Source organism: Nothoprocta perdicaria, unplaced genomic scaffold (genome assembly GCF_003342845.1).
Source record: "Nothoprocta perdicaria isolate Ctin4 unplaced genomic scaffold, notPer1 scaffold_18, whole genome shotgun sequence".
Lineage (NCBI taxonomy): Eukaryota > Metazoa > Chordata > Aves > Tinamiformes > Tinamidae > Nothoprocta > Nothoprocta perdicaria.
Window position 1 is genome coordinate 1,913,321 of NW_020454982.1, and position 132,371 is coordinate 2,045,691.

Here is a 132,371-nt window from a genome sequence, read left to right on the forward strand (position 1 = left end):
TGGAGGTTGCATTCAGGGCTTACAAGCAGGAGGTATTTCATACTTGTCAGAATCATATTAGAGTTTTTTTTTGAAGTATATTAAACCCTGAAGAGCAGATATTGCATCCTTTAGGATGAAAAAGGGAGAGAGAAATAGAGAGAGACTTAGAAAACTATATTTCAAAGCATAAACAAAAAGTCTTTTATATTATGGTAAAAGGACACCTTTTGGAACACATTTCCAGTGTGTATAAATGCCTGCTTTATTTCTATTAGCAGACAGTAAAATTCTGACAAAACGGAGTGGGATAAGTATTACAGTAAATTCTCCTAATAATGGCTTTAAAATCTTTATATCTTCTCCTTCTACTCATGTATCTGTCTCTCTTTTGTTGGAGTGGAAGATTATTTTTTCACAGCTCTACTTTTAACCACTGACCTTCATTCTTCCTATATAAATATTTGACATTATTGGTCAGTGTTTTAGAAAGTACAGACCAAGTAAAATAAAAGAAAAAGAAAAATGAGAAAGTACTCTTTTACAATAAATGAGATTTACCTTTCCTTTTAAAGGAGATTTCCAAGAGTTTTCTGAGAGATTTACCAATTAGAGCATGGTTATTTAAAAATAAATACATTAAATCATATTCAACAGTAACAGTTTGATTAAAAAGTTAAGAATGAAACATATTAAATGATTCAAAGCAAATATTTCACAAAGGATGGAAATTCTGGGATTTAAATCAATTCCAGTCATTGATGGAGAAGTTTCTGATACCCTTAATGAATCAGCATAACTATATATCTCAAAAACATTCTGCTGAAATACCACAGGTTTTAGTCAGAGGTAATATAAAACATCTCAAATATCAGGTAGGAAATTAATTGGTAATAATTTGTGAAATCCAAAATCTTCATCAAAATTTATGTTTCAAAATTTAAAAAAAAAAGATTGAGAAGGTATATCAGTAAAATATTTTCCATTTCTTAAGTAGCTAAAATTATTTCAAATACAAACAGATTCTTTCAAATTACTATGCTTCTTTGTAAATAGCTTTAAAAATGATTTTCAACAATGAAAAGTGGCATAATTTGAAATGGCATAATGTAAAATATTAATGAAGAATTTAATATCATACCCAGTAAAGTCCATGGTAAAATTCCTACCAACCTCATATGGCAGTAGAATTTTGCCCTAAGTTAACAAACCTCTAGGTAAAGGTTTTTACACCAAATAGAGGCTATTATTTTCATCGTGTCATAAGTTATGGAAAGGACATATATTAGGTTATATTTCTCAAACTAAGAGAAACTAAATTTTGGTTAGGTAAAAGCAGAGGGGGTTTAACTTGTAAGGATAATCATATTTAACTCACACAGTGCCTGTGCAGTGTCACAGAAGTAGACATTATTTTCAATATAGAATGAATCTTTAATTTTCATATATTTACATATCTAAGCCTACACAGGTTGAAGGGTGAGACCTTGAGATCTTCATTACACTGTTTCACAATAATATTATCCTAATAAAAATCCCATAATGGCTCTTCTCATTTGTGTAAGTAAATTGGTAAGAAGCAATCACAGCTTTGCAGACGCAGAATCATGGGCTGGAAAAATGATTGATTTGAAAGATTTACCACCATATCTCTTGATCTCTAGAGTTTATTCTCTAATAGTTACTCAAAATCTTTAATCTTGGTTATCACTCTTCTCGCTCCTGTGATAGTTTCTTGTGTGTGCTACTAGTGACTTGGAGCCATTCTGGACTTAAACCAGTGTAAGTATCTCTTAATTCTAGAAGCAAATGTGTCTTCTTTTTCTGCTAACAACAGTAGCTCACACTATAAGAAATGATGCCATTTAAAAAAGACCCATTCTGCTAAACCATGCATAACTAGGTTAAATCAAGAAATGTGCTGCTGTCACCACCTATTGGTTATCTGTTTAGGTATGAAAACTAAATCATTTGGAGAACAGAACTCAAAAAAAAAAAAAAAAAAAAAAAGCTGGTTAGAAAAATTAGTACACACAACAGCAAAATCAATAAGAAACGTTAAAAATCTTAAATTCAATCCACTAATTGAAAACAACTTAGAAGTCAGTTTAAGCATAAGCAGAGAGAGGAGAAAAAAACATGTCCAGCATTTTGTGCTAAAGAGTAGAAAGATAACTTTATAGTAGCTGAAATATCTGTCAGAGAAATGGAACTTTAGCCTGATAAAATAAATACTTTTTGACAACCTATTTCTAGGATTTAATCCAAATTGCCAAGGTAATTAGCCTGTTTTTTCTGAGGTTTTTCCTATTTATTACTCTAAGAAGACAACGGGTTTTCAGTTTGAGGAAATACATGAACACACTAAATATGTTTACCACCTTACTACACTCCACTGTACGATGCTGAAGTCCTAGGAGAGGGAAAAATTAGATGTGTGTCAAAATGGACACACTGATGGAACAAGAAGTCTGCTTGGTAGATATCTAGTACGGCCAGGATATTGGGACAACCTGGACATGATTTGCCTGTGCAGAATAGATGCATTGGGGATGCTGTTTGCACAGTTTGCACCCTGCACACTGGCAAATGCTAATAAGCCATTTCTGTAGGAGAGCAGGATACCTTTTATATAATGTGATAGCAAACAGTGCATTTGGCAAGTAATTCAGTAGGGTGCTTTCCGAGCTTAATGGGGCTTTCTGAGGCTGTTTCTGACCCTATTCAATTCAATTCTTTGCATCATGGCTTTCTTCCAGGAGTTTCAACATGCCTTTCATTCAGGGAAATGCACTTTAAGTCAATGGTTGGTTGCCTGCATAAGAAGTATGAGTTCTGGCTCTATTTCCAATTAATCTTTGCTAAGTCAGCTTGTGAGCAATATATTTTAGAATTGAAGCGACTTTACCCCTAGAATACACACATGGGGAGCAGCGATTTCCTGCAAACTCAGACCCTGCGAGTCAGGGTCTGCTGCACCCCAATGTCCTGGGCCACAAAGGACGGGAAGCCCTGTCACGGTCACTTGTCTGCAAACATTCAAGGAACGGAAATTATTCTAAATAAGGAGCCAGCCTAGGATGAGCTTACTGAACTGATGGAACCAGGATCATCTGTGGTAGCAGCTTATCTTTGCATGGAGGGGTTCTCAGATTGGCCCTAACAGCTCCAACAATACTTATTAACCAAGGGTGAGGCTGAGAACATCCTATTCCCACACAGTAACATAGCAGCACCCCAGGAAGAGGACTCCAGCAAGGACAAAGGTTTTCAGTCTCACCCAAACAAACTAATAGCAGAAAATTCCTAAGCAGAAAACAAGCCTAGATTTGTCAAGCAGAATATTCGCTCTGAAATATCCACCCTGCTCTCCACTTGAAATGAACCTTCTCTTTCTATAAATGAAATGCTCTGTAATTACTTACGACTGACCAATTATTTAAGTCTTAATACTATATATGGCCAATTTACTTGCATTTTGCATCACAGAAGGATTCTCATTTTATCTATTGTACTTCACCATTTCTCTTAAATGATGCCAAGTAAATTAAGATCAAGGTTTCTGCTTGCTAGTTTGCTGAAATAGACATCTTCTTAGCTATCTTTTAAACAATTTCTGACATTTTAATGGGATAATAATTATTATAATGACAAATCCATTACAGAGATGGGATTGAGGTCATATTAGGAAAACATCTCTCCTCTCTGTTATTGCATATAATGAAAACTGTTTATCTTTTCAAACAGACAAGGTTTTCAAAAAAGAAAATAAATATAAAATGTTCATGCATGTCAAACTAAGTAAATTTGGCATGGAAGAATTTTTGTTTATATAGATCTAAGGAAAAACATTTTATATGTATATTTGTAGTGACTTTGAGAAACTCCTAATTCTACTGTGCAGGTATATAGTCCTTGGAGAGAAAACAGAGAAGCTCCGAATTCCCGCTTTAATCTACTCTGTGTTCTATTTGTACATCTGTCAAATAACATAACATTTCTTATGTAACACAGGCCTATAGAAAGCATTTTTTATTTCCAGCTGGCACAGCTCTAAATTCAAACACTCAAACATAATTTAGTTGTTTTTCCCTATATGTAGACTGTTTATTTACTTTACAAACTTGCATGGAAAATAGAACTAAACCATTAGTATTCTGTTGGGAGGATTTGTGTTTTGTGTTTGAGGCAGTTCACATTAAACTCAAGGTCTTAATACTCCTTTGAGGCTTCTGAAGCCCCATGGCAACTCTTGAAAAGACTTTTATTTCTTCAGCATATGTAAATTGGATAGGGTGAAGTCAATGTGATTTAAAGCTAACATCTCTTCAAGAACTCAGATGAGACAAAGGTTTTATTAGATGAAATAGTAGAGGAAATTGAAGTTCCAACATTTCAATGTAATGTGATCATGAAGATGGAAAATAATATTTAGCGAAATTAAAAGTGCAGGCTTGAAATTTACATCACTTTTAATCTACATCTGTTCTTTTCATTTAATTTATCTGACATGTCTCACTTCTTCCAGGGGAATTATAGAGCAAGATCTATTGGATATAGGGATATTAGGAAAACTGCATTGGGGTCACACAGTGATTTATGCAACAACCTTTTTACTATATTAATTAGGTGGCGATAATAGCAAATTACAAAACTAGTTAAAGTTTGGGTCATACACAAATCCTTGCCTATACTTATAATTAAAGTCACTTTTACTCTTGTGACTTACGTTATTTTATATCACTCAAAAATGAAAAAATGTTTTGTCATAAAGTTTCAGTCTGAAACAAACTGACCAGTTGGTAAATTATTTCTGTTTAAAAAGTCAGTACATTTCACATTTGCTGATGTCTAATTTAACTGGTTCTACTGGTTTAGTATTATTATTTGCCAAGGAATCATCTATTACCTTTAACATCATCTTCTGCCTTCCCAACTTTCTTGTGCCAATTTTTCATGCACCTTTTAGCAGTAAACATAGAATATTTAAAATGAATAGGAGGACATTGCATCTCTCTTTTGCTTTCTCAAACAGAAAAACCTCCAAAATAGTACCAAATCATGTATCTTAGGGCAAAATCTAATACTACAAGACTGTAACTCCAGACAGGGTTTAAGGTCTCTTTTAAAAATAATGCTTTTGATACTTAATTTGTAAGATAGCATTCATTTCCTAAAATCAAAGCTGCCTACCTGGACTATTTCTATCTCCTCATTTCTTTTGGGGAGAAGGTGAAGGGCAGGTTGGCTCACTTCTGTGATTTTTTTCTATTTGCTTCACTTCTCTTGTTCCTTACATAGGTTTTCCTTTTATTATTCTCTGTATAGATTTAACTGAAACAACACAAGACAGCTGCACATACACTTCCTGAAAGCAATATGGGACGTCTTGTCTCCAGATCAGGAAGGACCCTTACCTGTACATTTTGTATTTGAAAACTTGGAGTTACAAGTTTAGATGTGGAAGAGAAAGTGCATTTGCTTTGCTGTAAATAAAGTGAACATATAAGGCCTAACCATGCAATTAGTTATCCACTGTTCACATAAGTGACTCCACTGAATCATCTAGCTAAGTCTCAAGATAGTCACTTTGATAGTTTCCCTTTACAGTAAGTGGAATAAAACAGCTACTTCCAAAAACCCCTCAGCCATCACACACTGTGAATGTCCTCTGTGGGTGCTGATCTCTCTGCCCTCTAAGGTACTTCTTCAGACCGAGTAAGCTTTTAACATAAGATCCTCAGTGAAGTGGCTTTAGTAGGTGGAGTGAACCTGAATATGGTTGCCTTGCTTAGTAAGGGCAGCTTTCATATATTAGGAAAGCAGAATAAAAACAAGTATTTTATACAAGAACTCTCAAATATAAAGCTAATTCTGGCTCGACATTGTTGCTTCCTGCAGACAAATGAACAATTCCAGATTATTTGCACCAGTTCACATTTCAAATTACTACCAGGCCCTCATTGGTGAATGGATGACATAACGCTGGACACTGCAGGAGGGAGCATCTCCAAAGCCATTAGCTAGTGTTCTAACAAAAACCTAGATTTGGCTGACATCTTCACAGTCAGGTCAGCAAATGAATGGAATCAATCCCAACAATACTACTACTGAGGCACTGCTGTGAACATATACCTTTGGTTTGCAAAACGGGTATGATAAGTGATGATCTTTACACAGATAAGGAGAAAGGGCAATATTCCAGCACTCTGACAACATCAGTTCTTAAGAGCTCAACAAATTCCTTTGCAGAGCCATGCTATTTCATGAATAGCTTTCTTTTTAGCTTAAGAAGATTTGCTTAATGTTTTTTATTACAGCTTGCAGATCAGTCAATAGTTAAAATGGAAGCAGATATATTTTAATGAAGCATTTTCCTTAAATTATGGGGCGTGAAGCCTGTCCTACAGCATATCAAATTAAATTTTTTCATAGTTATGAATATTGAACAATGGTCTATTCGCTTAAAATTACATACAGCTGTCAGTTAAAGCTTTCAATTTTTACAAGTTAAACAATTTTAAAAGCTGCAACTTTCTATTTATATTGAAATCCTCTTATTCTATCCAGTAAATCATTTCAATATCTGTTGGTTGCAAGCGCTTGGCTGCACTTTGCCTTATATCTACACTATTTCCCCTTAAAATTTAATGCATGATGTTTAAAGACAAGTATCCGTACAGCAAGAAGAGTACAAACAGCACAGAGAAATAGCAACACACGCATTTCAAGACAGTTAAAGAGATTATTTCCTTATCATGACAGAAAATGGTTTTATACATTCATTATCATTCAGAAGGTTCAGAATGCCATTTTTTTCTGTCTCAAAGTGTGTATATTTTACATTGATTTCTGGTTCCCATTTACAGAATACCTGATTTCAAAGAGAGTGAAAAAAAATCAATATTATGCTTGTGATATAGCGTAATTTTCTACGAACTTCCAAATGTTGAGTACTACAATATAAGCATGAAGAAAGTAAGTCTTGGTACTCACCTTCACAAATGAAGGGTGCTTTGTATAAATCAAACATTACTCTTCAAAGTGCATTGTCCACAGAAAATGAACTTTTTATCTTTGGTTATTTTGTTTAGTTGGCTGTTTTGTTCTTTAACTACAAATATTACTTGTTTCCAGGTGCACACTCTTCAAAATCTGATATAACAAATGTAATTGCCTTGTCAAGTTGGTTTAATCATGTAGTTGCACAATTTTGTTCTATTACGGAGATCAAAAGGAACTTGTATGGACACTCCTAACACTTCAGGAAGTCTTTGTTGATATGCCACAAAGCCTCAAATAATGAAGACTATTTTCAGTGGTACTTGTGGAATTATAGTTTCTTCAACTCACCCATGCGTGTACACACCAAACCAACACTACACATCTAACACTTAGAAGGAGAACATGAAGGATCACCATGAAATTCTCACCATAAAGTTAATAGCCTAAGCCTTGAGCAAAGCCAGAGTTGAGTGTTGGTTGTGGATTTATGCCTTCATAGAGCTGAAATAATAGTTTTCTAAGGTTGTGAGAAATTATGGAACTTCATTAAAGCTGCCATCATGGACAAATTTTGCAATGAAGACCACGCACTTGATAAATGATGCTGTATGCCTAAGTGCATTAGCTGATTTAGAGTTCAAACCTTTTGTAGTACATTCTGTGAAGATAAAATATTTAGTGCCACTATATTTTGGTCTCTATATTTTTGACAATATGTTTCATGCCTCATTTGCCACCAAAGTAATGAGATTTTAGTCAATGTTCAAAGACTGAGTTCACATTTTTCACGGCAAAACCCCAAATGGGTTATTTTTCTACACTAGTGTACTGCTAGCTCAATGAAGCCCTGAAGTATATGTAGACCTTGAGGCAGCCAAAGTGTAAAACATTGACTTCACACCACACAGAAGACAAGAAGTAAAAACACTGATTAATGATTGCAGCTGCCCATTGGTTCCTGGAAAGTCATCCTCTGATTACAATTTTTTTTTCTTCCAAATGATAAGGTGCACTGATACAGTACTAATCTCTCCAGAGAGCAAACTTCTCATATATACAAATACAGAAACATAGAACATGGGTCTCACTCATTACATGTTTATTAAGTACCATTTCCATTCCAACACTAGCTTTAGTTAGTTTCTAGTCTAGAATATGCTAGCTTCCTAATATTACCATGGATTTTTGAAAACATACATCAGAATCAATCAATAAAGCATCACACCAGAAATAATTTCCCTCTCATTTTTCATAAAAACAAATTATAGCACAATTATTACGCTGAATACAGAAATCCATACTGTATGCACCTATTAAGTTCCATCAAAAGACTGACACAGAACAGTATTTCTCTTTTCCAAAATGGAAGAATGAGGGAATTTTACTCCTCTTTTACAATACTCATGCAAACAGTAGCAAGATATTGTGCACTAGATTAATAGCTCTACCATAAAGTTCTAAGTGGAGGGGAGGATGTAGAAACATATATATACACACACATTATATATATATATATATGTATATACACACACACACACCCCTATATGCAGAATATATTTACACATATTCTTTTAAAGACATTTAGAAGCCCTTTAATGTATCAGGCATTGTTTGCAGTGGCCAGCAGTTTGCCCGAGCTGCAATCAGCTGTACCAGCACAGTGAATTTTGCCAGCTGGTGAAATTGCCAGTTTTAAAACAGGTGAATGAAAAACTAACTGGAATACAAACACCAAAAACAGCTTAAAGAGGACCAGTCCTCTCCAGTGGAGTAGACACTCCAGTGTGCTACATCCTGACTTGGCACTACTAAACAAACTAATGTAAAAACATAGTTCAGCAACTTCTGGCTTTGCATAAAAATAAGAGAACCAGACATTCAAGAAATTTATGAGTTTTTTTAATACAGAAAAGAATATTATATTAAAATTATAATAACTGATTATGAAAGCTGCACTTTGAGTATTACGGATTATAATGTGATCATACTTTCAAAGGGAAGATGAAACCACTGTGGAAGGTTGCGTATGATACTTTAAGAATGGCTGCTGACCCCCATACTTCTTAAGAACAATTTAAAAGCGAAAGCTCAAACAGATTATCAGCTGTCACTGTAAAGAACTGTTTGTCTAAACTAAGGCAAAATTTTAACGGTAGCTCCAGTCTTCCTACAAGTGCTTCCCCAGACAACTACCGGATGGCTAAACTTTAGGCAAACATATTTTATAATATAAAACCACATCAGTAAAAAAAAGAGCTTTTAAAATGCGACATAGATGTACACTATCTAAATGTGCTATATTTTATTTGGAGAAATACAAACGAAACCATTTGAAAACATTCTAAGAAACTTTTGAAACTGGATGTGTCTGTGTCAGAGCTGTCAAGCAAATAATTTTACTCATTATCTGCAGATGCTTTTGGGAAGGGTCATCATCCTGAAGCTGCCATTTGCAGCACAATTTCACTGCATTCTAGACTAGGTTTGATAAAACACGCTGTATTAGAAGACATCTGCAGCGAGTACCCTCTGCTGACTTATCCTGACAAGATCTGAGGGCAGGTCAAGATGACATTGATTTTGTAGGCTAAGATTTTATCTGGAGCACTCACCTTTTGCACAGCTCTGCAGGAAAAAAAGATGGTATCTTTCTCATGACTCTTCAGAGCATTAAGGTGTTCAGGTGAACTCTAGGACAGACATAGAGGGAAAAACAGCATTAGCACTTAGATTATTTTTAGATTAATTATTTTAGATTATTATTTTATAGAAGCCTGAGCTAAGGCTGAATATTAAAGAACGACATGTGCAGCATGATCTGTTGAACATCCTCCCTCCTTCCATTCATATCCATCCTCTCCATATTCCCCCAAATAGTAGCAGTGCTCTGTGAGATGTGTGTGAGGAACAGGATCTTAGAATGGCTGATGCTAATAAGGAAGAGGACTACAGAGCTGCTGAGCCTCTCCGAGCCATTCTTGGCATAATTTGTGTCCATCTGTTCCCTTTAATACTGCAGTCCAGAGGGAAGCAGATGGGACCCATTCTGCAGTCTTCTTCTGAAGCTCATATTCATTATAACCTAATTTTTAAAATGGACAGTCTTGCTGTCAGCAATGTTGCTCAACATTTATTTATTTTTTTCTTTTTCTTTTGCGCTTTCCTGCAGAAGCAAAAACAACCCTTCTGGTGCTGAGCTTTACCCCAGAAAGGTCACAATGTTAAAGAGATACTAACAAGTGAACCATATCTTCATCTCTGGAAGCATCCTTGTTTCCATTCCAAGCCTTGGGCTGGATCTGGGCATGGCTCCCTAACATGTGGTGTGGTGCTGCTCCACTGATATTTTCCAGCAAAGGCAGAGGAAGGAATGCTTCTTTTCTAGTGTGTCAGAAACTTATGCTGCTTATTTCACTAGTTGTCAGCCAGCTAATTTTTCACTCCCATTGTCCTGTTCTGAGCAAGGCACTGTCTCAAATATTCTGTCGTTTCACAAGAACTTATTAAAAATAAGTCTTTAATAACTTTTGATTTTCTAGCAGTTGCTAAAGACTAAACAGAAAAATCCTTGTCTGCAGAAATAATTGTTAGATTTTCTGCTGCCATTCTTGTACTTCTCAGGACAGGCCCATTCTTTAAACGAATTCTAGCCTATCTAATGATGACTTTCTGCATGGACTGAATGTACAATTCCCCCACTGTGCCTCTGAACAGAGCATACACTGATAATCTCCTGCCATTTTAATTAGCACTTTTATGTACTTCTTTTTAGACAGTTTCTTCCTGAGTCGGGAAGTTAAAGTCATCAGCCGCTCTTGTCCTCTTGTCGTTCTATGCAAGGAAATGATACATTCAATACTAAAACTTTTGCAATACACAAATCTGATGACTGCCACCAATTGTAAAGCATCTGAAGATAAATATCTCTGAGATGTTTTACCACTAACATTCTCTTCCTACGGGTTGTGAGAATATGCTGAATCAGGCAAAAGCATTTACCCATAAAGACAGATTGGATGGATGTGGGCCAAATAGTTCTAGTTCTGTCCTCTTCCTATAATACACACACAGAGCAAACATCACTTCCCATTGATCATTCCTTTCCAGGTCGAATTTAAGTGAAAGGCAATCCCATGATTGAAGGTAGTCCAAGATAGTCAAAGATTAACCTTTGCTTCTGTCACCTTGAGGGTGAAAGAGGCAATAACTGACTAGGAAAGAACCAAATTTTACTGCCACAGACACCTCTGTGTCTGAATTGCATGTAAAGAGTTAAAAGCCATAAACAATGATAAACATTAAGAAAACCAAGGCACAAAAAGCACAGATCACTACCAGAGCATCTATGTATGACCTCTCTACGTAGGATGCCTCAAAATGATCTACTGGGAGGCGACGTTTTCACACGGCAGCATCTTAACCAACAGTCCTGCTGTGCAATTTCTTTGTATCGCGCTAACACATTTTTTCATAGCTCTGCTAATTTGTAGATACTTCTGTAAGAGAAGCAGCAGCAAAATATTTAACAAGTACAAAGTCACAGATTGCTGCCCTTCCTCTCTTCACAATGGAATACATGAGAACTTTACAAAGGATGGGCCTTCTCATTTTTTTCCCTATGAATTTGACCTGAGGTTCAGAACATGCCTTTGTACCTACTGGTAACCTTGAGGAATATATAGCAGTATGAAGAATTTTAAACATTTCTCATTCCCTCAAGTAAATCTGAAAACTTTACAGCTGTTCCATATACATGAGTTACTGCTGTCTAGTGCTGATGAATCAGGCGTACCACATACCAGCTCTTGCCAAAAGGCAAGAGTGGTTATCACTTCCTTTCTGCATTACTTAAGTAAATTATTTAGTACAAGTTCAATTGAATTTTAAAATACTAAAATATATTAGCTGCCTTAGCTTTAGATTCTGATTTAATTGTTTTTGTATAAATGTTTGAGAAATTTTAAACATTTTAAACAATTGAAAAGAACCTTGAACAGATGTTTAAACGTAAGACAAAAATAGAGCTTTGTTGCTAGAGTGCAAAGATCCTACTTTTCCACATGTGATCATGCATTCCACGCAATTAGAGCACAGCTTATACATATACATATTTTGGTTCATATGGTGTAGGTAATTTCTCAAATAAATGAGGAAAGAGTGCTCAGAATTGATGCAGAATTCTCCTGCCCAACTGCACTACTCTCTCATCCTCTTTCTTCCACTTTAGGCTTATAAATCTTTGTTTCTCTTTGAAGGAGTCACATGAATATTTAATTAGAAAACTTCATAAAATGTTAGAAAAACATTACACCAAACACAGTGTAATGCCCAAGAGAGTAAACAGTTAGATTTGTGTTATGCAGTTTAGTTGTGCATTTGCATTTCATTCTAATATCACTGACCTACTAAAAAACCCTGTTCTCACTCTAAGAAAAACGCATTTTTGTCTGAAGAAATAAAACTCACTTATGAAAAGCCTTATCTGATTTTCAGTTTTCCTGTGCCATTTTGAGATTGATGCTTAAAAGGTATGAACTTGTTTTCAAGGCATTAGAGAAATGAATCATGAAATAAGCAGCTTCTAGCAATTTGAGATATATTCTTTGTGCACAACTCTCCCTTTTGATTTAGTATCATTTATTTTATGATGCCAGATACATTATAACTTGATATTTAAAGGCAAGCAAATACTGAAGGTCAAACCCTAGATGAATTTGAAATTATGAAAATTTGATAAATTTTGACACAAAATTATCACTAAAAAAGATCAAATAATTCAAAAGATTAATCTCAAACTGAGTAAGCGCAAGTGCTATTCTTATGGTAGCATCTAATACATTTATTTATTATTCTAAAATATTTATGTTACACATGATCAAACGGAGGGAATGTGTTTCATTCAAGATAATCCTGTGATGAAAATGGTTACTCTTAATTTGTAAGTCCTCAGTGTAGGGAAGAATATTTTGAATTGTCCCTATCTCTTTCCCTTAACTTCACACCCACATGGATGATAAAAAATGCTCTATATAATTCTTCCTAGTTCCAGTACTTCCTGTTAGCCTTAGTTATCTATTAGTTGTGTTTGGAGGCTTCAGTTTCAAAAAGTGTGCATATGATGAATTGATTAAAGCTATCTATAGAATGCACTATTTTAGTCTCACATCTTATGATTAGTCCTTTTCTATCACAATGACATAACTTTAATATAAATTATGACATTACATAAATGTAAATTACTTTAATGACATTGCTTTAATGTAAATTATTAATAGATTAAATTAAGTCTTTTATAAACCCAGTATTCACACCTTTGTTTTAATTTAATGTATTTTTCAACTTTGAGTACTATATTTTAAAATTAGCAAGCTAAAAATACCTGCCTAAATATCCAATTATTTAATTTTAATACATCAATTACTAATAAAACACTCCCCTGAAAATAATTATATAAGGATGTGTACACTAAATGCAATGCTCTATATAAACTTAGAAATACGTATCAAAATGGTGACAGGTTGTGTAAAAACAAGTTTAGGAGTTAGTCTTCAAACATTTCCTCGGCTTTTCTCTTGATCTCACAGTCACTGAAGTCTGACTCCAGAACGCCTCTCGGTGTCGGGGTAATCTGAGCTTTTCCATGCACACAACTTGACAGGGATCTCCAGCAAGCTGCTGCTCCGCCTCCCGCTAAGTCCCAAATGAATCCCTGTTCCAGTTTTGAAAGTCCAAGTTGTATTTCTTCTTCTAAAGGAACCCCATATTTGGGACAAGTTCAGAATACGTAATAGACACACAGCACAGATCCACTTTGGATTAGAAGGAAGATTTTAACTTTTATCTTAACATCTGCAATTCTCTGCAGCATAGCAAAATGTGAAGTTTCACTTTTGGATGGACAAATTTTTCTCCCAGACCTCATCAGAGTTAGAGAATGAATTCAGCCCACAGAATTCCCGCTGGCCCCTGATTTTGTAATACTACCCAATGTCCATTGCCTGGCAAGATTTTATTTTGATTGTACAAGACAGTACTAGATAACCATCACTTATAGATTTTCAAGTCTTCTAAAATGTTTTTCAGTCTAGCAGTGAGAAAAGCATTCAGATTCACTGAACATTGGTCAGTATTTCAAAACTCAGTAACAACAAATATATTTCACTATGAACTGAAATTGTGTATAAAAATTCTTCCTGAAAGCTACGCAATCCTTGATATTAGAACCCCAGAATTAAGGTCTTAAAAATATAAAAAATCACAGAACATAAAAATCATACAGCTGCAATCTTTCTTGGATTTCAGATTCCTCTTCTGTAATACAGAGGTTAACAAAATACACCCACCTTCAGATCATATGCACTTTGAAGGGAGGGGGGAGGGAGGGGAAGAAAAGAGCTCCTTAAATGTAAACTGTTAACAATTTCTTGTTGATTCTTCTTTTTTTTTTTTTCCCTCCTCTCTCTCTATTGTGATTTCCCTTACCAGTAAGTATTTTTTTTCTCTCTATTCTTTTATTCATTTTGCTCTTTTCCTCCATTTGCTGCCATCAAAGATATTTTGAAACAGTGCAACATTGCAAGTAAATGCAGCTTTCATGAGAGAGGAAAAAAGATTTTCTGTATCTAAAAGTCAGTAATAGGCAGAGAACAGAAAAAAAATCTTCTTTGTCCCATCAGTGCCTGTTAACTACACTAAGTTTTGTTCCTTTGTCATGTAACAAACATTAATGTACAAGTCACTTCTGAATTCAACCTGTCATTTTTGTCCATGATCTTTAACAGTTCAGATAAATCAGATAGTGGACCTGTCCTCCCACTATTTCAAAACTCTTTTTATGCCGTAATTCAGGCTGCCTCCCTGGCGTGTTCCAGACTTTTATGCCTGCAATTACTATGATTCCATGCTGTAATTCATTATTGGCAGACTTCCCCAACAGACACAATCTCTCAAGCATCAGCATCTACCATAGGATACTCATCAGATCAAAGTCCTCTGACCCCCTCCATTTGCGTGCCAGGAGAACTCCAGGTCTTCATGGTGACAGAGGGGGGCAGAAACAATTGAGAGCTGCTACAAACATGCCTCTACACAGTAACACTACCCATACACAGGAAAGTCTGTATATAAACATCTATACACGTAACAGCCCTTCATTCCAATCTTCATAAGGTTGAGTACGTGCCCTAATTTATAATATTTCTAGGTTGTTCTACCCTATTTCTTTCTCCAGTGCTTTATCATATTTTGAAGGCAGAGGGGCTTGGTGCCTAAAGTCTCATTTTGTTTTGCAATCATGTTTTGTATTTTCTGCTGAAGCAATTTGCAATAAAGATGTCTATCCACTCAACTATTTTCAAGTATCAATTATATTTTTGCAATTTTTGAACTAAAATGGATAAGACCAGCTTTAAAAATGTACTCTGGGTCTTAAATTTAGTATCTTAATTATTATACTTCAATATTCATACTAATGTGCAGCTATGGGTGATCTCATATACGATGGATATATCAAACCTCATCACTGACAAGTAGAATGAATAGATAGGAGATAGGTTTTATATTTTCCTATATAATCCTTCTACAGTTAATCTTTTGTTCCACTCTGTCTACCAAAGGTCTAACTACATGCTCAGTACAAATTCAAAGAGAAACAGAATTCTATGTAAATGGAATAAATACAAATATAAGTATGTGCATCAAGGGGAAACTCACTCTCTTCCTCCACAGTTAATGTAAGCTGGAAGTTAGCTAGGAATAGTGAGGCGGTTTGAGCCCAGCTCAGCTATACACGTTAAAGGCATCCAAATGGAAAATACATGACAAAGGATAAGAGAACAGGACTAAAGAGTGAAGGCCCAGTAAAGGAAATGAGGGAATGAAATGGAAAGTAAAGGAAATGGTTAGAGCTACTAGCCTAGAAATGATATGGGAGCTGCAGTAAGATTGGAGGGCTGCATCTTGTACCATATATCATTTCCTCAGATCCATATGTTATACCAAATAATAATTGAGCTGAACTACTGAATATTCATTCAATTTTCAGACTCTGAACAGTGTTCGAAACACTCAAACTTTGCTTTTCTGGTTTATGAAATCACCAAATCCATCCACTGGCATTACAGGCTCATAGCTCACAGCTGTCTGATATTTATTTTGTGTATAATCTCCCTATTTTGGGAAAGTTATAAAATGGATATGAAAGATTCCCTAAGGGATGAAATTCAGAATAAAACCCCTCAAGCCTTGAGTGATTTATTTCACAAAATGATTTTATAAAATAATAATAGAAAAATGCTATTGGTCTTGTTCTTGTTTAAACTGTAATAGAGCCAAAGCATGAGTTAATAAATATCCTCTAAACACTTGGACTCTTGATAATTGCTGAACATATATGTTTACCAGTATTTAGTTTTGTTCATGTTCATCCCAAAAGGATGCAAAATTCCTTTAAGAAATCAACAGTCTAGATGTCTGAATCCTTTACATCCTTTTAAAAATCATGAAATAAAGACCATTATTCCTAACAGGCATATGTTTAGTCTACATAAGTGCACTTCAGAATTAGAAATAATACAGGTAAATCATGTATACGTAACCAGAAATTCCATTAGCATCAGCTTTTTAACAGTAGCATATGTTTCTACTTTTCATACTTAAGTAAACCTGCCCGATTCATATGGTTGTTGATCATATGTTGATCACATCTCCATCATGTGCCTAAATAACAGTACTCACTGAATTGCTATTTCAGACTTACATTTACTGTATACCCAGCAAAGATACTTTTATATTGTGTTTCATTTTCAATACATTTTAAATTATAGATTGAGTGGCAAATCTTGTAAAAACATTTTAAATACTGAAGTACAAAAGGGTTATAAAGTATTAATTCATTAAAAAAAGCTCTGAAAAAAACATTATCTTGCTTTTTTATATATATATACATATATATATGAGCTTACTAATTACAGGTATGACTCATACAAGTCAACTTTTCCAGTAACTTGTCATAGAATAAAGGTCAAGCCACAGAAAATCTTAGCAGAATTTCTTAAAGAATATATATGGAGAGCACTATAGCTTTCCTAAGTTTTACCTTTTTAAAAACTCAGAACTTATTATTAAAGTTAATTTTTGATGACTTTTTTTGAAACTGCAGTCTTAAACTGACTATAGCATGTGGGTAATGCTATATACAGAAAAACTTTATGATGCACTAAAATGTTTATGGCACTGCTGTGATTCTATCAGAGGTTATCAATCAACAGCATAAGAAAAGGTCTGCAATTTTATACACCATCCTTTTACAATGCTGGCGCCAACTTCCCATTTAGAATTGTCCCAATCTTATTTAAAATGAAATAGGACACAAAAAAAAAAAGGTGTCATATAATCCAACTTCAATAATCTGTTCATCATCAATTAACCTTGAGAATAAATTGCCTTCTTAACCAAGAAATTATAGACAACCACACAAAAATGCTCAGAGTCTGCACTAGAAATTTTATCACATAATTAGGTAGAAATATTTTATTTAATTAACCTCAATTTAATGATTGTTGCTACAATTCAAAAAAAATGCAAACGGATGCTGATAAGTCCATCTGCTACCACAGCTTTCTAAGTCTGCCAGGTTTTACTTTATTTTCAAAAGGTGAAAACCATAGAGAAATAAGACACCTCTTTGGTTGTTGGTTTAAGTGAATAAAAGAGAGAATGAGGGCACAGCGCAAGTGCAGTTCTTGAGCAATGTGATAAATAAAATGAAAGTATATTGTTTAAAAATTAATCAATGCATAGGGCTTGACACAAAGGTCATTTTAGAGGCAATAAGTGCATCACAGTCACCTCTATATTCCCATCAGCTTACTGTGATGATAAAATTTTATTATCTTAATTTTAGGAAGTATAATTTGAATTAGAGTGTCTACCACCAAACTAACCCTTATTTATCTTCTGTAATTCCCTCCAAAACTTTTAACATATACTTAAATATATAGGAAAAGCAAAATTCTAAATTAGGAACTCTAAAATATAACTCAAATTCACATTCAAAACACTGCATCACTTTTTAAAGTGATCGAAGGCATTGAGATGGCAAACCTGAAGGCAGATGTATAAGATCATTTCCTTTTTTTGCTAAAAAAAGCTTGCTGCTTTTACAGATGGGGTATAAGACCTTCCGTATGTCTTATGGTGGCCCCAGTCCTGCATCTGCACAATCAGATTTGAAGAGCTGAAAGGGATGAGAAGCAGACTCTCATATCTGTATCAACAGCCATGTATAGATTTGTAAGTCTTCTTGAAGGGACACTTTCCCACAGCTCACAAATGTCACCTGCAATAGGGTAAAGGGCACACAGAATCATGAACTCTCTTCCAAGAGGAAGACAACAATAATGCCCCAGGAAAGCCTTGATTGTAGGGTTGCATTTGTGCTCCTCACACCCAGAAAGATGCTGTGCACCCCTCGGCTCTGCACCAACCTGCTCTGTTGTGCCACGCATCTCTCTTTAGTATCATAACCCCTAAAATGGCTCATGTAAGCCAGGGACATGCTTAAATAAGCATGTCAAATGGTGCATGAATATATTTTAGGTTGAAATAGCATAAGGTTTGTCTCTAAACATTTAGCTCGGATTTTTAAAAGTCACAAAGCAGATAAATAGTAATGTTTTTAGAAACAGCACATTCTGTCAAGAAAACTTGCTCCTGAGAGTTGGTGGACACTCTGAAAGAATTCCTCTGGGGGAACACGTTCACAGAATCATTGTGTTGTATGATGCTTCGAGTCTTTATCACCAGAAATTACAGAATCCTCTTTTTAGCTATAAGTATGAACCAATGATCAAATCTTCCCCATTCTCCGATAGTATTTTTCAGTATTGCAAGGTTTAACAAATTTCATCCAGTAGTATGAATATGGCACATGCCTAACCTTCTCATATCAGCTTTTAAGGTCATATATATACAAAGACAAGCTTCAAGGAGTTTCAAATCAATAGCACAGGTCTGAGACACTGCTACAAGTATCTCTGTCAGCTGTCCCTCAGGATGATAAAACCAGCCTAGGTGCCACATTAAGATAGCTTTTAGAATAAAGTTGACCTTCTCACTTTGCGTACAACTAGCCAATGAAAATGCCAGAAGCATTGCAAGTAAGCCATAGTCAACAGATTTATACTCAGCTAAAACACAGTTATTAGAGATGGTTTCTGCTAAAGAAGTGGAAAAACACTGCTTATGAAGTGATTATAGATATTGCTAATATGTTTGGTTATTGGGAAAAGTCAATGTGCCAATAGCTGATTTTATAATCAATTCAGAAAATTTATTTTTCTTGTGATCGCTCAAATTTTTTTTTTTTTTTTTTTTACATTTTTGGGTATTTGGAGACTAGGTGTACAAAATTTCTCTGTAAATCAAGACTCAATAGACTTGCATTTGAAAGTAATTGTAATATTTGCTGAGTTATATTAATAAATGGAAATAAATTTACTAATAAAGTTAAAATTATTTTTAGGGACTTGGATTTTTTTTGTGTAATACTGAAAAGGGAGGAATACTGAAAATCTTCAAAAGGAAATGTCTATTTTGCCTCTATAACATTCTCTTTTTCTCCCCTAGTGGTAAGATTCATCAAATGCAATGTAAGCAGCTGAACTTTTTAATGTAAAGCAGACAGAGCTGCAGCTGCATAAGGACATACGGACACACATTCGGAATGCAAACTGCATGTTGCTCTATCTTTCCAACAATGCAACATATTGCTGGGGCTTTATGTTCAAAGAAAATATAAATACTAAACAAGTCTTTAGAAGCCTTAAAATGTATGTAAATGTCATTACATCCCCTTCCATCTACCACAGTCCAATGCAAAGGGCTTTCAGCGGAGGCAAGATTTGCAGCCACTAGTCTGCCTGCCAAGGATGACTATTCGGTATCTTTATATATAGAGAACTGAGAGCCATACTGTGCTGCGGAATCTTTTATTCAAATTGTTTGTAATCTGGATCCATAAATACTACTTTAATTAAATATTTGATTCTCAGTTTGTTTAGTTGTTAACAAGGTTGCTGTTATTGTTTCCACATAATATTACTCCTAAAAAACCCCAAATCTGGAAGCCTTTACACAACTTTTCACTCTCCGATGCCTAGAGACATTTTTTTTTTCCTTCTGATACTATAAACTGTACACTAAAAGATTTCCATACCCAAGAATGGTCACAGGAATATACATGATAAAACAGGATACAGGATAAAAATCCCACTGACATTTATATCTGTTTCTCTTTTTTTTACCCACAATGTCTTTACTATTTTTTTTCTGTGTACTACCAAATGAAACATTAGCATACTAACAGCTGAGTTTTTTCCAATATCACATTGCCCATGATAATTATTGTGAAGTGTTAGGAGAATTGAATGAAAAAATACATAGAGGTTTAGACTGTAAACTAGGACTACCAAATAGAGGCACGCATCTGCTAAGACACCTTATCCAACAGAATTCAGAGATTACAGAAGACACGACAGTGTAATCACAAACATGTCTCAAAGAGCAGAACTAAGCAACCCAGATGCAATTGCCACAAGGAAGCAAGTGTTCCAGTGCACTGAGTCCATCTCATAAACAATTGAAGCACCAAATTATCATTGATTATTGAGTAATCTGGGGCACGAACAGGCACAAACTCAGATCTCATCCATCCTATGTGAGTACTTCCTGCTGCTCTGCTTCCCTTCATATAGATGAAGCTACCCTTTAAAACCAGCATGCTACAAAGAGCACAGAGTTTGTATTTGAAATGAAACAACAATTTGCCTTTACTTAGAAGCCAGCCATCCTAATGGAACAGCCTTTCAAGTAAAATACTATCAAGGAATTTAAACACTAAGAAACTACAAATAAATTATATAAAAAAACACAGTGTTGTTTTAAATATAAATACTCATGCAGTTCTATCAAGGTCAGGAGAGCTATTAGGTCTGTAACGTGAACTGCTTCCCAAACTTCCTACATATCCTCCTTTAGAGCCTTCCTTAAGGCTCTTATGAAAGAGAATACATCTCATAACAATATAAATCTATAACAAGTATTAAATATATTAATACAATGACTTCTCCTCATGCTCACTGTCTCTAGCACATCTAGATTCCTGCTATTTCAAGTACACCAATGAATAATGCAAAACGATAACCAGCCTAATCCATAGGGTTGTCCCCATGCAGGGTTTGTTAAACGCTGAATGACCTGAGGCACTTGAACACATCCAGTGTCTTTTAGATACTGGTCTTTCTGTTGGAAGATGTGTGCAAATCCTTTGCCAGAGTTCTGAGGTGAAACTCAGAGGCTAGGGATTTGAAAAGGAAACCTCAACATACTTGAAACACACCTGCTTTCAGATCTCATTTCATAACCCAAATCAAAACTGAAGTTCTTGAACTCTCTCCTGTACACCAGCTTGGTATGAAACTTTGTTTTAACCATGGATGATAGGTGACAAAGTTTCATTTGAAATTAATTTTGAAATGCAAACCAATCTTGAATGTAAAATTATGCACCGTACAAATCTAGAAAGGCAGTTAAATCCCTGTTCCTACAGGGAATTATTGTCATTAAAATTGACAAATACTACAAAAGTCAGTTTGGAAAAAGAATTTTGAAAAACTTACATGCTTGTTGTGTTCTAATCTAAATGTAATCTCCCAGGTAAAATAATTTGAACAATATAGTTGAATCACTGTTTCCTGAGAAGACAAATATTGAAAGTACTTTACCACCAACATACAAATCATACCCAGGTTTAATTATTTCCAATTTAAAACAGATGCATCAAGACCAGTTAGTTTATATGCATTTCATATGCACAGATATATGCCTGAAAATATGTGTCTACATATGTGAATGTACATGCACATACATTAGGCTTTCATATTTGAAGTATTAAGTTTCAACTATTCATTTTTAATCATAACTGAATTATATGGCATCTATATACATATATAGAAAAAGTTATAAAAATATCATTTTGGTGTCTTCCTCCAATTTCATTTTTTCTTTTAGTCTTATATTTCTATTGGTATTTTTTCTATTTGTATGCAATACAGATGCTCTCAGATCTACACACATATTCTTCAAATCACAGTAATTTCTTCAAATGAATTAACTTATAAAAATGAAGTCTGCAAGGTAAATTCCTGTCTCATAAAGTATTTTTAGATAAACTTCTAAGATAGCTCAAGTTTTCCAGCATATTAGAATAGTCTTATTTAATTGAGGAACATAAACAAGGACGGAAAAACACTCAGGTACTCCTACTGATGGACTCATCCTCAATCTTAAAATGCCTACAACATAAGAATTTAATGGAATTAACCATGTAGGTAAACTCGTATGGATAAATAAAGCATATGAGTTGCACAAAGTTAGATTCCCTTTTTTTAACCAAATTCAGTATGACAATATGTATGTTGAGTGAAGTTTATTGAACTATGAAATCTACTATGAAATCTCACTAAAACCACATAAGTAGTAAAATTAACTAGATTTGAGAAGAATATTTGAACTAGACAAGCATCAAAACTTTGTAAGTTTGCAAGTAATAAAATGAGGAGGGGAAAAAAAACAATTTTTCTGAGCAGCAGCTCACACTCAAAATGGGGTGCAAGTGAGAGGGATCTCAGATGATCTCATCTGAAGGGTCACACCAAGATAAAAAAAAGCTTCTTCTTTCTCTTGCTCTTCAAGTGATGAGATATTGATGAGCTAGGCACCAAGAGATCTAGACAGCATAAGTGATAACATTAAAAAAAAAAGTTAGTAATACGTGACTCTGGAGACGGAGCTACCAACTTAATCAATCAACAAATCGATGAAACCAACAAGCTCTGTGCAGCCAGCTGAGCTGGTTCTCTAATTCCTGATCTTCTTTTTAGTGGGCAGATGCTTCTCTCTCCTGCTTCCACTGTTTTGTTTATTTATTTATTTTGAATTAACACATCTCTTTTAAGCGTGAAGCCAAAAATACCCACCAACAATAAGGAAAAAAAACACATTATGCTATGAAAGTCAGAAATGACAGTAAATCACAGATGGGATTAGAGCTGCTGTTATATGTTGTCTCAAGAAGAAAACAACATAAGTGAGAGGGTTAGGTGGCACAGCAGTAGGGCTGCCACTGGCTTTGCAACTAATTAAGAGCTGTGAAATGAGGTGATTCTGCAAAACACAGGCTGAATACAGGGAAAGATGCAAGTACTGAAAAAAAAATACAGTATGTGAAAGTAATACAGGTAGTTTGTTAAAGCACAGTTTGAGCCAAGACACCAGGGAAAGTGCAAGCCTATGCTAACTACTCCTATAATCAGGGAGATTTTAGAGTGAATTAGGCTAAAGACACCTGCCTTCTCTGGCTGCAGTTACGCTGCTGAACAGATTACTGTCCCCAGCTACTTGTTACCACCTCCCCACTAGAAATGACTGAATTCACAGTTCTGGCAGTTGAACTCTTTGCTTAACTCACTGTTTTAATCAACTCACCTCAGTAAACTGATATGAATTAGTGACCGCATAGGCAGCTCCAACAGTGCATTTAAGTCACCACTGTCCTCAGGTAGCAGAACAGCAACGCTCAGAGTGGGGTGGTCATCTGTTCAGCCAGGACACCTCCTGGCAGAAGAGGATATACAGAGCTACAGAAACCTGTCATTAAGTTAATTAATGTATAAATAAATGACTAACGTGAATCACAGAGATTTTAAAAGAAGGCACTCTGCAAATTTTCAGTAAGAAATAGTTAAAAATGTGGAGGAAACAGAATATTAGGAGTAGTTTAAGCAGGGCATAAAACAAAATACATAAGGAAAATTAAAATACCATTGAAGAAGCTTATCTACATTTGCAATGATTGCTTGAACCAATACTGGCACACAGGTAAATATTGTTGCAAATCAGATATTGCAGTTTATACTTACTACTTAATAAATCTCCAACATATAAAAAATAACAAATGTTTTTCAAAATACGCTCATAGTATTTAAGAAGTTATCATAAATTTCAAAACAATCATATTTCATTTGTCCTGGTTTTTAAAAGCATAACAATTCTACAAAAATTAACTTAAAATCTGAGAGAAAAAGTTTATCTTTCAATAAGATGCCTCTTTCAAGGCAGTTAAATGGGAGCAAAACAGATTTCCTAACAGCATTTTAGTTTTTAATTAAGTCTTGGACAGTACTGAATGGTTGACTATTCCCTTTATTTCTTGTAGCATTCCAAAACATGAAGATAATAGCTTTAAAATATTTTTTCCAGTGTTTCAGTACACAGTTTCAGAGACTAATGATATAGTCAGTTTCAGATATGAATGGACTGAAAAATGTGTTGGACAAATTAGGAATACACTGATGGTTATTACACATGATAGTTCACATGCAGCTCTTAGCTAAATCCCTAAATTGCCAGTTTGGGGAATGTGAGATTCTGTACAAGAGAAACAAACGCTCTGTAATTGTTCCATTCCCTGCACTCTTTCCTCTGTAAGCTGTTGTCAGTCTCTATCAGCATGGCCATTCTTCGGCTCTTGGCAGATAAAAATTGCCCCTCCTTTGAGTTGTCTTCATAGCCGACAGTTTATACAGGCCTCTTGTCTGAATGTTGAGAACATCCTCCTTACATTCCTGTATACAGCAACTACCAAAGTGTCAAAGATTTGAATTCTAATTTTGAAAGCGAAGATGCTTGTCTTTTAAAAATGAGCCTGTAGCAGCACTGGCTACATAACAGCTTACACGGGGAGAGGGAGACTTACAGCTCTATCAACAGTAACAGCCAGAGCACTCAGTACAGTGGCACTGCAACACATCAGGAGACAGATAAGCAATCACTGTCACCACACCAAGAAACCCAGAGACTTCCTGCTTTGTTTTAATGCAAGTTTCAGACTTCAGAGAAGACAAAAACTGATCAACTTTTCTGTAGAGCTAAAACAGGAAAAAGCAGAGACATGGAGGCAATGCCAACAACAGCAGCAAACTCAACCTCAATACCTGTTTATCTAACAGGCTGAAAGTAACCCTGCTGTTAATGCAAGCATATAAGCATCACTTATTACAGCAAATACATGTGGCTGACCTCCCATGTCTGTCAGTGTTAGTTCACTGCTTTACAAGGCTTCGGATCAGTAGGGTCACTGAAGCAGACGAACAGGTAAAATAAGCAAGAAAATGCAGGGGTATTTTTCTACATAATAGAAAGCTGAGTGCAAGATTACGTCTGGGGAAAAACATGTACAGCAATTTCCTACCAGCTGGCAGTGGAAAAAAAGTACTCAGTCTGTCACAGCTAACTACAGCTGTTAATTTTATTATTATCGTTATTACCTTTTTATTGCAATAGCACCTAGATGATTCATCTGGGAGTTGAGGGCCCCAGTGTGGTATGATCTGAACACACAGAACACATACACTACCCTTGCCCCAAACTGCTCACCTGCAGAGGTTTATGGAGAGTTTAAATGTGGCTTGTTTTTCAAGTACAGTAGGTTTTAGTGTAGAGTTTAGTGCTGGTAGTTACAAAATGTGTTATGCTGTGTGAGAAGAAAGACTTATACACAACACACGTTTGAACCCAGCTTTCTTGTACTGCAGAGTACTTTCTATTCCATTCAGCTACAATAACTAAGTAAGATCTAACTTGGAGGTCAAAATATGAGAACAAACAATCACTGCTTCTTAAAATAAAACATGAGAATTAAGTGGCATTAAAAATCTCTCTTTTAAAGTGAACCCTTAGTAGGTCACAAATGCAAAGCTGCATCTCTGGAATTTCATTCTCGTGGCTGAAAAAAAAAAAAGCTGCCCACAAAGACTGTAATTCTAGATTAAATATATTAAACACTTATTTTCTTGTGAAAAAAAAAAACACTTGGCTTAGTTTTTGCTTTGGAATATACTTGATCTCAGTATGTTAATTCTATAGTACAAGTTATGGGTAAAACGAATCCAAACTAACCAATATGCCTACCTAGCTCTGGATAGACAGAGTTAAAATAGTCCTTTACCTGAACACACAACAACTTCAGTCACATCATAACTACGTTCTTTGCTGTAAATGACCATTAAAACAACTGCAAAATCTGCCTAAACACTATGTCCCTCGTCTTCCAGGCCCTTGCTAAGGACTGTGTAAATAATACAGTGTTTGCCATGGAGCACAGAGAGCACTGTGGTACAAAATTCAGTGGTAAATTAACTACATTCAGTCTGTTATAAAACAGAGATATTAAAATCCTGCCTGAAACCATGATGGTGAGTACCAGATGCTTGAGAATAGTTCATGAAACACCAACATTCATAAAAATCTGCTTAATTCCAATAATTCTTTAAAACAGTGACTCTATAATTATATGTTGTTTAAAATTGTATAGTGTAGTTCATGCCTGCTGTCGCAAGCTTTCCTGTGAATACCACTAATATTTTTGACTTACTTTCCACTGCAAAGGCCTGTAGCAGGCCCAACTTACCTGATGCAATCTCCTCCTCTAGGTGTTTACCCAGACATTGCCATTCATCAATATTTCTGACAGTGACATTATTAAGAAAATTACTTTTTGCTCAAGTGCAAAAGTTTAACAGGGAACAACTGGCAAAGTCATAAGTTGTAAAAGATAAATTAAGTTTTAAGATTTTAATTCCTATTTTTCATAAAGACATTAAACTGGTGTATGAAGACAATGTGGATCACTATGATTTAGGTTATAGATAAGATAGATTAGATATTGGTACAGTGTAGTACTCCAGAGTTCCTCAGGGTCTTGTCATGCTAAAGACTAAAAATATAGCAGATAAGAAAACACCTAGGAAAATTTAAAGAACAAGCTGTAAAAAATCTAGTTTCTTGTAACTGATTTGAAAATTACCACTGGCATTTTTAATTTTGTAAATTATGGAATTTAAAATAGTGAATGATACAGATAAGATATTTGAAAGATGCCTTCTAGGACATTCAGGCTAAGAGGTAAATAAGCACTGTTAGTACTCAGCCTTCATTTGCTGTAAAGCATTTGTCTTTTTTGTAAAATAGTGGGAAACCAACATTTCTTGTAAAAGCTAATTAAATTATATTCTATTGGCTTCTATCTTTTGTTCACACTAAAGGCTGAGCTCTTTTTACAGATAATGTATTTATAAATCAATGTAACAAAATGGGTATGCTGACAATATTGCAGCAGACTATTTGAATAGAACCAACTGTATCCAAGCAACACTAATGCCTCAGTCAGAAAGTCCATGTGAGAAATTTGTTTCCCTTCAAGAATCACACAAAAGTATCTAAAGTTGACAGGAGAACACAGTAGAAGGAAGCAGGATCAGATGCTATTCAGCCAATAAAGTTCAAATCTACTAATATTTAATGCAAAAAGAAAATAATTTATGGTTATTTAATAATGGAGAAACAAGTACTTAAAAAGTGAATTAATGGACCGGTGTTGAAAATAAAAGCTGAATTCCACTTTCCTAAATTATTATACTCTCTACAATGAGAGCTATTAGCTGCTTGTATTATATCATTTGCAAACAAGAAGAGCTGGACATTAAGGACTATTTACTGTATGGTTTATTGGACCATTCTCCTTCCCTCCATTGACACCTCTGATCGTAACAACATAAAATAATGACATCCTCTTAATACAAACTGATCGTTAAGATAAAATACTACTAACACATTGATAATACTAAAATAATTCAAAGTCACAGAATGGGAGAAAAATACTCTGATATCTGTGCATTATATATATGTAAAATTTATAATTATATATATTTTATACTTAGTCATTTTAATTTTGCACTTCCTCCTTCTGTTTTTCAGCTTAATAAAATGGCTACTGAAATAAAAATCTCTTCTGTCTTTTCTCTCCACCTCGTAGAAAAAGAGTTACCTAAACAAAACATCTATGGGGTGAGGTGGTGAGCCTATGTCAGTGCATATGTACCAGCTCAGATTAAGCACAACGAAACTTCAGCTGTTCAGGATATTGCTAAGTGTGCTTGGCTTATTTTCCTTTCTGTGGGAACTGAAAATACTTAGTAAGAAAGAAAAGCTTGATTTTGCCAAACTGTGACCTTGATTAACATTATCTACACTACTTTTCTCTAGACTATCTTCCCTCTGTTATTATGGAATAAAAACCCAAGCTTGGCCCTCTTCGTTGTGAAAATACTAAGAATGAAAGTTCTTTTTTTCAGGACTTCGAGGGATAAACAGTCTTTTTTTTTTTTTTTTTTTTTTTTTGAAAACAGTGTAAGAAAGTGCTGTCATACAGCATTTTTGAAATGGTCTATAACTGAAGGGCAGGCAGGGGGAAGCCATTAGGGACTGCAAAGAGGTGAGTCAGAAGAGATGAGAGAGAAATATGTGTTTCAGCAGCAGATTTAGAAATAAAAGAAGACTGAAAACTTCTATAGATATGTTAGCTATTTAAAAAAAAGTTAAAAAAATCAAAAATGTTTCTCAACATAGCAAGGCTTGAATTAACCATCTGATTCAACAGCTCTTTTTTCATACATAAACAAGACTTTATAGTGGTGATTAAGGTTTCATATCCTTTATGCTATATAGCCGATATATGCTATATATCCCAGACTATTAACTCCTGTTTAGAACACAGGTGTGCAGTGAATTGCACTTTCTGACAAAAAATGTCAAACTAGAACATATGGTCTCAATTAATTAATTGATTTTAATCAAAGAAAAGTGGAGAATTTCAGTGGAAAAAAAAAAAAAAAGAAGAAATTAAAAATTAAGATGCTCCGAGTCTCACATAAACCAGAAAGGGTCAAATGGAGCCACAAATCCCCTGCACTGTTAAACAAATTCTCTTCTTGGGCACTGGGTGAACAAGAAATTTTCCCATACTTTTACAGATAATAGTGGGTAAAGTATCTGTGCATAAACAAATGCACAGGCACAACGGAAAAAGAAAGAAGGATAAAGTTAATTGACAGCAGAGTGATTTTCGAAAACAAGAGAAATTTCACCTGGAGATCATGTACTAGAACACATATTTGCTGACAGCATTAACAGAACACCAACCTGTCTGCAGTGCCTGTTTGCAACTGGAAGTAACGATACCACAGCGGAACATCATACCCCTGCCGACAGATTATGTCCTTTAGAAAAACCTCTGTATCTGCACTCGTGTCAAGTTCCTTAGCATTAGTAACCACCCACCTAGCTCTTCCTTTATCCTTTTGTACACAAGCGATTCACAGGCAATCAAAACGTACACAGGATATAAGGGCAACTATTATAGGAATAATGGTGACCACACTGCCAACAGCAGCAAAAATGCTGATGTGCTTCTCCTATGAACTGCTGAGCACATGGTCAGCCTTTGCCTTCAGTCCAGTATCTTGCAGCACACCCATTAAATTATTCCGCCTTTACTCCAATGGGGGATTTTCATGGGCAAGTGTATGCCTTTATTTATTTAAAGAAACACTGTGTGTTACTTTGGGATGGTAAAAACAAAAAGGCTATTTCCAAACGTGAGCACTCAGACATTTTCAAATATTCCAGTTTGCTGTATTAAAAACTGTTCAGATCACTATGTCTACATTTTTTGTGAAAGAGGTATTCCCAGATGAGATTTGGAATTCGAAAGTCCATTAGTCTCAAGTTGATGAAAGCAACTATAAAGGGTAGATGTTGAGCATGAGAGCATCTCCTCAGAGAATTGCTTATCATTCCAACTTGATTCTCGGGATAGAAAATACCACAAAGATCCAGGTAGAAAAACAGTGTACGCTTTACAACCTCCCCAAGGTGTTACCATATGCCATTAGGTTAGCTTAAGTGCTTTCCCTGGGGCTATGAAGCACCATCTCTAGGTTCTAAAATTGGACTAGTAGTGCAGGTTAAAACATTGTAAGTTGTAACATTCAATGATAAATGTTCACTAAATTGCTATCATTATGTGAAAGGTATTACTCTTAATAGTCTGATGGTATACAATAAAGAGTTCAGAAATATCCTGCAATTAGGAGCCTAATTTCAGACTCTCATTAAAATATAAGGTTTTTCTTTAAGCTTAGTTTGAAGAGACTACTTTCTTCATAAATTGCCTCTCCAAAAAAAAACTTCTCTAATATCCAGACTCTGATGGTCAAAATTCAAAGTAATTATATATTTTTATTTTCTATGCAGTTAGGCAGAAGGTAGTATGATGGAGTAAAACCATTATTTTGAGATGCAATTAGGATTCTTTTTATAGTTGTGACAGGCAAATGTAAATGTAATCACATACCAATTAGCAAGTAATTATGCTGCTACTACTAAGATTCATGTCTTGAGTTAGTAAGTACCTGAAATTTACTTTTTTAAACAAGGCTATACAGTGCAGTCAATTAGGCCCAAGAATTATATTGAGATCAGCCAATACAAATCAACTAAATTTCCACAGTGGAAGGTCTACATATATTAAATAATCAGAAAAACAAACAAACAAACAAACCCCCACCTTTCCAGTGCACTTAAATGGAAGGATGTATGCTTTAGTAATGTAGTGAATGTCTAGAACGTGCTTTAGGACTGAACAGGAAGAGTAAGGACTGTCCATGAAGAGTACAGTCTAATATGTGTTACACAATCCGGGATATCTTGTGGTATTTCTCTCTGGACAACATGTACCTGACTGACTCTGGACATGTTAAAACACAGATTTCCTCAGGGCAGGCAAAGAAAATACAAAAGATGCATCAAACTAAGTGATTAGACAGACATTGACAGATCACGGAGACAAACAGACTGAGTGCAGTGGAATGAATTTTTCCCAATGATGACTCATGTCTGCTTTATGTTCATAGTTCATGACATGCTATTTTACTTTTCTGCTCCTGTAGTAAAAACATGTTGTATATTCATACTTAAGTCAATACTACAGTCTCTTTCCGTCTTATTTCTCCAAAATTCTTTGATTTTTTTCATTGAAAATGTAAACCCAAAATGTTTAGAAATCTTTAAATAACAGTAAGAATCTGTGTAGCTAAAACTTGCACAAGAAAACATGAAGGATGCTAAAATATAAGGAAGTATGTGAATTGTCAGTTTTCACTGCTTCATCTGCCTAAAAGCAATCCAAATCTTCAACATGGCTATTGTTGCTCTCGTGTTAACAACACCTTGACAATTTAGAAGGAAAATGAAACTATTGATTTCTGAAGGACTGCTTTGAATTTACAGCCAAATAGCACTAGAATAAATGAGCTTCTAATATTTTAATAATTTAAAAGTTTGTGATTTTTCCTCAATAGCTTATGACTCATCTCATATAAGGGCTCAATAGCACAGCAGATTAATGAACAGCTACTACTCAATATGTTCTTTTAATCTGTTTTTATTCACTAAGAAAATGCTCAGATGATGCAATTTACTAAGTGAAGCACTGTCCTTTCATGAAATATAAAGCATGCTTAAGCAGAAATTTCCTGTTTAGATCGCCTTTAATATGTTTACAGTGCAATTCTTTAACTGAAAATTAGGCATCCTAAAAATGAAACTCGCTTCATTGTAAATCACTGGACTTCTCTTTGGCCTCACCATCTATCACTAATAGTTTCAAGTTTCAAATTCAAAATAAAAGAGGACAATTTTATCTGCTCTAATACTAAGTTACAACAAGAAGATATTTTACATGAAAATATTTCAACCAAGTCATTATAGAATCAAAAAAAGTAAAAAAAAAAAACAATTTTTTTTTTTTTTTTTTTTGTTAAGTTTACTAGCTTTTAGTGGTGGATGCCTTTTGAAATTAAATACAACTTTAAATTAAAAGCAAACAAAAAAGACTCCCTAAACACCCTTAGCTCGACTGAGTGTTTTTAAGTAATTTTTCAAATATGGTTTTGTTGAACTTATATTTTCAGTAAGCCTTGTCAGTTTAAATCATTGCACTAGAATTGTGTGAAATGCTATGTGGACATAAATACTAGAGAATTAAAAACACCAAGAAGAGATACATGTTTAAGATCCTTGTGTGATTTTTTTTTAAATGAGCTATTATTATTTTAAATGAGCTATCGTTATTCCCTCTAAGAAGAAAAAGAATGAAAGAAACAGTAAACCCTTCTTTTTCCACCAGTAAAAACCTCAAAAACATATCAAAGTCTCCTCCTTTCTTTCTCTCAACTATAATGATGATGCCAAACGAAAGATGTGACAATGATCGAACCTTTTCACAGCCAGCAAAAATAGTACAAAGCAGATTTTTGATAAGGAACAATTTACGAAATCACTGGTCAAAACGGAGACAGTTCTGCAGATGTCACATATAAATTCACCCACCTTATGCTGAAGAGTTCATTCTTTATTCAAAACTAGGGCTGACTTCTTATATTACAGGAATAAAAGGTTACCCAGGAAATTTAGATCTCCATCTCTGTGGCAAAACAGGTATCTTCAAGACATTAAAGAAAACATTTATCATATACCATTACAGAAAAGCCTCCCCTGCTTCCCAAACCATCTGAATACTGCCTCTAAGTTTGTTATTTCCATTATTGATCTCATGGTACGGCTTTGGGTTCTGGGAGACACGGCTTTTTGAATTCATTTTCTATTAGGCTCCCTGGTACAATGTTTTGGCCATATATGATTATATAGCTCACCAAGAACAGAGAAAATTACTGGTAATTTAGGAAGAAATTCTACAAAGACTGCAAGAATGTACTCTTTAATTTAAAATGGAATTCACAGAACCTGTTTTTTTTTTTTGTGCTAGTTGTACGCGTTGTTTAAACCTACCATATCCTGATGTATCATTCAAATATATATCATTTTATATCTTTGTCTCTCCCACTCTCCAGCAAATTTAAATCAGCTTACAGAAATCTTTCTATTGCCACTGAATACATATCCTCACCATTCATCTAATTATACATACAGGAGCAGTAAAGAAAACCACAGAATGTGTTAGCACTGTGATATGCATAATAGAAAAAATATAAATAAATTTAACTGAGACACTGCTTATATTGTTTGGTCTCATTTCAAAATAGCTTTTCTAAAACAGAACTATATCAAAAAGAATGTGATCTTCCTTAGGTATATTTAAAGAACCTATTGCTTTTGGCTTTTACTGCTATTCCGTTCTCTACTCCTTCAGATGTACTTCTATTCAGCATTTATTTCAGCCTATTTCTTTTAAGATGCTCTAACTTTCCTAGTTACTGTAGTGGCCAAACCATCTCACTTCTTTGAACTGAAATCCACTTCTAACTTCCTATGCCCTTTCCTTTTTAACCGCAATATAACTGCCTTTATAGAACAAATGGAGCCCAATGCTACAGTTTTCTATGGTGTATTGTTTCTTGTCATCCCTGCTGATTATGATACACAGTAGAAGTTAAGGATCAGGTCACAGCTGAATTAAGACATCAAGGGACTTATTTTATCCACCTGCATGTCCTTGCTTCCCCAAAACATTTTTAAAGAGAGGAAGAACAGAGATACTACTACGCGACTCAACCCTGCAGGACCTGACTTTTCAATGTCTGTACACTATCCTTCAGAAAGCCCTACAGTAATGAGAAAACAAAACCCACAACCTTAACTGCAAGGCAGGAAAAAAAAAAAAGTACAGGTTTCAGCTTGAAGTTAATAATTAGAGGGCTCTGAATGAAAAAAGGGCAGCAGGCAGAATAATGCATTTGTTAGCAAGACATGACTTCTCGTGCTATGCAAGTATACTGCAGAAAAGTAAATTGCTGGTTTTTTTGTTTGCTGCAAGTGATTACCCAGTGTTAAGATGATTCGGTGCTAACTGCACTTTTTATAGTAATGAGTCTTTCTGGTCTTCTGGGTTGCAGGGCAGGTGCACATCGTGGCCTATCCAGAGATCCATCTAGAAAGTAAGAATATGCTCTCTAAATCATGCACCCAGATTTCCATCCTGGTGGAAACTACAGCATAGAAGATGGAGAACATTCATGTCCACTCTGTACGGCCCCATATTCAGCCTTCAAATTTTAGAAACAGCCCTTATGTTTCAATACACCAATATACTATAGCAAGTTTTCATTATTACTACCTAACACCTTACTTAAGCCAATAAAATTACATCAACTTTTATGTGATACGCAGCATAACTTTGTTACTCCACATACTTTTGCTTAAGACATCATTCTTTCATTATCATTTATGATATTTCTGCTACTGATCTGAATTTGATCAAGAACAATTCCTTCTCAGAGTTCAGATTGCTGTTCCCAATATTGTGAATATTGTTCTGCATTTTAGTAACCTTAAAAAAAAAAAATAAAGGGTAAGATTGCATCAGGCTGTGTGAAAATCTGAAAACGAACAGGCACCTTCACTTGCAGACCACATATTGTGAGAAAGAATCATACCAGAATAATCTTCCCTTCTGTCCACAGGAAGGAGAAAATCAGCATGATTTACAGACAAACACAAGGTAGGCAGAACAGTGTATAAAATTCATGAGTTGAAGATAATTAATGGGGCAATTAAAAAGCAAAGGAGGACCAAACAACAGACACAAACTTTAAAAACAAAAGCCTAGAAGCTAATCTTTCTGCAGAGATGGGATGCAACACCTAGACTAAAATATGTACAGAGTACAAGACATTAAGTATGTATATAAAGACCTCAATGAAGCTGACACTGCCAACATTATTCAATACGTATAAAGTAGAAATGGAAGCATATTATTTACCCTGTGAATGAGCAGAATGTTCAATGGAGACCTGTATTCACTCCAGAACTGTTCAAATGTCCTTTTATGATAGAAGACACATGGAAGATAAATAAGTGAGACTGTTTCCAAATGACTGCTGTCTTTCTTAGCTTCATTCTTTTTCTGATATATTCTATCTCTATTCTTGGCCTGTATATACTAGACGGTTTCAATATTCAATCCTCTTTCTGTAGCATGACTGCACAAGCATGAGGAAAAACAGTAAAACTCACCGTCTTGGTGACCTAAGTTTCATTTTAGATCTTGTTTCTAGGTTAAGGATGGCAATTCTAAATGCCTTCACAGGGGACAGTGGTTGCCTAGTAGCAATACCAGTGAGTGTTTGATGCTGCTTTTAGGATAACTGTTTACTTGTGTTCTGTCATGATCAAACTGTAATAATAGATTTGTAGTGGTTTCTGCAGTCTATACAGTCAGTGACATTTGGCTAATAATAGGGAGTTCAAACTTTCTTTTTTTTTAAAAAAAGGAAAATATTGAAAGCTTAGAAACAAGTGATTCACTTATGCCCTTTATACATGAAATAAATGCACTTTTCTTTTACTTTTTTTTTTTAAACCTTTTACTTACTTTATTTTTTCTCCTTATTAAAGGAGTACCTTTACTCCTGACTACCCATTATTTTTAAGATCAACATACTATACTTACGGTAATGTATTATTATACCAACACATCAAGAAGCTTGGATTACCTGATGTAGATTTCAACACAGATTTCTGAATTGAAAGCACAGACAGTTTGCTACTCAATATTCATTCCTACCAAACTCTCAATTATCCCACTATGTCTCCCAACTGTGAACATTTCTATACTTACAAAGAGGTAATAATCTAGAAAAAGTCCTTGTCCTGCATTAAAATAGCATGACCCACATATACTTAACATCACTGAACTGAGGAAGTAAATGGCCAGCTCTTCGGAAGAGTATGTCCATACTTGTCAAATGAACAAACTGTGTTGGCCAAATCTTAATTGCACATATTGCTAGAAACATTAACAATGAAGCAAAGGACTTAGCTATTTATAAAATACTTGCTGATCATAAAATACTTCTGGAATTATGCAAATGATAAACCTGAGGTATATTTTAGGCTGACTGAAGCACAGGAAACTGAGTTCAGATTGAAAAAGAAATGCTGAAAACTTTTAAATACGTTCATGAACACAGAAAAGCCAAAATTGGTTGGCACAGAAACAGACTACAAATCATTGGAGGCTACATGAGGGAATCCACTGGGCAAACCACCACCTACACATCAACAAAGGATTACAAAATTGCAGGAGTAGTTGTCAAATATGAAATATTTTCCCAGCAAGCAGCTTCTTTTAGTGGGTACATTTTTAAAAGGCCCCATAAACGCTGGAATGAAGGATACGTAGAATGTTTGAAGCACAGAAAAAAAATACACAACTCACTCCTAAAAGACATTAAGATGATGTAGGATGGCAAACAGTTTGGAGAGCAAAAGGATTTTGAGAAACTGAAGAAAAAGACATAAGCAAAGATGCAAAACACTACAAAGAATGCCAAGTATTAAATTTAGGTAAAAATCATCACCTACATAGAGTATCAAGAAAACTGGCTAAGCAGAATTGAATAAAATTTGGCTTTATAGAAACACTCAAACTAAATATGAACCATTGTCATCCCACTTTAAAGAAATAATAAAAAAAAGCTTGCATCATCCTACATCATTAACATTTTTATGTAAATTACCTGAAGCAATCCTTTTATTAAACACACTTAACATCCAGGGAAAGGTGTATCTTCTTCAAGAGGAGTTGATAAACTTCAACTGGAAAGAAAAAAAAGAGAAGAAAGTAAGAGTGATCAAAGGTCCAGAAAATAACATTTTTTAATTTGGGGTGGACATTGAAAGAGTACATCTGTTTAAAGAAGAAAATACAGAAAACAGACATTAAGGAAATCTTTACGTATATAGATGGTAGCTCCACAAATCTAAGGTAAAAACATGGATTTTGAATCCAAGCCTTCTGCAATACCAAGTCCTTGCAGCTATCCTGTTTGTTTCTATACTCTCATGTGCCTTTTTTGGTGCTTTTTTTTAATTGCTTTTTTGTTTGTTTGTTTCAAAACTATTTTGCTACTTTGTTTTTTCCCTTTCTGTCTGAATGAAAATTAAAAAAATCAGTTATTTTCTTCCACTTTGATTTTATTCAGCTTCTGCACAGACCATCTCAAGTGGTGAAATCATGAGCTTGGGATTCATTTCCCCTAACGTCCCTAAGTCCTCATTTTTGACTCAGAAACCAACTTCAGGTATGCGTGTGTACATATGTGTGTGTGTATACATATATATTATATACATGTATATGCATGTATATTTATATGCATAACTTATGCATTTATTATATGCATTTAAAAAAAACAAAAAAGAGTAACTGGAGGTTTGCCAAAAACAGAATAAAGGAATATCTGCAAGGCTAATGCTGTCCCACAATTTCTGTTTCAGTGCTGTGTTTGATTTTCAGTCTCTAAAAAGAATGTATGCTCTAGTATGCTTGTTCAAAACAAAGCTTAAGGAGAAAGACAAGAGATACAAACTAGTTGCTCTTGTGTTTTTTTTTTTTTTTTTTTTAGCTCTGACCTCAAGCTATTGCACTCATAGTCTTTTCCCCTTGATAATCACAGACAGATTAAAATACAAAGTAAAAATAGAATAGCCCGTGCCAACGTCCCTGAAGCCAGGCATAAGCAGGTGATCTTGTACGAGTCATCGGATTTCCCCGCTTTGCCACTCTGAAAGGTGACCAAAGATATTAACCTTCAAAATTCTGCTGGAGCTTTGCAGCATAAGCTTTTTGTAGAGCTAAACTACTTTATACCCTATGATGCTGCTGAATACCATTAAACAGTTTTTTTTTTTTTAAATAGTTAATAAAATTGGTAGTTTTTCTCTGCTGAAGTTAAAAAGATCTAAAAATGAAAAAATGAAACAGAATATATATCTATTATAGATGAAGTCAATAAATGCACTCATCCTCCCTATGCTTTATAGATTTTGGCATCTATAGCAAGTCAAATCCATGATTAAATAGAGATTTTAAGCTTCTTGCATCCAACTGCAAATGAAATTTGAACTGCAGCTTCTTGTCGGGTTGACAAACTCAGCAATAATGGTCCACATCATCCTGTGTTTCTTTCTACATCTCCTATTTGAATTATATTTGCATAATGCTGAAAAAAATGAACTTGCAAAATTATTCCTTCATAACTGTGCTGCAGTGGAAACAGATTATTCTGTTCCTTGCACATGTGATTATTACCTGCATTCTGCAGATATACATATAATACGTACACATAATTAGTATAATGTATTATCTAGATTATATCACTTTGATTTGACATGGAGAGAGAGTGTTCCTGTGTAAATTATATGAAAATGTCAACAGTTGGGGCAATTTAATTTTTCAAATTACTCCACCTAGATCAAAGACTATCTATATTCAGGGTTTTCATCTGCATGCAAAAGAGGAAACAAATTTAGGTTCCACAGGTGATTGACTTGGTGTGTCTATTAATGTACTTAGAAATTCATAAATTTCCACTTGTAAATCAAAATAAATTCTTCCTTTTGCTGATAAGATGTAATTAAGAAATAGATGATCTGTGGAAAAGATTATGAATGTGGACTTTAATGCAATAGACTTTCCAGTGACTCTCCAATCAGAAAAGTCGTGCAAATAATTTCAGCTATTTGCTCAAAACTTTCAGTAAGCCAAACTGAGCTTTAAGACTACAGATCTTGACAGGAGTTATTTAAATATGCTTAGTTAGAATAAATAAAACTTTTTTTTTAATGAATAAACAAGTTAGTTGTATGACAAGTAACGCGTTGGATAATCACTGGCTTAATACTCTGATTGAGTTTCACTTGGCACAGAGCATGAGGAAAACAATGTCAAAATAACATCAAGCTTGTAATTTTTCATTTTTTTTTCCTTTTGCATCTCTCATTTTTATGCATGTTACAACACAACAATTTCTTTTTTTTTAAAGATGCAGACAACATCTTTACTAGAGATATCTGAGGCGGAAATTTAGAACTGTGGGCCATGTTTTGCATTGCAAGCCTCCATACAAAACATGACAAGCACAGAGAAATGGAGAAGGGGCAAAGAGAAAGAGACTTACAAATATACACCATCGTCTCACAGCAGTGTAGACTTGAAAGGGATATGAGAGAAGCCTGGGCAAATGCTTAGCTAGAGTGTAAATAATCATTCTGCCCTGTCAGGGGAATGACAAGGTAACCTAACATGTCTTTTCCATTGCTAAGTTTCATGGCTCAATGCCTGAGCTAAAGTAGGTCCTTTCCCTCCTCCTCCCCCTCGCCCCAATTACCTCTTATCTTCAGTAATTCCCCCCAAGACCTGTTTTTTTTTTTTTTTTCTGTAAAATGTTAAAAGTGTCAATATTACACAGTTCTTGAGGGCAGTGACCCAGCAGCCTTGATAACTGGAGTTCATGGAGACTTAACACATTTCCTTATGTCTTCCTCAACGTCTGTTCCCTTTGTCACTGCGGCTGCTGACTGTCCTTGCAGCTGTACAGTGACTCTGTTAGCCAGCGGTGCCTCACATTGTCAGCTGTTTTCCACAACTCACTTCACACTATTATCAAAGCTTCTTTTATCGGAAGGAAAAGGATGCCCAAGGATAAGTCAGTTACTGTCACTGTTCTTCACCCCCCTGTTGAAGAAATCTTGGTTCCTGTGTCATTTAAAGCAGCAATCAACAATATATGGCAGCACCCTGTCTTACCATGTCACAAAACATGCTACAAAACATCACTGTTTTCTATATCAATATTCTTTCATACAGTAGAGTAAGAATCTGTCTAATGATGTACTGTCTCCTATGCAAGGCATACATGATAAAACAGTACTGTCAAAATCTTGATAACTAGCTCTTTACATGCTGCTAGTATTAGCACAAAATCTATTTTGTTTGGAAGTACCTTCAATGCCTTTTCGTGAAGGTATTTGTTATCTAAATGGTCATCTGTAATGGTTGATGAAAGAAGGCAAAACAACCTGTCAAAACGCAAATGTTGGGCAGAAGGGGAGGGAATCTGGGTTCCCCTTTTGAGCTTTTTTTGGTCTTAAAGTTTTATAATATAAAAGTAAATAAAATACAGAAAATTTACATGCTTTCTACATTTTACTGAGGCTCAAATACTATATCCTCACTGAAAGAAACTAACAATATCTGGAACTCAGTTATGGATAGGAGTTCAAAGTGGAAGTAAGAAAAGACCCAAAGGCAGAGAGAAAGTTGGATAAAAGTTAGACAAATAAAGTGATTCTGCCTTTAACTGAGAGACATTCTGATCTCAGTAGTTTTGTGAATATTACCGTAGTTGCTGAAAACTGCAAAAAATCTACCTGGAGAGATCTGCAAAAAATCTACCTGGAGAGATCTTCCCCAAGTTGTTGTACCTGCAGTCCACTCCTCACTGACCAGCTCCCCTTCTGGAAGGGTGGAAGGAGAAAGGATAGACCCCATGCACTGAGTGCTCATAATACTGAGCTAGAACCAGCTGAGGTAGAACATGACTCTTTTCCCTGGATACATCATCAGGGAAGGGTGTGAGGCACTTACAGGAATGTAGTTTTATGGTTTTATCAGAAGAAAAAAGAATCCACTTATCCCTAGATTGAAAGAGACAGGCCAAGTCAGCTCTGTCAGACACTGTAAAATGAAGTCAAAGTTTTGGTTTCATGAAGTCATTCACTACCAGATATGCAAAGTATGCAAACATGGTATTTTAGTATAGTGCATCCATTACTGTACTCACTGCATGTACTGTACTCACTGGATATTGCTCTTCGCTGTGTCAGAAGTAATTCCTATGATGCTCTGATCCTCCTTTATGCAGTATCTACAAAACTGCAAGATGAATACCTTTCTTGAAAATTTTTCAAAAGAAATTACCAATACATAGATTCTTGATTTTTGAGGATGGTTTGAGCTTTGTCTCAAAAATAATATACTGCATAGTTTCAATTTAAGAAAGGTATTAAGAAATTGCACTTAAGAGCCATTGACATTAACAGCCTGATCTGTAAGGAAGAAAACATACTATAAAAGTATCAATTAAAATATGACAAATCTATAAAGCAGTTATTTTTCAAGGGAAATATTGATTGGTATAGCTCTGTAGCAGTAGTGTTCAAATACAGATTTTAATTAACAGTGGCAGGTAGTTCATTGTTGTCAGTGCTGCTGATATTCCTAGAAAATTTATCAGAAGAATTAAATCAAATAATCAGTCCTGAAGAATATTTATGCGGTATGGAAGCTTTCACAATACTATCATCCCCCAAAGCAATTTCAGGCTCTGAAATTCTACATTAAATACCAAAATTAATGGTTGGTATCTATTCTAAAATGGGAAATTTAGAAGTGGTCATAGTCTGAAGTAGTTCCTTACAGCTTCATTGTCCTAATTCAGTAATCCATCCTTATCTCAGAACAATAATTATGAACAGACTCTCACTTCGGGTATTTGTCTTTAGCAAGGTTTAGTAAGGTTCTCAATTATTATACAAGTTTTTGCAGGTACCTAATATATTAATATGCTGCTGTAAGGCCGAGTCACTTAACTGGAAGCACAGCCATACTTCACATGAGGAAAGCAGTTCTGTTGATGATAAAATTTGCAGTCTCAAAGGGAAGTTATTCTTATACTTACTGCCTTTTCCCCCAATTGGGAGCAGTGCTGCTGCAGAGATCTGTCAAGAACTCCAGAGAAGAGCAGGTTCTTCCAAGAGTTTCAGCTCTATTGCTTGCTCCAACTTGCTTTTGTTCCTTGGAACAAAAAAAAGTACATCTCCCTTGACTTCCATTATCCAGGGAGACATGAAGACATGGTCATCAAGTACTCATGCAGCAGATTATGAGAAAAAAAAATATCCCATTTCTTGGATGATGGGCCAATGAATAAAGATTGGAAAAGGTACAATTCCCCTTCATTTCGCTTCTGAAAATGTTCTCAATCCTAAGTTCAGAAAACAAATACTTCTGGACAACCAAAATGGTACATCTAATTTTTGAAAAAAATCATAAAAAATAAAAATGCCCAGTATAACTACAAGTCTCTGACTAGCACTTAATAATGTTTATTTTGATGTTCAATAGAACCCTCTGAGTTTTTAAATTTATTTTTGAAAAATGTTTCAAAGCAATGATAAATATTATCTCTTTTTTTTTTTTCCCACTTCTAAATTACAAAATTTGCTTTCATTCAGAAGTTTTTGATCAGGCACAAAGCCTGCTCTTTCTTTATACTTTCCTTTGTTGCATGGTAGACAATATACCTCAGGCCAAGAGTAAAAGAATGATTTAGATCAGCTTCACTTTTTAGGTTTGCAGAAGCTTTTTTACTTAGAGAACTGTTATCCAGCATGTACCTGTCTAACAATCATGTATTCTTAACTGTCATTTTAATATAAGCTTCAGATATGATAGTGTAAATATATCATACAAATCTACAAATACAAATTCCATAGTCACACAGTCAGAAATTATTCATCATGCAATCCCATCTTCACGTCCACCCCAAAAGCTTTAAGCTTTTACTTAGCTATTTTAACCCAAGTTAGCATTAACATAAACTTGCTATTTCCTTAAAAAAATCCCGGTTTCACTTAATTGAAGTTAATTAGAACATTAAGAAAAAGTAATCAAGTTGTAATTAAACATGTTAAGAGTTTTTTTCTGAGCAAACTGATAGTGTTCAGTTTTACAAATTAATAACTACTTTAATTAGAATGAAACTCATTCCATTATTAGTTCAAGATTTAAAAGTACATCAACCTTGCTGAATTAATTGTCTACAGTGATTCCAAATACTTGCCAAGATCCAATTCCACCAAATTAACTAATTTTCATGATCACAATTTGTTTCTTCAATACATTAACGCAGTACAACATATTCAAAATATCAACCGGTACAATAATATATTTAAAATACTATTTTGACCTACATTCAGAGATTATTTTGGTCATTTCTTCTGAATGCTTATTTGTTTTGTTTTTGGCAAAGAAAGAACTATTCAACTCCCTTTAGCTCAGAGAAAAAAAAAAAAAAGCTTATGTAAAAAGCTGGTAGAGTACTGGAAGCAAGTGAAAGAAGAGAATGTTTTTCTGTAGTTAAATCAAGCTCAATAACAACTTTTTCACTCTCATATCTAATATTAGAACTAATTTGTAGCTCACTGCTGACCTTGCACTGTGCAAAACATTTAGCTGTAAGCAACATTAGCCAACCAAATGTCTTTAGATGCGTTATTTAGTATTATGGAAAGTGAGCACAAGGACTCTCACCGGTCTTAGAATTCCAAAAGAAATTCAAAACAGTGAACACACCAATAACTGAACCACCAGTATGTGATTTAGCATTGTCATACCGTATTTTAAATATTCCTTTATCAGCATGCTTGAAAGATGTGGGAACATTTAGATTGTACGTAAAAGTGTAAATCACTACATGAAAATGGACTTTTGAATCACACAACCTGAAAATTAACACACAAAAAGATTCAAAAGAAAAAAAAAGACAGAAAAGAAAAAAAAATACAGAAAAGGTTTGCCACAGCCAGTAAACACTCATGTGTGCACTGACTATGCTCTTTTAAGACAACATTACATTTCGCCATGATGAAGAATTTTAGAAGTGTATTTTGCATTTTCTCTCATTAGCTTCTAATGTAGATCACAACAACGCAGTTCTTTCAAGAAAACTTCCCCTACTTGAACAAACTTCAAATAGAAATTACCAAACTGCCATTAAGTAATGCACAATACATAAAGATTCAGTCTGCCTACTAATTTCCTCGAAGACAAATTGGATTTACCATTTATAAGACAAAAGAACATGCAATTTGTTCATGTTAGAGATAAGTCCAACTTCTTCCTCAAAGAGATGTAAAGTAGTATGTAATTTGACCGACTTCTTCCTCAAAGATATGCCATGGAACTGGATTGATCAAAAATGCTAATCACTTCAGTAAAGAAAGAAGTTGCACAAATTGTCAGATGTAAAAAAACAGTTTTTTCCAATATATGTATCTAGCTATTTAATACAAATGATCTAACGTGTAAATCCAAGAAACTGTAACATCAGAGCTGCAGTCAGCCACTTTTCTCTCTCCTCAGTATGTGTGGATAGTGGATTAGACCTCACACTCCAGCAGCTGAGCTCTCCCTTCTTCAGCCACACAGGCAAAAGTCAGAACTTCTGGGTATGGAGTTTTAATACATGCCAAAATACCTGCAAGAAGCACAAGTAGACCTATGTAGACCTCAGGGAAGGGCTCTTCTTGTCTTACACCTTGGGAATAGGAAGTGCTTCATCTGAATAGCACTTGTCATCTGGAAGCACCAAGTGACAGAAACTGCAGCAAGGCATGTTGCTGAAAGAAAAAACACTGCGCTGGAACCAGATGGTGCATCTCCTACAGATCTGCACGTTCCTGTACTTCATGTAAAAATAAATCTGAAGCTGTAAGTGGGAGGAAAAAAACCAACAGGCATAGGTACAGATGGACGACTTGATGCCACTAGGGAAATAACAGTGAAGGGAGTGCCACAGGAGACCAAAGAACTCTAATAAAGAAGACAAGAAATATGAATGTTAGGAGAGATGATTTGGGTGAAGCGATTTATGCCCTATTTTAGGCAAGGATTTATTCTAGAAGGATTTATTTGATCTTTCTACTAGGAGTAAAATTTAGTTCTCTCTATACCAGAGCCAGAAGAATATGTAGGAGAGAGAGACCCTTCCACATCCATAATCCATGAGGTATCTTAGCAACTGTTATCTATGTATGGTCTGGAAGAGCAGCTATTTGTCCTCTTTACCTCTGGATTTAACTATATACATACAACATCTCAATAGATGATGAGTTTAGATAGCAAAGGATCTTATATGGACCTTCTGCGCAAAGCAGATGGCTTAATTTCATAATATCTAGAAAGTAGTCACATGACATTAATCTCCATCTTAAAATCTTGTCATCACTAAGAGGTGTGTGAATGTGACATTTTTATTTTTTTATTTGAATATGTATTTTCACAGAGAAACAATTTGCTTTACAGAAATTAATTTGTCATTAACTCTGATTCAGAGTGCATTAGTACATTATAGGTAGGAGGAAAAAAATCAACTTTTAAAAAAGTACAAAAAGTAACACTGTGGCTTCGGAAGTGTTTACTTTAATCATTACCTGCTTATATCTACAAGTATCTCATTGCCACTTATTCATCTCTGGCACTCCTTACAAGAACTGCAAATGAAAACAGCCAGAAACTACTCGGAAGAAATACCTAAGGGGTTGTGTGCTTTTGGATTGATCCTATAAGGAATTCTGATGATTATTTAAGAGCAATCCATTTACACTTTGATCATTGTTCACATTCACAAATACAATGCATTATGGACTTTTTCAGAGAATCAAGCACAAGAAATAGTTTACACACCTGTAAAAACCTGTACATATCGAGAGAAAACCTGAAGCATCTTTATAGCAGCTCAATAATATGAGAGATTTCACAAGTGGTCCTCATGAAGCACTGCAGTCTGATTGCTCTGGCATCAGCGTGCAGATTATCACAAGACTTAATCGTTTCCAATAACAGCTAAAGCTGGGCATGGCATTCACTCTGCAATGGATTTTGCCACTAAAATGTGTTATTATTGATGACTTGCAGCTCTCACTTCATGAATGTTTTCTAATATGTGGATGTCTTTTAAGGACAAGGGAAACTCAGAGAAGATAGGAGCATTTTTGTTGCAGTCCACAACAAATTATTTCCCTTTATCATTTAATGTTTGCTTTCACTGTTAAGGCAAAGTTACTATTCATGTTGAACAACCTGCCACTTAGCACCATGTGGACACAAGAAGAATTCCTCTTTAGAAAAATGCATTTTAGACTATATAAAAGTAACCATATATTTTCTCCCTTATCTAAAAAGGCAGTATTTTTCCCTGAGGACACTTGACAAAAGCATTCTCACATCTCCACTATTCAGATCTTTATCCTTTTACACACTATCCAGCTCTTTTTGAAGCAACAAATAGACTGAGCATATCTAATCTACTTACATCTCAGATTCAGATTATAGTGAAGGACAGTGACACCATTAACAGGATGCTGCACAAATGTAAAGAGTTATATCATCCTTCCTGGATATCACTAGAGAGAAAAAAATTAAAATCTAGACAATATTTAACCAATAGCAGACAGAAGGTAGTCAAGAACTTTTCAAATGCATGGCATCCAAATACCATATCTGAACATAAAAATAATGCAGTATTTCAGACATAAACAGTAATGGTAATATTGGGATATAGAAGACAATTATGAATATATATATATATGATAAGAAATCTTTGAGGACTCAAAATAAAAAGTAGTGAGTGCATGGCAAAAATGGAATATAGAAACTGATAGGTGAGCATAGAGGATAAATCCATCAAACCTGGACACTATCAGGAGCAATAGACAATACATGCTGTGGGTATGCACTGTCCTGCTAAATGTCACTGCCACACTGTTGTGTCTCTGTTGTCTTCAAGGGTAAACTAGACATAATGCAAGCCTAGAGCCTTTCTAGGAGGACTCACAATGACATACACTAAAGGTAATACCATTACCTTTGCACAAAGTAACCCTAAATAGATAACTTGAATTCTAGCTCTTAACTTTTTTTGCTTAAATAATTTTTGAACTGAAGCAAACAGCGCTTAGATAAATCATATTTTTAATTTTCAACCAATGTATTTGAAATAATTCTAAGTCATGACTGACAGCTCACCGGTCAGAAAACCAAAATACAGTTTTCCATATTTTCCATATGTTTTTCCAAATCTGAAATGTATCTTAGAAATGTGCTATAGGAGCGTTAGAGCCACTGGAAGGGCAAGCCAGGAAGCTCTTATTTCTTCTGTACCAATTTGTTAACTGAATTACATTTCCACAACTTTTTTTCTGTCCCCCAGTTCTTCACTAAGGTCACTACAATGAAGTATGATTCAAACCACTTTGGAGACCTGCACTTTAAATTGAGAGAATTAAGTCATTAACTAGCTGAGCTATCTATATACCCCTTTAAAAACACAGCATCTGTTGCAGTCACTTTTCATAAACTGCATTCACTGACCCAGTTAGTCCGCTTTGTATTTCTGTTTCCCAAATGTCAGAGATGTGAACCATTCTCAGCTTAGTGGCATCTCTAGAGAACTAGATCATATATATTTAACTAGAAGCAAAGTAAATTTAGAATACTTGCCTGTTGCTGTTTTCTTCCCTTTTCTATTTCATGAAGTATATACTCCCAATTTAGCATTAAAAGCTTTCTATTTTTTTCTTCTTTGGGATCATATTTGGTCTTCTTGTAAAGTCCCCAGACATCAAGGCCTCAAGATGCATTCTGTCTACGAAAGCATCTTATTTTTATTAACATATTGCCTCTCACATCTTCGCGTGTTTCCAATAAACTGAAGAATCACAAAAACACCTACAGACTCAAGCATAAGCTTGGAAATGCATTCCTATGGAAAACAAGACTAAACAAATCACATGTACTGAAAAAATATGACTTGGATTTTAAGAATTCCAGTGTCCTACATCCACTGAAGTACAGAGGAAAATTTCCTTTGATTCCTTCCAGCGGGTTTAGAGTCAGAGTGATTCTCCTCTCTGAATTTGGCAGCGGTAACAAGGAAGATTCAGATCCAAAGACCAAAGAATATTTCAGGTACAGCCCCGTGATGCTTTGGGAAGATCAACAGCAATGCGATTAAAGATGACTTCACTAGTTCAATATGTCACGAGACAAAGATATCGCTTTCAGGTTTTTCATTTGATTCAGAAGGCATATTTGACCAGGCAGAATCAAGCTATCTCAAAGATATCAGATCAAGAAATAACAATAGGAAAAGATTTTATGCAGTTATAACAATGGTATTAGTGTCATACTTTGAATACAAGAGGAGAGTTCAAATACAGAGCTATTAGAGGGATATTAATCAAAAAGGCACATTTTTTTTTCTATGCTATTTGAGCTATTCATTTCAGAAGAGCAAGTAGAAGGAAAAGTGAGAGCTCCTTAAACCAATATTATAAAATGCAGACAGGTAAGTCTGAAGTGAGAAGTTAACAATTCTGATGAAAATTGTGTTATTTCATCTAGCGAGTTACAGGTTTTCTATAAAATAGTTATGAAATGGAAATTGAAGGAATGTGTAGATAAAGAAGAGGGGGATTTAGTAGTAAGTTGAGTACTCCTATGGAACAATGTAAAGGAAAAAATACGCTCATACAGGCCACATATTCAAAACTATGTTTAAAAAATAATCTGTACGTGCATCATGGAATCCCTTTCATCACTTCAGCAAGGGACTGTAAAAGGTCCATAAAAGAACTGCATTTTCTTCTTTGTACAACACATCTCCACAGCAAACCATTACTGGTTGTCTTAAAGAAAACTGAGTGAGCAGTGACACATATGTATCCCAATGACATTAAAAAACTCATAAAAGTGGTCTTTGTACTGAAATTCATATTTTTTTGAGTTGCAGATGAACTGCTCCTCCATCCTTACACTTCTAAAACCAGACATCCTGTCAAGTGTTTCATCAGTATACTTAAGAAGGTCTATATTTCCATTCTACCTGATAAAGTATGAACATCTCTAAAGCATGATAGCTTGCTTCTATTCATAGTTACCATTAAGGTTCTGCAGTGGGGAAAAAATGTTCAACTGAATATTTTGGAAAGGAGAAAAAAAAAGAGACAAAAAACTTTCTAATGTATAAAATTGCCTTAAAACACTTAAATGAGCGGGATACATTTATTGCACTTTCAAGGCCTAAATGATCCTTGCTGATACTTTTTTCTCTTATCTCCAAATACAAAAATGTAACAATAATTAAAGGTATATGTACAAGCAAGTAGTTATTTTCTGAATGTTGAACATTTTGGGGCATCAGTTTTGACTCTTAAAATAGGGAACTACATCAGAACACTTAACCTAAGAAATATAGAGGTCATATTCCCTTTTTATGAGTTCTTTCACTAAAGTCCTGCTTTATGTATGGAGGATACCTACCTAACGCAGAAAATCAATACTTAGTAAAGTAATTCAGCCAAAACAAATAAATTGTTGTATTTGAAGATTAACTTTTTTTTTTTTTTTCATCTCTCCTTATAAAACAAGTTTTGCTGAAGGACTTCCATATAACATATACCTTTGGGAAATAATGTAGTATATTTTTCATTGTCTTTAAATCTATTTTATGTTCTGCTGAAGTTAACATTAAATTTGAAACAGAAAACAAAACATTCATAGCAGTCATTGAGAGAAAGTTTGCCAGAAACATTTGATAGAAAAATTGGTGGATTTTATATAAGATTGCTGTTGTATAAAAAACGGAATATTCTGCCTAACTGCTCAGCTCACTGAACAAATGTCATATTGCAGCCAAAAAAATCCCCTCAGAAGTTAGATTTAAAACTGCCATCATATCAACAGTTACAAACATTTAGGTTCAAATATTCCAAGTTTCCAATTACCAAAAATAAAAATAATAAAAAAGGTTGTGATTCTAAAATTCAGATTCAGAAAGTATACTGGATATAGATCATAGAAAATGTTCTGTGAATCTTTGATGACATTACTAAATTTCATTTGCAACAGAATGCTGAGAGGCTTTGAATACAAACCACATTGGATGGGCCCTACATACGAAGATCTATAATCTCATTCCTCTAAAATATTTTTATTTTCATTCAGAAGCTAGATTCACAGCAATATTTTCCATTCATGTGGAAATAAAGTAAATATATTAAATTATTAGCATTTTTCTCTCTCAACCTAAGACAGTGTGCACAAAGTTATTCTAGTTTTGGATACTTTTCACTCAAACCATTAAATTTGGCATTTCTGCATCCATTTTAACCATACCTCACAGGAAGGAGAAACACCGGCCTCTAGACTGAAACGTGATTGCCAAATACCTCTGTGTTGAATTATTGATTCCCACTGGTATATCGGTTAAAGCTAGTACTTATTGGTAAAAAACTACTGCTCCTTATAACCTGTTTCTCTGTCCAGATTTGTATTAAGTACTTCAGGGAAATTTCTAGAAATTCTGTAATAAAAAAAGCCACTTTTTGTAGAAGCTTCACCATTATTCTGTTTAATGTGCTGCTGCAGTTTAATGCCCTGCAATTTATCTAACTGTATCACTACTTATTACAAAGATCAACATTGCACAGAATATTCAAAACAGAAACTTCCCAGTATTATATAGCTTGTGGCAATGATCTCCCTAGGCTTCTTATGTATTTTGTTGAGAGAGTATATATGCAGTTTTAAAGTGAGTAAAAATGACCTATTTTTATATTCCTTATTTTCATGTTTCTTATCATGTCCCATTTCATTCCTCTTTGCTCCATGAAGGACAGTTGTAATCTTTCCAAATCTATCCTCTTACAAAGTCATTTCAGGTCTATAATTACACTGTCACCCTTCTCTGGACCCCTTCTATTTCTGTTAAATGTTTTTCAAGTATCTTCTCCGACATTTTAATTTGCGTTTTTTGAAAAGAGTTACAAATCACTTAGCTTTTCAGCATAAACCTTATTCACCATTCACCTTAAGTGCTCCTTTCACTCTCTGGTAGGCCGAATGACCTAGCAGCTCTCTAACAGACTGTATGTGTCTGAAATATTTAATTTCTTATTAACTGCTTCTCTGAAATGATTCACACAGAAGTGTTTTACAAATGTATGAGTATTGAAATTTAGAAAAAAAATCATTAATTGTGAGTGTAGTATTGTACATAGAAAAATTATGGTGTTCCATGCATGTGTATTTTTCATATATATGCCAATCTGTGTATTTTTAGTGTTCCTACATGGAGCTATTTTGTATTTAAGCGTCTCTGTGTGTGTGCCTGTGTCTGTATGTGTACATGTGCAAAAAGCTTAGACGTAGGATAGTTGCCAACATTTAATTGTATTCCCTGACATGCTGTTGGACCCCAGTTTTGCAATTTTATCCTTCAGTGCTTATGTTTACTCTTTCACATGTATTTATTGTTAGCAATGTTTATCTATTAAGCACATATCTTTCAAAGAACAGAGTCACAGAATTAGGAGAGCCATAGAGAAAAGAGTTGACTTAGAGATCATTTATAAATAGCCGAGTTCTGAATATGAGGTCTCTTGAATATGGCAAGCTACTATGGCAAGTAAAAAGAGGTAATTATCCGAGAAGCTTTTGAAATGCAGTAGCCTTACTCTGTTCTAGGGCAGGTTATTACAGCTCCTGTTAATGCACTCGGTTCACTCCCACAGTTCCTCTACAGCAATTTTATATCCCTTTCTTCCCAGCAACACACCTGGTCAGTCAATCTACAGGTCTCATCTCATCTGCAGGAGCTCATCTGGAGCCTGGATCACAAGAAGCTAATTAGCTTCCCATGCCCCAACTTCCCTAACCTCCTCTGCACCGGGTTACCACTTACTCCTACAGCATCCTCTTCTCAAATTGTATTTGAGTGCATTTCTAGGGTAGTCATCTCAGGCTGATTTTTCTGAGTATAAAACCATAGTACCAAGGTGTACTTTGAATGTATACACTTGACAGTTGTTTCAACAGTAGGCATCTTCTTCCCCAGCCTTGACAGCGTAGATAAATATTATTATTTAACATCAGGCAGAAGTGGCTTTCAAAAAAAATATCTGAACAGCATGTAGGATATAAAAGTATTTTCAAAAAAAAAGATAATCCGGACAAATATCATTTCAGAAAAAAAGAATAGCATAGCTCCTATTGTGATATCCTGTTGCTTTCTGGCACCTCCCCTATTTTTTAATGTGACTGAAATAAGGCCAGGGCAAGAATCAGGTAGCCCATCCATGGTTTCAGCAGATGAACTATTTCAAAAGATAGCTGGCTGTTGCCGCCATCTGACTATCCATTTGCTATTAGTTTTTGACAAATTTTTAGAGGTTTACCATTGATATAGACAGAAATGAAAGCAGAACACTCATGATTTTGGTCTATTTTCACTTTTAAGAAATGAATACCCTTCATTTGGCAAAGGTCTCTCTAGAAATATTTACTTATTTAGATTGCATATAGAAGTAGAACAAACAGATCTGCATCTAAATAATCTTGATACCACTTCAAATAAAAAAGAAAGAACATTCAAAAAAGTCAATCTAGGGACACATTTCGCCCTTTATGAAGTTCACATCAAACACCTGTGAATAAAATGTAACAGAAACCATATAAATACATCTTCTTCTCCCTGTCCTACGGCACATTCCAAAAGGCATTCCTCCTATGTCCCACGAAATGCACACAGACACATTCACCTCTGAGCTCTGCATGCCTGCCAAAACACCAGCATATCTGGTCTATATCAAACCCAGATGGTGAGCGAACTGCTACAGCAACAGTTCCTACAAAGTATTCTCAGAATTATGCTCTGTGGTTGCTTGAAAGAGACATCTACACATGCAGAAATTGTGCGGTCCCCATTATATTCTAATCTCCGAGACACTAGTTGAGCTGAAAGACGCTCATTAGCGGTTAACATAGTGACACCTCCATTTAAATCTCAGAAAACCCTTGGAAACAGTGATGCATCTGAAACCAGAATGAAGTTCAAGACTAGCAAAACAAAAGCACTACACAGTGCCAAGAGCTATATCAAAAATTAATTGCTGGCCAACAGAGGGAAATGAAGGAAATATAGCAACCCTTTAAATGAGACTTCACTAAACATTAGTGATCGGAGGCATCGGAGGCCACCTGTATTCCATGGCAGTCTGAGGAACGGAGGTAAGTGGGGGAGGTTTTTTTTTTTTTTTTTTTTTTTTAAATGGCAAACAACTGAAAACAGAGCAATCTGCTGGGACTGTAATAGCATTTAAGAGTAGATCATGAAAACAGGCCCTTCTCCAAACAGAAGCAGCTTACGCAGATGCAGACACAGCATGACAGCAACACTGAAAGGAGAAGAGGTGAGGATAAGCAGAGTCATAAAATGCAAAGTATTGGAAAGAAGGTTAATCAAAACACAGAGACCAGACTGCAGCTAAGACACAGAGTTTGTCATGTACCCTGTTCAATATATTTCTCTCATTTTTCTTCTGCTACAGAAGACTTGCAGTAAGTTGCAGCACCTCTTCAGAGCATGATGGAGCTATCTCAGCTTCCAAGTCTTCTACTTAAAATTCTCAACAAGAATTCACTATCTGTGGCTATGTCAAAAAGATATTTTAGATTAAATATATCACAAAAAGGCAGATATAAAATTTGGGCAACCCTTCAGCTGAGGATTCTGGTCTATGTACTGTGTCACACTATTTGTGTGTCCTAACAGGGTGAAAGTCTGACTGAACGCCTGTCTGTTCCTGCTACATGGAGCACTCTGGAACACACTACACGCAGTGTCAGTTTGATTGTCAGGCTCCTCACTGCATGCTCGACTGTAAATGTAGTCTCAAGTCACCTAAATATTTATGTTGAATAAAATTATCACAAACATTCTCAGGACCAATCCTGGATTATGAATTCTAATGTCCTTATTGATTTGAGTATCTTTTGCTTTAACAAAACATTACTATTAGTGAATTCAGAAAACAAAACACCACTAGGCTAATCCTTTAGGGTGGATGGTCAGAAACCTCCCTTCAAAAATATCTGTATGATTCCTCCTCAGTCCAGGAAATAAAAAAACATGAGTTACAACAAATGTAGCTGGCTTGCTCTTCTGCAAGCGCTAGAAAACTGTACTGTGCTACTTCAGCTGGACCAAATCTTCACACGCTATCTGTGGAAGTAAAGAACCCCAGAAGTGCTTAATCTGGAAGAATCCCACACAGGGTTAGTTTAGGTGCAAGTGAAGAGATGCTTCTTATCGGAAAGTAAGGCTATTTGTTTAGGTCACAGAAATGTTTAGGACATTGTTTTATACATGTAACTGTTTTAAATCAAGAATGTAAGTGAAATTCTGCTTACCAAGAAATCTGAAAGTCATAACTTCTAATACATAAACTTAAAAGGTATTTGATTTGATGCCTACACTACATTGTACAGCTTACACCATAAAGTTAATGTTTAAGCCTTCTATTAGTGAAAATGAATAATACAGTACAAAACAATTACTTTTCAGGATATATTTAAAATTTATCTCCTGAATCTGTTTGCTTTATTTGCAATAAATGATAAAAAGCAAGAACGATAGGATCTAAACTTAGTTTCCTGGAATAAATTCTAGGAGTATCAGCATATTTTTAAAACTGTTTCACATGGCATGATAAATCAAATGTTGTAGCAGATGTCCAACACACTCCTTTTCTAAAAGGCAAATGGAAGTGAGCAGCATCTGTGTCATATGCGAGCACAACTGCTTGCCAGCTATGTTGACCACAAGATGCTGGATGTTTGATTGACAGCAGCTATCAAAGGTTGGAGAGAAAAATCAAAGGGGGTTATTTTGGCAATGAGAAACACATGTTTCTCAAAAGAATCCATTCATTTTCTTCTGATTGCTATTAAAGCTACTGCTTTCCTGATAAATATTCCAGCTTTGTAATACAAATAAAAATACATATATAGATTAAAAAAGTGACTACCCCTAGTGTTACAAGAGATGATAACCTACAAAATCAGAATTGCAGTAACAATTTGAGATTGCAGTTTACTAATTAAATATCAATCCTGATTTTCACATTTTCAACATACTCTTTCAAGAGAAAGATTTCCGTGTGCAAGCAATGCCAATATTAAGTTATTTGAAACAAATTTCACCTGATCTGTGACACAAGTCATCTGTGTGTTATGTGCAAGAGGAATGATCATAATATTGGCACTGCTGAGCTGCTCGAGTGGATAATGAACTGACGCAGGTATTAAAGAGAAGTGCTTAGAGAAGAATGCAGAACACAGGGAAGACACTAACAGCATGCTATAGAGATCAATACTAGACCACTTCTGCTCGATTTATTTAATCAGTGACCTCAGAGGAACAACGTGCAGGGAGAAAGTGGAAATGTGCTGATCGTGGAAAGCAGAGGTGGGTCAGGGCAGGACGGGAGGGCAGGCTGCAGAGGGGGAGCAGAGCAGTCAGTGCGGAGAGGTGGAGCAAGCTCAGCACCCAGTGCTGGGGCAGTGCAGTTTAGGGAAAGGAAAGAAAAAGTACACTGGGGATCTAAATCAAGGAATGGAGAAATACATCTATATCAAAAGTACGAATTTAAATCATGATAGACTGAAGTAACCCTTCCATTTTTGCAGCTGTATGAATGCTGTGTCCAGTTTTAGGGGTGACACTTCAAGCAAGTGGCCCAAGCAGCAGAGCAAACCTCAGAAGACAGTAATATGGTTTAGAAAGCATGACATGCAAGACCGTCCAGAAGTGGAAAGCTTTGCCTTAGAAGAAAACATGGATGACAACAGTCTTCATAAGGAAATAAGTCTTGCATCAGGGACGGAAGAGGGACTAAATAACATAATGAGCGTTACAATATACAAAAGCATCTATCTCTAAAATCCTAATAGTAATATAATTTCCTTTGGTTTATCTTTGCTTTCCTATTTACTGTTAATATTTTAGTGTTGCATGATTAAGAATACTTTGAAGATTATTACAAAAAGCACAAAGTATGTGAAAAGAGTGAAGCAAGGTCAAGCAAAATTCAAAATATTTAATTAAATGAGACTCTTCTGTTGAAAAAATAGTAGATAAAGTATATAGAATTCTTCAGTGAAAATAAAATAGTATGTCACAAAGAATTTCATGCTAATATCTAATACTGAAAAGAGAGGCACTGGCTTGCTCTGAGCTAACTCCTAAGAAGCTAAACAACCACAGAACATGCACAGAGGTTTCTTCATCACAGAGGACACCAAGGACGACCTTTACATAACTGATAAAGGAAACTGGTAAGTATATGTATTTTTCTGCCTTAAAAGCCTAAGGTAACAATGTTGTCAAAAACCTACATATGGTATTGATGACATGATTTGTATACTTTCTTCACCCCATGTACTTAAATATTCATTTAAGTAAATAAGTTACTTAGGATTAGTATTTGCTGCTTTGACTAATTATTTTCCCCAACTATGCTTAGACTCATTTTTTGGTGTTAGTCTATTTCTCAACAGAATTGAATTTTCTGAAAATACATGGATAATTTGGGGAGGAACACAGGTCTAAATGTACCTCCATACATCTGCACGCTCATATCATTCTATCAGCCGCTTACAAGGTATGCGATTGCATTTCCATTTGTACAGTAATGGAAACTTCTGACTTGTTTCTTTGTGTGAGATGAGATGCTGGTTTGTATATACACCAAGACTACCTATAATCCATTATATTACACTAGAGATCCATTCATCACTTTACTCTCTTGGACAAAAAGCAGTTTCGTAGCTATGCCACAGATTTTCTTTATCATCTGAAGTAAAATATAGGGGCTGCAATTTAAAATCTTGATTTAATGCAACTATTACCATATCATCTTTTACATACTTTAAATGAGAACTAGGAAACGATTTTTCTCCCGAAGAATCACCGAGACATTTGTTTCTAATATATCAAGATAATAATGCTCAATAAAAAACAACAGGATTCTAAAGCATATAGTTCTAAACATGCTGAACAAAAATCCCCTTAGTTTGAAATGCCTCAGCCATATCCTTTTCTTCTTATTTTCTGATCTATCAGTTTCAAGTGTCCTCAGGTCATCCTTTATGCCTTATGTGAAAATCCATTGACTGTTTCTTTACTTTTTCAGTAACATCCAAATATTATAATTAAGGTAGAATTGGGAAAAAATATAAATTAGGTAATCACTTAGAACTATCATAATCACTGTAATGATGCATATACTTCAAGAGCTTCTTCATACACTTTGTACTGTTCCTACTGTGCAACAGCAGCGGTATCTCAATGAGAATCTATCCGAGTGAGACAGTGCCACCTGAAAGATCACTGGATCTGACATCACGTTCTGTCTGATGCTGTTATTCATACTGGCTTTAACCCCTTAACAACTTTCTTATATGACTATAAAAGTTAGAACATATCTCAAAGGTGTTATTGAGGCTAACAGAGCCACTGTAGTTACCATTATATCCTCAGCAGAATCATGCTTATTCAGCTGACCCACTGAAAGAGAAAACAAAAAATGGAGTTACAATTTTTTTTTTTTTTTTTTTTTTTTTTTTAGTCAAGCTAGTTTTAATATACTTTTGACAAAAAGGAAAAAAGTCTGCATGATTAAATACTAGGAAAGATACTGGTATAGCTTACTATTTCTCTAAGAATCTTCATATCTACATGCTTCCCTGCAGGACTACTTATTTATTTAATAAGCAAGAATTATTTAAATAGCTCAATTAGATTGTTTGGAAAAAAAAGTCTGACAACGTAAGGCTAAAAACCCATCTTTGTGCAAGTTATAGATCCTTTATTTATCTCAATAAATAATTGAGAAACGTAATTGAGCTCACCAGAGATGCAGCTTCTGGCCAAAAACACTGAAGAACCTGCTCCTTCATCCACAGCATTTATCAGACAAACACTTGTTTTCAAAGTTCATTGCAAACATTCAGCAAAACATTAAGCCTTCCCCCACCTTATTCTTCCATGAGCAGAAGTTTTCTTTCCTGACCAGATCTCACTGAGCTCCATTCAAGAGCTCTAAACAAAAATGAAAACTCTTCTAATGCTGAAATGCCCCAAAGTAAAGTCAAGGGCCCAAATCATTACAAATGTTTTGCCAAGGTGTGAGGCAGTTTACTCTTTATAATTTGGAGAGCCAGAATGCTGATTGTGTTCTTAGTTCATTTTGGATAATTTACATGTAGGTCACACGCTTCCTGCTGTATGTGCCAGATTTAACACCATTAAGAAAAGAACTTATGTTATTTGAAACAAAAGGGAAGCCAGGGAAAGAAGCATGACTTGGGCACTACTGAATGCCCCAGAGAGCAAGAGTCAGCACACACCGCTATCATGACATAGTGAAAGGCATTACACAAACCCGACGGTGGTAGTTTCTACCACTATCTGGAGCTCGTAACACATGGGCTAGACTCCAAGATCCAAATTAGAGCATCACAAAGGCAGAGCCTGACAAAAGAACATGACTTGGCTAAACTGAAACCATGTGCCACATCTGACTGCAAGAAAGAAGAGGAGACAATGAGGGGACAGCAGGGTGAAAGCACACAAATTGCATCCTTAGCTTGGAGAAAGGACTTGGACATGTGGAAGTTGTAAGTTTTGGTCACTTTGAGTAAAATGAAGTATAATATGAAAATTAATGCCTTAAAGAAATAGCAAAAAGTAGGTAAGCTTTACAGTTTGTAAAGGAATTCTACTAACACTCATAATAAATGTATTAAAAGAAAATCTCATTTTCTTTAATATAGTCACTCAGATAATACATAGCAATTCTTTCAGCAGACTATAACAAATATTTTGTCAATTTCAGTTACACTGCATAGTAGTTTTATGAAAATATACAATATGATCATAATGAGAATGGATTTGTTTTGTAATGCATTCTATTCTCATTATCATTTCTGTAAGACTGAATTTATGATGTGTTGTTTCCTCTGGTAAAGCTCATAGCTACAGCAGAATACAACAAATCAGATACAGCAATATATGCTTCAAATATTCTGAGAAAGTTAACAAACTGTCTCCTATTGACATTTTTAGTGTTCTGTAATTTCATTTGTCATTTCCATTTTCTTTGTTTATATGCTCAGTATCTGGCAGCTCTATGGATAGCCATTAAAAAATACAGGAACATTTGAATGAATAACTTTGCCTCATTTCATGCATTGCAGTAGAAATGTAAATTCAATGTCCTCTTCAACCAAGAAAACAGAAGTGAAAATTAGGCGCACCTCAACTTGAATCATGCATACCAATCTCCCGCCTCAAAATCACTTCCGAAGAGAGCATGTTCACTAGTTGTACATACAAAACATTTTTTCACCTCTCCATCCAACTAGGAACAGGGCCACATCAAACTTCACTGAGCAGGCCAGAAGACTTATAAAACTTTCATATTGAATTTCAAAAAACAGACTTCTCCACTGTACTATATCACTTGTTTTCAGGAAATTTCTTAATGTATTAAGGGAAAGATAAAATATAGATGCTGTTGGTATGAAAAGTACCATTGATTTTACATCAATTTTTAAATGAAGCCTCCATACTTCTACATATTGGCCGGGTACACATGTACAAGGAAGAAGGAAAAGATGATAAACACATTAGGACTTCTGTTGTATGATGAATCCACATTCTTATAATGATTCAAGTCTCTTCTATCCTTTAGAAAGAGAAAACATCAGACAAGTTTTCTCCCTCTTAACCAACACTCCCATTCCTAGGAGACCTGATTTTGTGTTTACAGAATATATTTGCTTTGAGCTTGAGGTGAGGAATGACCCAAGGCTTTGTTTTAATGAAACACAGATGTAAATTTCTGCTTGGTTGCTAAACTTCAAATTACACCAACTCAAATCTAGTCAGGATACTATAGTATTCAAAATGTATTAACTTTTTTTTTTTATATCTCAAGACAAAGGAACTGATAATAGTCACACTGTTTGTTTCTTGTGGTTTGCTTGCTGGTATTGCTTATTCCAGCTATTTGACTGAACTAGCCAATGTATTTAGTTATCTATCTAGTATTGAAACATGAGAAAAGGAACCACTTCCTACAGCTAATGAATTATTAAAAACAGATGTATGACAAGAAAAGAAAAAAGGGAACATAGCCACCCTATTTCCAATTTTAGTGACTCATGGAAAACTTGTTCAGAACCAGTATTTTAAACTAAATGATAGGATAGATTTGCATTAAAAGGTGTATGTCTCCTCTACTTTCAGAAAAAAAATATGCAATGAGCCATGTAAACTGTGCAATGTGTATAATAATGCAAACAGTCATGAATTGCAGATTTTCTAATTTCTTGAAACTCTTCTTGTACAGATACCAGATTTTTATATTCAGTACTCTCTATTTAAAAATTTTATTGGAAAAATCTATTCTAAAATCTTCCCTTAAAAGTCTTAGGAAACATTCCAGGGACCTTTCTTCCTTCTCCAAGACTTTTTACTGTCTTTCACAGGTGAAGGATTGCCATCCATAGCATTCCTTTTCAGCAGAACCTGGACACTCATGCGCTGAGCCTAAAGATCAGTGCTGTCATCAAGCCTGATGGCACTTGGCATCTCATGCATACCGTGTCACAGATGGGAATGAGTTATTAAATTAGTCCAAGTACATAATAAAATGGATTTGCCTTATATCCAACTCAAGGAAGATATTACATGTTATTCATAAAGTAAATTGCAGTTTAGGCATGTGCTAGCATATTCACAGAATGATACTGCATACCAAATTAGGTACTAAATTCAAGTTTTGACATGGCAATTTCCCTTGTAATAACACTATGAGGGAGTAAGTATTAATCCTTAATCAGCCTATACAAATATACTGGCACCATTAAAAACATTGGAGGCTTTCTGTGATAGAAAAAGAAAAGGAAAAAAATCTTTCTTAACATAGATCATGGTAGACCATGTGACAGTTTGTGAAATATATCCAGTAGAAAAATCTCATCTTTAAACTTAGAAGAGAATACATTGTCTTGTTTAATTCATCTCACCTCACAGAACCTCTGATAATTCCTCAGCCAAAACATTCAGTTCTTTCTTACGTATCTGGTCATAATAAATCTGCTCCTCTGCATATTTGCCCACATAACATCTTTTTCTGTAGGTTTATTTTTGGGAGTTCTTTCAAGTTCTAAAAGTAAAACCCAGTTTATATAACATGTATTATTGTAAAAATATATTAATGGATAAGTTGAATGGATTTAATTCTATTATAATTTCATATTTTCTATTTAATACTTTTAATGGCAACAAGTACTAAAAAATGGAAGATCAGTAGTATAAAACTTGGATTGCAAACACTGTCAGTATCTGAAATCCACACATGTTCATATAGATCAGATAACTTTCATCAATTCTATAGAATGCATTTCTTCATATAAATACCTATGCTTCCTTTACAGGAAAAAATGAATATTCTTACCCATGTAGAAATATTATTTGCCCAGAGTTTACTATTTTCTATCTTTCATTCCTCTTCTATTAAAACTCTAAACTGTTATCTAGTGGAAAAATAAATTAATTCTCTGTTTCAGTTACAAATCAAGTAACAGCAGTACTGAAGAGAGTAATTCAGAAAATGATTCATGAATCCTTATACTTGGTAAGTAATCCATCTGCTAAAATACATAAACTACTTGGCAAATACTTGGAAAAAGACCTGTACCCAGCTGGGATCAATCTGCGAGTAATACACACAAGGGAGAATACCAGGAACATTATCCAAAGCTGACTGGTCAAAGAGAAGCCTTTTTTTATGTCAACCTCAATGGGCTTTCGACTAAGCCCTAAAAACTGTAAATGATAAACCTAGCAAGCTGTGCTCAAAGCTGAACGTTAAAAAGAAATGTATGCTATGCCAAGAACAACAACACAGGAGCGTCAGTTAGAAGTTTAATATATTACAGATAAAAGAAATATAGATTCAAAAGGACACTCTGAAAAAGTAATTACTAAAATACAATCTATCTGTTAAAATGAAAGCATTCTGATGCTCAACAATAACCACACTCAGAAGGACATACATAACTTCAAATATCTAATTAATGTCTATGTATACAGTAGACATTTTCAATGGAAAAAAAATAACTTTAGTCAGGCAAATCCTGTGATAACCATTAATCGTTTTCTGAAGTCGTGGGGACAGAAAATAGACAAACATAAGTGATCTGGATGAAATGCTGGGCTCAGAAGTTCGAACATTTGATGTGCTGGTACATCGAGTTTCTCTCTTGCTGTCCTCATTTGTTCTGTTCAATGAATATGGATTAGCAATTAACCACAGCTAGACTGAAGTTAAAATGTATTACAGGAATAAATTTGATGTGGATTATATGATGCTAACAACGATCAACTTGCAGAAGATGACCTCAAATCTACTGTTCGCTTTATATATGATTGGAATATGATGGGAAATACTTGTTTTATTGCTCTATCCAACTATGTTAGATCTAGTGCTGCAGATCTAGTGCTGCTAGGAAGCAATGAGGACTACAAACTTAAAATTAAGAGAAATCTATATTTCACTTAGGTATGGATGTCCTACAGATAAAGTTATCAAAGGAACAATGCCCCTCCCACCCTGCCTCCCAGCAAAAAACCTTTTTCTTTACTTGATATAGGAAAAAAAAACTTAAAAAAAGCTGTGCTTCAGTTAGAAAATGTGATAGATAATGAAGAAAAACAAGAAAAAATCATAAGCAAGACAAAGTCATCAATTAAATGTTCCTTCCCTCATTTTAGGGAGGGAATAAATAATAAGATGGAACAGGAAGCAGAGGTAGACCACTATTTTTCTATCTCATAATATGTATTAACTGTAATTTTTATATGATCATATTTATTTTAATACTAATTTACTAGCAAAGTTGTCAGAAGCATCTTACGACCTATGCTAACAGCACAGAGAGCAGAGGAAGATGTGGAACACACAGAACGACAGGGCTGCACCAAACATGCTGCCTCCCTGTACCTGTGTCTAGGTTAGAGATTTCCTTAGGGAAGATGCACTCAGAAGAAATGGCAGTAAAGAGAAGGGATTGAGGAAAGTTGCAGTTAAGAATCCCTAAGGGCAGGGAAGAAAGCTGAGAGAAGATGGCCAGTTGGAGCACAGAGGAAGAGCCTAGCTGAAACCACACTTGGTCTGACTACACAAGACTACGTTAACACAGTGAGCATCAAGGAGAGGCAAAAAATTAGACAGCAAAAGATGCCACAGAACAGCTCTAGAATTCCAAGCCCTGTTAACTGCTCATTATTTAACTTTATGAAATAACGATGTAACACAGCCCTGCAGGTTGTATTCACACTAAAGAGAAAACTCAAAATTGTTTTTATATAACCAGATCTCTCCATTTTACACACAGGCATAAGGCAGTGAATACTGATGTGGCTGTGATATACAAGGGGTTTGCAATAACAGACTCTATAAATTAGAGCCAAACCATTCCTTGTTGACCACTTTTACAATATTTCAGTGCAGTTTGCTTTGTATTTTTTCAAGAGAAGATAAAATCCTTATAGAAAAGCAGTATGCTCTAAAGGGATGCCAAAAAGACTCTGGCCTTACTGTATGACTCAAAACATAAGAAAAAGATTGATCCTTGATTTAAAAATATAAGCCTTACTAAACAATAGCTAGAAATAATATCTTAGCTAGCCCTTTTTGATTGTTCCCAGTTATTCCTCAGTGTTTTTAACTGTAGGATAAGGATACCCAGCTGCTCAATCTGACGTCCATGAAAGCAAACAAACAAGCCACAGCTATTTCCTTTTTTCAAGTTATAATTTGAGTTTTACTTAATCCCAGAGAAGCACCAAAACATTCTAAAAATATTAAAAAAACCTTCTGGAAACATCATAATTCAGGTATATTTTGGAGTTTTCTTAAACTCTGTCATGCTGATTACATCTCTCCTCCCTGCTCAATACTCCTTTTCAACAAGAAGTCCTTCTATAACCAAAATCCAGGTTAGACTATTCCACCAATTTCTATAAAGATGTCAAGAGAGAACTTGAACAGTGGCTTAAAACTGATGCAAAAATTAAGTGGAAAAAAATATTTTCACATCCTATTCACATATTGTGTCACAGAACATTTAGTCATGACACATTTCATTTTCTTCTAGTCTCAGAAAGACTACAGAAATATTGTTAGATGGTACCTGAACAAGAATTACATGTTAAATAGTTCTGAAAAAGTAAGAGGCATTGAGTTATAATTTGTCTATTCTCTATTTTCTTATTATGTAGCAAAGCTACCCACTGCAAATTTATTACTTCAGGAACTACTTTTACTCCATGTTTGTACAAAAGCTAGTTACAAAGAAATCTCAACCAGGCTTCAGTACACCAAGTGCAAGCATAATGTAAATAATAGGCCTGTACGATGCAGTAATAAAACTTTCATTTAGAAAAGTAAATAATGTAATTTTAGAACCTGTTCGACATTCAGCAGTGTATACATGCTACAAAGGTAAAGAGAAGTACAATTAGAATGAGTCATGCTTTGTGCCACTTTAATTGCATGATTTTCTTGCTACTTGACTATCCCATATTTTACTAATTGAATTCTTTGTTAGCACAACCCAGCCTTGCCAAAAAAGAATAATTCTTCAAGAAGGCTCTGAAATACTCACTGCATCATGGCTGAGCGAGTCCAGCACCTCCCAGAAGATACTCAGCGTCACCAGAAATGAGGCCTTTAACAGACAGTGCTTTCTCTTGACTTCTCAGCATGCAATTCTGCTGGACTTCAAGCTTCAGTAAGGCAAAACTTTATGAAAAAGTGGTGCTCCTGATAGAGAACTTGCCTTCACACCTGTGCTGCCTAACAACATAGACACCAGAATGGCTGACAGATGCCAAGACACAGATGAATTTGATAGTTATACTATTAGTATTATTAATAGTAATTTGCATTCTAATTATTGTAAAGCCTGGTGTGGAATATTTGTATGCAAAAGGATTTCAAGAACCTTAAGCAGCTTAAGTAATGGTTGTAAAAATGTGAAAAGTTGATAGAAGGAAGTAAAAGTGAAATGGGAAATGTAGTGACCCTAGTGACTGGAATAAAACACAGGCTGCTATCTAAGGAAGCATACTGCTAACATCTGGCTAAGCATTTAATTGAACATATTCTCTTTAAAACAGAATTTATCACTAAAGCCTGTTTTCAAATTGCCAGAGTGGGGATTATACAAATAAGATCATTAAAAAGAATTGTTAAAAACTCAAAGCAGAAGGGCACTAAAAAAGCATGTACTAAGTAGAGGGAAACGTGAGATTGCAGGACATGGTTTTATTTGGTTTCATAATTTTCTTCTTGTTGCAAAACATTTAGTATTACGATATTTCTAACACTTCCACTATTTCCAACAGCATAGCTTAATCTGGTTTATAAAGCATTCATACCTTTCAGTACCCGATAGAGATAACATATCTGTAATAAATATTAAATCCTTGACTTTTTGACTGATAGGGATGAGATGCATGCAAATTATCAGGATATACAGTGTAAAACAAATAGAATAAAGTCAAAACAAAAACAAAACAAGAATATTCAAATACAATGAATGCCATTCTGCCATGAACTGACAAACTAACAGGCTGGTAATTCTAAGCTGAAAAATAATCAAGACGGAATCAACATTTAGTGACAGAATAAGCTCCTAGGAATACTTAATAGTTGTATTTTATTTCTCTTTTCCACCATCTTGAAAAAATTTTCAGGGTCAAAGAGATACTCAGTATAATTTAGAGTAAAATAGGGCTGCTTTGTTTATGTTACACAATAACATCTACAGAGGCCACTAAGTGGATTTCATGACCAGAAAGTAACATTAGCTCCGTCTTTAAACCTCCTTCTTGATTAAAGCTAGATACTATATACCATGCTGCAAATGGAAATAATTTTTTCATTTTATGCTCTTAGGAAATATTTTATTACAGACTGCAAATCACAGCTAGAATTCTACCTTTGCATGGATCTTGACAAGCATAAAGTAATCCTAAAAAGCTACCAGTAAAAATTCAGTGAATGCTAATACTATTGAGTTGCTAAATTTATAGAACCTTTGGCTTAGTTGATGGCTGCTTGAAGCAACAATTAACTGAGAAAAAAATTTGGTAATCGCTGCATGTCACATGTGATGCAGATGCTGAATGATAAGAAAATTGGAAAATAAATCCTTTCCATGAAATGTGATTTACTAGCTGAAAAAAGGATATAAAACCACACAGCCCAAGGCCAGAGGGAATAAAACTACTTGGGCCATCTTCTCCCTCCTGAGGTAATAATCTGACAGCCTCTTGTGCCAAGGAAGAGATCCCAGGTAGCAACCCCATGCCATCCTTCCAGCCAAAGTGCCAACTGTTTGGCTGCATCTGTCCTTTCAGGGCAAATGAATTACAGCTCCCATTCCCAGTTGCAGTAAGGAAGAGAAATACTCAGCCTTTTTGCATCACTATGACCATTTGCTTAATTTTAAATTTATACTTTTATCAGACATGCGCACAACAGAAAAGTGAGACATAATTATGTCTCATAATTATGTCACATTAAACAACAGAAAAAATCCAGTTGGTTTTACACCTATTTTATAGTAGACAATGGAAAGCTTTCCACACAGCCATAAATTCAAAGATGTGTACTTTGCATCAGCTAGAGCTGGCTTCTGGGTGCTGTGGAGGGAGCATCATTTATAAAAACACTTTGTTACTATGTGGAAATCTCTTACAGGAGGTGTAGCTACAGCAGTCTCAGAAAAATGTATCTCAACTTCTACCACCACCTTTGTGCAGGATCTTTAGGAGCATTTCTGTTTGAATCGTATGGTATCACAAATTCATCACTTTTCTTTCAAAACCAAGCTGAGATAGCAGTTTAGGAAACAAACATTACGAAAAAATAATAATAAAAAAGATTAGAAAAACAGAAATGTTAATGCTGCTGCAATCATCATAAAAACTGAATATGCCAGCATGATAGACACCTCTGGTTTCTCTTTACTGTCCTTTTTCTGCTATTATACACTATTCAGACAGCTTTACAGAAGAACTGTGTCAGGAAAACACAAAACATTTCATAATGCTTTACTTTGTCTAGTTATTGTGCATCTTATTTTGAAAGCTTTCTCATTCCCTACAATGAAATTTTACTTTCTAACTTAGCATTTGCTCTTGTCACATAAAAATTACTCCTAGAACAGAAGCCACATAAAGGCAAAGCCACAAATCGTGTGATCAGCTCTAATCCATAGTTCTAGTCGGTGATTATGCAGAAATTATTTCCTCATTTAGTTCACTGATCCCTTCATTTTGTTTTATATTCTGTACATATAACATTATTTATTACACAAACAATAAAAAACTAATTAAAGATGACCCAATCAAGTGTTGAGTTCCAGAAACTTGCACTGATTGCAGTGTCTGAAATTCAGTGCGTCTGAAATTGTGGGTACTCAGTACCTTCTATAGACAGGTATATTAAAGGAAAGCACAGCATTAGTTTTGAAAGAGAAGATAATGACTTCTCCTCCCACACTTTGGTATATATTTTTCTATCCCTTTCCTGCTTTAGTACTTGCTTTCAGTAAGTTTTGTACAGTATTCAACTGGCATTGCTCAGCTGAAGATGTTTTCTTTGCATAGCCCTTATGTTTTCATATAAAGTCAGCACATAAAGATAATTTTACACCCAAAACATTTAAAGGAGGTTTCTTTTAAAAGAAGTGAGTGCAGCTATTTTCTTCCATAGTCTAAGTCTTGCCTGGCAACAGCAGGTACATTTTTAGGAAAACAGCTGAAAACTAAGTGCATTCCTTCCAAAATATTTTCGCCACCTCTTGGAAATGTGGCTATACTTATCAAAATGCTCCTACAGACAATTCTGATGTATATATAAACACACACACACGTGCGTGTGTAGATACATACATGTGCGTTCACAAACACAAATCCTCTCATTTTACTACTTACATATGCTTTTAAATATTATTAAAGCATAAGTTAAAGTTATTGTGCAATATGAATCCCTGAAGGAGGAATCAAGGAGCTAGAGTGCACTCAAATTCTCAGCCCTGTGAACCACTTGCATTTCGACACCCACGAAGGGAGCAAGAAAGCATTGCAGAGACCTGGCAGGACAGAAAGGGATCCTCCAGCTCACCATCCTGGATCCACTAGGAGCTGAGGACCATGGCTGGAGAAGCAACCAAGAGAAGTCCCCAACGTGTGCGTGTCTGGGGTGGAATAGGGGAAGCAGGGAGCTGTTTCTCTGGCAGAGAGGCAGGATGGGGGCTGCTGGCCCTGCTCCCCAGCCCTAGGCAGGCAGGGTGGTACCTCCAGCATCCTGCTGCTCTCCGCAGCTGCTACCCTCATCCTCATCAAACCGAGTGTGCTCCAAGAGGGACCAACAGCAGGCCAATCTAGCACTTTTTGTCTGAGAAATTGTGTAGGGAGTCATTAAAGAAACATTATTATGTGAAAGATATAATAACAGGGGAAAACGTCAGCTGTAAAATGTACACACTCACTTAGACTACTCTAAAGTGATAACAGTTCTTTAAATGAAAAGTGAAGAACTATCAAATAATTTTAATTATCCAATCAGGATTCTAATTTAGCATAATTCTACATATATTATGCTCTCATTTTCAACTAAAGAATAAAAATACCAGAGTACTTGTCAGGTCCTAAGCTTCTTGTGCTGTGTTTGAAAAAACTACTTACTATCCAGTTTCTTTTGATCATTATTCTGTCTCAAACTCAATAGATACAAAAATGAGAAGTTTCAATATTGCTTTAATGCTTTTAATAATCTATATGCAATGACACATCTAAATCAGTTTTACTGTTAAATGCCTTAGATTATTTCATTACATTATTAATAGTTTTATGTTGTTATTTCACTACTATTTGGGAGGAAACCTCCTCAGCTACCTATATAAAATAAAATGGGAACCCTAAATAATTTAGTAACAGTTGTAAAGCCAAGATACAAACCTTTAGAAGTTTATAGGCTTCAAAATATTTCATTCTTTTTCTCTGATAATTTTGCATACTTTCAAACTAGCTGTATAGCTACTTAAGTTATATGCTTTAAAATAAAAAAGTTTAAAACCACATCTTTGATGATGGTAATATTTAATACTTAAAAGCCATATTTTCAGCAGACACCTATTAAATCAAAATTTGAGGCAGTATTTGTCCATATGAGCAGGCTTTTGTTTGGAAGTCAACAAATCACATTTAAAACTGGAGGACGAAAGCAACATGAGGGAGGTCTGAACAGAAAAACTCAGCCAAAGCAGTCATGGTTTCAATCATATGAATCTAAAATTATGATCTGAAATAAAATTGACCTTACTAATCATTTCTGATTATCATCTAAAACCTGACACACTAATTCTATGTTCTTCCTTTTTTATGCAAATCAACATGAAAGACCAGATTGACTACTTCAGATCAGTACCACTTGACAATTGATCATTAATACATCCATTTATTTTTTTCCCCCTGTACAAACACAAGACATCTTTGAATTTTTCTATCCAGTATTCATTAAATCAGAGAGACCTAATTGGTCCTAAGATGAAAGACTACATACCTTTCTCATTCACATTGGGCAATTTCCATTTTTGAAATGCATAACCTGAATTACACAGACTTTAGATCTGTGTTTTAGTGCTCCCTTTTCCTAAACTTTATTTGAGCTTATTGGGATCTTTAAATTGCATATTTCCGTAGGATTCTTAAAACAAAAAGTTACCACCATCACATTTATGGCTATTATGTTATTATGGTTGTTTCTCAACAGGAATGAGTCTTTGAACATCTATTTCACTATTATGACAGCAAGAAAATCGTACACCCTGTATATATTGTCACATTAATTTTAAGGTTATATATTACAGGATAAAATTAAAGGCTACTTCTTTAACAGCTATAATGATTTGTAAAAAATAAAAAGATACTGGGTTTGATGAAAGCAAAATTCTTTTGACTTGGTTAAACTATAGAGTTTAAAATTGACGCATTGTAACATAATTTCATCTGATTTAAACAAAATGCCAAAGAGTGACTAGGAAAAGGATAAATATTTTCCTAATGAGATATGATTGTACATAGCCATAAATATAGGCAACCTATAAGCCTATACAACTAATCTCCTTGGAACTAACTTCAATGGATGCTGGCTTAACTGAAGCAAGGTCGATCTTAGCCACAGCCAAGCATGAATAAATTGCCCAGTAGTGCTAATAATTTAAAAATAAACAAACAATGCTCCTGAGCTATACATTTGGGCCAAAACTTTCCATGCTCTTTTTTGAAATTTTTTAATGTAATTAGTTTATCTATTTCTGAAAGACTAAGAAAAATATTCTTTACTCATGTTAAATAGATTATAGTGACCTTATCTTATACCATCTGTGTCATTTGTTGTTTTGAATGCTGGCAGAAGTTGCTGTGTAGGTTGAGGCTGGACATCTTGCCATCCATTTGGAAGTCACCAGAACTTGACAAAGTTGTAGCACTTGCAAACTACAATATACATATGCTCAGCAGTTAATTACTAGTTTCCCAGATAATTTTTTTTTTTTTTTTTTTTTTTTTAGAAATCAAATATTTCAAAACTTTGGATTTATGTGGGCCAGGCTGGATATCTTGACAGTATATCAGTAAAAATAGTAGTAGCAAGAACAAGTAAATTGTTTTTTGTCTGTTTGTTTTGGGAGGGGCAAATAAATAGTGAATAAATAGCAAAGTGACAGATTTGTGTTCAGACTCAGATGACACAGAGTTCTTTTAGGGAAAAAGACAAGTTGAATGGGTTCTCAGGAGTTCCTCTAAGCAAAAAACATAACAGAAATTAAACAATAAACACAAATACTTTAGAAAACAGGCTGTTTGGGAAACCACAGGTAACAAGACAGGTTTTTTGGTTGGAACTATAGTTTATAAAAAAATCAATATCTAGGTAAAAGGAAAACATGTACATTGCCTTTAATTGCTATATTAGGAAATATACATATTAACATTTTCACTATATCCCTTTATCACACGCTTTGTTCTTCTAGGTCAACAAGTGAATAATTTTTTCTCTCAAGAAGAAACTATTCGCACATCAATCTTTAAGCCATTGCCACAGCCTCCATGAAGAAAAGCCAAGCTCACCAAGGCATGTCTGATTAACATCACTTGTACAGTCTGAGGAAATAACCTAAATGAGAAGGACAGCAGCAAAATCAATCCTCTAAGGCCTGCAGTAGAGAGAAATGGAAGCATGGCTTGCCATTTAAATGTGATGCAACATGAGATTATACAGGTATGATTCAGCAATACCTGGGTACAAAAATGTATCTGTCTTAAAACTTAAAATGCAGCACTAGCGCTAAGAATTTGTTCTGCACCTATATTGCCCAGAGTGCTTTAAAAATGAAATATCTTTTTCTGTTTCTCCATCCAGCCCCTCTCTCATACCTCATCCTCATATTAATAAAACCCAGTCTCCTATTTTAAGGAGCATATCAAATGCTTTCCTTCTTACAGATGAAAGAAAGGACTGCACTCAGCCATGTTTGTACTGGCTGCAGTAGGTCGAGTTCAGATTTCATATTTGTGATACATTAGTCTACAGCATTCCTGATGTTCACAAAAATCAAACAAAAACTACTTTTTTTTTTTTTTCTTTTTTTAAGATTATTTAACCTGGCCATAACCTAGAAATCTGTCTTGTGCATTTTTTTCTTTCACTTTCATAAAGGTGGTCAGATCTTCAAATTGCTATTTCGGTCTTTGTTGATGTCAGTAGGCTCATACATTTCTCTAGCTTGTCTTACTGAACATCCAACATATGTTTTACCTCAAACTACGGCTCCCATTGGTGCGGTATGAGCACTAATTTTCATTTGTTTGCTATTTTTGCACTGTTGTTTCTGTGGCATGTGGACTCACTACGTAAATTGCACATAACAATCTATTAGTTTATGATGCTTATAGGCATAAGCACCAGGCATGATCACCTGCTACTTCTCTGACACTCTCACTGCAGCTACCCAGAAATAGTCCACACTTATGCAAATACCCTGAAGGTAAAAAGCAAGCAAAACAAAACAAAACCTTAGGCTGTGGCAAACTCCCAAAAAGAGGCATTGAAATGCAGCAATTTGCACAGTCACATAGAAAACTTATCAGTTATTTGCATTAAATGGACAGTCTTCCCTTTTCCCCATCCTCCTCATTTCCCAAGTTCTTCTGCACTTGGGCACTGAGCCACAGAAAAGCCCTCTCAACTCATAATGTACCTGCAGTCCCTGAAATATCTGATGCACATGATCTTATTCCAAGCAGGCAGGAGATGATTTCTGTGTCGGCTGAAGCTTCAGAGTAGCTTTGCAAGAGAACAGCACAGAAGAAAAGCTAAGCAGCTCCGGATCAGTCTCTACAAGACAGAACAGGAGATTACTAATAGCTAATCAGAGAAAGTACTCAGATAGTGGAATTATTACTAATCCTCTTGAGAGGCGTTTATTAGATTTTTAGTAGTGAAGAGCACAAGAAAGAAATCTTTCTCTATTTTGAGTAACCAAAATTGCTTTTCTTTTGAGAAGGGTTAGGGCAGGATGTGATGTGACATTCAGTCTAGCCATTTCTGCTTTTGTTGCTTCCAAAATCTCATATCATGATCATTTTTCCATGATGTGTCTTACTTTGTTCTGTGTTTTGCTCAGGCTGCTAGTATTAGCCTTCCAATCTTTATTATTGCTTTATACTGTTAGACAAGCAATTGGAACAGTCAACAGTGCTGAATCATGGAAACATTTTGTGCATTCTGAACCTCCAAAGATACCCTCATAGTCAGCTTCAAATATACCTGTATTCTTTGCCTTCTGCATTACATGCATTTAGCTAATGTTTCCATGGGGATCAATTATAAATAATAACATAAGATGGATCATACATGTCATTGTGGTACTGATGGATTTTGGGATGGTTAGTTGCCATAGCAATGACTCGGCTGCGGCGCGCTGGGAGAGGGTAGTCAAAGAAGAGCCGAGGTTCTGCTCTGCATATGCAGTCAACTTAATTAATCTTGACATAGCGTAGAACAGAGCAAGGGTTCCCTGAAAGAACTTGTTCTGTGAGGCATTTCTTGTGTCCTTGAACATTCCAGTCACAATGTAGCTCTGCTACAATGTTTTCTCTTATACACATCTGGCGTTTCTACTTATTAAGACGTATTTTTTGGCACTGTCCGTCCTACCTTCAAATTGAAAATCATTTAAGCAAATGTTATTGCACTATTCACGCTCTAGTGGATAACACTGGATAAATAAGACCAGCTTACACTTTTCCAGTATGCTTTAGCATGATTTAAGGATTGAAGGAATGATTTAAGGAACACTTTGAAAAGTCAGTAAATAATATTTACATTGTGTGGTTAGGATAACAGAAACAGAGGTAGAACAAGTGATTTGTTTTGTTATCTAAATATATGTAGAACAAAAATTGAAACTCTCGTTAAAGGATCCTTATTTCATGCCTCTGTCATCCATTGGTCTATTTTATCTTTTTAGTTTCACACATGAAATTTTATGCTGTTTCTTTTCTGTGCATGCAGTCTTAGGCAGAACATTTCTCCTAACAGTTCAAATCTCTGCTTGGTATTAATTGTCATAATAGCCATTTTCTCCTTTTGTAAAACAAATTTTTAAACCATGTATTTTATCTAAATTCATCTGTTTTTTCCCCACCGCTACTTACTTTCCCAAGAAATTACTAGAAAATATTTAAAGAGTCATTTATAAACTTCTTTTTTCTAGCTAGCACTTTATCAGCAACTGTTACAAGTGTTGTAAACTCCAAATGAAAGAGTTTATTTCATTTAGCTAAGACTTTTCTTCCTTTTCACTGCAATTCCTCAGAAATGTCACCATATTATCCTAATTTTCCTTAAAGTTTTACAATTACAACAAAATTGAGTGTACACATTACACTCTCTACCTTAATTTAATGCAATTAACAGTGCAATCTCTAGAAAAAGATCTATTTTACCAATACTGTAATACTTTTTATTGTCATACCTGAAATTATCCAGATCCTGAATCTCAGAAATACAATACATGAATCATGAAGTTTTCAAGGCAACTCTGCTTTCATATAAATATGGTTTTCATATAAGGGGCACTTATTTTATTATCCCTGCATCTTCAAAAGAGTAATTTGGCAGGCCTAGAGACAGGCAATACAGGTCCAGTAATGAAATGAGATATAAAGACAGAACACTAGATTTGGAAAGCTTGTAACTCTACTGCATAGCCATTTTTAACAGAGGGGCTGAGAGATGTTCTGTAACATCTGCTCTAATACACGGATAAACCTACGTTCTTCTCAGCACTGCACTTTTTGCAAGGATAATGTGTAATAAGCAGCCCAAAGCACCTAGAACACTCTGAGACTGTCCTTCTGTCACACTAAAAGCCAAATGGGACCTACTTCTCACTTCCTCAGAAGCTTTTTCCTCTAATGCTTATTAAATTACCAGTTTAAAAGATTCATAAGCTTTAAGTCAGAGTTTTCATTACAAACCACTCACAAGCTGTTTTCCTCTAATTGCTCTAATTACCTCCTTTCAAAAAACAAACAAACCCCAAACTTTGGATCTGAAATTTCTTAATAAACATGACGTCTCAAATTGGAAGTCAATGATTGTAAGCACTCAAGTAATATTAGGACTGAGTTTAGAGCCTCCAACTGATTTTTACTATAACTTTTTAAAAGAGAAGATAATCCCCCATCCCCTCCTCTTCCCCCTCCCCCCAAAAAAGGCTTTATATAAATAAATTCGGTCAGACTGGAGCAGGACTGCAGATCTGAGACTGACTTATGCTTCAAGCAGCTTCTATTTAGGAATAGCTCCAGGTCACATCCTGCATCTCTGCACTGGGTAACTCAGGAGCAACCAATCCCCCTTGCTTACTTCTGCTGCTGCCTAGGTGCTTTTCTGGATTTCAAGTTTCTTACAGTTTCCAGGTGTTAAACACTTCAAGTGTCGCTAAAATTAGGAAATAGCAAGTATGTGAAGTTGGAAAGAAATACAGATTTTTGGACACACAAATACAAATCTAGTCCCACGTCATTTTGGAGCGCTTTTCGTAGTTCTTTTTGTTTCATGTGTCACTTAAGAATGTTCAAAAACTATTTCATTTAAAGAAATAGACAAGGAAAATAAGTGCTCGGCAAAATATCCTATATTAATACCTAGAGAAATATATTTTCTCTCTGTCGTTATAGAATGTAAACTGTTATTGCATTGATTCCTCTTATATGGCCACAATAATATACCAACACCCAAAGTTACATTTTACAGGCTTGGTTTCATTTAAACCTACAGTTATATATGTGTAGTAATTCTGAACAGAAGATATTCTTGTCTTTTTATGAAGCTGTGGATATTCACCTAACTTTCTTCCTCTTGTATTTTTCCCAGTTAATTCACATGTTCCACTTTCAGTCTTGAAAAATACTCCAGCTCCCATTAGAGTGAATGGAGGGTGGGAATGAAGCTATCTTAAAACTCACAAAACACCAGTACCTTCTTGAGGATTAGACACATTTTATGAGGGGAAAAGAAGTGACATTAAACGTATATTTTGCTTGGACAAGAATTAGTTTAAGTAACTTCTTTTATTTTGACTACATTTCGCTTATTAGCTTACATCTCCATTCAAAACAAATATCCAAGAAAAAAATATTTGGAGATTTAAAATAACTTTGGCTGGCAGAGTACACTAATGAAACAGGCTAAAGAAGACTGACGTTAGCTCTAATTGGACTCAGAACAAAGCTTTTTACATATTTTCTTTGAAAGGTCCCTACGACTAATTCTAATTCAAAGCTGTCTAAGCAATACATACTCTCAATTACCAGCAGCAAAGGTTACGCTAAATGGGCAACTGCTGGTTTAACCATGCATTATTAGAGTCTGCTAACATTACATTTTGGGAAGTGTCAGTTACTGATACAGCTTAAGTCAGAAAATAAAGCCCACAGGATAGTAAACTTTGTTCTGCTTCATTCTTCTTTCCTAATGATACAAACTAGCTTAGATGCTATACTTGGGAATCACCAAGTGCTTATATTTAATTAAAACTATATTTATCAAGTATTTAACATGTGAACAATATGCCAATGAAAAGGTAGATGCACCTATCAAATAAGACTTTTTTGATCTCAAATTTGTCACATGAGTGATTTAGAATCTGCGAAGCCAACTCATAAAAGACCCTATCCAAACACTCACTTTTACATCAAATTAAACTATCATAATATGCAATAAAGGGTCTCAAAACACTTTCTTCCTTTGTGCATATTATATGTGCAGTTCCTGGACAAAACAAGATTCATAAACTCTTTCAAAATAAGCAACAAGTTCTCATTGAGAACAATTAACCTAATACAAGCAGAGTTAAGCTCATCCTTGCTCAGCTAACCATTAAATTCAATCTCCCAGTCCCCTGAGGGATGGAGCACAGACTGAGAGAATGCTAGCCTGGAAGGCAGAATACTTCAAAAAAGGAAGGATATTTATTGAAATGCCAGGTCATCTGTTGTGATTTCATGTAATAAGTTCACTAGAGCATCCATTGATTACCAATCAGAATGCATCACATTATAGCTTTTGCGCTGCTCAGTGTACAAAGTTCCATTAAAATAATAATAAAAAATGAATTAACTTCATGCTTCTTGTGCAAGAATACATTAACGCAATCTCAGAAACCCAGTTCTAGCCATATTTTCATAATGCAATTGACTTCTTTACACTAGCAAAACTTGTAGGAGACCACACACAATTGATAACTAAACCCAAACTATCATGTGCAACTTGTCCACCAGGAGCCCTTGGGCCTTTTCTGCAAAGCTGATTTCCAGGTTTCCACTCCTCCTTGCCCCTCTCCCCGTCCCCAGCTTATACTGGTGCATCATATTATTCCTCCTTGGCACAGGACTTAGCACTTCCCTTTGCTGAACTTCAGAAGATTCCTGATGGACCATTTCTCCACCCTATCTAGGTCCCTTTGAATGGCAGCACAGCTGTCTGCTGTATCAGCCCCTCTTCCTTGTTTCGTATCATCTGCAGACTTGCTGAGGGCACTTGCTTTGCAAGCGAATTCTATTGCACTGCTAATGAAGATACTAAACCCTCGCAGCCCCAGTATTAAGCCTTTGGCTATCCCACTGGCTGTCATACTGCTGATCATACCTACCTGAGCCCTGCAGTTCAGGCAGTTTTAAACTCACCTCATCATTCCTGTAACCGGTACATACTTTACCGGCTGTCATGGGAGATGGTGACAAAAGTCAAGACAAACAACATCCTCTGCTCTCCCCTTACCCACTACACTAGTCATTTCTTTAGACAAGTTTATCAGGTAGACTACCCATGATACTTCCCTTCACAAGTCCATGCTGACTGCTCCCAACTACAAAAAAAGTTTCACAACATTAAATGGGAAAAAGACAAAGCAGAGGAATTCTAACTTGACCAATGGAAAGTGCTGACAGTTGTACAAATTAGCTCATATTCTACTCTGTCAGCAGAATATGAGCTAGGAATGAGACATTTTTTCAGAGCTTATAATATGCCTACTGGTACAGAAGAATTTTCCAAAGTAGTAAAATAAGAACTACGCTAGCCACTTAGTTTGAAGTTTTATTGCCAACCCAAAACTTTAAATCAAAGGCTATGGAGGCCAAGTCTCCCTAATTAACCTCAGAAGAGGCTGAACTATGCATGATTCATAGGAATCATGAGAAATGATTCATATGAAATGGTATATCTGTTCAATTTTTACATTTCCCAAAACCTAAATTCAAGGCAAATGTTAGAGATTCCTGGAAGCTGAAATGGACAATTTTGCATGTAGAAGCTATTCTGCAGGAGAGGAGATGCTCCTCTTCCCTCCTCTTCTATGCAGTGCTTTGCTTTGCATGAGAGAATGGAAGGAGCTGATCTTTCAACAGCAGGGAAAAAAAAAAGAGAGGGCATAAATGTGTAACTTGGGATTTAAGATACTCTCGCGGGAAGTGCATAATAGGATATGAATTCACAGATGTGAAAACAACCCCTTCTGGACTCCTGAGTGCTCTAATTTCCGAAAGACTGCGTAAGGCTGGGAGGGGGGAAGAAGACAGGGATCACTTCTTGCATATCTCCTGAAATTGGCAGTTAAAAAAAAAAAAAAGTTAAGAAGTCTAGCTTCATGAGAGACCACAAGCTGTGAAATGAAACTGAGGAAAGACACCTATCCATGTCTAGTGGCCATAAAGATCTGTACTGAGAGCTGCATTAATGAAATGTACATACCTGCCTGAGGCTTCTACGGCAGCCATCTGGTTGATATGAGCTCCCTACACAGTCAGTACTGAAAGATTCTTTCCATCTAAGTTCTGTTTGCCTTCTGGACTAACCTTTTTTTGCATGATTTATTCATGGGAAATGAAAAAAGCTCAACCCTCAGTTGAACTTAAAGAGACTTAGGGGCTCAGTTAGCTAAAAACTAAGGACAAGAGAAGAAAAAGATCATCTCCATCTTCAACAAGTCATATTAGGTTGCCTCCCTCCTTGTTCATCATGCTGACACTTATCTTCTGCCTCTAGATCATATAAGCACTTTCAACTCAATATTCAATGACATGGATTCTGCTACAGCGGTCAGAAGCCTAAAGGTAGGTGTTGCAAAGCTCTGTGTCATAACACACAAGTACATTTGAGTGTCTTGACTAAATTGCTAAGGCTAAATGAGAGCTTCCAGCTGTCGTTTTTCTTGTTAGTGCTTAAGGCTGGCTCCAGGAAAAGCCTTGATAAAAATATGAAAGCTTTTCCTCAAGAATGGAGTAAAATGTCTCAGGCTGGGGGATTATCATCAATATATCTGCAGGGAGCATAAAAATACCTCTAATCTAAGCATAATTATCCATTTCCTTTTCTCTCTAAAAACAAAATTGCTCATCTGAAGCGACACATTTCTATCACTGCGCTGAGCTGGACCAGAACATAATGGACTAGCTGCAGCGTAATGCACTGCACTCAGCCACAAACAGTCACACTTCTCCAGCTTTTTAAAGACAAGTAGGACTTCTGTACTATCTTCAAAGCAGCCAGACAATACCAAATGAACAAACCTACAGTGTAAGTCGCTTCATAATTCAAATTGTCATTTTTATATGCACTATGTAGCAGTTCTTTGAAATTATTATGATTTGCTTCACAAAGACATTAGTATTTTGGATCAGTGTACAGCAATTAATTGATATTTTCAAACTATAGCATTAATTCATAAGTTAGTAGTTCTTCCATTAGCATTACTATATATATTTTGCATTTCACTATATTCAGAACACTTGCATAAACATTTCTTCATTACTTACACTTATGATTTGGTCTACACCAAACATTTGCCTATATCTCCATACATATACCTATGCAGGATAAAATTTTAAAATGAGCAAAGAATATCTTATGCAAATGGATAGTGAAATATATTATTTCCTGAAGAGTTGTAAAAGTAAATGTGTATGACAAAAAATTCCCTCAAGGAGCTAGATTTCTGACATAATAGATCCCTGAATGCTTTATCATCAATAACTAAATGGATTTTAAAGTCTTCTGAAAATTGCTAAATATGATATGAAACGTTTTCTTTACATTTTAAAGATCCTCCATTTTCCCAAAGGAAATGGTTAATAATGAAATTAGAGAAATATTTGCTCATGTTTCTTTGTAGTTTATCAAAATAAAGTTTCAGTGATTTATCTTTTAACCAAGAAGCTTCAAAATGAATATGCTAAACTGTGTGGAAAAAGAAATCAAAGCTCATTCAATAAATTAAGTATATGAAAATTTACACTAAAATAAAAGACAAAAATCTGTTAAGGTCTTTGCAAGAAAACAATTCTAATTAAACAATTCTAATTAAAGATCTTTTTCTGGTTGAGCCTCATTAGTATAAGACATGGGTTCAGTATGGTGTTAACGCTAAGATACTCAGTAGATCCAGTTATGGAGGCAACCTCAATCATAACCAATTAATAAACCAAATGTTTTTAATATATGAATAAATTTTTAGTAATTTACTAACACCTAGCCATGTTAGTCATTTAAGGCTGGGACTTTAAAAGCAGTATGCATCAAGAGATGCAAATTCTGAAAACCAAGAATTCAGTAGTTCTAGAAATTTTAATAAACACTTGTGTCTCCAGATTGCTGAGTATCTTGAAAAACAGACAAAGACCATTTGTAAAAATTTACTTAGTTTTAACAATATTAAAACACAGCATATTCCAAGATGTTCCAAGAGTTTAACTCTTATTTTCTTTTTTTTTTTTTTTTTTTTTAGAAAAACATGAAAATCACCATTTTCCCAATGCAGACATGAAAGTGAACACTTGCTTAAAAGTATTCAAGTAATACCTTTACTCAAAAAAAGCAGAAATTAGAAATTTTAAGGCAACATTTTATATTCGGGACAAATCACACAGTTAAAGTTACTGGGCAAATAGCACATGAGAATTTAGTTGTGTGTTAAATGTGCCACTTCAGATAGAACTGCAATGTAACTATCTTTCCCTTCAGTGATGGTTCATCGTATTGAGGTCACGGAGCTTGCTGCGATGTGCAAGACACAACTGGCTTTGTGATGAAATGGACTAATTGTAGCAGCCGAAATGCAATGTGTGCTGCTATCTGACCTTTGTCAGGAACGCTACAGGCTGTTCTCATGTGTTACTGCCACGTTGTCATTATTAACAGTGACCATCAATTTCTTTCTGTCAAAGTAATCAAACCACAGGAAAGAAGTTTGAGGGACTCCTTATAGAAAAGGTCATTGGCACTTGATCTCATAAAGCTGCTTCCTTTGTTATTAGAAAAAGCAGGAGAGGAGTAAACAACGCCCTCAAGATTTTTTAGGAACACTGGAAAGTTGTTATTAGACTTTCAAACCAGAAAATATATCCAACCGATTGAGAAGACAGGGGATATAGAAAAGAAAAGTGTTATTTTGCTCTCCTTCAACTTCACTTAGACAAATTCCACCACGTCACACCAAATTTTTTAAGTATTGATTTTTTTCAATCATTTTGACATCTGAGGTGACAAAAAAAGCTTCAGTATGAGATCCAAGAGGAAAAAAGAGAAGTAGAGCCATAATACTGTATGGGGTCTGCAGCCTGCCACATCTCCATAATCTACAAGAGATGACAAGTCAGATGGATATGATGCCATTTTCTTTTTGCATTATTACGTAGTTTGCCTCAAATATGCTGCAAACTAATCAGAGACCTTATCCCAAGGGATGGCCTCTTCAAAAACAGCAAAATGGTTTGTCCACTTAAGGTTAAAAAATATTTTTCAATAAATGCAGTTGGAGCTCCCTCTACTGGTATTTTTCAGCCTTCCAAACTTCTGCTGTTGGTAAACTTGATGTTATCCAAGCACATTCGTATTACATACATATCAACTTTTTAATTATTATATAAAAAGAACAAGAGTAACTATTTAGGGCAAAACACACCTAATGTAGGGATTGATTTACATAAGCATATGTTCATATTATGCATATATTGTGACTTGCCAATAAAATTATATAATGAAAAAGTATCTGTGCTGTAAAAAACTCTATAAGTTTGTCATATACAACAGGCACTAACTTTGGGAGATCAATAGAAGCTGTGTGGCTCTAACCAGCAGGCTTAGAGACGACAAAATAAATGGGAGTACAAATTTGTAGGAGAGTGAGAAAGCAGGAGGGTGGGAGTAGCAAGAAAGGCTTTAACATTTCCTTTTAGAATCACATGAAACAACATATGCTCTTCTGTGAGGCATAAGCATCTTTATCACATACAAGCCACAACAAAGGTCTCCTCTCTTATCAGATCCTTGGTTGAAGGAAGGAATGTAGCACATGAAATGCTAAGCAAGAAAGGGAAGAGAGGAAATAAAGGTTGAGACAATCTTTGAGTATGTGCCACAAGAAATTCAATATTTGTGAGTTTAGAAGTAATATAAATGATCAAATTCTGGACCCCTTAATATCCACAGAGCAAGAATTTTGTGGATTAGACTTTTCCCAGTAGTGTTAAGGCCATTTAAATCAATTGGAAGTCTTAAGACTGATATTTCTGGCAATTTTCATGTAGAATAAAATATTATCCTTTAAAGAAAAAAAGAATACTCTTTCCTCATAGGCCCCTCCATTTTACCAGTGTTTCTTTCAATTACTTCTAGGAAGCTCAATATGCTCAGGACAGCATTTGTCCTTCTATTTTCATGTTCTCCTTTTAAAGTCTAAGTCAGATAAGTCACATATATATTTTAATACTTTACACCTCAGGGTGAAACTTCTGGCTGTCATCTAGGGCTCAGTGATAAAAGAAGGACTGATTAAAAGAGACTGACACCACAGAGCTGATAGAGTTGAAGGACTCTGGGGGCTTCCACACTATTAAAAATCACTCATGATTCTCTTTCAAGAAGACTGTTTCAAACAATCACATTTAAATATTAATTCAAACCAACATTTGTTGCCCCTCTGCTCTGTGTGTGTATGGATGCCTCATTATGAAAATAATTTGATTATCGTATGTATCTGTCATAAAAATCAAAAAAACCCACTATATGTATTGTCAAAGTTAAAAGTATGAGTACATTACCTGATGACATTTTATTAAATTCTACACAGACAAAATCCAACTGAAAAGAAAATGTTTCCTAGGGTAGTGTTTTCATGAGGGAATCTAGATTTAAAATCTAATTTGGATGTAACAATTTAATATTTACACTCATGACAACTATACTGTTTAACAGCAGGTTTCCTGCTTAAAATTCAGGAATTACTGTATTCAGTAAAATATTAATAAGCTGCATTTACAGAGTACCTCAATTACAGTACCTTAAAATGCTTCTTCAGCATTAATCCAGTTCCACATTGTCCCTGGGAAGAAGAGAAGCACAATCCCTGCTCTTTCCAACAGCTGGAATAAGCCACAGCTACACTCTTAGCCAAAGAGCATACAGCAAGTCAGTACCAGAACCAGGAACAGAATTTAGGCAGCCTGGTTCCTTCTGCTGCTCACCATTAAGTTACATTTTCCTTCAAACTTCCCCCTGTAATGTCAATTATGACCTTAGATACTCACACACATCCTTAACTTTGGAATAAGTCTGTCTAACTCTCTCCCCATTACATAAAATATACTGAATTCACAGGAAATTTGCATGAATATCATTCTTCCCTGATAACTGTATGAAATCTGACAAAAAGTCTTCAATATAGTTCTCCCATTGCCTGTTTTGGCGATTCAAATAACTTCATAATTACAGAACAAACCAGAACAGAAACACTGAAAATCTGATGACAGTTACGTCTAAAATGTGAGCTCTTTACTCTTCCATCTCTAGAAAAATGCATTTCCTTTTTAGCACTGGTACAGTGACATTGATACTACTGACAAAGGAAAGCACTAGCTGAGCATATATGTTTTTAATCACATGCTTGGCAGAGCTTGCTATGATTCAGTCATCAAAAAGTTCATTTTATAATACAAAGACATTCTGAAGCAAAATTTTATTTCACTAACATCTGCCATGAAAGTACCAAGATCACAATCTCACAGATAGGATGCATCATGTTCCCTGCTGGTAAAGCTGATGAAGAACTGGGAAAGAAGAAAAGCTGATGGAAGGAGCTGGGCTCCCTACAAGGAAGCTAAAAGGATTCCATATTGTACCACCTTCCTTGATTTGCCAGTTTTGAAAAGATTTTTGCTTCTTTTCTCTTTGCGCAATGCTCAAATAAGAGCTATATTCCCTTTCTGTTGTTGCAAGAACAGAAGGATTCCTTCTCCAATGGAAGAGGTGAACAGCTCTTAGGGGTCCCATTTAGCAATATAGAATATACCTGTGTATTCCTGACACCACCGAGAATTTAACAGGACACAGTAAAGATTCACTTAAAAGCCACTTAAGATACAATAAACAAAAATAACAGAATCGGTATTTTGAGGATGTCACAAGTTTCAAAAGCTTTGCAAATACATATTTTGAGTGCTATGAATTAGATATTGAAAGAATATTTATAAACACTCACTCTGCATGGATCAGTGAAAAGTTAAAAGCTACATCTGGACATAGAAAGCTACATCTGGACATAGAAAGCAACTTTAAGTTCAAGGCTTAAGATTTCTGTTTTAATGAAGGTAAACTAATCCAATAGTAATTACTGTAGAAGAATTTAGAAAGTCTTTTTCACATTTTTGAATGGAATTTACTCTTCCTGTTTGGAAATCACTGAAGTCCAACAAGAAAATATCTCTATATCATGTTACTATATTTGTTACGCTGGTCACAACTATAGCAGATAGCTGTTATCTCTACATAATGGGTTTTTATATTACTGCCTATAAGGATCACTTACATAAAAATATATGTACACTTATATTCACACTTTTAATTCTTCAGGGCTTTTTCACAATGAGAGAAAAAATATACATAGCTTTGTATTCAGCAATCTAAAGTTATAAAAGTAGATGTCTTGTTATAATGGCCTTCTGTAGGAATAACTTCAAAAACTCTGCATATGGTCTATCTCAATCTTTACAAATTAATTAGAAATTCAACATTAGCACCTTCATAGAATCTTAATTTATTCATATAGTGCTCCAGTAGCTTTTATATATACATACATATAATTTTTGACATGACAAGATCATTGGAGCAGAGATATGCAGTATTAGTCTTTGCATCTTTTGCTCTATTTCAGAGATAATTAACAGTTTTTGAAGTGTGAATTCCTGAGAAGCCTGTCTTATAAAAAAGATTTAACGATGAAATCCACCTATGCAACCATATCTGTTCTGGTTTGAAAGTCTTACTGTCACACATTTTCTGAACTTCATAAGACTAACATAATTGCATTTAGTTTCCATGGGTAATGACATGAAATTAAGAGCAAGCTTGATACACTGGCTTTTTACATGTTAAATTGTACCAATAACTATTTACAATAACCTCAAGTTTTGTTGATATAGACATATAAAAATATATATGTTTATATGTCTATGTTTAGTTATCCCTGAAGGTCACTCTGACTCCACTCAAATAATTATTGCATTAACTCTTTATGAGCAGGCTGTATTTCTGCTTATCTCATGACTGAAAATCCACAGAGAGTTTAAGCTCCATGAACTAGCCCTTCTGGATGACCTTGCGAGCAAGCTCCCGAGTGCAGCATAGGTGATTTAACTGTAGACTAGGCTTATGGCCCAGTTGAGATATGGAAACTCACATCTGGCACTAGCAGGCATTTTGAAATATGTTGAGTTCATTTGGGTAGATACTCAAAAAGGTTATTTTCAGCTAATTTTAACAGGCTAATTCCTCCCAGAAATAAGTTGAAGCCTCCCAACAGAGTAGTGGTTCTTGTATATTAATTTGAGAGTGACAACATCTAATAGAACAACTGAGCATGAGCCAATCTATGCATTATAGACATGTGCACTCAGGGCAATATTGAATTATCATTTTAGCAGATTCTCATTTCTGTCTACTTTGTAGTTTAAATGGACCTTTCTGATTAGTCATTATGTGATTCATCACTTCATTTTTTTTTTCCACCACAGAAAGCGAGAAGGATGTAGAGAAGTTATATTAGCTGAGGAATTGTATTTCAAATGATAATACAAGAGCCATTATGTGATTTACGAAACCAACCCTACAAAGCATATGCATGATCCTAATTCCCAAACTAAGCTGCGAGTCAAGAAGTTTGCCAGTTTTTGCTAATCACTAGGAAACATGTACCTTATTCTCCAGTCAATACTTAACTCTTGGCAAGAGCATACCCTTTGGTTTGGAATTGATTTTGCATTTGTTCGAGGATGACATGCATGCTGACAACTGAGACCAGATAATTCAGATTTATCAGTTGTGACTTGCTGAATAACCATGTCAGATAGATGATGGATAGCTCCCAAACTGGCAATGAGGCAAGTTGGTGAAGTTGATAAACAAAAATTAGCCTTCCCTGTGCTGTATAGCCTCATACTCTGGTCTATGCCCAAAAGGCATTATCCTAATATCTTCTCAATCAAAAGTTAAGATTCAAACATGGACAATGCATCTATGTGAACTACAGTAACTTTAAAGAAGAAACACTGAAATCTCCTTTCTATGAGAGACCAAGGTCTTGGAGTTGTCCCATAGTCTGTTATTAATGGCCAGGAGAGGACATGTCATAGAAATACCTCCTGCCTGCTTCCCTGGTCATTGCCAACAGAAAAAATAAATGCAAAGTTTATTTTTGGCTTTGGCATGGCAGCCACTGATTTTGTCTGAAATGGCAGTATATTATCAATAACATTTATGACTGATAATTGAAAAGATGCCTCGGCTGCTGTTGAGGGCAGAGGGCATTTTGGGAGAAAGAGCAGGAAGGAAAGACTTGACTGGCTGTGTCCTGTTGGAGCTGAACCTGTTTGAATTGAACTGAAGAGAATTTTATGGCTTCCGGGAGTTGCTAGAGCATGCTAGAGTATTCAGATTTTTAATTCCTTAGGTTTCACACAGTCTTCTAATGCCTAATGCATATTTGTGAGAAGCAAAGAACTTTCATAGCTGTATCTTACAGAGATATTAAAAATCGTATTTGCCCTTGACCTTTACTTCATAGTTAAAATAAACACTCATTTCACCAGCCTCCAAGTTTGATGAGGCTGGTAAGATAGATATATATATATATAAATATATCTATGATAGATATCAAGTTTTTTCTTCTGTAAAGATCCAGCTAGGAGCAAACAATGAAGAAATTCCAAAAAAAAATAAATCCTTGGTACAAATTGTAACAATAGAAGATAAATCTCAATACAGATCTACTAGGTTCAGAAAGATAAGCTGGGCTTACCATTGCCAAAAATTTGATCGTGTATCTATAAAATCTAATTGGACTTTTATATATCTTTATACCAGACACTACAGTATCTGAGTCAAGCAGATCAAAGCAGAAAGCCTTACATCTTAAATCCTTTTGTGACAACAATTTTAAACTGAGAAAGATTTAAAGACATTAGTGTAGCTTTAAGCTGTAATAGAATATTCACTTCATAACCGATCTACTTGAATAGACAAATTAAAATCCCAGAAGCAGCTGTCATTTTTAAAACATATTTTAAGAGCACCACAAATTCTAGAGCTATTCTGCACACACTTTCTCATTCATGAAGTAATAACCCTTACAGCAAGAAAGGGCTTCAATAACTATGTCTACCCATCCACACGTAAGGACTTAAGCGTCCATCTCAAAAACTATACCAAAGTACACACGCTAAAAAGCAAAACTCATTTTCTATGAAGTACTGCATCACAATAACAGTCGTAAGAATTCGTAACACTTTCCCACTTAAATTTCCAAAGTACATTGATTCTGAGTATTAAGAGTATTACTTGGGGATACACTTGGAACATTAGTATTAGCAGATAACTGTCTTCAACATTCAGTAACATTAACTGCTTGGACTAGCAAAAGAGAACATCAGCATGTGAATGATGGGAACCCAAAAAATACCAAAACCCAAAAATATACAAACTGCATGAAACTACCTGTTCATTACTCTGTAGAGCAACTAGAAATCAGGAACCTGTAGTAAGCCCTCCTCCTGCTAGATTTCACACAGGCTGCTCCAAAGGACCCGGGATACACATTAGATCATGGAGAGACTTGAAAGATTATACCTCAGTGTGGAAGAAGAAAAGGCTAGAGACTTTTCAAAGATGCTTGTATTTTCATTTTATATAAGTCCGATACTGTGATTCCCTTAAAAAACAAACACAAATCAAAATACCTAAAAAGAAACTAGCACTTATCATGGTTCCTCTGGTTCTCAGTCCTACACAGTCCATCTCCATTTGGGTGATGACAGTTGACTGCTTTCATCTGAATATATCCATGGTTTGGGGGTAATAACTCATGCTGCTGCTTAGCACAGAAATAGGAGACTTTCAGGTTCCTCGCTGTTAAATTTGCTCCACGCAGTTCTTCACCAAACTCATTTTGATGACATTTAAAATGCAGTGCAAGACACCACTTCTTGGTCAGACATTTGCTGGATGCTATGGCTGCATTTAATTATTAATTGTGGTTGTTTCAGATGGTGCAAGGTCTGGGAATACTTATCCTGCCTATTGTCATTTTGATGTTTGTTGTTTTAGGTTTCTCCCCAAGAGCACTCTGATGACATTAGGAAGGGAACATAAAACAAAACAACAAACAAGCAACTGCAAACTGTGATAAATACGGTGCATTTGCACATACACACACACACACACACAGCCTTGGGCTTGTTTGTTTAAAATTATTCTAAGCAGAAATGACTTCACACAAAAGTCAGTATTTTTACCAGCACAGAGCAATTAAGGTGAGAAAGGCTCAGTTGCAACTTATCCCACAGTCCTGACCATTGAGTGAAAAGATATCTACACTCCTTCAATAAGTTTATTTAGATGAGAAACCATCTAAATAGGTAATTCGCTCAGACCTGCTTAGTTTGAGATCTAACAACAGTATAACCAGAGTTGATCTGACGGTGGTTTAAACAGCAATGTAAGCAACCTATCCCTTCAAATTAATCAAAATGCAACTTAATAGTCAAGAGCCAGAAAAACAAAGTGAAGATGAAAAGAAAGCACTAACATAAGTCAACATGACTTGCTAAATGTTCATAAGATATAGCCTGAGATGGAAAGTGTTTGATATAGCCCTAAAGCCTGCTGACAGTAAACCCTCTCGCAGTCTTTACAGTCAATTTAAGAAGTCTATACAAAATGCCTCATTGGACCCATCTTTCATGGGCTCTTAAAACTAACAATAGAATTATGCCATTGTCTTTGACACTGCCTAATCCGTACAGCGGTAATTTGAATGCACTCATTTCCAACCTATTATTTTACGTGACAGGTGCCAACCCCCACTCTCAGTCTGCAGTGCTATTCCAAAGGCATGGAAAACAATATTCTGTATTCATTCAGCTTAAGAAAAAAAACTTTTGGAGATCAATAATTCGGCAGCTAGTGCATTTGTCAAACATCTCTGCATTTCTGTACTAGATCACTGATCTTGTTTGAGCACACTGCTGTATTACGCGATTCAGAATCGGAGAGGACAAAAGCATTTGATCTTTAGACACCTTTGTTCTGGAAGGGGAAAGTCAAGGACAGAGATTGCATACAAATGGGGGACTCCACTTAATCAAATTTTATTTATGTATTTGCAGTAAATTGTCAACAATAAGGAACCATTTAGGAATTACAAAAAGACAACCTGCCTTTATATGGCATAGTCAATCCAGAAAGTTATTTTTTAAGAAAAAAAAAGATACGGGCAATCTCTATCTACTACTCAAAATTAACTGACTTACAGTATAAAGGTCTCTTAGAGAAACTGATGCAAAGCAATGAATAAAAAAGAAACATTCCAGGTGTTATTGGAACAGGAATCTGATAAGATATATTTAAAAATAAAATAATAAATAAAAAAAAGGAACAGCAACCAGAATCATTCTCAATGCCTAAAAAGTCATTGATGAAAAAGGAGTAAAAGATACCAATAAAGTAGAAAGTTGAAAAGTTTACTTCTGCAAGTTGAGCTGGCTTCTTAGTTTAACTGAGTGGAACTTTCATAACCAGTTTTCTCACATGATATTAATGTGCGTTCAAAGTTGTCTCTCATACTAAGCTTTTGAATATGGTGGATTTATTCCTTTTAAATTTAAAATATAGCACCTGAATTTGTAACTTAACGAACAGCAAAAATTACACATAGTAAAACAACTTTTAGAATAAAATGAGTGTTTTCTCATTTCTCATTCAATGGATGACTAGACTGAAGACAAGGTATGGCAACTGTGGCACAGAGCCACACTAATTGAAATGCAAATAGTACTGCTGAGTGCCAGGGAATATTTGGCTTGCAATAGGAAAAATAACCTTGAGAATTCAATTTCCTTTGTCCAAGAAATGCCATCACTAATCTAACAGTAGTGTAGTTCATGTGTAATTAGTGATCAAATTTCCATATTCATTAACAAAAATCAGTGTTTAAAGAAACCATTTTAAAAAAATCTATAGTTACATGCTTCTAAATTGGTCTTAGTACTCTGATACCCTTTCATCTGTTTTCTTAGAGATAGCTAAAAATCTGTATATGCAATATTTCCTATTTACTAATTTGATTTCAACTTCAAAGCAGTTTTCCTTTTTATAGAAACTTTTTCACTTCTGAAATACTGAGCATTTCATTTTTTTCAGAGGTTTTTAAAATGAAGAAAAAATACAAGAATATAAATATAATAACACCTCCTTACTTCCCGAAATACTGGATTAACGCGTATCACTTCAGGCAACTTCCAAAAAAACCATTGTGCATATTTCCCCTGCTTACATTGATTCTTCATATAACCCCCTCTCAACACTTGCAAAATTCTTCTCAAGTAACAGCATTTTAAACTTCTCATGTTCTTTACCTTTGCATTATAACAGGCCAGTAGTGGAACTGTAACAACTGCATTCAGACTTGCTGGTGATAAAAAGAATTTTCAAAGAAATAAGGAACATTTGAGTTAAGTGTTGAGGAAGAAAGAAATCTTTCTAACAGTAGAGACAGTGAAACAGTGGACTAGGAGGCTATGAAGTCCCAATTATAGGAGACCTTTAACAGCTTCAGCAAGCACCTGTTAGGAATATTGCTAATCCTCTCTTGCGGAAAAGGACTGTCTGCCTAAAAGCCTTTCTGCCTGTGACTGCACAGTATAGGGCTGCTGTCTGCATATTCTCTTATCCCATCCTGACATTCTTTGTTGATGTACTTACATGCACTTTGAGACCCATATTAGAGCAATTTGCAAAATGAAAGTAACAAATTGCTGCATCTGTGACTTCAGATAGGGCTCAGCTACAGTATCCAAAACAGTCCTTTATATGCTGAGGCCCAAATTACATTATTTCCTCTTTAGAGTGCAATGACCTTTGGGGACTACGCTAGTTTCATACTAATCCTATGCAGCGTCCTATAGGTATACTCCTGAGGAGGAAGACCACAGAGAAAGAGATACCCAGGCTCAAACTCTTTCTCCCTGCCTGCTGGAGGAGTCTCTCACTCATATGATAACAACACCTCAGCAGTTTTCTAGTACTGAAGTTTCCATGATCTCAAAAGCTCCTCAGGCACTTCCACTAGTTTCAGTCTATTCAGTCTTTTGATCTTTTCAAATATAAGATTAAAACTATTGCCCTATCACAATGAGTTGATTATTTTGATATCGTCCGGCCTGTGCTGCCCTAGCGCCGCAAGAGAGGAGCACAATCTCACAAACTCCTCCTCATTTCCTTGCGGGATACTGGGGAACAGTTCCCTCTTGCACCTCACACCCATCCCAGGGGGCACTCTGCAGTCAACTTGCTACCCTCAGTAGCAGAAGTAAGAGATGTTATTTAGGGAAAACATTTAAGCCTACCTACTTTCTATGATCCATCTTATTTTTTTCCTGCCAACATCTCTATTAACCTGCCTCTACAGACTCCTGCGGCACCTAAGTCATGAAGTTCATTGTTTCAGAGTAAAGAAGAATATTCTCAAGTTAGTCATTGCCTTCACTTGGTCCCCTTCTCAGGGCCATAAGTAAACCTGCTATGTAATACATGTATATGTACAGTAAGTCTGTAACTTTAAGGATATATTCAACTTGCTGTGCTGATAGACATAATGTATAGTCAGTTCAATACTTCATTGAAGAGCTCCCCTTCCCTTGCTATCCATTATGGATTTGCACAGGTTCAGCACATTTTCAAAAATGCAGCGGACTGAATAAATGCTGAATAAAAGGGAAAAATAAGAAAAAATAATAGGAACAAATCCAGGTGAGGAAAAAAAAAGGCTAGACCTATAAGGAGTAATTGAATGCCCATGATTCCCAGGCTCACTCTCTTAATTATCTCCTGGCTAAAGGTAAGGAAAAAGACAACCCTAATATTCTACCTACTGCAATTTATTCATTTTATGCAAGAGGAGTGCACAGATGATTCATACAAATGGAATGGATACTCATATTCAAATATAAAAGCATTAACCTTTTACTGTCAAAGAATGTCTCATACTGTTCAACGGCTCTCTGGAGTATAGTACATTTGTGTAGGTGCAAAGAAATAGAAGTTTAAACTCTTCCAAAGCATATTCAGTGACAATCAGAATGAACAAGTGGGTACACTCAATATTCAGTGGAACATAATCACTAAAAAACACACACTCCCCAAATTTAAGTATTGATCATCTGATAATACTGTTGTTTTAACTGTTCTTTGTACACCTATTAAGATAAGCAGTCTTCCCTTGACACTGATGTACAAAATGCATATATTGAGTTTGTAATGGATAACATGATCTAAATTGACATATGTAACCTGCAGTACTTCAAAGAAGTGCAGTACAAAGCACGTTGATGTGTTTAACTATCAGAAGAGACAGATGGTTGCTGGGTGGGTTTTTATGCTTAACAACTAAGTGGAGAGGCATCACATATCTTTTATTAGTTTGTTGTATTTTAAAGTTGCCCTTAATTACAGGAGAAAGTTCAAAGCTAACCTGAATCTTCATAAGGATGCAAAAGTGTTTAACTAAGCAGTTTAAATGATAAATAAATGATTTTAAATTCCTTTCAGCTGAGCCTATTTTATCTATTTTGAATTGTAGTTCCTCTTTGGGTAAGAGGAATGCAGCAGGGACCATGACACTAGCTAGAGAATCTTTTTGGATAATGAAGGATGATCTTCCATCAGTGGTCATGACTCAGGAGAATAATATGATCTTGATCTGTTAGATATGCCCTAAATCTAAGGTGGTTAGAAGATGATGGATAAGGTTTAGATCAGGCGCATAGTATCAAATTGAGAGTTTTTACAAGTTCTTAAAAGTCAAAATTTGAGACCTTGACACTGAAGTCAAGGCAAACGTTTTGAAAGATGCATAACTTGGACTAATTGCAGGATTGCTAAGTTCTGCTTACACGAGTCAAGCAATAGACTGCCTTTTTCTCTTTTTTCCCCCTTCTCCAATCAACAGTCCTTCAGATTTTAGTATGCAAACTGTAGCTCTTGCTACAGTGACTTAACAGAGGAAAAATTAAATAGATCAATTACATTAACAAAGGATTTTATCTTAACTATCTTATTTGTAGTAGCATGCCTAGCTTCCGAGTCCAGGCAAACACTGCTCTAGTTAACTGCTCTATAATTTGCTAATGTCTGAAGATGTGCATTAGGTTAAGAGTTCATGTTGAACTTTACCATGCTGTGCTACTCACTGTACAAGAGGTTGCTCCTGTGAAGATCACAGACACGTATTTTTCTAATAGCAATGACATACACTCTTCAAATACTATTTGAACAGTGACACTGTGGTGTAACTTCTGACTTTGGACTTGAAAATTCAGAATAATCAAGTACAAGAAGCCCACATTATTGCATGACAAATCTGTTAATTTTCCAAAGAGGCAATTACTTCTTTAATATCAGTACATCAAGAAGTATAATTTTTAGAGGAAATGGGGTTTTGAATTGAAAGACAAATCTGCTAATGCAGTTGGTAAAGTTTCAGGGAATTTAGCATTTCAGTAAGTGAAAAAGATTTGTTAGCACTACCACTTTGTTTAGCTTTTTAATATTTTATTTCCTTTTGCTCTCTATTTTATGGTTAACTGTATTGGATTTTAGTCGCTTGCTAGACATGTCGGCATCTCAGTAGGGATTCAGGGAAGAGTTCTATAACATTTTAAATAATTAATTATTATTAATAGACTACATTAAATCAAGATCTTACAACATCCTACATAGCCTCTGCATATGGCACTCCTTACACAAGCTGGGAACTTCTCATCTTTTACAGTTTTTAAGCTATTTTTTGCCCAGCCCCAATAAAATGTGAAATACTTCAGGAGGTTTTATTTTGTAATATGCTGTCCTCCATACTACAGAAAGTCATCAAATACATTGGACATGTTTTTATACAGGATTTAATTTTTAATGAAAACGACACACTAGAAAAGTATGCTGTGCTGTAATTCAGTAAGACCAAGTTTTGCTGTCCTAATTCAAATTTTAAAAGATATTTTGAGAAACAGTACTACTAGATTTCAGTGCTAAACATGGACATAGAAGTCTAGCTTTTACTGGTGTTTATGACAACCTAATCTAAATTCACTGAAGTCAATCAATCTTATTATTGATCTCGTAGCTTTTCAACAGGTGGGTAAAGCAATAAGGTACTTGAAGTTAAGGGTATTTAATGTCCCCACCAAAGTCACTGAAAAAAAGAAGTAATCTACAGCATGCTACTGCTATATCCCCATGGTATTTGGGTATCAGAGTAAGTTGTCTCATTTTTAGCCTTTCAACCTTTAGACTTTTAAGATGCTTTAAACATTTAGCATTTGTTAAAAATGCAAAGCTACCGGAATATTTACCTTAAGATTGGTGAAGAAAAACCTGAAGATGGGTAGAGAACCTGAAAAAACGCATACTTTAGTTACAGCTTTCCTCATATATACTGAAGGTAGATGATGGTGAAAAACTACATTCGCAACCACTTCAGACCTTCTCCCTTGCCAGAAAAGCCTTGAGATCTTTTCAAGAACCCCTTAAAGCATTGTTACAGTAAATAATGCTACAGCAACTAGTAAGAAGGCAACTAGTACTTCTTGAAAACTTAAAATAGATAAAATAACAGTAATCTTTTACTTTTTTCTCCCGAATGGTTTGCTGTTTTACTAGAGAAGTATCTGATTTGTTTCATTCAGATTTAATTTTGCAAAAAATATATAAAATATTTCAATTGACAGGTTCATTCTTCCTGTTGATAAAATTGCTAGATCTTCCCATATTTTATCAAACTTAAGATTTGGCTCTTTATAGAACAGACCTATGTATTATTCCTCAGACTTTTGGGCCAGAGATGAGTGCTACAAGAGGCTAACCAACCAAAGACATGACTATTCAATACATGACTGTTCTGTTTATCAAGGTCTCTTTTGTGTTCCCTTGCCTCAACATTCATTAGCGACATACAGTGCTTGGTCTGAGTTGCTTCCATCTCCTTGCTTTTCCCATTTCAAAATGCACATAGCATTCACCTGCCTGTTTTTGTTTTTTTGTCCTTTATTACTTAACACAAGTCCCTGTGTCAATAAATATTTGTATGTGAATTAAGGCATTCTGATTTTTGAAATATTCTTCTTCATTATTTCATCTATGTCTGCCTCATACATTTTACATTTTTTGGTTATTTTTGATAGAAAAACATGAAAACTACCATATTTCACTTCTTTCATTTGCTCATACGAAGAAAAAAACAAAGATGTTTCTCTTAAGGCATGCTCTCATACACCTGACCTACTCTCTTTGGAAACCTATGATTTCTGTTGCTGTCAAGAGTCTTTTATGAAATGGCTTTTAGGAGATGATATACATCTTCAGCACCTGTATTTAAGCATATGATTCTCTTCCCAGTTTCACTGCCATTGCTGATAACCCTGCTAGTTCCACTCAACCTTCTTCACTTGACATGCTCTACACACAGCCAGGTATCAGCATACATATTTGAGTGAAAATATACACTTTTTTTCTAGGTAACTATACTAAATATATTATCTATTATTTATCTATTCCACAGATAAAACTCAAAGCTGCATCACCAACTTTACTGTCCACAGACAGGAAGGCAAACTGAACACTGAACAAGTGTCATGTTCCCTTCTCAGTAGAATCTCCAGCAGATGGGGAGAACCAGATAAAGCCCCCCCAGTTTCCTTATCATATATGAATGAGGACAGACACAAATAAGCGAACAAGGAATCTAAGAACCTTCTTAATTTGTAAGATGCTCTGCCTGCAGAAAATGCTCATTTAGGTAGTAAAATATCCTTAAGGAGCACTTATTGTACGCAAAATCCACAAAGTCTGTGGTATGCCTTCTTAGTCTCAAAATTCTTTTCAATTAGAGGAAAGAAAAATCTAATGAAATTTGTTATTGCACAATGCCAGCATCCTCAGGACTTAGGATAACTAAGTCTCAGGCTTGCAGTCATGCTTCACAAAATAATGACACCAGTAGGACCATGTACATTAGTCCTGGTATTGTTAAAAATTACCAGGCATCTCTAAAAGAGAAGTGTCTAGAAGAGTATGGAAGAAACAGGGGTAAACAAAGGCAGGATATAATAAGAAACCTGAAAAAAAGTAGGAACTTTTAAGGAAGTCAGAGCTCTAAAGCCTGCACTCATAATTTATATAATACAAAAGGCATTATGATTCCAACACTTCATTCTTTTGACAAAGATAATACCAAGGACAGAAAGTGCCCACAGATTAATCCATCATTTTGACACAGTTTTTAATGAGTGGAAGATGCCAAAAAAAAATCCATTTTCTTTTCAATTCTAAATTTGTAATATCATGGACCAGTCTGCTTGCTAAAATAATGTCTCAGATCTAGCCTTCATGCCCATAAGTTCACCAGTCATTAAACTTTTTAAAACATAGTATACATCACTCTACAGAGATTAATATGCATGACTCAATTTAAAGCAAGAACTAGAGGACTTTCATTTTTGAAATGCTTTTCAATTGAACACAAATATAATGTCCCAGTGTCCCCTAGTGGCCAGATGAATTCATAGACAAGGCACTTCATACGTCTCACATATCATCACCACATTTGGAAAGATAATACAGCACTAGTTTTTACCTTTTTCTCCTCCTACCAAAATACACTAAGACCACCAGGCTTGGCAAATGATTGTGAAGAAATTAGGTATCTGCAGGGAACACCAAACAGCTGCTTTTAGGCAGAGCATCCTCCTGGACAGAAAGGGAGAAAAGATTTGATAGCGGTTTGGCTCCCTGCTCTATACTGTACTGGGTAATACTGGAAGGTTATTTCCCATGCCTGTGTTTCGCTTTTTCTTCCCGATAATGTTACTGACAGCTTCTGAATAGATTTTCTGCTATTGGAAGAACATAAACATAGGGAGACTATTAATTTTAGATTAGCTGGTGGGCAAGGAGCAGCTTCCACAATTTTTCGAGCATGTCTCGCTCATCTTCCTCTTTAATTGAATTAGTGGACAAAATCCAAAGGGCTCACAGCAAAGCAGCATAAACAGTGGTTTCTCTAGCCCAGAACTGGCTAGCAGAGGTTAGGATCACACAGGCCATTCATGCAGCACTCAGTGCTTGTACTATGGAGGCAGAAGGGCTAGACTCGTAGTTTGTACGCTCCAGGCCTGCATTGCTATAGCCGCAGTGTAAGTGACCTTGCTTGGTATTAGGGAGGTGGTTTTCAAGGAAATCTAATATTATTTTCACTCAGCATCAGCCATGCAATTTCTGGGCTAGCAAAATACAGCATTTTATAGGAATCACCTTGACAATATGGAACAAAATAGCATAAATTTCTCTTCCTCTAGTTACCAACACTGGCCTTCTCATGAAATTACTGAGCAACATAGTACTGAACAGCTTGCAACCTGAGAAAAAAAAGTATAAGTTATTATAACTTTAATGATATTAAGAATCCAAAAAAAAAATATTAGCTATTAGAATGGCTGCTCAAGATTATTACAATCTCGGAAAGAAACAAAGATCTCATAGACAAAAAACTAGTCTCAGGAGATTTTGTGTCATGTTTTCTCCCCAAAAAGCCTTTGGATAAACTATGGCTAAATAATTTTTCTCTCTCTGCACTTTAGTTACCCCTCTAAAACAGCACAATACTTTGTCTTCTTTTAAAAACCTGTCACCTTTCCTGTTTTTTAAACTCTCAAATTCCCAGGCTAGGGACTGATTCTATGTATGTGCCTAGAGAAAATCTACCATAACAGCTATACAGCAAGTATATTTTTTTTCCTGAGCTTCTCCTCTATTGCTTTGATTCCACAAGTCATGTATTTTATTAGAATAGCTCCGCTTTGCCTTACAAAATAACTTTCAGCTTTAGAAGTCAGTGTCTCTAACTCTTGTCAAGTAACCAATGAATAGCTATGGCCCTGCATACACATTCTGCATTCATAAAAATCAATACAAAATAATTTCAGCATTTTATCAGAGAAAAAGCAGCCTGTTTTAAAGTATATGTAACAAAACACATTTTATTAAAAAACTGAGCAGCAGAACGCTACCGTTCTATTTTACTTCCATAAGCATGTTTACTACATCACTTATTTACACAGATGTCACTTTTGGTATCAAGATATACTTTTATACTAGAATATAGGGCAGAACAATGACAGAGCACAAGCAGTGTCTTTTTTCCGCAACTCTAAACCCTCTCTGGGGATTAGCCAGGCAAAAACCTGTTAAGTCACAGCTATGATTCACTCACACTGGCCTCATTCCAGTCAGATAAAACTCTCCACCCAGGGCAGTCTAGACAAACATTCTGTCACACTGTGACACCTCAGGATCCGTTTGACCAGAGACAACCCACTCTAGCTAACCCCACACCTTTATAACACAAATAGCTCAGGGAGTTTCCAAATACAGATAGGAAGAAGTTCCTAATCTCAGTATGGCACGTTTTGGTTTGCAATCCCAGCACAAAGCAGAAATACAGCATATAATGTAGAAAAAAAGAGTTAGGCAGTTGTGCTAAGGGCTGCACATGTTGCAGCAGATGCCAGTGCTGCAGCAGACAGCCCCTCTGCGAACATTATGCTGCCCTAACTGCAGGATTGTAGTTGGCTGCACTCTATATCTTTTAAACCAATTGCTCTCATGTTTGCATATCTGACAAAATGCCTCCTTGGAGGGGGCACAAGGGGAATATATAAATGTACCAGGGCGGAGAAGGGCAGTACCATACTCAAGGAGGCAACCTGACTTCCCAGAGAAACCATCCCAATGGAACAGCAGCAGTAACCACATTCAGACTTGCTTTATTATTAGAATGTCTACTCTGGGCATCTAATATGTATGAACCACAGCTGCTTCATTAGGGAACAAGTCTGGTCTTGATTCTAGACTCCTCAGCATCTGCACACTTTCACAAAACTATCAAATACACTATTGTCTTCTTCTGCCCACTCTGATGGGCTTTCCAGAATTCTTAAGATGACATGTTTTTAAAGACTTGAGACTTGCAAATTTGCTAAAAGCTCAAGTTAGCAGTAACAAAATACAGTGCTTGCCAAAAGATGCTCAGTATTTAGTGGCAAATCCTTTCAACACAGCTCTAGTGCAGCTAAGATTTCAATGGCAACACTTCAATCTGCGACCACTCTCCTTCCATCTCCATCTACCTATCCAAAAAAGAATGTTGATTTTCAGTCAAATTCAACCGTTCCCCTGCAAGAGACAGAACTACAGAGCTACTTAGTTTAACCATTATCTATGAAACAGATCCGACTGGATCTTGGCCCAGAAGATAGAACTGTACAACGCTAGAGATGTGCGATGCACAGATGTTAGTCTACAATTTTTTTTTTTTTTGCTGTACATTGTGCTATTTTTCTGTATAAGTAGTTTCAAGAAGGGAAGGAAAGAGATAACTATTAAAAAAAAATCAAAAAACAAAACGAAAGAAACCCCACCAACTTTCTCAGATTTTCCTGCGCAGTCTTCCTAAGGTTTACCTAGGCTTCCCAAGCTGACTCAGCATTCACTAGGAACCTGACCAACTTTAAGCACATAAATACTGACATAAAAATGGGAGACTATCCACACAGGTATAATATAAGGCTTGTCCAAAACAGTCTGCAGGATTAGGGCTATAGAAAATAATCACCTGCTGAACAGTGGCTTGCAAGCACCACAGTCCTAATGATTTTTCAGGCTCAGACCACTTTACATTTTCTGGCAACTTTGTGCTTCAGTAGGATCTGACAATAGCAACAACAAAAAACACCTGGTTCTGCATCATGAGCCTCAGTAAATTTACAAGGTTTTTGCAAGTAAGCTTGAAGGGCTTATTCATCATACCTTGAATTATCAGTAAGTACCCAAAAACAGTTGTCAGCTTTGCAAAGAAAAATTCAACAGCATCTGATGTAAATCTCTCATGCTTAATGCTTTTGGGGCACGCTGGAAGTCTTGCGGACAAAATCATTAGTATTTCCCTTCAAATTCTGAGGTGGAGCAGGGTCATCTCTAAGCTTTTTCTTCACAGGAAGAATTGCAAATACACCTTCAGTGGGTATGCACCTCAGCAAGTGTAAAGATTAGTCATCACACAGAGCAGTCTTTTCATTAAGGGTGGCACAGCCAGCTTGACCTTGATTTATCAAAGAAAGGAGATTACATTTACAGTAGTCTTGCAGATCTCCCACAGTATTTGCTTTTTGTGAATTTGCTCATTACTTCTTACTGTTTTCATCAACACAATTTCACTACTTCTAACTATATTACAGCAGCAATTTATTATACTAGGTTTCCAGCATAGATCAGTATGAGACAAAGACCAAATAACACAATTTCATGTACACCCACTACAAAAATATTAGTGCTAAACAGAGGATGATAGCAATTACATATCCTCACATGCATGCAAACACAATTGTCCTGCAAAAACTATTAAGATTCTGAAAGCAAGATACAGAAGCTAGGAAATGCTAGAATTAGACTTAATTATGTAACCTTAGCACCTTTTGTTGGGCATGCTTATGATGCTACCTGTAATAACATAAGAATTTATATGCTTTTCCCCATTTTTTTTCACCAGGTCAGTTCCTGTCAAATTTTGAATCCAAATTAGTTGGGAACTGGATCACATAGATTTTATATTAAACATATAGTCAGATTTTTTTTATCTATTTAAAAAAAGAACAGCACACTTTACAGACCTTAGACATAACAGTGCATCTAAAAATGCGCAGCCCTGTAAATGAAAAGAAAGAAGTATGAGCTGGTCCATTCACTAGGCTGATTCCACAGTGCTCTATTAAAAAATGGCAGTACTCTATATATTCAAAACATTTTATCAAGCAACCCTAGATAGCTTTATAGGACAGGTAAACAGATGTGAAAGCCCATGTATTCCACAGTTTCCATGCTCCGGCATACTAGCTATAAAAGAGTCATCAAACCAAAAGCAAATAATGGTTGCAGTCCAGTTAAGGTATGCACACCAAATCTTTGTTCTTACCAGAGGGAATCTGTACAAACAGAACAGACAATTACATCCAAAACTACCTGTTTTACATTTACAAATGCATACTGATAGAAACAAATTGAGATATTGCATGTAAACAATATATCAGCAAACTTGCTAATGGAAAACTCATAACAGCAGGTGATAATTTGGTCTGTACAATAGATTGCTGGGAGCTGCTGAATTGCATGCCGCACTGCTGCAATCTACCATTCCCTCTATCCTGTGTTTTACCTAAGTGTTTGGTAAGGAAAAAAAAACTAGATCCAGCAGCGAAGTACACAAACAGAATAACAAATAGGATTGCTTTTCATTTCAGGCTTTTATATTATAGAATTATATTTTCAATCCTAACCTAGGTCACAGCAGTCACAATGTCTGTTTTCAACTGGCTTTCTAGGCACGTAGTACAGTTAGGAAAGATTTTCACATAATCAAAGTTGGATATTTCTAGAGAGATCAAAAGAGCCTGTGAAGTGGAGAGCAGGTGCTACAGACATCTTAGAGGATCTGAGAATGCAATTAACCAGCAAATGAGCCTTGGAAAACCTAGTCTTCCTGAACAGATGAGCACAATAAAAGCCACTGAGAAATGAGATGGCCAAAGCACGCTAATAACAGCAGCAAGCACACAGACATCTACCCTCTATCTTAACCTTTAGGAAGAGGGAGAGGATCAGACACAGAAAGGAGAGTAGGTGCAATTATGTAAATGTGTGGGCCTACTTGAGGAGATGAAAGTTTATTGATTGCTTTTACAGCAGCTCAGTTAAGCGGAACACTACTGGTCTCCCTCTTTTTCCCTCCAAGTGAATCGCTAGTGCTTGATGAAAACTGTAAAGTGCCTTCTAGAAAAATTAAAAGAAAAATAAGTAATTTTATCTGTCAGCACTTATGTAGCAACTTTTTTCATCATTAATATTCTGTCAGCATCAAAGTTTGTCACTGGGTTTATCACATTAAAATTTAGTGAGCTTTGTGGGAATCTTGTGGTCACTGGCAGCATTATTTGGACAAATATAATATGACTTTTGAGAAGTGAATGTAACCCATCTGAACAATTTCTGCCGATGCCAAATATCATACAGGTCTTATTTAAATAATGGAAAAAATGAGCTCTCAAATTAAAAAAAAAGGGATCAACTTTCTATAATTTTGTCACTATTTCACTCTTAAGTTGTACTGTGCAGTAGCTTCTCTCAATCACAAAATCTATCAGAACTCAAGTCTAGTATGGATATTTTAAGCACTTTGGTTTAATGATTTTCTACTCTGACATATGGCATCATTGTATGACAGAGACATAAAAAAAGTCTTATTTGGACAGAGAGAACTCTATGTGGGAGCAGAGTAAAGAAATGTGGCATCAGCCACATTGAAATTAGCAGCGAGATACAGAAGTGTAGCTTTGCTAGTTTTAAAATCACAGCCCCTACAGAACGGTTCACTAGGTATTGTGGAATATTTTCTGTCCTTCAATACCCAACAACTCAAAGTTTTAAAGGACTTTCTCCTCTCCATCACTTTAACTTGCCATAATTTGCTGAAACTTGAGACACGCTGGCATGACCACCCAGCTAGCACTCGCAATATATTCAGGCTGTGTAGTACCACTGCAGAGATGAAAGAGCAATTACTTTTAAATCGTTTTGACTTGTCTCCCTGATCATTTTTTGCTACCTTGAGGACCTTGACCTTTAGTTGGCACTGGATAAAATCATTAGTTTTTAAAAAGGGGGAGAGGAAAGTTATCTCCTACTTTATAAATACAGCAGATCATTTTGTAACACAGTTGCTGAAGTCATTTTTAAAGTAATACTGAGCCCAGTTCTTCCAAACTTACTCCTCTGCAGACCTCACATTCTGATGCTGATACCAATGGGACTTGTAGTTAGACAATGCTCCTTGCAAATTAGACCGGAAGAACTAGTCACTTAGACCTGAAGAACATCACTTCCTGGCATTCATTAGAGATTTTAAATTTCTGTTTTTTCCCCCCGCTATTGTATTTTAGGAGCTTTATTCAGTCAGAGAGTTAGCAATTTAAGAATCCAAATACCCCTAACATGCTGAGAACGAGTCCTATACTCATCCTTATGAGAATTCGTTGGCTTAAACGAAGCTGAACACTAAGTAGTTCTATGCCCTGTTAAACAGGAGGGTCAAATCAAATGCCTCCCCTAGGTTTGAAATTTTACAGGTGTATTTCTTCTGTCTCCTTTCATTTTCACATTGCTTCTCTTTATCCTCTACTCTGTCTTATGCAACTGCCTATCACAAGTACCAGGCTTTTCCAGTCCTTATGCTTTATGTTAGCGGGATAATTTATTAAAACAAAGATAACAGTTTAGCACCAGGGACTTCAGGGATCTTTAATGGCTTGGCTTTTGCAATAGGAGAGTTAAGCATAATGGCATGCCCCTGTCATTTACTAAGGATTTAAGAAAATTAAAATCTTCCACTTACGGAAATGGTATTTAGAGGTCATCAGTCTGTGCAGTTTGAGACACATTCAAAAATATTTTCTGAATCATGCTAGCAGAAATATCTTACATTTACTGTTAATTACCACAGTGTGAAAACCAAAGTTCTCTTCAGGTTTTGTTCTTTAAATTGTGGATAAAAGTCTTAAATTTTTACTCTCTAATTTTCACTCACAAGCAGCAGACTGACTGCTATTTACCTGAAATAACCCATTCTCCCAACATTGCCAGGGAAAACCACCTGATCTGAGTTGAGAATCTCTCAGAGAAGAAAATGAGGGAAGGAACAGATGCACTGAAAGAAAGCAGCACCTTGGCTAAAATTCTTATAACCCCAAATCATGACAGAAGCAACATACTGAACCTGTCTGTTTCTATAGAAAACACTGCAACATTTTTCTACACTTACAGAGCAAAAGCTTGGGAAGGATGCCCTAGAACATCATGTCTGCTGTCTATACAGATCTCACCTGTAATATTCTGTCATTTAATTTCTGCTTGTATGTGACAGGGAGGGGACAGAGGAAGGGAAAGAGGTGCACGGGGCAGATCTTGTCCAGGAAATACCTAGGACATATGAGCAACTACAAGCACAACTGATCATTAGCAGTAGAAACTGCAACTTTTCCATGGAAGGCATACTATTGATTTGATTATGATCAATTCAATTTGAACTGATGAAAGGCCATATCTAAGAGTCTGATCAAAAGGAACACATACCCAAATAGTCTCCAGAAGGAAAATTTATAGGACCTTGCAGTGGACTAACAGTCAGACAAACAGAAAAATTCTGATGACAAAGAAAAGTCTCTGATGCTCATTATGGCTCATTAAAATCCTTACACTGCAGATCTGAGATAAAGCTCTTTATTTAGATTCATGCTGCATCTCATTTCTTCCACAACTATCCTGGATGTCAGTAAGAGTGGGGCACGTTAAATAAACGGAGATTAAGCAACTGCATCAAAAAACTGCAGTATACTAGAAAAGATCATTTTGCCCTGAGGATGCAGTAGAGAATCAAAGTCATACTGCAAGAAATAAAGGGGTACAGAATAATGGCTAGTGACCGCGCAGATTCAGTTTTAACCACCTTATCAGCTGCTTTTGACAACCTCTGCCCTCTAATTGTGTTTGATCATTTAAAACATATATTGAATTTCTGCAACTAAATTTTGACCTTTGAGGTGAAGATGCAAACTGGTAAAATACAAAAATCACTGTAGATTGCAATTATTTCCTCAATAAAAAGAAGAAACAAGCCTGTAAATCCTATTTCAGGATCAGTGGGACCCATCACACACCAAAATGTAAGAAGTGGTTAAACACCGTGTTCAACTCAATCTCAGTGAGTATTGATATACTTCAGATTAATCATAAAACACCCACATTCAGATTATTATTCTTCTGTCATCATCCTCTCCCCTTTAAACTTCTTGTCAAGCTGGTTCCTGATTCTTTGCTAGTATTGATGTTTTTAAAACCTAAATTGTAAAACCCAACAATTTCTATCCAAGTTAAATGCAATCATGCTGCTCTGGCAGTTGCAGTTATATTGATTACCTGGGAAGTAACCAACACATTTACTTTTGATATTGTGCTCCTTATATTAGAAATTCTGAAAAATAAAAACAGGCATAGTCCTTACTTTTGAGGGAGAACCTATATTGGATCAGACACAGAAAACACTTGTTTGTTCACCTTTCTTTTAGAAATTGAAGGGACTTTCAACTGTAAACTACCATGAATTACACTATATTGGACTAAGCCCAATCCTTATTCTCTCCCTTACCTACTACCCTTATTATTCTCATGAATATGCTGTAGAAAAAATAACAATGCTCTTGTTCAGTCACAGATGAGAGAGTGTTAGAAGGCTCACAACTTTCCTATACCCTCAGTACCTGCAAAGGTATGTAAAATCCTAGTGTCCAGGGTCAACTCAACTAAAATAACTACCCTTGACTATCATAGAATAAGCAAATAAAAGCTCTCCAGCCTTTTGCTGATAACATTACAGCATAGAGCAGGCCCTATGGTGTTACAGGAGGAATGCTGCTAAGGTCACGCACAGGCCTTCCAGCACTTGCCACTGGCAGACAATTTCAGACAGACCTGGGGACCGACCCTTAAGCTGAGAACAGAGATCAAAGGAAATTTCTGACCCTTTTCCTATCTGATGTCTCTCATCATATAAATAGAAATGAGTTGCACCATTTTCCTACTCTGTCTTTAACGTTTCATTTTATACCCCTCTTCCACTCCCATGCGATAGCACAGCTTAATCTTTCCCTTCCACTGCCCTGTAGAAAGGTCCCCAGACTCAAACCAGTGCTGGCACTGTATCTTTTCATCTCTCTCCTTCCTCCTTAGAAACAGGCTGAATCACTAGGTATCTACGCCCTTAATAATTGTGTTTTCTAATGATTTATTAATTGCAACAGGGGAGCAGTACATTCGGTAACATTGCAATTAGGAGACCTGATTCTCTATAGCAGAAGTCTAATTTTATTATTTGGCTTAGCTTAGAATTTTAGTCAGATAGCCTAGATATATATGGTGGATTTTGTCACCAGGTTAACACCTAATTTACCAAACAAGTTGTTTCCAGCAGAAGTGTATTTGTCTCTACTATACGCACACACATGCATCTGTAGACTGGGGCTTTCCTTTAGCATGCCCATTTCAAGCTTCTTCAGAGCATCTTTTCAGCAACCAAAAGGTTTCTAGCAGAACAAAGAAAAATAAATAAAACTGTTTTATAAACAAAAAAGTGACTATTCAGTCCTAGTATTATTATTATAAAAGTAACTATTCTCTAGTCCTAGGGAAGTGTCTGACTCAGTGTCTGACTTAAGACCACAGCAAGACTATAATAAAGATATTACAGAAAGTCTTGGCACAGCTAATCTTAGTCTGTTTGCCTACACTAATAGTTAAAGTATTACATGTGTTACAAAATGGAGAAATAATCTGAGAAAACCTCTTAGGTATCTTAGCAATAACATTAACATTCTTTAACAAAAAGAGCAATTAATATCTAATTGGTAGGAAATTTGGGGAAAAAAATCTATTAAAATTGAGACAATGGTACCTGATCTTTTAATATTTACAAATGTTTTCTTCTTAATATCCTCCATATGGGTTATATTTTTCTCCTTCTGGCTCTGTTCTTCTTTATCCAGTGGGAATGACTTTGATTGCCGAGTATTAATGAACGTATGATTAGTTCAGCTTATCATCATTTGGTTTTGAGTTATTAATACAGTTTGAAAAACTGTGAGAAAAAGGAGCTTAGAGGAGGAAACAACTGGAATCATATCATGTAGGCCCACTGAGAGACCATAATGGAAACAGGCAGATGTAACAGACATTTATAAATCTGTTATACTCTTTTCATATGGCTTCTTCCTGTTTTCCTCTCTGAAACATCTTTGCAGGAAGACAAAACAAACAAACACTTATCTCTGCTCGTGTAACTTCAGAAATCTCTTCTATATCTCTGCTACTTTCATGAAAAGCAGCAGAGAAAGCAAACATCTGGCAACTCACCAAGCCAGAATGACTGGGAAAAGCAGAAAAATTCCTCCGAGAGTATGCAACATCTGCTTGATAGGCAGTGAAAAATAAACCAGCAATATACGTTTTATTTGCCATTAAAATGAGTTTATGGGGCTAGGGGAAGGTTTTCTAGAAATGCTGATTATTCACATTATGCAATTAAACTGGCATTATTATATTTGACAGTCATGGAGAAGCAATTGTGAAAGGCTTATGTGCTTAAAGCAACTGATCTAGGGGCCTAATTTTGTATTTGTATAGCAAGAAAAACTTGCCTTTCAAAACCTCCCAAGTATTTTCTTGGCCAAGAAGTGTTGAACCTTACCTATTTCAAACTCAGAAGAGTTGTAAAGGAAATATTGTACTCACTGGGTTAAGATAAAAACCTGTGAGGTTCCATCTTCTGTGGAAGTGTTACTGAACATTTACTAAATACTGCAAATGTCATCACGGTTCTACACAAAGCCATTGAAATGGGTTGGTGTCCACCTTCCTCAACAAGCAGGGACATTCCAATAGAATACACATACAAGCACCAGGAAGCAAACAAAACAATATTTGTGTCTTGGATTAGGACTTCAGAGTTCCTAGTTTTTTGTACTAAATACACAAAGGACAATATAGTAAATATCGATTCCCAAGGAAGTTCTCACAGATGTGTGCATACAATGACAAAAACCTCACACTTGCCTGCATTTAGCCAAAAAGACCCCAGATCATGACAAAACACACAGTAGTTTACTTCTGTACATGACAAGACTCTGTCTCAAAGAAAGATAAACTACAGAATGCATATTTATCCTTTTCCTTTCCCCATTTCCTTTCCCCACGATACCCATCAGTGATGCAGCTCAGACGGTACAAAACAGAATTATGGGGTCTTTTTTTGTTTAATACTTTAATAGTTGAGAAGATTCCTAAAATGAAAAGTATATGAGGAAGATCTCTTACTGCTAGGGGTTTATCATCATAATTTCAAGGGTTCCTAGAGTGTCAAATCATCTTTCAGCTCAAGTACTGCATCTTCAGTCTGAAAAAATAATTTGTCATAAGTTACGATATAAAGTCTTGTCATTGCAAAGACCAACTTTTACAGGGAGGCATATTCCTTATGATTTATTTAAACATTTGCCTTTCCAAAGTGGAGGCATTTGCCTAGTAGAGTTTGTTGAGCAGTACAAGACAGCAGGATGTTGGCTTTCTGTTGCAAACCATTTCTAGATACTAGCACTCCATATAATTCTAGCAGCTTTGTCAACATTCACCATTTTGCATACTACACTCTCAGACAAGGAAGTACTGACATTTTAATAATAATAATGCCCCTCTAAAGTGAAAAACTATCCAGTTGCCTATAGTTTTGTTAATCATTGGGTACTTTAACCAAACTACATACAAACCTATTCCAATATCTACTGAAAAATGCCATAATCTCCCTGTCTGCAAAATATATAGTAGTACACCCCCCCTCTTTTTCCCCAACATGTTTGTTGAAAAACAATAGAAGAATCAATCCTATTAATAAAGCACAGATCAAATTTAGATTGTTTCATACTTGTTCATTTTCATGTTCTTGAACGTGTTCTTGAACATTCATGTTACAAAGGGATATGTCACATGCGACATGGTAGAGCTGGGCAGGACACACTCACGCTGTAGCAGAGATTCTGTTTCAGCAAACCTACATTTTGCATGCTCTTCCAAGGAAAAAGCAGAACTTAAACGTTGATCTTAGATTTTGAGTGTGCACTGCAGTGTGCAGCACATACCATTCCTGTGAATTAGCCTGCAGTAGGACATCTTAAATATGATTTCTCTCTCTCAAAAACGTAGTATTTTAAATATATCATCCACTGCTGAGTTGAAGGAAAAGCTTCAACTTAATACATAACTTTATTCTGTTACAAGCTTTTAGGAAAACTTTCCACAGATGAAGTACTTGTATTGAAAACTCCTGCACCTCACAAATTTTACTCTTTTATTCTGATATAGTCAACGCTCAAACTTCAAGTTTAGACATAGATCCTTTCATTCAGTTACATCATTAGTTATATCCTTTGATCTAGTCAAGACAGACAAGTAAATTATTGAATTTTCAGATCAGAAAATGATTATAAAATAATGTTTTTAATTAATACAAATATGACCTGTAAGAATTGAGAATGAAGTTCTTATTCGAGTTCTTAAAGGTAGAGTCTTAGAACTGTTTCATTTCTAAAAATGCAAGTTTAAATTTTTTTTTTAATCCAAAATTCCCATTAATGGTTGAGTGAGTTATTAAAATATTTATCTTGGAACATCCTGCATTTCTAGAACCTAAACTAGTTACCTGCATAACACAGCACATGAATTTAGATACCCTACATGTACTTGACAGCAAAGCCAATTAATCTGTTGAAAGGTTCCCATTGATTTTAACGTTCTGAGCAAGACTAAAGCGTCCAAATTAAAAGATCTAATTTAAACTGGAAGGAAAGGGAGAAAAAAAAAATTGTTTCTGTTACTGCCATTGCTAACCAGCTGTTGGAGGAGGATAGCATGTCACTCTGTCTATGGTAAAGACACTCACAGACAGGGTCCAGGCATTCATCCTCACTGCTCTTAGCATGCAAGGATAGATTTGGAGCGTCAGTCACATTGGATGTGAAGCAGAGAATATAAAAATCAAATATCCCCATTGATTTATGTCTGCTACTTGAACAAATGTCATTACAAGAAACAACTGGTTCTATAGTATCGTGATTCCCCCCACCCCGCAAATAAAAATGATAGTGCATAAATATGCACACACAATAAAGTTGACTGTGAATAAATTGCACAGAACTAAATAGCATCTGCATAACAGGAAGCTCCAAAAACATATATTTGACTCTTCAACTTAAAGACTGAAATCTCTCTGGAGAATGTCTGGTGAAGGTATTTAAGGCAGGTTTCTTTAACCTGCTGGTATGTCTTAATTCTCTTGTCACTTCCCCTGCCACACTAGAGCCTGTTGTTAGTACTGCATGTCACTCTTCTGATTCAAGAGCTCCAGAGAAGTCAGAGAGAGATTTTAGTTGCTCTCTGGAGTAAGCAAACAGAATTTAACTTTACAAGACATAAATGCCAGCAAAGATGAAGACACTAAACACATGTGACATAACCCTTGAAACAACAAGTAATTACTACCACAAGTGATACTCACACATGGATCTTAAGAGACACTAGTTGATAATGTAATGATAGACCACCAAGATGATATAGATATTCTCCATTGGGCTGCCTCCATTTACAGCTATGAAAGTATAGATACCAATAATGAGCTAATACTGCACCCTTTCACCATTTTTTCACAGGACATTTTGCAAGTTCAGAGAAGTCTCCATGAAGAGCAGGTCGATCCCTTAACTCTGCTAAAACTAGAGAACCTTGGTGCTCTCCATCTGAGGCCAGCCTCATTGACCATGCTTCAAGACTGCACCAGAAAAGCCCACACAAGATTTTAGTAAAAATAACCACAAACAACTTACCACCACTCCCCATCATCCCTGAACTTCTATCTCTCTTACTGCTCTTTGCTACTACAATTTCATGTATTGCCAATTATCCATCACAGGTGATCCTTTTGAGGAAGAAATCACTTGAGTCATTAGAGCAAAATAGCAAATCATGTTGCAGGAGCCTTTTTTTTCTGCTTTCACTTAAAACATTCACCTGCAGCAGAAGTTGCAGTACCAGGTAGGACTATTGTGAGGGCTAAGGTTTCTGGTTCAGAGATCTGCAGAGAAGAAATAAATTTAAACTTACTACAAAAGGGTGTTTTCAAACAAATCTACCCCGTTTGTGCCTAGCTAATGCATAACTGAGCCCTGACTACTCCAGTCAACTTCTTTCCCTTACCACCAGGAACTGAAAGCGCTCAAGAAAGAGCGCTTTATGCTCCACCTTTGCTCCTCAGGAAGGAGATTTGCATTTCTTATTATTCACAGAAGTCAGTAGCAGGTTCCTTGCTATTTTAGGACCTCTTACATATTACTTCTATTTCTTTGCTTAAATAGTCCAAAATTTAACAATATGTCTTCCTCTAACAGATTTTTAAGATTCTTACATTAAGATATTTTTTTCCAGAGCTTTTTTTCCTTTTTAATCTTAACTTCCTGAAAAGTGCCGCATTGTTGCACCTTCAGAGGTTAAAGATTGGCTCTAATCATGTTTCAGAATCAAAACTATAATAGATGTAATTACAATTTTGCAAAGTAAATAACAATATTTAGTTACACTCCAGCTCCTCAAGAGAATAAAATATAATTAGCCTAATTTGATATTAATTTAGTGTCTTCACTGCAAACACATTGAGTTTCTAGCATTACAATAATTAATGAGCTTTGTTTTGAAAATTAACCTGAACTGTAAATAATTAAGCATCTCCATATTTACATGTCCACAGGAATTTGTTACACACAGCAGGAAACCAGCCTATGTGATCAGCCAAGGCTGAATGCCTCATTCAAAGATATTTAAAACATATTCTAGGGATGTAACTATGCCACACATAGCATGGACTATTATTATTTCCTTTGTTAAATAAAACTGCTTTAAGGAAAACAGATATACATGGGTATTGCACAGTGCTCTCTGAATTCTGTTAAAGTTAAAATATATATATATTATTGGCAAAAGAGATATAATATCATTTAAAAATAATTATCATAATAACTAGGATATGGATAAGAGTTCCAAAATGCTATGGTATGAATGGAGTTATCAGCTTTAATAACTCAAACAGCTACTTTTTATTCACAGTAACTGGCAAATATAATTACCCAATGCATATTACAAAGGCATTTTTGGAAATCAAAGGAATTTTCACATAAAACACAGTCATAAGTCACAAGCCAGAATAAAGGCATATGCAAAGCATATGAAGACATAGGGGTTTCATCTGTGAAGTGATGCATGTCTGTGAGAGAAGTGGAAAGACAAAAGCATCTCTGTGAGACAGGAATGAAAATGAAATGACAGAGAAAAAGGGCAAAAAATCCACGGACACAATCTGAATAAGCAATGGAAGTTTGACCCTGACAAAAGCCTGTTCAGACAGACTTTTTAAGCTGAAACTCTTGGCTTTCAATTCCATGGGTTAGATTCAGTAGGTTTTTTTGCTTATCCCATATCGATGAACAGGAACCTGTTAAAAGATGCACTTGCTTCTTTTATCAGTCAGACATGTTCTATGTTCTCCTTCCTAATTATCAGGAGGCACGAACTTCTGCCTAGCCACAGACACAGGAAAAAAAAGAAAGAAAAACAACATACTCAAAAAATGATAACATTTTGTGGATATGAGGTTGGTTTTTTATCTAATACTGAAAAACATTTTACCAGCAATACAGTGGTGTTCTGTAACTTACCTTTTTGATTTTTTGTTTGAATGTGTCTAGTTTAATAACAAGAGAGCTCACAAGCAGGAGAGAGAACAACAGCATCTGTTTATCGTATTTCCAAAGACAGACACCTGCTGCTTTTCTGATTTTGAGTCTGTTTCTTTGTTTGTTGAAACACATTTTCTTCTTATAAAGAAGCATGTTTATAAAGCCACCATTCTATCGTGTCTCCATACTGGCTCTTTACAAGATCTTAAGTTTGTTTTACTTATATAGCATTTTTTTCTTCCTAAAACATGTTCAGGTCAAGAAATCTGCATTTCATAAGGGAAAAAAATGTAAATTGACTTTTAAAGTTATTTTTGTTCTATTTAAGAATATTAACTGTTTTCTGAAACTAATGCTTTATGCTATTTGACAAGGATATAAAGTTTGAAGGTTTGAACCTAAATTTCATCAAGCATAGTACATCTGAATTTGATTTTTTCAAATTTGTGCTTCGACTACTAGGCTCTTAATGTAATACAAAACTCTCAAACTCAATGGCATACACAAAAGAGAATATCCTTCAACACAGGTGAATTTTCTGCCAATGGTTCTCTATTGTTCCCCTGTTGCTGTATTGATTGGAAGACTTGGCTGCATTTCAGAATTAGTATTTTTCATTAAAGGTTATATAAAAAAAAAAAAGTTGGAGGACTTTGGAGAGAGAAATCACAAATTTAGGCTGAAAAGTGTGGTTGATTCTTCACTATAATCTTGTGAGCATGAGATGAAAGGAAAGCTACTAGCTTTTTATATTTAGCTAAGCGCAACACACTGCATGACTGTAATCTTGTTTAAATGTAATTGGCTCATTAACCAAAACCATTTCAACTTGTTCACATTATCAAAGTCAATAAAAAGCCCAAATATACACTTCGAGTGATGAACATATGTATTTACTTTTTAGCAGAGTTGATTCAAACAACCATTACGATTGTTAATGTGCATTACTTTAAAAATATCTTTCTATGTCTCTAAATAAAATTTATGCTTTATCAAAATGCCTGGCATTTCCTTCTCTTCTTTACCTACTCTGCTAGCAAGTCGGAGGAGTTGTGTTCTACCTTGCTAACACAATCTGTGTCATCTGCCTAGGCTGCCTGCTAATGCATCGGTCTCATCCACTAAGTTTCTGTGAAAATTTACTACTTTGCATGTTTGTCTGACAATTAATATGAGGAACAAAATCTGTGGTGGGACAAGAGTATCCCTTTCCATCTGAGAGCTGTATATTTGATTATGACTAAAAAGGAAAGGAACCACCCTGTCTAGAAATGGAAAGGTGCCCTTCCCTACCACCAGAGATGTTTAAATACAGACAATGTCAAACTGTGCCCTCCCTTCCTCAGCAGATACAAAAATAAATAAATAAAAATAAAGAATATATATTTTCAAAAGCTATTATATAAGACTACAGGGAGAGTTTAATCTTCAGCAAAACTTTTGAAGCTTCTTCTCTTTTTACCAGGAAAGGAAAATCTGACTTACTAAGAAGCTGGAAGGACATGAGGGTAATATAGCATGAAGAATTGATACAGAAAACTAGGAAATCGTATTTCAGAGAAAATCAAACACACAGGACAAAATTCTGCATTGACTTCTGGGAAGACTTTTTTCACTGGCAGTGTTTGCAAATCAATTAATTCTGATTTCTATTAAAGGAAGATAAAGTGGTCCTGGGAATACATTCCAATCCTGAAAAATGAGCATAGTATGACAGTATGCTTAAAATTCCCTGAAATCATTGTGTGCATCCTATCCATTAAGAAAAAAAACTAATAAAAGACCTTCCACATAAACTTGCAGCAGTATCCAGCATCAAAATGCAAAACTTGTCTCTGCCCAGACAAACTGAAGCAGCAGAGATCATCTCCACAATGGCAATTAGAGCCCGTGTGCAGATCACTTCATCACTGTTCTAAAACTCATAGAATTGAAGTTTTATTTATAAACCAGCTCTTTCTTTTGTACTGATAATGAGTTACAGGAAAGAAATACTTGTCTCCCTCAATCTTGCTAAACAATTGCCTCTCCATAAGAGATTTTTAAAGTTTTCTTTGTAAAACTTGCATTCAATATTGCACAAGAATGTACAACACAGCCTGTTCTGAGCAGGGTATCGGGCCAGATGACCTTCACACATCTCCTTCAGCCTAAGCCACCATTCTGCTGCCAGGTGATTTACCCCACCTGGGAGTGGGGCACAGTGGAACAAAGCTCATTCTGTCCCGTTTCTGCAAAGCTCTGATAAAGTAGAGTAGGAGATGTGGCCTCTGCACTATCTCAGGCTCACTGTTGCTATTGGTTCTATGGTTACAACAAAAGAAATAGGAAATAAACACAGATTTGGGTTTTGAATGTAGGATGTCAGTTAGCCACATGGGGCTAACTGAGGCTGCACAGCACCAAAAAGCCTGAAATTACTGCTTATGCCTTTGTGCTTATGTCTTCGTACAGGAGTCATTTATATCACTCTTGATACAAAGGGACAGAACAGAGAATATGAAGATGAGTTTTGCTCATTCATCTATTTAGTCTCTTTCTTTTGGCCTTTTTATTTTTGAAGCGCACACAGCAGAGCAGAGGAGGTAAGATGCAGTTGGTTTCACCTGAAACTCTCCAAAAAAACAGAGAGCATTTTCATAAGCGATTACCATTAAAGTAACAGCACTTTTTAGGAACAGATATATAATCCAAGCTGTTTAGTTAAACAGTTATTTCTAGGTTTCTCTGGTCCTGACTACTAGTGAAAAGCAGCCGAGACTATATTCAAAGAGCTAGATCAAAAGACTGTTCCAATTATGGGAACTCTGCCTCATGTCTATATTAATGAAGAGGTGAAAAATTAATTCTCAGAGGAATTTAAAGCCACATATTATTGAACTCAGTCCTTTCATTCCTTTAAAGTCAGCATGAAAGCTTAGTGTACTTATCTGATTTTAATATCCAATCATTACGTACAGAGGAGGTGAATCAAGCTTTCAAATGTTAGCAATAGGAAAAAGAAGAGAAAAAGGGAATATCTGTCTTTAATCTTTGCACACGTAAGTTATTAATATCTGGGACACTAACAGTTATAAGGTAAACCAAGACCATAAACATGCAAGACAAAAACAGCTATTTGAAAAGAATCAGAAATATTTTCTTTTTTTCCTATTTCTAGAGAAACAAATATTTGAACAACTAACTATGCATTTTTTCTCTTATAAGAGAAATTATAATCATTAAAGAAAAAAATGCATAGTTAGTTGTTCAAATACTAGGCAATAGTCTGAACCCTTTCCACAATGCAACAGTGACTGTCAATCCTTGTACCATCTGTTCAACATTAAAAGAAGTTGTCTGTCTTTCACTCATGAACACAAGAATATTTTTATATTTCTTTCATTGCCAACTAGCTTTAATTGATTCAGATAATTCTATTTACAAAAAGAAAGAATCTGAATAAGGGTCATTTACCTTGACAGAGGCAACCAAAGAGTTTAAAATCCCACTTATACTGAACATTTGTTGTACCATTCCTTGAATCTGTCCAGCAAAATATTTCTCTAGATCACCCTATAAAGAAACTATGAATGCTGAGAATCTGGAACAACTATCGTGTGTAAGTATTGTGATAAACTTTATATATTTAGCAACAATAAAGCTTCCTCCGAGATATTATTTTCAAGGGAAAATTCAAGTTTCTCTTTTTGGAGAGCATGCACTCAACTCCTCGAGAATGTAAACACTGTCTACTCTGCGAAGGAACCACCACCTGTGGCCTGGAATCTAGAGCCTGCTAATAGCAGCCCATTCACCAGCTTCTTGAACTGAGCAGCCTCAACCCTTCCACAAGTTTCAGGACACTGGAATTCTCAGCGGATTGACAATGACTCATCTCAAACTCTTGCAGCTTGCTCTCAAATCAGTTTAGTTTGGCTTCTTTAGCTTATGCTGAAATAGTCTGCATTGAGCCACAGTCATTAACTTACCTAGCTACATCTGCTGTACTGGATCACAACTGATCTCATTACAGTTTTCATTTCTGACTGCATCTACTGGCTTCACTGTTGCCTCTCAGATGATTTTTAAAAAATGCAGTTTCTACCAGAGGACAGAAGGATAGTCACCAGGCAAACATAGTAGGCAATACATATATAACAAATATATATAACCCAAATGTATATATGTACGGCTATTTTTATACAATAAATTCATGCAACTTCTAAGAAAAGAACAAGTGAACTTAAAAGCAGTTGAAACATTTCATGGCACTGCACTGGAACATATGCAAAATCAGCACGGCATTGGGCAGGAACATTCTCACCATTTGCCCTTTCCAAGAAACAGAGGTTTAATTTCCCTCTCTCTCTCTCAGGATCTTCTATTTGACAAGCAAAAGCATTTGGCACCTTTGTAAAAGGCAAGTCTTTTTGATTTAATATTACATTGTTAAATGGGAGCAAGAGACCTGTGATTGTGTTTCCATGTATGTCACATACTGTGACATTCAGTAAGTCACAAAAAGAAGCATTTTCTGGAGTGACTGGCGGTACTGAGTTCCTTAAGTGTGAACATCCACTTTTACAAACAGTGCACTCCGCTACAGAAGAACTTCTGGCTCCTGTAACAGCACTGAAAGGCCTGAAGGCATCGAGGGTCTGAATGTGTCAGAGCTAAAATGTTTTTCCTCAGATTACCTGTATGCAAACACATCACTAATCATATTTAATTACTGTGTAAACAGAGTTCAGGGGAAATTTGATATTTTACTGCTCATGAGACAAACTGAGATCAAAATACAGCATATGTCTTAAGAGATGGGTATTACTATGCATGAAGATGATGCTTGTTAGCATTTCACAATAATGTATGAAGTAGATGCAATATTAAATGCTAAAATTAAAAGAAAATGCTGGTGTTGTAGACTCTTAAAACCTACTGGTTGCATTTGCATTAGGCCACTGTGAATCTCTGCCCTTGTGCACTTCCAGATTCCAGTCCTGAACAAGAGCCAAACGGGTTGTAGATTTGATGACACAAGAAACAATAGCTGCATGCTGGTTATTTACTGCAATAAACAAGTAGTACACGCTCAAGGCCAAATTAAATATTTATTAATGAATTATAACAAAGTAATTAGTGTCAAATTAGATTATACTGGAGATTTGATTAATAGTTAATTGTCTTTACTCACCTGGGAGACCATTGCTTCTATATCCTCTGCTAAAAGCAAAATAGAACAGAAAAAAACTGTGTATTGCATTGGAATGATATGTAATTTTTGAAGTTTGCTCTCAGTTAAAGAAGACAGCATATCTAAAAATAAGTAAAACAGGTGTTTTATATGCAAATGTGAAAGGGACACCCTAATTTAAAGGATGCTAAACCATGTTATCTTGTTGAACCATAATATAAATTATAGGTTCTTTACTAAACATGATAGTGGGACCAACAGATGTGATTTATCTCATCTACCTTTTAGACTGCTAAAATTAAATATCTAAATTGATTTAATAGAAATAGGATGAGTTATCCTACCTAGCCTTGAAGTTTGAATAACTAGTTTAGGCTAGATTTCTGAAGTGATATGAAGTTGATTAACAAACAAGAGCTTGACTAAAAATCAAAAGACTAGAATTCATGTCAAGAGTAGATGGAAAGGGTAGTATGAATTCCAAAAATAGTAAGGTAAGAAAGATAACAGGAATGAAGAAAATAACTGTCACAAGAACTGGGTGAATATGAGCCACAGACTGATTAACTAAGCAAGGATAACAATGAAACCAAATGAAAAAGGAACTTTCACTCCTCCCCTACCTTTTTTTTCAGATTGTTTTTGAGGCAGTGTGACTAATGTAGCACTGTACAGGAATAAGCTCTTAGGGGTTATTTTTACCAGCATGAGGTACTCAATACCTCTTGATATTCTGAACTAAAATCTTTGTCTGGAGAAACTCCTATTTGCAATCAGATCTCATTCAGTGTATGGGAACTGGGAGATGAGGAGCATCCCTGAAAACCAGGACATTCTTTCAAGGACTTAATACCAAACAAACACTCTTACAAATCTCTGACAAATACAGATGCTCAAAATATTTCAGTTTGGTCCCATCATGGGCAAAGAATCGGGATGGAGGGAGAAAAGATAAATGTCATTCACAACATTATGCATAGGAGATATCCTGCAAAATCAACGACCAATCAGAAAATATGGAGTGTTTTAAAGAAGGTCAGTGAGGTTTGCATGCAATTTTATGCTCTATATTTATAATCATATTATATTTCTGGAAGCAAGAAGACAACAACAAAGCAACTTCTGTTGCAGCTTCTCTCTCTGACCCAAATTAAATTACCAAATCAGTACCAAAAGCAGAGCAAAGTCTCATAAAAGTTTTAAGTTTTACAAAATTACCCCACTATTGCCATCTTGTGGATTACTCACTACACAAGACTGCTTATTTTCCATCTTCCTACTTGGGGAAAACTGTTTCCTGATACTCCAGACTGCCAAGGCACTCCACTACCTGAAAGTTCTAAAAGAAAAGAACACTTTGTAGAATTGACATTATTGATACAAATGAACTGACGAAGGCAAAATAAAATTATTTCAATAAATGGTGAGCTATTTCCCAACCAATTTATTGAACACTAATAGCACAGGAAATGAATTTTAAAAAACAGCAAATGTGCCATAAAAATGGTTTTAATTGCGATTGTAGTTCCCTTTTTTTACTGGAGGATTGCTTTTTTTCTGAGGAAGAACAGTCTATTGTTTAAAGCATAAAGCTTATGTAAATCATATAACTATTCAGTGTCACAATGCCTTTAAGATAATAGCTTTAAATACAAATGACTGTGTAAAACTCATATACCATGGTATCTGATGATAGTAACCACAAAGTATTGAGAAAAAGCTTTCCAGATGTATTATGTATTGATTTTCTTCCGTCATATAATGTTCTCATAAAGAGGAAATATAACTTGACTTGTTTTTTTTTCCAGAAGTAAGAAGCTCAAAGGCTAGAAAATACATAATGTGATTATCCTATTCCCATGTTAAAAAACAAATTGTATGCCTAGCATGTCAAAGACTTCGCTTTCAGGTTTCATTTCACAAGTTTAGAATTAAAGAACTAATTTAACTAATGGCAAATCAGTCTTTAGAAAGGAGCATTTCACTCTCCTACTGTAACAAGAGCTGTAATAGAAATATCACAGATATGATTGCATAGTCTTTCACAGACAACAATGCACCCTACCTAAATTCTAATCGCTTTGCTTGGTGCTTCCAGAGCTGCGACTACTTTGGCGCTGAGCTTGGTTAGCTAAATATTGTTTAAACATATTCTCACATTATTGCAGCTATTCTCTTTTTCAGATAGGGATAATTCTATTTCTACCAGCAAAAAGCTCACACACACATCCCAAGGGCCTGAATCATTCACTCTCCTGTGAAAGTAACAAGGATTTCTTTTTGTAACACCATTCTGGTTTAGAGATGTGCCTTTCTTTTTTTTTTTTTTTAATTGTATTCTAAATTCAGTTTCATTTAGCTTTCTTTGGCAGATTGTTTTTTATTTCTTTGGGATAATAGCTTCCTGTTTGATGTCATGTAATAGTGCTAAGTCAGAGTCACAAAGTAGGCAGAGGCCATTGATAGATCGTCTGTACTCACGATCATCATGAGTACATCATTGAGTACTCATCATTGATGGATCTGCTGTACTTCCTAGAACTTGTTAATTCCCATGAGGGACAATAGAAAAAAAATGCTTAGGGGAATATATATATACAATTCTTATTGCCAGGCCAAACATTCTAATTAAGAATTACCAAATATAAACCCATATTCATTATCTGCAATATGTTTCCTTGTTTAAATGCTTTATTACACAGTCATTAATTACTCAACTGAATCCTATTTCCCCTCCCAGTATCTCTTTTTCATTAAGTATTTGTGTATTTTTTAGGGGCTTAAATTATAGCCACAAAAATTTAACATGGACACTGAGGATTTCAGCTGGGGAACTCGTTTGGCATGAGTGAACTACAAATCAGATTTACAGAATCCTAAGTAAGATGCCTAAATTGTTTTCAAAGAGCTCCCACTTTACATTGTTAAAAATATCTGAGGAGGTGCTTGTCTGCTAAGGTGATTTTTAAGCTCTGGTGTTTTAAAAATTCAAACTATAAAGAGTTTTCATGAAAATAATGAATTTCATTACAGATTATTAGCACAATTGTATGGTGCTGTGTTACAGAAGTAATTGATCTGTTCTGTTCAAAAGATGAACACTTATATATGATTTAATAAAAAACATCCCTCAAAGATTATGTCCAAATATTGCTGGAACTGTCAACATAGAGAACTTAGATTAATTTTAATAAACATAAATTGTCACTAAAGCTCTCAGCTTATGCCATCTAGCATCATGTGAATAAATTTCATTTTCTAATATTATGAAACAGCCAAGAGTATAATAAATCACCTACCTAAGTCCTTTGAGAATTTTTGCATAATTTACAAAAACAAATTGATTTTAGCAGAAAAGCTACTAATTTACATGGGGAGGAATGGTTTTCTTAGTGTGATGAATTTAATTTCAATTTCCCTGTTTGCACAAATTCACTTCAGCAATTCATCACTGTTAGAATTAAACTACAGCCATGTTTTAGTTGAGCAGGCACATAACTTACACCTGAATGACAATAAACTGCCTCTAAAAGGCAAGATGTGAAATCTCCAGAATATATCTAGAGAAAATCACTGGAAAGGCCACATTGCCCATCAAAAAATGTAAGCAATACATGCTGCATCACAATAGCATAACATATTTGTAGATTTTTATTCACTTGGTTGTCAACACTAAAGCTTCTCATCATTTTTGTTGTTATTCCATAGTAGGACAATTTCTCATTAAAGAATGGGCACGTGAAAGAAAATTCATAAAGTCTGTAGTCTTAAATCAGCTCAAAAGCAACATTTCCTTTAGATTTTAAAGTTGAGTCATGCTGTAAAATGTTTATAACATACATGACGGGAATAAACTGTCCTTTCCAGTCAGTTCAAGTTGACTGGACTCCGAAGTTACAATCAGCTAATTGCAACCCAAATATAAAAGGGATAAATTCGCAGCTTTATAACTAGTATAAAATAAATGTAGTATAAAATAAATGGCTAATGGGAATTCAAAGTAAGTGAATTTAGAAGTCTCTCAGTCAGTTTAATAATCTATTTTTTCTAATTGTGCTCTTTAGTGATTACAGTTGTTAAGGCGGTGGCTCATCCCCCGAGGTTACTTTAGGTTTATGCTTCAGCCCAAGAGAGACCTTTGTCAGCACTGTTCAAAGACACTAAACCTTCCAGCATGACGGTACATAAGTAAATCTGTTCAGAATTGCTTTTTGCTTGGTTCATTAATTTTTTGACTGCATATTACATCTGTGTTTTCTGCCTCCAACTGTAGTTGACCCATTACAATCATTTTTATATGTGGTTTACAAGGATATTGAGGTTTACATGGTGTATGCCTGTGTGCATGTGCATTTCCTCCAACAGTTTTCTTTGAAGCCTTACCCAATTAAAAAAATATACAAGAGAAAACTCAAATACTTGTGTTCCTACGGAAGAAGAAAAGAATACTTAGTGCTTTTCCTGAGAAAGATGTCCATACAAGATCTGAAAGGAAATAGAGATAAGAAGCCAAATCTACTTGCCAAAAACACTGTAAAAGGAGCACATATCTTTTCAAATACCAAAATCAAATGAAAACTCTGAATCTGCAGAAATCTAGGCAAGAGAGCACAGTACCAAAACAACAACAACAACAAAAACCTTTTCCTTCCTCTTGATAGATAATAGTGGGTATGATCATATCCATTCCCATCTAACAAACATATTTGCACAGAACTAGGCGGAAAGGGAAGTATCCTTGTATACCTGCTAGGCTGAAGAAAGAGGTTAAGATTTATTAATTTGGTTATGCTTTAAAAGAAAATAGTTCTTTGAACTAGTGGCCATGGATATTCAAGGAATATAATTCTCCAAAAGGCAAAGGGTTACCCATATAGAATTGTTCCTGCTAGGCGGCAGAGGAGCCAAGTAATAACAAAGCTTTATCTCAATTTGACAACTCCATAGATTTATAATATGAGGTTGGAGGAACACAACCATTTTTTTTTTCTTTTTACTTAACTACTGTAGGAAAAAATGGTCCTGTGAAAACGTATCATTTCCTCCTCTCCAAGTGGTAGCTTGCACCTTTTCCTGATATATCCAGCACACATTACCAATAAGGACTACTGCAAGACTTGAAATCTGTTTGTTTTACAGAAAAATGGTTAAGACTGAAGATGGACTTTCTAAATCACAAACTGTTAACTTTACCATTCACATTCTTTGCAACATCTTAAATGCATGCTAAATGGATGCATTATGGCTTCAGCTTTCATCACTGGCTTCTGCAGTAATCTTTCTGTTTAATGATCCTGATTTAAAAATCATTATAGTTAACAACTACTGATATTTTACTTTCAGCATTTGGCATTCAGAACTGTTTAAATGAAACAGTTCAATCTTCTAAGTGACAATAGTTCTCATTACACCAACCTGCAGGACTTCCATTCTGCTACATTTTGATATATTATAGTCTACTCTGCTATAGCCATTAGCATAGTATTAAAAATACCCTTAATCTTTGTCAGAAAGTTCATCAAATATTGAATTTTTTGTTTGTAAATTCAACTGTCCTCCTGGGAATCACTCTTGCTCTTCCCGTGCTGGACATAGGCCACAGTCTAGTTTACAGTCCGATGATTATTCTGTTACTGCAAGTATGTCCAACAGTGCATTAAAGCTGGCAACTGCTAGCATAATTCATTAATACTACAGGACACCGTCCTTTTGGAAGCTCTGGGCAGCCTTTCAAATCAGTCTTTTAAAGAACACAGGCATCACTGAACATTTAAAAATTTCAAACTCTCACATGCATATTAAGAAGGAAAACATGTTTTCAGTATTAAATATTATAAGAATATACATAATTTAGATACAAAGAAATCTTCCAAAGTTCTTACAATTTTCAATATTCTGACCAATATAGCAGAAGTAAAACTGTTAAGCAACCAGCTTGAAGGAAATGTTATACAAGTAGTCAAGCTAAGAAAAACAGAAAGAATGAATAGCTTCTAAGGATTCATTTAATTTCTATAAATAACATAAAATAAAATCCAGAAATTTCTGCTTATATTTTCCTTACAGTAAGAGATGCTGCTTTCTGGGACAAAACTGTCAAACTGAGAACAAGAGAGGGTTATATTCAGAACTTCCATGCCTACAGATTCACACAGTCTGTAGGAGGCAGCAGATACTCTGTAGTAGATACAAAAGATATCTCTTTTGCATATCTCTATTAGGTGAGAAACATCAGAATCACACACATTAAAATAGCAGTCTAACAGTTGGAGAAGTAACTTTTTCCTTAAAAATGTAGTAATTCTCTACAGCAGAACACTTCGTAGAACCTGTCAAACTATCATAGTTCTCTACCTACAAACGTACGTAGGCACTGCAAAAGTTTGGAAGCTGCTCATTGCTTGCTTTCCCGTACCTTAAGGTGTAAAAAAGGTCAGAGGTCTCCTGCTTTCTGCAACTTAGTTTATCTTTTGAATAGATAAGGTGTCAATATCAGTGATTCTACGCTGTTTTTAGCTCCTGAAGTTTTAAAATATTTTCTGAATGGTGATTGAAATAACCCATCAGTCCACTCACATCCTCCTGTGGCACCATCATGAGGCACCTTGTCATGCACATTCACCGAGCTTTCGCACTGCCTCTCTCCTAATACCAGTGACACGAATGGGGCTCAAAAACCCCTTAGGAGAAAAGCCTATTAACCCTTCTTGACAGAAGCAGATTGGTATCAGATACACATACAAAAGCTATGCCACAAACTGCGATAGTCTCTTTCCAGCAGTGACATCTACAGTGTGGCTGATGACTTGACAACATCCATCACAGGAGAATTAAAGGATCAATTAGCATCCAGCGTGCCACAACATCAGAAACCACAAGCTTCTCCTCTGCTGCCAGCCCCGGGTTCTAGCTGGTAGCACTACACACACACCAGCAGTCCAGCACGCCCACGAGCACGGATGGCGTGTCTTCTACATGAACATCATCACTCCATTCTGGAAAGCATAAGGGAAGCTGCTAAAGCTCTGCAATCCCAAACTTCGATCTTGAGAATCAGACAGGACTCAGTAAAGGATTTTGGCTGTCCTGGCTGAAAAGATCAGCAGGTAATGGTGAGGAAAATCAGGTTAAACCTGTAACTCAAAACATAAAATCTTGTAAACATAATCCTTTAACAAAGTCAGCAGAGATGTGAAAAGGAACTGGCCATGTTGTAACAACTGTAAGAACAGACCCCCCCAGCAACTGTCTTTTGGACTATATATTTTTATTCTTACTTATTTGTGAATTTTGGAAGACTAGTCCACTGGGCACTCAATAGCTCATTTCATGAGTTAAATTAAAGAACATGACGTTGAAAAGAGCAATGCCATGCAAAGAGATGATATCAAACAGCCTTCATTAACACAAGGGCAATGTGCAACAAAAAGCTGTCTGTTAAATAATCTAATCACAGAAATGAGCTAACTCTCTTGACAAGCAAGCTCACAGTTTTATTAGTTCAAACTCCAAAGTCCAATGAAACATTAACTGAAATTATTATAGAGCAAAATAATTAATTATAATAGCAAGAATTATGGGAAAAGCTAATTTTATGTAAAAATTCTGGATTAAATATGTATCTATGGACCTATACCACTACATTTTTTTTTAATGTCTTCACTCACAGTCCTGGAGACCAAATTATGTTACCTGTTCACATAATCATTTCCTCACTAACGAGCTTCAGATTTCTGTTCTGGACAAAGTCTATAATGATACATTCAGAACTCCAGTTAGCATACAGAGAAATAATGTAACTTACACTGATTTACACTAACAAAAGATCTCAGAAAGATGAATTTTATTCCCATTCAAGACCAAACCTCTCCTCATGTTTCGTCCTTCACACTAAGGTTGTTATTGCAAAACCTGTTTTTAATAGGATTGTCCATCTCCTACTGCATCACTAAAGCAGATGTTTATACCAAAGACTTTCCATGAAAGTGCATCGTGTTTTGCAGGTTAATCATTTGGAAGATATGCAACATCTTGGTCTGATAAATAAGTAAACCATCTTTTTCTTTGTTCCATCAGCTGTCTAGCTACTTTCAGCTGCTTTGTTTGATCTGCTGCTCATGCATGTGTCGTAACACCGGTGAGATCTTCTAGGGAAGAACAGAACACATCTTGATTCAATGCTTATCTTCCAAGTTAGGAAAGCCATTGGGTTTATGTGACCTTGGGCATCAGATATGCAATTGGGAGACCTCTTCTGCTTCAGAAAATCTTTTTTTTGAAGCCATATTTTCATTCATTTTGCAAGCCAAACTAGGCCAAGTGCACTGTGTGCAAAAATGACTAACCCTCTTTGCTTCTCCTAAACAAACAACATCATTTTAATTTACTACACAGAACCACTCACATGTTTTTTCAATTGTGAGCCAAAGGCATATACTTCACATGAATCAAGAATTATCAGGATATCATAACTTAAATATTTCTACTTATCATTATATGATGTCTAGGATTTTTCAAGCAGAATTGTACAAAATTAAATACCAAACGTCTTAATGAATAAAGGAACGTTTATTTTGCCTCGTTGAACTACTGCTTTTTTTTTTTTTTTTTTTTTAATGGAACTCCCATGTGATATTCATCCACTGCCTTTAACAAACAAACAGCAGAACAATTTTAGTATGTATTCTTCTTGTTAAAATTGGGTAGGGAAAAAATAAATATCAGAAAGTAGTTAAATATGAGACTTTGTCCTTCATTCTACAAAGCAAGTAAGACACTGCTTAGCTTTAAGCATTAAACATTAACTTAGAAGTCTGACTGACTTTAAAGGAATATAAGTTTTAATTTGGTTCACATTGATGAAAGTATCAGAATAAAAAGATATAGTTACAGGATCAGGAATATGCATTGCATTCACGCTTCCTGGTGTCACTGTTATGTAACTGCTGACCAAATATCTAGCTTCTCTTCACCATACCCATTTGCTGAAGGAAGAGGAGTATTTCTGGAAATAATTGTTTAAGTGGCATTAATTTTAAAACAGTCTGAATCTCTAAATACCAAATATTTAAGAGATTTAAAAAAAAAAATAATCAATGGCAATAGGTGGATACTTAAGAAGCCATTCATCAAAGCTGCATCAAAATAAAGAAAAAAATTACAAAAAGAGTAGACAAAAACCCTTTATATGTCACATTATAACAACGCAAAAGCAATTCTTACTTCTTAAGTTGTCTTAATCTTAAATGGAAATGTTTCAAAAAATAAAAGAAATGAGAAAATGGAGCAAGAAATCCCTACTGATTGGGCATGTTGGAAAAATGCTGAGAGGCAATGTATCATGTTTGACCTTTATAACCTCTGATCAAAATTTAAATTGTCCTCAGTAGAAATCATTATATTGTAATTATTTTCTCAAAAGGTTCATGATTATTAAAATGGCATAGGATTCATAACTGATACCCCCAGAATGAAAATGATCACATCAGAATAATAATAATAATCCTGCTAGAAACATCAGTGCAATAAAAAGTTTGTGCCACGTCTAAAAAAATAAACTGTTACTTCTAAGAATTTTAATGAGGATCAATCTCCCTAACTAATACTTCTCACTTACTGTAATATTGTCACAAATATCTTGACCACTCATTGGGACTCTTAGTTTCATTTAGCCATATCCCAAATAGCAAAAATTCTACAACTTTTGTTGTTTTGCTTTTAGAGAATAGGCCTTTTGCAATAGGTATCAGCAAAATGATCTATTAGCCAAAAGCTATTAACAGCATCCATAAATAACGGCACCTTATCAAAAAAGACGCAATGAATCATAAAAATACATTTCAGATTCTGTATAAATGCTATGTCTTAGATATTTTTAAGCAGCTATAAAAACAAAAAGAAACTCTAAGGCAAACCTGTTAGTGTTAACTGGGTAGTTTGATTTTATGGTCTTCCTCTATTTTACTAATTCTGTGACTACGCCTAAGTCATTAAGACACCAACATTTTTACTATCACTAGAATTTCATGTGTAGAAATATATAATCATAGAAATGTAAACAGAAGTTGTGAAGGAAAATACTGAACAACAACAGAAAAGGATAAATAATTTAAAACAATTTATTGAACAAGCTCAAGCAAATATGTTATAGCAGCAGCCATGCTAAGAAGCTATCAAAAGACTGCTTAAAAATGATATGTATATTAAGTATATAATGGCTGTACTATAACACATTCAGGGGTTGAAGCTATACTTTCTTCTTGCTCTCTGCTTTTAGCCCAGTTCCTTTTGATTGGGTATTTCACTGCTTAACATGCCTTGCTATCTCATCTTCTCTCTTCTTAACCCTCCCATCTCATGTAAGCAGAGCACAAATCCAACAATACTCTGGTCAGAGGTCAAATACTTTTAGCTCTTGTCTTTGGAACATGAGCTAAATCTATTTTCTCAATACATTATGGGTACTGTTTCTGCTTTTGATCATCATAAAGAGTAACTACAGATAAAATTATTTTATTTTTAATAAGTGGCATCTACAATCTAAGAAAAATTCTACTCATCACAAAGATTGACTGGGAGGAGATAATGTTATTAACAGATGAGAAAGTTTGTGTTTTTACAGAAACTATTTTACAGAATGTTTCCATCATTCCACATGGGTTCTATGTTATGTTTTGGGGCTTGCACATCTATTTCAGACTTCTGGAGAACCTTGTACAGACAGGAGAATATTTCACACAGAAGGATCCCCTTTCCAGAACACTGCTGCTTTGTTCTGTCCACAAGTCCTCTAGGTCTGAAAACACTTAATGATTGTTAATATTTTATCCATATTCTTATTTTGGTTCTTTGGTCTGTGCAAAGACATAGCTTAGAACACAGACATGAATCACAAAATAGAAGCACGCATCAAAGTGAGTGTTGTTTTGTTCTCTAGGTTAAAGGGAAGTTGGATCCTCCAGTAAATTCATTCATTTCTTCTTTTTCAAGGTCCTTCTAAACAGCTGTCATCATTGCAACATCTGGAATGGCAGATAAGCAGCTCTATTTGGAGCAGTGCATTCAGCAACTTTCTCCGGGAAACTAAATTTGTCACTTCTGCCAAACATCCATCTTCTTGACAATTCTTGATTTAATATCCCCAGGCAAAGCTCAAAATTGGGTTGCCTGTATTGTAACCTGTTGGTGTCCCACAGTCTAGCTTAGCTAAATACTGAACTCAAAGAAAAGACCTGAAAGTGTGCCAATGATCCAAAGAGCACATTCATCTAGATACACAGACATATAACATTAATACTTGTTCACTGTGCCATATTATAGAAAATATTATTTTGAGCATGCTAAATAATATATGAATCAACTAGTAGAACATGTGTGTATCAGCCTTTGCTGATTAGGCCACAAGAATCTGCTACTGTGGATTTGTTCTTTTTTTTTTTAAATAGTCAAGACTATTTTTATTTGGAATCATGATATAATTTTCTTTATTTATTGTGAATAGAGGGACATATACCAAATCCCTTGAGAATATTTGCATATGGCTCTAAATTCCATCTGGGAAACATCACATTGCATGCTTTACACCACTGCACAGAAAGCTAAATAACAAGTACACCTCACTACTTTATATTTCCTGGAAAACTAGAAAATGTGACAGAACAGCTTTCACTTGCAACAGAAAAAAAATAATACAAAAGATCTTACCAAGCAGCTACAGAAGTCACACACACAAAACACATCTCCCAGTCAGAAAAATGTTTTCTGAGCTTAGCTTCGCTTAACAACTCATCTAACAGGGAACTTCTGCCAAAAAACACAGTCCCCTGAGCTTGCCTTCATTGTGCTACATCTAGCAATTATGAAGCCACTGTTCAGGTGGATCGGCTCAGGGAGCTGACAGAAGACATTTCGTTAGTAGAATTACTCTCTGCCCAACCAGTCAACAAAGCAGGTTATCCTGTGGCAGCATGAATATTTTGATCTGATGCAAGGAAAGCAGTGGAAGACGACAGGTGGGGCTGTGGCAGGTGAAAACAGTCCCAGTCTGCACAGTGGCCTAGCAGTGACATGAAAAGACACTTTTACAACTGTTCTCTAACGCGCTGCCTGTGTGCTTCCCTGGAACGGCAGCCAGCACTAGCTTTGCTCTCTGCCAGGAACAGCATGCTGAGGTTTTGTTCAAAAGATTCTTGTAATTTCATGTTGATTTTAGGACCCTGCTTCAGGAATATAGAATACGTATTAAAAAAATCTACATGTAAAACTACAGATCCCTGCTAATCCATACGACTATCACAGTCCTTTGTAGTAATACAATTTTTAATCTTTTCCTAGCTGTTCAGGAAAGAACCTCTTGCATAATCCCCATTTGCAGGAATGGCAAAGGCATCTGGAAATCTGTCTAGGTGGTACTCAGAAGAAAAAGTAGTTAGTTCCAGTTTGGCCCAGTTCACTGTCCCCAGTTTTGGAGCCAAAAAGACCCCTGAAACTAGGAGAGGTCTAGGCATGAGCTCTTCAGATCTAATGAACAGCACGGAAGTTTCCAGAATATTTGAATATCTCTATGGAAATCCCTGAAAATAGAGATAAGCAGTGTTTATTTAGTAAGCTACAGTTTTGCCTCTAAGAAAACTAATAGCTCAGTTTGATTAAAAGGACAATTAAAAAGCGCTGTTTGTCAGGCTCTTGTCTACAGAGAGATCAGTTTGGAACCAACTATGGGATGGGCTGCCATGTGCAGTCATTGGGGCACTCATGGCATTTTTCATGTGAAGGTATTGACCCTGATGTATTGACAAAATCCTACTGCACAGCTTCTGTGTTAACTCAACACTTGTTTCCTGAGATCTCTCAGCTCTGAAAGACTCTTTATAAAAACCTTTTTTATGGCACAAAATGTGGAAGCTGAAGCACAATGAGGTAACTGGCTTGCCAGTGATTTCTGTCTCTCAATTCAGCTCCTTTGTGGTATGTCACACTCACAATTTTTTAATGCTATTCATTATAACCAATATAATCTATACTCTTATCTTTAGTCATTTCGTGGTTTTCCTGTTCTGCTTAATGACTATGTTTCACCTTATATACGTATATATATGTATACATATACATACATATATATATATATATATATATATATATATATATATATATATAAAAAGCCCAATATCTTGGAAAGAAGAGAGACATAAAATCTCAAGGCAGTTTTATCACCAATGTAAAATATACACTGAAACAAAGTACTTCTTCTACAATCTTGTCATTCTTTAAAGGCCCAAACCAGCATACTTATAGCTGTTTTACTGTAATATAAAACAGGGCATGATTTAAGGAAGAAATACTACATTAGGAATTTCTTGTGATTCACACAATCAAGATTTTGGAGTGCTTAATCCCTTCACTATAACTGTGGCACTCCTATCAGCTGGGTTCCATCTCAACCATTCCGTGATTCTATGTGATTTTGATACAATTCTTACATTCATGCCACTGGAACATAAGTACTTTGCTCATTTCTTAATGCAGGTAATGCATGTTAGAGGGTTTGAACTTAAGTAAGGGAGAGCTGCAGGATTCTGACGTGAATGATCATATGAGCCAGATTTATGCTGTGGATACTGTACACATAAATGCCCTTTTCTTTTTTAGGTAATACATTAGTCTTATTTTCATATTATGCTTTCATAAATCTTCAAAAGAGCTTTTTTGAAGATGTATGACTATGCAGCTTCAGTTGAGAAATTAATGGGAGGTTTGCAAACCACAGTCAATGGAAACATCATCAACCCACATATCAGCTCAGCAGTGTTTTTACTAAAATTGTCAGCAGCTGAGTGATTTGACCGCAATTTATTTGCAAAAGCCATCTTTTCATCCAGTTTAAGATGGCTTCTTACAGACATTAGTGACAGTGCCCTGCATTAATTGTAGGTATTACATGTATTTCATTTACATCTGTGCTGTTCATGAGTAGAGAAGTACTTATTGTAAGAATTAACATGAAATCACAGAATGGATGAAGTTGGAAGGAATGTCTTAAGACCATCGAGTCCACTCACCTCCCTCTGCCCTGCTCAAAGCATGGTAAGCTTCAGTATGTTGCACACAGTTATATTCAGTCAGGTAGTCAGGTTTTGAGTATCTCCAAGAATGGGGATTCCACAAACTCTCTGGACAACCTCTTCCAGTGCTAAATAACCTTCACAGTGAAAACAAATGTTTTGTTATGTTTAAATGGAATTCCCTGTATTTCAGCTTGTGCCCATTGCCTCTTATATTTTCACTAGTTACCACTAAGAAGAATTTGGTTTTGTCTTCTTCACTCCCTCCTGTCAGGTATTTACAAACTCCTGTATTGTTAAACTATATGCCAATGTCCAAGCTGAAGGAAAAAAAAATATTTTAGTGGTTCAGCCTTTTATTGATCAAATTAAGCCTTCATATTAGATTGGAGATAGCCTGTGCAAATCCTAGTTTAAAGGGAGATGATACAGGTTATGTATCATATATATGTGTATATATATATATATATATAGGTTATCCTCTCTTGGTTTTATCAGTCTAAGGCAATATTAAATGTTGGTTGCAAATAAATTATTATAGTCAACACTGCCTCTATTCTGACTGTACATCCCAATAATACCCACAAATTGGGAACTACTACAGGCCTAAGGCAAAGGACTGGAATTTTCTTTTTTATTCTTAAATGTATCACGTTCAGAACACAGTACAGCCCCAGAAGTGCACAGTTTTCTGCTCTATTCACATGGAAGTTCAAGCACCTTGTTAGACAAATTTGCCCTTCACTCTCCTCAGATATTTGAACTGCATTGGCGTGTGACTGAACAACCTAATGTGGACTATGAATAGAATGCAGCCTGTTTTCTACAGAATAGAAATAGTGGTTCTTGTCTGTACAGGAAAACTGTTTATATCCACTTATTAGGCTTAAAAAAAAAAAAAAAAAAAAAAAA

At 35.4% G+C, this 132,371-nt stretch overlaps 2 long non-coding RNA genes across 4 annotated transcripts; both read right to left on the reverse strand.

Moving 5' to 3' along the window:
* Positions 1 to 22,047: 22,047 nt before the first annotated feature.
* Positions 22,048 to 110,361, reverse strand: LOC112944941. 3 transcript variants are annotated; one of them, XR_003248886.1, is made up of 7 exons: positions 110,322 to 110,361; positions 71,831 to 71,967; positions 41,481 to 41,596; positions 40,602 to 40,675; positions 36,480 to 36,558; positions 23,530 to 23,658; positions 22,048 to 22,771 (listed from the first exon to the last, which is right to left on the reverse strand). It is a non-coding gene; the product is annotated as an uncharacterized LOC112944941 (long non-coding RNA). The 3 variants fall into 3 exon arrangements; XR_003248885.1 differs by lacking the exon at positions 110,322 to 110,361 and adding an exon at positions 94,092 to 94,121; XR_003248887.1 differs by lacking the exons at positions 71,831 to 71,967; positions 110,322 to 110,361 and adding an exon at positions 56,950 to 56,984.
* LOC112944942 lies at positions 33,388 to 34,783 on the reverse strand. The gene is made up of 2 exons (XR_003248888.1): positions 34,721 to 34,783; positions 33,388 to 33,889 (listed from the first exon to the last, which is right to left on the reverse strand). It is a non-coding gene; the product is annotated as an uncharacterized LOC112944942 (long non-coding RNA).
* Positions 110,362 to 132,371: the final 22,010 nt, after the last annotated feature.